The 116,873-nt window shown below is 51.6% G+C and overlaps 6 protein-coding genes across 24 annotated transcripts; all 6 read right to left on the bottom strand.

The window, feature by feature from the left end:
• Positions 1-4,735: 4,735 nt before the first annotated feature.
• Positions 4,736-15,723, bottom strand: TNNT1 (troponin T1, slow skeletal type). Of its 6 annotated transcripts, none has more exons than XM_053606865.1 (13): positions 15,677-15,723; positions 15,541-15,569; positions 15,211-15,237; positions 14,971-15,003; positions 14,137-14,158; positions 11,155-11,218; positions 10,814-10,930; positions 10,519-10,596; positions 6,801-6,914; positions 6,346-6,455; positions 5,868-5,958; positions 5,709-5,749; positions 4,736-4,875 (listed from the first exon to the last, which is right to left on the bottom strand). In XM_053606865.1, exons 1-13 carry the CDS (start codon positions 15,706-15,708, stop codon positions 4,830-4,832), a joined length of 804 nt encoding a protein of 267 aa, XP_053462840.1. In that variant the 5' UTR covers positions 15,709-15,723; the 3' UTR covers positions 4,736-4,829. The 6 variants fall into 6 exon arrangements, with proteins under 6 accessions (XP_053462840.1, XP_053462841.1, XP_053462842.1 ...); XM_053606866.1 differs by having other exon boundaries at positions 15,541-15,563; XM_053606867.1 differs by having other exon boundaries at positions 15,541-15,554.
• Positions 15,724-19,914: 4,191 nt separating this feature from the next.
• Positions 19,915-26,334, bottom strand: TNNI3 (troponin I3, cardiac type). Of its 3 annotated transcripts, XM_053607162.1 has the most exons (8): positions 26,194-26,334; positions 25,199-25,353; positions 24,636-24,734; positions 24,179-24,220; positions 23,749-23,880; positions 23,140-23,229; positions 22,356-22,532; positions 19,915-20,061 (listed from the first exon to the last, which is right to left on the bottom strand). In XM_053607162.1, the coding sequence occupies exons 2-8, from the start codon at positions 25,310-25,312 to the stop codon at positions 19,978-19,980; spliced, it is 738 nt and encodes a 245-aa protein (XP_053463137.1). In that variant the 5' UTR covers positions 25,313-25,353; positions 26,194-26,334; the 3' UTR covers positions 19,915-19,977. The 3 variants fall into 3 exon arrangements, with proteins under 3 accessions (XP_053463137.1, XP_053463139.1, XP_053463138.1); XM_053607164.1 differs by lacking the exon at positions 23,140-23,229; XM_053607163.1 differs by lacking the exon at positions 24,179-24,220.
• An 851-nt stretch (positions 26,335-27,185) lies between these two features.
• On the bottom strand, positions 27,186-35,177 carry DNAAF3 (dynein axonemal assembly factor 3). 3 transcript variants are annotated; one of them, XM_053607159.1, is made up of 12 exons: positions 34,408-35,177; positions 34,215-34,303; positions 33,755-33,897; positions 33,281-33,374; positions 30,028-30,185; positions 29,557-29,739; positions 29,314-29,439; positions 29,101-29,223; positions 28,616-28,778; positions 27,949-28,060; positions 27,661-27,735; positions 27,186-27,577 (listed from the first exon to the last, which is right to left on the bottom strand). In XM_053607159.1, the coding sequence occupies exons 2-12, from the start codon at positions 34,297-34,299 to the stop codon at positions 27,187-27,189; spliced, it is 1,653 nt and encodes a 550-aa protein (XP_053463134.1). In that variant the 5' UTR covers positions 34,300-34,303; positions 34,408-35,177; the 3' UTR covers position 27,186. The 3 variants fall into 3 exon arrangements, with proteins under 3 accessions (XP_053463134.1, XP_053463135.1, XP_053463136.1); XM_053607160.1 differs by having other exon boundaries at positions 28,646-28,778; XM_053607161.1 differs by lacking the exons at positions 33,755-33,897; positions 34,408-35,177 and having other exon boundaries at positions 34,215-34,305.
• Positions 35,178-39,927: 4,750 nt separating this feature from the next.
• On the bottom strand, positions 39,928-47,135 carry SYT5 (synaptotagmin 5). Of its 2 annotated transcripts, XM_053607723.1 has the most exons (9): positions 46,998-47,135; positions 45,899-46,034; positions 45,206-45,378; positions 43,411-43,530; positions 43,140-43,307; positions 42,519-42,686; positions 42,196-42,313; positions 41,872-42,005; positions 39,928-40,518 (listed from the first exon to the last, which is right to left on the bottom strand). In XM_053607723.1, the coding sequence occupies exons 2-9, from the start codon at positions 45,975-45,977 to the stop codon at positions 40,318-40,320; spliced, it is 1,161 nt and encodes a 386-aa protein (XP_053463698.1). In that variant the 5' UTR covers positions 45,978-46,034; positions 46,998-47,135; the 3' UTR covers positions 39,928-40,317. The 2 variants fall into 2 exon arrangements, with proteins under 2 accessions (XP_053463698.1, XP_053463697.1); XM_053607722.1 differs by lacking the exon at positions 46,998-47,135 and having other exon boundaries at positions 45,899-46,206.
• Positions 47,136-48,191: 1,056 nt separating this feature from the next.
• Positions 48,192-81,780, bottom strand: PTPRH (protein tyrosine phosphatase receptor type H). Of its 7 annotated transcripts, XM_053607716.1 has the most exons (17): positions 81,651-81,780; positions 67,432-68,155; positions 66,712-66,844; positions 66,230-66,493; positions 63,364-63,630; positions 59,187-59,486; positions 58,572-58,838; positions 55,584-55,662; positions 55,422-55,469; positions 52,419-52,509; positions 51,884-51,974; positions 51,525-51,601; positions 51,286-51,420; positions 50,889-51,011; positions 50,654-50,817; positions 48,454-48,589; positions 48,192-48,335 (listed from the first exon to the last, which is right to left on the bottom strand). In XM_053607716.1, exons 2-17 carry the CDS (start codon positions 67,480-67,482, stop codon positions 48,192-48,194), a joined length of 2,370 nt encoding a protein of 789 aa, XP_053463691.1. In that variant the 5' UTR covers positions 67,483-68,155; positions 81,651-81,780. The 7 variants fall into 7 exon arrangements, 6 of the variants coding, with proteins under 6 accessions (XP_053463691.1, XP_053463690.1, XP_053463694.1 ...); XM_053607715.1 differs by lacking the exons at positions 48,192-48,335; positions 48,454-48,589 and having other exon boundaries at positions 48,907-51,011; XM_053607719.1 differs by lacking the exons at positions 48,192-48,335; positions 48,454-48,589 and having other exon boundaries at positions 48,907-51,011; positions 66,712-66,745.
• A 1,852-nt stretch (positions 81,781-83,632) lies between these two features.
• Positions 83,633-111,911, bottom strand: PPP6R1 (protein phosphatase 6 regulatory subunit 1). 3 transcript variants are annotated; one of them, XM_053607711.1, is made up of 24 exons: positions 111,377-111,911; positions 101,477-101,709; positions 98,610-98,796; positions 98,383-98,520; positions 98,221-98,286; positions 96,124-96,236; positions 95,926-96,039; positions 95,244-95,406; positions 95,006-95,158; positions 94,792-94,926; positions 94,342-94,406; positions 94,137-94,252; positions 93,967-94,052; positions 93,711-93,800; positions 93,529-93,626; positions 90,158-90,215; positions 89,890-90,068; positions 85,804-85,934; positions 85,538-85,718; positions 85,349-85,419; positions 85,168-85,249; positions 84,569-84,670; positions 84,423-84,488; positions 83,633-84,342 (listed from the first exon to the last, which is right to left on the bottom strand). In XM_053607711.1, exons 2-24 carry the CDS (start codon positions 101,701-101,703, stop codon positions 84,339-84,341), a joined length of 2,625 nt encoding a protein of 874 aa, XP_053463686.1. In that variant the 5' UTR covers positions 101,704-101,709; positions 111,377-111,911; the 3' UTR covers positions 83,633-84,338. The 3 variants fall into 3 exon arrangements, with proteins under 3 accessions (XP_053463686.1, XP_053463684.1, XP_053463685.1); XM_053607709.1 differs by having other exon boundaries at positions 84,423-84,491; positions 111,377-111,910; XM_053607710.1 differs by lacking the exon at positions 83,633-84,342 and having other exon boundaries at positions 84,419-84,491.
• Positions 111,912-116,873: the final 4,962 nt, after the last annotated feature.

The following is a 116,873-nucleotide window of genomic DNA, read 5'->3' as shown; positions in this document are numbered from 1 at the left end:
TACACCCCTAAAAGCCCAGCTCGTCCTAGGCAGGACCCCAAGGCACCCTAAGAAGTAGAACTGAAGAGCAAGAGAACTCTCACGTTCCTAATGTTAATCCCTGGATCACACCATGCAAAGCAACCCAAGGGACAAGGCCTACAACGACAGGGCCACCAGAGCCTTCACTACCCCAGCCTTCTCTTGGGAGAAGGAGCTCCCGGGGGAAATGTAGTCCAGACGTCAGCACAGTCGCAAGGCAGGCTGGGATTTGTAGTTCAGTGCAAAGCAGTCCAGTCGTTTTGGAAAGTGAATCACCTTATAGCAGATCCAAGCAATAAGCACACCTTAAGTATTCTGCACCTAAGCTCACACTGGGAAGGTGCCCTCTTTTGGAGGAGTGAGTTCAGATCCCACTCCTGACACCAAAATAAATTAAATTAAATTAATAATGGCGGACATTCTGAAACAGGAATAGAGATTCATAAAAATCACACAGAAAGGTGCCAAAATCTAGACAGAGGCAACAGACTTTTTCCCAAGGGATATTAGGGTAGCCCGCCCCGTGAAGTCCTTGGGTTTGTGCGGAAAATGAACGCCAAATTCCATGAAGCTTATCCCTATGCAAATGGATAGTTCTGGTGGCTGTTGAAATGTGTAGTCCCTGAACTCCACACTTTCCCACACACATACACACTGGCCTCCTTTCCTCAGGAAGACAAGAAAATATCCAGGGTGTTATTGTGTGTGGTTGTGGTTATGTGTGTATTTCTTTGTCTGTTCATAACATTACATTGTGATTGTGAGTATTTTATCACGTCCATGGCTGAGTGTGTGTTGTTTATGGGTGCTTGCGTTTATGTTTGTACATGTTCATGTAAACATAACTATATATTTTCATGACTGTGATTTTTTTTTTTGTGGGAAGCACAATTTGGGGTATCTGCACAACCTACCCAATGAACTGTGGGACATGCTTTTGCCATCAGCTCTATTAGTAATCTTTACGTTGACTGCTTCCTTCAAACTTTTTCTTCTATTTTTAAAAATTTATCCCACTAGAATGGTAAAGAATTCCAGCTCTAAAGTTGACAATCCTGGATTTGAATCTAGTCTCAGCCCACTTCATAGCTCTGTGACCTGGGACTAATCTCATTGTCTCTGCCTCCTGGAATTGTTGAGATGGTGTCTAGAAGGCATCTGGTAATTCAACGAGTTGGCTGTATACATGCATAATCATCACTCTACTTGACAAAATTCTCTTTTGCCGTTTTCTTTTCCATAGCGAAGATTTTTTTTCTTTTCAGGGCTGCTGTTTTCTCTCAGTATTAACAGTGGAATTTCAGTGCTTAACCTTGGAACTGCAGGCCCTCCTCACTGCTGGTGAAAATAACCTCAGAAAGATAAGAGGAAGAAAATGTTCCCTCTTTCCCTGTAACAGCAGAAAACAGACACAATTGTGCATCATAAAGATGGTTCAGATAAGGGAATGAAGTGAAAAAATCCACAAAAGTATGAAGTTGACTCTTTGTCCCATGTGGAGATACAGGTAAGACTATTATAATCCCCTGTGCTTTCTATTATTTTAAAATTGTCTTTAGAATGGTTATTTGCATAAAAGAACCTTTGCATTTGAGAGAGAATTGTATTGTCAAAGATACTCCTTGTTTGAACCAGCCTGTGACTATGAACACATTAAAATATCCCCTGGGTCACCTAACTCACACCAACAGAAAGGAGGATTTGAAATTGCTAATCTTCCCAAGAATGGAATCCTCCCAAATGTCATCTTCAGTTATGGGTAAGAAAATAGCCTGTCTCCCAAATGCAGTCAAGGGCCACAGTGATTACAGATTGAAGGAATTTTATCCCAGCATGTGGAACCAGGTTAACATATCATCCCTGTTCAGTGAATGCCGTGGGTGTCCCTTTCTCTCCTTTTCCAATACAGCAGTAGTTTGTTGTTTTTATTATAACATTTTCCCTATTCCTTCTCCACCATTGTGGATTTGGAGAGAGAGAACTGTCTTTTTGTTTATAGGATGCCAAATCATCCAGAGATACATCCAAGCCTAATTGAGTGACCCCAAGAACCAGGGTTATTGTTCTTGGGGACTGAGTCTGTTCCCTGTACAAGATTTAGAAATTTGCATTGGAGGGCGGCGCCTGTGGCTCAGTTGGTAAGGCGCCGGCCCCATATACCGAGGGTGGCAGGTTCAAACCCGGCCCCGGCCAAAACCGCAACCAAAAAATAGCCGGGCGTTGTGGCAGGCGCCTGTAGTCCCAGCTACTCGGGAGGCTGAGGTAAGAGAATCGCTGAAGCCCAGGAGTTGGAGGTTGCTGTGAGCTGTGTGATGCCACGGCACTCTACCGAGGGCCATAAAGTGAGACCCTGTCTCTACAAAAAAAAAAAAAAAGAAAGAAAGAAATTTGCATTGGATAGCAAAAAAGGGACAGGCAATGTCAGAGAATGCTAATTATCTGCCCATCACTATTGTTTCTTTCCTCAATAATAAAACCATAATTTTTTTTTTAATTTAGAAGGAAGAGCTTTATTTCTCAGAAAGGATTGCAGCCCGCAGGGTGGCCAGTCTGATGGGCTGGAAGCAATTGCCTTGGGCAAAAGCTGAGACTTCCTGGGAGGGACAAGGGAACAGGAACATATGATAAGTAAGATGGCCAAATATACATACCTAGTTAGCAAACTATAGGAGGAATCATGAATATTGACAAAAGGTGGAACAAGCACACATCCAAATGAGCTTCATGCCCTTTCCTGGTCACATGTACAAAAAAATAGCACTGTTAGCATGATCTGACCTGAAAAGGTCAAGCAGAGGCAATAAAAGCCATCAATGTGCATCCTCCATGAACTGGCCGGAACCACTGTATGGTCAGTGGTCTCTTATCAGGAAGGAATGCTGGTTGGTTGTTAGATTGAAACTACAAAAAGGGAGGAAGGAGTGATCGTGCAACTGGTTTCTGTTTGTTAGTTATGAATGAAAGCCTGACGGCTGTTATCAAGAAAGTATAATGACATATGTTGGACCTCCCATCCTATCACGGCTGGAAACTCAGTTGTAAGGTTTTTCTGTGGGTCCCCTGGGCCAAAAGGGGGTCCAGTACCAAGATTGTATTTGGAATGGTAAAGCCACAGCGAATTAAAAAGTTGGAGACCTAGTCTTCTTGGCAATGAAATGAAGCCAATAAAATGTAACTGAACATTGCTGAGCAAGCTTCCAGAGGGCTTGATAAAAATGATTCAGCTAAGGGGTACACATTTCTGATCACTCCTTCTGCCATCATTCTTCCTAGAAAGTGGATATGATGGCTAAAGCTCCAGAAATCATATTGTGCCCATGAAGTGATCTTATAGATGAAAGCAGAAAGAAAGGCAAAAGAAGCCTCAATTCTTCTTCTTCTTTTTTTGGAAACTCACACTTGCCCCAGGCTAGGGTGCCATGGTGTCAACCTAGCTCACGACCCCAAACTCCTGGGCTCAAGAGATCCTCCTGCCTCAGTCTCCCAAGTAGCTGGGACTATAGGTGCCCACCATAACACCTGGCTAACTTTTCTAAGTAGAAACAGGGACTCACTCTTGCTCAGGCTGGTCTCAAAACTCCTGAGCTCAAGAAACTCGCCTACCTTGGCTTCCCAGAGTGCTAGAATTACAGGAGTGAGACACCATGCCCAGCCTATGCCAAGTTTCTGTGTGGACACATGTTTTTGGTTCTCCTGGACATATACGTGAAATGCCTGGGTCAGATAGTAATTCTATGTCGCTTTTTGAGGAACTGCCGGACTGTTTTCCAAAGAGGCTGCACCATTTTACATTCCCACAGCAGTGTGTGAAGGTTCAACTTGACATATCATTTTAGTGACGGTTTTTGTTTTTGCTTTGTTTGTTTTAGTGAGACAGAATCTCACTGTCCCCCAGGCTAGAGTGCCGTGGCATCAACCTAGCTCACAGCAACCTCAAACACTTGGGCTCAAGAGATCCTCCGGCCTCAGCCTCCTGAGTACCTGGGACTACAGGAGCTTCCCACAATGCCCAGCTTGTTTTTCTATTTTTTTTTGATGCAGATGGGGTCATGCTCCTGCTCAGGCTGGGCTCAAATTCTTGAGCTCAAGGGATCCCCCACCCTGGGCTTCCCAGAGTGCTGGGATTACAGGCATGAGCACTGCATCTGGCCCATTTCAGTGACTGTTGATGTAACTGTCAGTGATATATTATCACCAAGCAACAACTCCTTGGTGATAATAAGTCGATCAACTGTGAGAGGCCAGAAGCATATCAACAATAATAACATCTGGCTCGGGGTGGCACCTGTGGCTCAAAGAAATAGGGTGCTGGCCCCATATGCTGGAGGTGGCGGGTTCAAGCCCAGCCCTGGCCAAAAACTGCAACAACAACAATAAAAAAAAACAACAAAAATAAATAAATAAATAAATAACATCTGGCTTGGCACCTGTAGCTCAGTGGCTAGGATGCAACCACATACACCGGAGCTGGCGGGTTCAAACCCAGCCCAGGCCTGCCAAACAGCAATGACAACTACAACCAAAAAAAATAGCTGGGTGTTGTGTTGGGCGCTTGTAGTCACAGTTACTTGGGAGGCTGAAGCAAGAGAATCACTTAAGCCCAAGAGTTTGAGGTTGCTATGAGCTGTAATGCCACAGCACTCTACCAAGGGTGACCTAGTAAGACTCTGTCTCAAAAAAAAAAAACAATAATAACATCAAAGAACTCAGCAGATGTCTTCAGGGAGGACCATTTATTTCAAGCCTCAGATAGAACAAATAGTCCAAGGTTCCTGGGTGCCTCAAGGTGGTGCACTGCCCTGTCATGCTCACTTCCAGCGGCCTCCAACTCGGCCCTTCCCTGCCCCCTTCCGGCTGTAGGAGAAGAAAGAAATGTGCTATCAGGAAAGAGTGGCCCTACCTACCCTTGAGCTCCCAACTCAGGAAGTCCACCCCTAAAATTTTAGCCCTCCCTGCTCAAAGAAAGATTTGGGCAAAGGCATTCAACTGGCATCTCATTCAGATTTAACAATCGAGGTGGGGTGTTGGCTGGTTAAATGCCTCCTTGACATGAGGGAGTTCAGGATGCTCACGCAGGTGCTGATCAACATTTATGAGTAAAGGGCCAGGGTGGTGGGGAAGAAGAGTTGGGTGATTTGAGGGTGAGTAATGTGCAAGAGGGGCCAGGGGAGGTTGGGGTAAAAGAGAGACAATGAGAGAGAAAGAGGGCAGAGCCAGAGAGTAAGAGAGCAAGAGAGGAAAACAGAGAGAGAGACTGAGAGGAAACGGTCCCAACCTCAGCTGGATAGATATTTGGGACTAGATCATTCTTTGCTGTGTGGGGCCCTGTCCTGTGCATTGTAGGGTGTTGAGCAGCATCCCCTGCCTCTACATTTTAGATGCCTGTAGTCCCCTGTCCAGTCGTGACAACTAAGTCTCTGCAGACATTGCCCAATGTCCTCTGGGAGGACAAGACTGCCTATCCCTCACCTTCTCAAGGACCCAAGTTTAAAAAGACACGAAGAAGGGACTGAGACCTGAGACACCAAGAACAGAGAGGAGGATAGGGAAGAAAAGTGTCCCAGAGAACAAAAGACAGAGACAGGGAAAGGGGCAGATACCCAACAAGGCCCAGGGATGGGCACCCACAGAGGGAAGGAGAAAGGCCCTAAGAGGCTGCAGTGGGGGGGGAAGCAGGTCACACTCACAACTTCTGGGCGTGGCTGATGCGGTTGTACAGCACGTTGATCTGCGGAGCAGGAGAGAGATGCTGGGACAGGCAGTGGGGGGCCGCCTACCTCTGCCCTGCCCTGTCCTCCCCTACTGGCCCCACCTGGCTTGGGGCCCCCTGTAGAGGCTGATCCCACCTCATATTTCTGCTGCTTCAGCTTTGCCATCAGGTCAAACTTCTCCGACTCCAGTTGGTGGATCCAGTCTGACAGCTCCTGGGCCGTCTGCCTGGTGGGGCAGCGGGTTGTGATGGAAGAAGCCAGGCAGAGCCTCAGCCCAGCACATCTGACTTCACTGAGCTCCAGTGGTGCACCACTAAGTTAACGAACTCTCCTAAACTGGGGGGGGTGGCTTGTCTGGCTGTGTTCTCCTCCATGTCACCTGCTAGATTCTACAGGCCACACAGCCACCAGAAGTGGATTCTCTATCAGTGACATCTTTCACAGAAAGGAAGGCAGCAGGGCCCAGAGAGGGTGAGCTGTTTGCCCAAAGTCACACAGCAGCAGGGCTCAGACCCAGGTCATCTTCCCACCTAGGTTTGGGCAGTGTTCTTATCCCTCTGCCTCTGCCTCAGATCCAGACCCCTCCGGCCCTGAGCCCCCCCACAGCACCTACCGAAGCTGTTCCTCCCCCATGTAGTCGATTTCCAGAGGCTTCTTGCGCTCAGACAAGATTCGAAGTTTCATCTCCTTCCCTGTCTGCCGTTTACCACGTTTCTGTTCTGCCTGAGGGTTAGGGAGAGGGCACCTTGAGCTGAGGTTCAAATCCCCGAAGAGGTGGGTCAGATCCTCTCCTCCTTCAGACCCAGGGATCCAGCCCCAACCCCTCTTCCCTCAGACCCAGAGATCAAGCCCTTTCTCTCTCAGACCAAGGATTTTTGTCCCCAGACCCAGGGGTCCTTTCCCCAGCCCCTCCTCCCCCAGGCCCAGGGGTCCTATCCCCAGCCCTGTCCTCCCTCAGACCCTGGGGTCCCAGCCCCCAACCCGTCCTCCCTCAGACCCAGAAATTCATACTCCTGTCCTCCATCTGAAACCAGACTTAAACCTCTGGTTCCTGTATGCTGAACTCACCTTGACCAGGTAACCTCCAAAATGGGCCCCCATGTTGGACAGAACCTTCTTCTTTTTGGCATCATCCTCTGCCCGCTTCTTGGCCTCTTCTTCTTCCTTCCGCATCTTCTCCTCCTGTGGGTAGAAAGGGGTTAACCTCATAGGCTCCCCCCAGAACCCAGGGAGCAGGGATGGGAAGGACGGAGCTCACTTCTCCTCTGAGTGAAGCTGAGGCTCAAGGATCCATTACTCCTGTGCCTGAAGCACAAGGGGAATATTAGAACTGGCAGAGATGCCGGAGCCTCCCTCCTGGCCCCTCTAGGCCTGCCTGTGTGATCACCCTTGAGTCTCTTCCACTCTCCCAGCAAAAATTAAAATGAAGAGGGAGGGGGGAAATGCTTGCTTTTTCTGCATCCCCACCCCCAGCCTGACTAGCCAATGCTTGCTATGTGACTGCTGCCCAGATACTTAACCCCTCTGAGCCTTGGCCTCCCTTAATTTCGAGATGAAAATTCATTTTCAGGAGGTTAACAAATGTCACCAATAGATATCAGAGGACAGTAAAGATAACTCCTATCTGAAAGGTCACATAAATATTGAAAGCAATGTACACTAAATAGCCTCCATCTGGGCGGCACCTGTGGCTCAGTCGGTAAGGCACCCGCCCCATATACCGAGGGCGGCGGGTTCAAACCCAGCCCCGGCCAAACTGCAACCAAAAAATAGCCGGGCGTTGTGGCGGGTGCCTGTAGTCCCAGCTACTCGGGAGGCTGAGGCAAGAGAATCGCTTAAGCCCAGGAGTTGGAGGTTGCTGTGAGCTGTGCGATGCCATGGCACTCTACCGAGGGCCATAAAGTGAGACTCTGTCTCTACAAAAAATAAAATAAAATAAAATAAATAAATAGCCTCCATCTTTAAAGAAACCATAACTCTAAGAGTACTATATTAGATAAAAGTAATGCTTCTTGAGTGCTTGTGACCATGGAGCACATAGTGAATTTCAAAATGCTTTATTTAGGCTTTAGGCTAATAAACTTGATTCATAAAACTAAATGGTTTTTAATGTTTCAACATTGATGCACAATAAATGAAATATGATTCTTCCACTAATGCTAAACTTTCTTATCTTGTCCAAGATTGTAATTGACAGGTGAAAATAACATGCTATTTTGGGTGGAATAACCTCTTTAATAATCTCTTTCCTGAGGACATACATTTCCAATATTTTGGAGAATATTATTCTCCAAGTTACTATTTTGTGTAATTTTCACTTCCTTGTAACAATGAGGATGTTGTTATAATGAAGATTATGTGGGAGTATAAAAAGAAAATGTCACCGACGATTGAACTGGTAGGGAAAGTACTAAAGATGCTGATGAGCTTGAGCCTGAAGAAGGGGTTCTAGAACATTTAGGGAAGGCATTGCAATATTCCAGACAGACCAAAGTGCATACATCAGCAGGGTGGCTTATCCACACTAAGCCTCCTCTCCCCACTGAAAGGATGGTCAGGTGGGCATGGTTTCCTGCCTGTCTGAAGGCACTATCTGAATTAGTTTCCCATTGCTGCTATAATTTTCATACTTAGTAGCTTAAAACAGTGCAAGGCTATTATCTTACAATTCTGTAGGTGTGAACGAGTTTCTCTGGATTAAAATCAAAAGGTGTGTCCCAGCATCCATAGATCAGTGGTTAGGGTGCCAGCCACATACACCAAGGCAGGCGGGTTTTCACCTGGCCCTGGCCTGATAAAAAAAAAATGACAACTGCAAAAGACAAAAAAAAAAAAAAAAAAGGTCGGCGCCTGTGGCTCAGTGAGTAGGGCACCGGCCCCATATACCAAGGGTGGCGGGTACAAATTCAGCCCCAGCCAAACTGCAACAAAAAATAGCCAGGCATTGTGGCGGGCACCTGTAGTCCCAGCTACTGGGAGGCTGAGGCAAGAGAATCGCCTAAGCCCAAGAGCTGGAGGTTGCTGTGAGCTGTAACGCCACAGCACTCTACGGAGGGCAATGGAGTGAAACTCCGTCTCAAAACAAAAACAAACAAAAAAAATAGCCAGGCATCATGTCAGGTGTCTGTAGTCCCAGCTACTTGGGAGGCTGAGGCAAGAGAATCACTTGAACACAAGAGTTAGAGGTGGCTATGAGCTGTGATGCCATGGCACTCTACCGAGGGTGACATACTGAGATTCTGCCTCAAAAAATAATAATAATAAATTAAATCAAATCAAATGGTGAACAGAGCTGGTTCTCTCTGGAGGCTCCAGGGGAGAATCTGTTCCCTTCCCTTTCCCAGCTTCTAGGTGCCACCTGCAGTTCTGGGCTGTAGCCCTTTCCTCCCCTTTCAAAGGCAGCAGTGTCTCATTTGCAGATCTCTCTCGATCTGACCTTCCTTCCCTTTGTTAAAGATCCACATGATCTTTAACGTGGTGCCAAGTGGGAGGATCACTTGAGCCCAGGAGTCTGAGGTTGCTGGGAGCTAGGCTGACCATGGCACTTTAGCCTGGGTAACAGAGTGAGACTCTGTTTCAAAATAAAAAAAAAAAAAAATCCATGTGTTGGCATTATTCCCACCCTTAATAACAATCTTCCTATCTGGAGAGTCTTACTTAATCACATCTCTTAAAAACCCCTTTGCTGTTTAAGGTAATATACTCCCAGACTCCGGTGAGTAGGATGTGGATGTCTTTGGGGAGTCCTTATTCTGCCTGCCACCCTTACCCTACTTTTATTTATTTATTTATTTATTCATTCATTCATTTATTTTGGAACAGAGTCTCACTCTGTTGCCCAGGCTAGAGTGCCATGTCATCAGCCTAGCTCACAGCAACCTCAAACTCCTGGGCTCAAGAGATCCTCCTGCCTCAGCCTCCCACGTAGCTAGGAGGATAAGTGCCCATCATGACACCCAGCTAGTTTTTCTATTTTTAGTAGAGACAGCATCTTGCTGTTGCTCAAGCTGGCCTCAAACTCCTGAGCTCGAGCAATCCACCCTCCTCAGCCTCCCAGAGTGCTGGGATTACAGGCATGAGCCACCATGTCTGGCTCCTAGCCTACTTTTAGTCTTTAAAGGTGGTTGGGCTGGAGACCCATTCCTTGATGCCAAGGTAGGAGATATTTCCAAGGCCTAAACCAGTCAAAGAATTCTTTTTTTTTTTTTTTTTTTGGCCGGGGCTGGGTTTGAACCCGCCACCTCCAGCATATGGGACCGGCGCCCTACTCCTTGAGCCACAGGCGCCGCCCCAGTCAAAGAATTCTAACCACTCTCCCCTCTCCCCCAGCTCGCCACTGATCACTTTCATGGTAGACATGTGAACAGCCTAAATGCAGGAGAGAGACAAAAGAGGAGTTTAAGCTGTCCAGTAGGATGGCCAACTATTCCCGCTTGCCTGAGTCTAAGGGAAAACTGGACTTTGGGGGCTAAAACCAGGAAAGTCCCAGGCAAACCAAAAGTATTTTGTCATCCTAGTGTCAACAAAAGGGTTGGGAAGAGAATAGCTCAGCCTTTATGATATCATTTAAGTCCCTTGATCCAGCCATGCCTGAAGCAAGATAAACTCTAGTTATATGAACTAACAAAAATTCTCTTTCTGCTGAATCCAGTTTGGGTTGGGATTTCTACTCTTTCCAACAGAAAGATCCTTAAATAATACAGCCTGGGAGCTTTTTCAGAACCACAGAGGGTATCAGAAATGAAAAATGGAATGTTCAGTCTGGGAGGGAAGAGGAGGCACCCACCGCCAGCTTTGCCTGCCGCTCGCGTTCCTTCTCTGTTCGGAAGCGCTGTTGCTCAGCTCTCTCAGCCCGGCGTCGCTCCTGGACGAGGAAGAAGAATGTTGGGGGTCCAGAAATCCCCTTCCCCAGTAACCCCCTCCCCAGAGTAGGCTAAGAGTGGAGATAACACAGGGTTGAGCGTGGGTAAATTGAGTAAATTCCCATTAGCTCCCAAAACCTGGGGGACCCACACAGAGCAAGGAAAGAAGGTGTAGAGAGGGGTTACCCGGCAGCCCCCCACACACACACACCCACTCACAATACGGTCTTTCAGTGCAATCAGCTCCTCTTCCTCCTTCTTCCGCTGCTCGAAATGCACGTCGATGAGCGTCTGCAGCTCCAGCAGGTCCTTCTCCATGCGCTTCCGGTGGATGTCCTGTGGGCAAAGGCGCAGCCCCTTGAGACCTCGAGAAGCACGGGAGCCCTCCCTTCCCAGCAAGAGGCGTTCTAGGACGGTCCCAGCAGATGGCAGCCAAGCCCTGTGTTCTGACGCTGGACGATTTTCCCAAAAGCGGGAGTTAGGAGGCGCCTTTTCCCAAAGGGCAGGAAGGCGTTCTAAAGACAAGTTAGCAACGTGTCTGAAGCAGGGGAGTTACTTACATCGAAGTCCACACGCTCCCCTTCTGGGATCTTAGGGGGTATCAAAGGAGGCACCATTGGACGGCTGAATGGACAGAAGGGGATGAAGAACATGAGTAGCCTGGCCTCCCTGACCTCACCAGGGACTGCAGCTGTCCCCTGCGGCAGACACCTGTCTCCCGACTCCCTTAAATGTGGGGGGTCCGAATCGAAAAGAACCTTCATGGGACACCAATGACGTGGTGCCAACAGAAGGATGGAAATACCTAGTTAGAAATATTTTCTATTGACTGCATCTTGAAGTGGTAAAATCTCAGATATAACAGCCTTAATAGAATATGCTATGTAAATTAATTTTACCTGCTTCTTTGTACTTAAAAAATGTGCCTAGTAAAAGAATTTCAGTTAAGGTCTCTTTGGTTTCCTCCCATTGGCTCTCCCACCTCCTGGGAATTCTCCCTTTCCTCAGTTCCTGAGGCAGCACCTTTTCCCCATCTGCCATCCACCTCTCTGGCTGTCCCATGTCTCTTTGTCCCTCTTGGAAGCCTCAAGCGGTTTCCTCTGCCCTCCTCTTCACTCAGAGGCACTCTCATGATGGATGGCATTCACTCCAGTGACATCAATCATCATCCATTAGGGAGGACTCACCAACTCTGTCTCCAGCTCAGACTCTCTCCTGAGCCCCAAACTCACATTAAGAGATATCTCCTGAATATTTCCCACCTTCCCACCCACTGTTCTCCAATGAGGCTCCCCAACTTCTCCAAGAAGGAGGCTGCAGCTCCAGCATCTGTTTAGTTCCCCAGCCCAGAAGCTTCTGGGAGTTGTCCTCACCTCCTCCTCTCCTGGCCCCTGTAATTTCCAAGCCCTGCTTCCTAGCCTTTGAGTCCTTCCCAGCCCATCCTCTCCTTTCCAACCATGGTCCCTGCCCCCAGCTTAAGGCGCTTCCCCTTACACCTGCACTACACTCCAGCCTCTCCTCTGGCCTCCCTGCCTCCAGCATGTAGCTTATCCTCCTTTATGACTCCAGAGGAAACTTCCTTTTTCTTTTTTTTGAGACAGCACTTCAAGCTGTTGCCCTGGGTAGAGTGCCATGGCATCACAGCTCACAGCAACCTCCAACTATTGGGACTTAAGCAATTCTCTTGCCTCAGCCTCCCAGGTAGCTAGGACTACAGGCACCCGCCACAGCACCCGGCTATTTTTTTTTTTTTTTTTTTGGTAGTTGTCGTTGTTTGGCAGGCCCAGGCTGGATTTGAATCCGCCAGCTCTGCATGTGGCTGGCCCCTTAGCCGCTTGAGCTACAGATGCCAAGCACAGAGGGACCTTTCTAATACCCAGCGCTAATCCTGTCCCTCCCCTTGAGGCCACACTATGTTTAGCATAAAAGCAAAGCAACCAGGCTGGTGTTCAAAGCCCTTCCCCATCTGGCCCCAGCCAATTTCACCACCATCTTCTCCCCTCACTCACAGACACGCACAACATTTCCTGGTTCCCTGGCCACATCATGCATTTTTGCACCACCAGGCCTTTGGGCTGTGGTGCTGTGCCCTCTGCCTGCAATGCCCTTCCCCTGCCATACTCCACCTGGTGGCCTCTCCTGCACCAACAAGCCCTCCCTGACCCTAAAGCACACCTGTGTTCCCCAGTGCTTCTGTGCTCTCACCTAGAGCTGGGCCAGGGGCACCTCTGCTCAAAACCTTTCCATGGCTCCCAGGAGAGAAGTGAAGCCCTACCCCTTAGCTCCATGGCCCTGCCTCTTCTTGAATCCTATACTCTAGCCACAATGAAATCTACACCTCTACCCACCCAGGCCCACAAAAGTTCTGCATCTGGTATTTTCCCCTATATGGATTGCTTCTTACTTGTATCTCCAAGCCTTGGCCCCAGTATCAACCCCCCACCCAATCCCCAGACCTCCTCTCAGCACTGTGGGCCCTTGTTTGTTTTTTTTTACAGAGTTTCACTTGGTCACCCTCAGTAGAGTGCAGTGGCATCACAGATCACAACAATCTCCAGCTCTTGGGCTTAGGCGATTCTCTTGCTTCACCCTCCCAATTAACTGGGACGGACCACAGGCATGCGCCACAACGTCCAGCTATTTTTTGTTGCAGTTTGGCCAGAGCCGGGTTTGAACCGGCCACCCTGGGTATATGGGGCCAGCACCCTACTCACTGAACCACAGGTGCCACCCTGCTTTTTATTTTTGTTTTCGTTTGCAGTTTTTGGCCGAGCCTGGGTTTGAAACCGCCACCTCCAGCATATGGGGCCAGCACCCTATTCCTTTGAGCCACAGGCGCCATCCCTGTTTTTGTTTTTTAAGACAGAGTCTCAAGCTGTCATCCTGGGTAGAGTGCCATGGTGTCATAGCTCACAGCAACCTCCAACTCCTGGGCTCAAGTGATCCTCTTATCTCAGTTTTTCTTTTTCCTATTTTTAGTAGAGACAGGAGCCTCGCTTTTGCTCAGGCTGGTCTCAAACTCATGAGCTCAAGCAATCTACTCGGCCTCCCAGAGTGCTAGGATTACAGGCCTAAGCCACCATGCCAGGTCAGCACTGTGGGCTCTCAATGATCCACGTCCACATCCACATCTGTTCCCAGGACTGGTCTCTCTCCAGACACTGGATATTGCACATACCACAGCTTTCTCTGTCAGCAATGTCCCTTCTACCTCCTTCAGGTAGTGAAGACTTTGTCGCTCAGGACTCAGGCATCATCTCCCCTGGAAAGCCTTCCTGGACTGCCTCAGGCAAACATAGCTCCCCACCCCCATGTTACTCTGGTACCCTGGGCTTCCATCACTGTGTCGGTTCTGTTTCCCCAATGAGGCAGCAGACATGGCTGATCTGCCAAACATAGTGGGAAGTTCCCAGAAATATTTGCTGGAAGGAGTGGTTGACTATGGTCTCCTTGTTGTCAGTTTCCCCCCTCCATCTCTGCCTTTCCCGAGCCCTGTCTCCGGAGGTGGAGGGAATGGGACCCCCACGCCCATAGGATCTCACCTTGGCCTGGGGCGCTCCTCTTCTGTTGGTAGTGGGGAAACACAAAGACATAATTAGCAAGAGTTTTAGGTATGAGACTAGGCCTGACGCACCCTGGGAAGGGAGCCCCCCGCCCAAGCCTCGGCCCCCAGGAGCCCAGAGGAGAACTCTGGACTCCAGTTCTGGGGGAGGGGTATAGGGAGAAGAAAAGGGGGAATGGAAGACAGGGTGGCCATAAGGAGGAAGAGGGGCACACGCATCAGATATACATTCAGAACTGGTGTGACCTCCCACCCCAGCTTTCTGGGAACCCAGGAGGCCACCCCCCTCCGCCCCCCAGACCTTTTCCCGTTTATATATCCAAAGCTTCTTCCCTCCTCCACCGGAACCCAGCAGTGCGGGGGTCCAACATCTCTCTTCATTCAGTGACCCCAGAGTTCTGTCCCCAGCCCCTTTCCTCTTGGGAACACAGGACTTCCAGTTCTGCAGCCCTAAATTCCAACCCCCAAGCTTTGAATGTATATGAGGGAGAAAATAACAGACAAAGATGAGAGGGGACGGGATGATGACTCTCCGCAAACATCCAACCCTTCTATAAGTATTCCTCCATGCTGGGGAAGAAGGCTTGGGTGTCGGTCCCTTTAAGAAGGAAGGGAAAGGGTTAAAGCCACAGTCTGGCGATTTCCCTTCGCGGCCACAAGAGGGCTCCGGGCTCTCCCGGGCTTAAAGGACCGGGCCAGGGGGTGGGTTACGGGGTAGGGATGGGGGAAGATCTGGGAAGTAGAGGCCAGATGATATCGGGAGTCCCTCGGGGCCCCCGAAATCGGTCTCGGGAAGCGAAGCAGCTGCAGTTACCTCGCTCTGCCACCGGCTCCGGCTCTTCGGGAGCTGGGGGATAGGGGGTGGCGGGAGAAGCGAGGGTGTGGGGAGTGCAGGAGGTGAGCGACCGCACGCGGGCGGGAGGGGAGAGAGGAGAGACCGAGAGGTTGTTAAGGAACAGGGGCCGAGGCCCTCGGGAGCCCCCGCCTCCGCCCCGGCTCGAGCGTACCGGCCCCCACCCGGCCCCGGGGCCTCGGCGTGAAGCTCCAACCTCACCTTCCTCCTCCTCCGCAGCCTCTTCTTCTAGAAGGAGATGAGGGCAGAGAGGAGGAGGTGTTAGGACTTAAGGGGAGTTGGGGGAGGGATGGGTAGCCAGAAACCAGGGTTCGAGTCTCAGCGGGGCAGGGTGACCCCTCCGGGATTTGGCCGCACACCGACACAAGGTTTCTTTCCACCTCTGCACAGAGGCGGGACTGGGGAGCTAGACGCGGGTCCCCAAGGACTAACCCGCCCCCTTCCGCCAGGTGCCGCACCTCCTGTATCCTCCCGCAGGCTAGGATTAGAGCGGTGTCCCCACCCCCTAAGGCCAGCCCACTCCACACTCACCTTCTGGCTGCTCCCTGTGAACCCAGGGTCGGAAGGACAGAAGGGTGGAGGAGAGTTAGTCATTTTGTGGCGAGTAAGAGGGTCTCTCTACTTCTCTAAGCCACCACCACCACCCGCCCCCGTCAGCATCACTCACTCCTCATATTCCTGCTCTTCGGTGTCTGACATCCTGGTGTGACCTAAGGCCAGAGAGAAAAGGCCGAGTGGGCTGGGGTCCCGAAGGAGGCGGGGCCTGGGTGTCCGGACCCCAGGGTCTGAGGGAGGAGGGGCGGGTCATGGAATCGTAGGCCGAGCCTGGGGACAGGGTACGAGAGGTGTGGTCTGGGCGCAGACCGGGACCACACACCCCGCCCCCCACCACAGCTGTCCTTTTTGTCTTATGACAGGTCCAAGGAACCCGATCTGAGTTGGGATTAGGAAGAGATATTTGAGAAGGGACGGTGGCCTGAAGACAATAGTTGCCCCACCCCCAGGGGCTATTTTAGGGGAATGCCGCAGACGGTGAAAGAGAGGACATTTCCTAACAAGGGATTTGAGGAGAGGGGGCTTGGGGACAGTGAGTCACGCCTGTTCCCTCTCACACCCAGCTCCTCCCCTTTGGCTGGTTATCTTCCCACCTGTCACCTCTTTTCACCTTCACCCATACCCATGGAGGATATGGGTGCATTCTGCCCTGGATCTCATCCTGACCCTACATACTTGAAATCTCCCAACTTTTCAGATCCCCAGGCACTCCAAGGTGCCCAGGTTAAGAGGCCCTCCAAATTCCAATACCCACAAATTCTGAGAGCCCAGTTTATGATGCCCTAGTCTCTGACCCCAGCCATATCTCCTGTTTGAGACCCCAATTCTTATTTTATCTTTATCTTATTTGTTTTATTTTATTTTTGAGAAAGGGTCTCACTGTGTTGCCCAGGCTGTAGCACAGTGATGACATTGTAGCTCCTTATTACAGCCTCAAACTCCTGTATTCAAGTGACCCTCGGGCCTCTGCCACCTGCATAGCTGGGATTACATGTACATGCCACCATGCCCCGCTAACTTAAAAAAATTTTTTTTTTTTTTAGAGACAGGGTCTGTGTTGCCTGTGTTGCCCAGGTTGGTCTCAGACTCCTGACCTCAACCAATCCTCCCATCTTGGTCTTCCAAAGTGCTGGGATTACAGACATGAGCCACCCACCATGCCCCAGTACTTGATAATCTGGATATGGGCTTGGATAGCCTAAGACCCCCAGGTTTTAATACTTTCTAAATTCTGAAACTTCAAGATTAAAAGACCCCTAAAATTGGGCGGTGCCTGTGGCTCAGTGAGTAGGGCGCCAGCCCCATATGCCGAGGGTGGCGGGTTCAAACCCAGCCCCGGCCAAACTGCAACAACAACAAAAAATAGCTGGGCGTTGTGGCGGGCGCCTGTAGTTCCAGCTGCTCGGGAGGCTGAGGCAAGAGAATCGCGTAAGCCCAGGAGTTAGAGGTTGCTGTGAGCTGTGTGAGGCCACGGCACTCTACCCGAGGGCGGTACAGTGAGACTCTGTCTCTACAAAAAAAAAAAGACCCCTAAAACCTTGATACCCAAACTCAGAGGCCAAATTCATGATATCCCAAACTGTGACACTTCAAATGTTGGTACTTTCCATTTTAAAACCTCAGAATCTGAGGCCTCCGTTCCCCAAATCCCCAATTCTAATACCCCTGGCCCAGTCCTCGTGATATCCTCAGAGTCTGAGACCTGAAATCCTAATGTTCAGACTGCTTGACCTTCAAGCTCAGATATCTCTGATTTTTTTTGTTGTTTTTTGTTTGTTTCTTTTTTGAGACAGAGCCTCAAGCTGTTGCCCTGGGTAGAGTGCTGGGGCATCATAGCTCACAGCAACCTCCAGTTCCTGGGCTTCAGTGATTCTCTTGCCTCAGCCTCCCAAGTAGCTGGGACTATAGGCGCCTGCCTCAACACCTGGCTATTTTTTTATTGTAATTGTCATTGTTGTTTGGCAGGCCCGGGCCAGATTCAAACCCACCAGCTCTGGTGTATGTGGCTGGCGCCTTAGCCCATTGAGCTACAGGCACGGAGCCATATATCTCTGAATTTTGAGATTTTCCTAGACTCTGAGACCTCTGAGATCCTAAGGAAGTTATATTCCTGACCATCCAAATCCTGATACCCCCAGATTCTGTAACCCACAAATCCTAATACTTTCCCATCCATCCCGAGTTCTCCTAAAATCAAGCCTCTCAAATTCCCAGACCTTCATTTTTATGCCCCCTCTACCTCCACACCTCTTCTCAGCACCCCTCAGCTTTCCCACCTCTCTCCTGCCCACCCTCAAGGACACTGTGGAGACACAGAGCCCTGTAGGGCCCCTTACCTAAGGCTGGGTCTGCAGATGCTGGAAATGTGGAGCTGAGCCTTTCTGAGCCGCTGAGACAACCCAGGGATTTATAGAGGGACACTCAGCCCCGCCCTGGGGGGCAGGGAGAGAGACAGAATTCTTTTGCTCAAACACGGGTCTAAAGGCTTAGAGACCGTCCTGCCACCTCTGGCTCCACACAGAGCTGGAGTGCCTCCTGACAGCTGCAGAGCCCCTCCCCCACCCCATCATCCTGCCCAGCACAGCAGCCCCCACCTCCGGCTCCCCATGGAGTTTTACAATATCTCCCAGCTTAGAGCAAAAGGCATCCTGTGTGTTGACATCCTAGGCCCAGCACACAGTAGGCCTTTGGACAATGCTTAATGAAAAAGTGTACAAGGGCTACTTCCTGTTTCTATCTCTCTGTTCCCTCATTCTGTGTCCATCTGGGCCTCCATCTCTGTAATCCTGCTTCTGTTGTCGCTGTCTCTTTCTTGTCTCTGTGGCTCTCCATCTGTGTATCTCTGTATGTCTCTGTCTACCTCTCAGTCTCCCCCTCCCCACCCCCACTCTTTTGTCTGCCACCAGAATTCCACCCTAGTGACAACAGGCACTAAAGCTGGGAAGCAGGTGTGGAGGGGGAGGGGAAGAGGATGGGGTGTCAATTAGGCTGGCAAGACCTACCCTCCCAACTCCCCACCTCCATCTGACACTGATCTTTTTTGGTATCCCTCAACCCCTTTCCATGACCTTGAACTCTAGGTTCAAGCCAGCCCTGGACAGCAGGCTTCTTCATACCTCTGTGGGTCTTGGTATCTCCGTCTCTCCTGGTCTGTCTTTGTATTTCTGTATCTGTGCATTTCTCAGGGTTCCCTTTGGATCTTTGTCTTAGGCTCTCTCTGCATCGCTCTGTCACTTTCCAGATTCTCAGGATGTTTTCCTCTGTGTTTCTCCATGTGTTTGTGTCTCTGCATTTCTGTGGGTATCTCTGTATACCTGCCTCTCAGTGTGTGTGGTTTGCTGGAGCTCTGTGAATTTCTTTCCGCTGATGGCCGCATTTCTGTCTCTCTTTGGCTCTGGAATCATGTCCCCATATTCTAGCTCTTTCTCAATGTCTCTTTGAGTCCACAGTTCTCCCCCTTTGCCTCTCAATTTATGTCTGTTTTGTTTTTTGGGGTTTTTTTGTAGAGACAGTCTCACTGTACCGCCCTCGGGTAGAGTGCCGTGGCATCACACGGCTCACAGCAACCTCCAACACCTGGGCTTACATGATTCTCTTGCCTCAGCCTCCCAAGCAGGTGGGACTACAGGCGCCCGCCACAACGCCCGGCTATTTTTCTGTTGCAGTTTGGCCGGGGCTGGGTTTGAACCTGCCACCCTCGGCATATGGGGCCGGTGCCCTACTCACTGAGCCACAGGCACCACCCCATCTGTTTTGTTTTTTGAGACAGTCTTTCACCATCATCCCAGGTAGAGTGCCTTGGTGTCATCACAGCTGACATCAATTCAAACTCCTAGGCTCAGCCTTCTATATAGTTGGGACTACAGGCACCTACCACCACACCCAGATAATTTTTCTATTTTTTATGGAGATTTAGTATTGCTCTTGCTCAGGCTGGTCTTGAACTCCTGGCCTCAAGCAATTCTCCCACCTCAGCCTCCTGAAGTGCCACCACACCCAGCCTAATTTTGCCTCTTATAGGGTCTTCATTGTCTCCATGACTCACCATGAGTATAATTGTGTCTTTTTATCCCCCCCTTGCTTTGCACTTCCTTCTGTTTCCATGTTTGCACTCTCTCTCTTTGGGTCTCCACCTGGTTCTCTCTGTTGCTAGTATGTCCCTCTGTCTCTATATGTCTCTCTCTTTGTATGTTCATCTTGACATTTCTGTGTACCTCACATGGCGCAGAGGAGCCCCATATTGAAGAGTCATCTTATTCCTGACCTGCAGCATGGCTAGGGGGAGCCTGGCCCTCAGTTTTCTTATCTCTCCTGCCTAAGCCCCAGAGTAACAGACATGCAGCCACCTCTAGCTCAGAGAGACACTTTATTCCTCAGGGCCATACACGGGGCCATGGTAGCAGACAGGCAGGCTCAGCCTTCAAACTTTTTCTTGCGGCCCTCCATTCCGCTCAGTGCATCAATGTTCTTGCGCCAGTCTCCCACTTCTCGGTTCTCCTGCGGGCACAGGAGAGGTTAGGGTCCCACAGGCATCTTCCACCTTCCCTCTAGCCTGCTGGGCAATTCTCCTCTGGGTGCCTGTCCAACTTTCAGTGCACTCCTTGTCCCCTTAGACCAGTGGTTCATAACCTTCCTAATGCCTCCTAATGCCATGACCCTTTAATACAGTTCCTCATGTTGTGGTGACCCCCAACCATAAAATTATTTTCGTTGCTACTTCATAACTGTAATTTTGCTACTGTTATGAATCGTAATGTAACTATCTGATGTAACATACATAACATACATAACAATGTATTTTCATTGTTACAAATGGGTCACCCACAGGTTGAGAACCACTCCCTTAGACAATCCCTGCCAATTTTCCCACGCACTTCCTGTCTCCCTCACACACTTACTGCCTCCTTCACACACTTACTGCCTCCTTCACACACTTACTGCCTCCTTCACACACTTGCTGCCTCTTTCAAACACGTCCTGTCTTCCCCATTCTACTTGCAGCCTCTTTCATCAACTTCTTTCTCATTTCCTTCCTTCTTTTCCTATTATAGTAGCCCCCCCAAAGCCCCAGTTATATACAGTTTCCCTATCTGCAGTTTCAATTCTGTGAGATCAACCATGGTTCAAAAATATTAAATGCTCAGGCGGCGCTTGTGGCTCAGTGGGTAGGGCGCCAGCCCCATATACCAAGGGTGGCAGGTTCGAACCCAGCCCAGACAAACTGCAACAAAATAATAGTCAGGCATCTGGCAGGTTCCTGTAGTCCCAGCTACTCGGGAGGCTGAGGCAAGAGAATCGCTTAAGCCCAGGAGTTGGAGGTTGCTGTGAGCTGTGTGAGGCCACGGCACTCTACCGAGGGCCATAAAAGTGAGACTCTGTCGCTACAAAAAAAAATTAAATTCAAAATTCCAGAAATAAATAATTTAAAAGTTGGACATGTCATCAAAAATCCAATAAATAACCTGATGCTACATCATGATACCTATGTTATTCACTTCACTTCATCTCATCACGTAGGCATCGTCCGTCATCACAAGGAAAAGAAGGATGAGTACAGTACAACAGGATTTTTTTTTTTTTTTTTTTGAGACAGAATTTTACTAGGTAGCCCTCGGCAGAGTGCCATGGCATCACGGCTCACAGCAACCTCAAACTCTTGGGCCTAAGTGATTCTCTTGCCTCAGCTTCCCAAGTAGCTGGGACTAACGGTGCCCTCACAGCACCCGGCTATTTTTTGTTTGCAGTTTGGCCAGGGCCAGGTTCGAACCTGCCACCCTTGGTATATGGGGCCAGCACCCTACTCATTGAGCCACAGGCACTGCCCAACAACTCCTGACTATTTTTTTGTTGCAGTTGTCATTGTTGTTTATCTGGCTTGGGCTGGGTTTGAACCCCCCAGCCTCGGTGCATGTGGCCGGCACCATAACTACTGTGCTATGGGCGCTGAGTCCAGGATTTATTTTATTTATTTATTTATTTATTTTTGAGGCAGAATTTCTGTTTGTCACCCTTGGTAAGGCACTGTGGTATCACAGCTCACAACCTTAAACTCTTGGGCTAAAAAAAAAAAAAAAAATCTTGGGCTCAAGGGATTCTCTTGCCTCAGCGTCCAGAGTAGCTGAAACTACAGGTGCCAGCCACAATGCCTGGCTATATTTACAGACGCAATCTCACTCTGGCTCAGGCTGGTCTTGAACTCATGAGCTCAGGCAATCCACCTGCCTTAGCCTCCCAGAGTGCTAGGATTACAGGAATGAGCCACCACACCTAGCCTCAATAGGGTATTTTTGAAACAAAGAGAAACCACATTCACAGGTTCATTACAGAATATTGTTATAATTGTTTTATTTGTTATTATTGCTCATCTCTTACTGTGCCTAACTTATAAATTGAACTTTCCACCAGGTGTGTGTGTATAGGAAACAACTTATCGTACATAGGGGTTGATACAACTCATGACTTCTGGTATCTGCTGAAGGTCTTGGAACATGTTCCCCATGGATAAGGGGGGACAGCTGTATCTGCCTGTCTTCCCCGTCTTGCCTCCTTCAGACAAGACACTTCCTTACTCCTTGCTACTTCCTCTCTCCCCATGCACTTCCTCTCCTCTCCTCTTCCTTCCTGTCTTCCTTTTGCATGTCCATCTCCTTCCTATAATTTCCAAAAAAAGACCCCTTGCTAGCTGCCTCTCCTCCCAACTCTAAGAATCATCTGTGCTCAGGCCCCAGGATTATTGCCACCCACAGGCCATCCCCTAAGCACTCCCCCTCCTGGCTCTAACCCACACTCACCTTCTCAGTGTCCTCCTTCTTCACCTGTTTGAGGTGGGCCCGCAGATCTAAGGACTCCTTAGCCCGGGCCCCCAGTAGTGCCTGCATCATGGCATCTGCAGAGATTCGCACCCTCCGCAAGGTGGGCCGCTTGAACTTGCCCCGAAGATCAAAGATCTTCTGAGTCAGATCTGCAATCTGAGGGTGGCCATATGGGAGAGGGCGACTCCCCTCCTCTGTTCCACCCTGCACTCCCATCCATCCTATCCCTTGCCTGCCTTCCAGCACCTAAGTGTCATCTAGTCTCTTCCAAGCTCAGGATCCCAGTCCAAGCCTCTAATCCTAGAACTCACAGTCCTCCCTGAAGTGCCCTAGCCTCACATTTATTTTAAAACCATTGACACCTCCCTATCCAGCTATGTGCAAATCACAATTTCGCGACACAGGTCTGGGCTCATTTACCAAGGCTCAGGGCTTATTTACCAACACTCGCCAACCCTCATGCACAGGGCCAGTGGTCTAACCATGGAGCTACAGGCACCTAGCCACCAGTGCTTGACAACCCAAACATTTCCACAAACACATTTTCTGTTTTCCCACTTCTGATTTGCATGTGCTGTTCTCCCTGCCTGGACTAGCCTCTGACCATACTGTACTCATCCTTCTGCCCCAACCTCACCAGGATCACAGTCGTCCTGGGTCTCCTGAGATCTGTAACCAAAAGCTGCAAGGTGTCAGGCTAAGCCCAGAGTCCCAGGCATCTCACCCTACCCCAAAGGTACCCAGACTTCCCAGTGCTTCCCACCTCTGTGATATTCTTGGTAACCTTTGCCTCTATGTCATATCTCTCTTCATCCACCTTGTCCACACGGGCGTGGAGCTGTCGGCACAAGTCCTAGTGGGGGAACATAGTGTGTGTGGTGGGAGGAAAGCTGGAGACCTGGACTCTTCTGTCTGAGGTAGAGGGGGACACAGAAGCCTGAACCCCTAGGTGTGGGGTAGGAGGGGCTGGGGCCTGGGCTTCTGGGTCTGAGGGAGGAGGAGGCTGAAGAACTAAACTTCTAGATATCCTGAGGGAGAAATCGCTGGGGGCCTGAGAATATAATCCTGAATGAGAGTAAATTGGGGGAGTTAGGACTCCAGGGAAACACATACAAAAGGGTGCTTAGGGGCCAGGAGTCCCAAGAGCTTGACAAAGTTGGGGCTAGAGAGACTGACCTCTGGATTTGGGGATGGCTGCAGGCAGAATATCTCAATTTCTGAGGGTAAAGATTGTGATAGTGGACCCCAGGGAGAAGAATGGGGGTGGAGGGGAGGTAGTGACTGTACTTCTGAATTTCAAGGAATGAGAGACGGGAGACTAGAAACCTAGGATCCCAGGCTGGGCAAGAGTCCCTGCCTGGGGGGCCAGTACCTGCAGCTCTGCGAAGCCCAGTCCAGCCAGCTCCAGCGGCTGGCAGCGAGTGCTCAGGGCCCGCCCCTTCTCTCCACGTCGCTCCTCCGCCTCTCGCTCCAGCTCCTGCTTTGCAATCTGCAGCATCAGGGTCTGCGGAGGAGTGTGAGGAGACCTCAGCCCACTGGGGCAACAGGATAAAACCCACGCCTGGCGAAGCCGCCTCTGCCCGGCGTGGTGGTCTAACCATAGGTCTCCATCCCTGTCTTTTAGAGACCCTCAAGGTACAATTTGGTCCACAGGTTCCAAAGCCCGCCCCTCCCTCTGCGGTCTCTGCATGAAAAGCCCCGCCCGTAACAGTAAGCCCCCCCCCCCACCTTGCATCTACCGGAAGCCCCACCCAACTTTCAAGCCCCGCCCCCCCGAGCATCCTCTCCTCCTTCCTCCTCACCTTCAGCTGCAGTTTCCTGGAGGCAGAGATCTTAGACTTTTTCTGCCGGAGTGAGATGGAGCAAGGAAGTATCAAAGAGGGAGCCCGAAGGTAGAGGTGGGAAGGGCTTCAGGGCCTCCCCTCGTGGCAATGGACCCGCCTCCAATTTAAGCCCTGAGTTTCCAGGTAGCCACGCCCCTCAGTGCCATCCACCAATCTGGGGCTCTGACTTTTGCTAGGCACCGCCCATTTATCTCTAAGCAAACCCTTGGGCAATGAGGGTCCTCCACCAGGCAGCTTTCACCAATCCAAGCCCGACTCTCTGAAACTCCGCCCCTGAATTCTAGTCTCTGCGTTGGCTTCTCCCTTGACCAAAGTCCCGCCCCTACCTGAGGCCCTTGCTCCGCCCCTTCCCTCCTAGAGTTGTGTCACCACATAAATCTGAGCCTCAGCCAGTCCCCGAGGGCCCCTGTCCCACCTTGGCATGTGGCTCTGTGGCGTAGGCTCGGTAATTGGCTGAGGAACGGCGTCTGACCGGCGCGGGTGCAGGTGCAGGCGCCTGGTGCAGCTCGCCCCCCTGGTTGGAGGAGCAGGGCTGCGTCACCGCCGACCCCCCACCTTACCCTTCCCAGTCCCGCGCCTTTGGCCGCAGCCGTAGCCCCAGGCCTCTCCCTGTAGCTCCCCACCCTAGCCGTGGGTGCCCCTGCCCAGCCTTAGCCCGCTGCTCTCACCGCGTTGCCGTTCCTGGAAGGAGAGAAACCGGGGAGAAGAGATTAAGGGAGGGCTGAGGCCTGCCCCCGTCCCCTAAGGCACCCCGGAGGTCCCTCTGATCAAGAGGTCGGGGCTGTAGTCAGCTTCCAGCTCCTCGGGTCCCAGAAGGCTGACTCCAGGGCCTCACCTCATCTGCATACCCAGCAATCCTACCCTCACCTCCCTTCTCAGGCCCGGTATCCATCTCGCAACTCTTCTCCCCCTCAGGAGCACGGGAGATCGCCCCAGCGCCCACTGCCTTGAGCCTCAGGGGTGCTAAGCTTCACTCACTCGTCCGCCATCCTGGGACTTAGACCAGGGATCGCCAGAGGCAGAGAAGTGGACAGGAGCTTTTGGAGGGTCGGCGAGGGGGCGTCCGAAGTGACCTTGAAGGTCTCGGGGCATTCAGCCTCTTCCCAGCTGCTCAAACCTCACCTCCGAGGACTCTGAGATAAAGGGCAAGGACAGAGACTAAATATACCGCTGCCCCCTCCTTCCTGGCCCAGGATGCAAGATAAAGGGGCGCGTGACGGGTGGAGCCAGCCTGCTCCAGCTGGATCACCCCACCACTTTGGTGGCCTGGGATTCCAGACCCCTCTTCCCTCAGGCCCAGAAAATGTCTGGGCCCAGCCCCAGGAGTCCAGACCTCTAGTTCTAGTGGCAATTTGGCCACTAGAGCTGGAACTTTGTCCATCTTTCTCATTATCTTAGGGTTAGTTTCAGTGTCCTGAACCTGTTAGTCACTCCGCAAATTTTGTTAATTTCAGAATCCACGTGGGTGGAGAAGGGGGCAGGTGCTGAGCAGGTCCACGAAGTTCCAAAGCGCCGCCCCTCCCTCTGCGGTCTCTGGGAAGGGATGGGAAGGGCTTCAGGGCCTCCCCTCCTGGCAAGTCCAGATTTGGACCCGCCTCCAATTTGGACCCTTTCTCAATCCAAGCACTGAGAAATTCATCCTTAATCCACTTGGAAATCCAAGAATCTGTTTCCAGCCTCCTCTTTTATGTATTTATTTATTTAGTTAGTTATTCATTTTTAGTCTCTCTTGTTGCCCTCTGTAGAGTGCTATGGCATCACAGCTAACAGCAACCTCAAACTCTTGGGCTTAAGCGATTCTCTTGCCTCAGCCGCCCAAGCATCTGGAACTACAGGCACCCATCACAATGCCTGGCTATTTTTAGAGGCAAGGTCTCGCTCTGGCTCAGGCTGATCTTGAACTTGATGAGCTCAGGCAATCCACCCACCTCAGCCTCCCAGAGTGCTAAGATTACAGGTGTGAACCAACTCACCCTGTCTTCCAGTCTCCTTTTTTGAACATTCCTGGGCCTCCACTCTCCTAGCCGTGGAGGCAGACTTTGTTGTAATTATTTGCCACCAAGAAAGACTCGGACCCCACTTCAGGGATAAATCAGATGGTGATTTATTACACCTGCACAGGTGGGCTGCCGCCCCAAAGGGCAAACGGCCCTGAAGAGAAAAGCAGGTTGTCTTTTTGAGCTACGTGGCAAGCCAAGCCAAAACAGAAGCAGAATGTGACAGTTAGTTAGCCCAGGGGTGGGGTTACAGAATTGGCTCAGGGGGCTACAGCATGGCAACCGTGTGGTGTATTGCGTGGTGGTTGGCATGGAGAGTTTGCATTGGGGCAACTAGGGGGGTGCAGTACCTTGGGAACATTGCGTAGGTCACTATTGTTTAGCCATTGCTAGGGGATTGGGGGAACTGGGAGAACTTCCCTGTTCTATGGGGGTAAGTTTTTCCCATTGTTTTATCTGTTGCTAGGAGTTCTTGGGAACTCAGGGAACTTCCTTGTTCTATTCTGAAACTTGCCTTTTGAAATTAACTGGGGAGAACATGTGGGGGACCAAGGCTGAAACAGGCTAAGACAAACCTGGGTCTTTTAGGGGGCTGCTCTTTATTACAACTTTGGATAGGAAGGACACTTGGACACAGAAAACAAGACCCCACTTTCTTTACTTGAACCACTTGAAGCTGATCAGGCTGACCAGGACCCTCCTATCCCCCAGTTAGCAATGGGGTCCCTAGAGACAGAGGCAAATCTCTACAAGGGGTTCAGAGTCTCATGAGTGCAATTTGGGATTTCTGAGAAAGCAATCTAGAATTCCAGGAATAGAACTTAGAATCCCTAAAATGGAATATGAAATTCTAACCACACCTCTGTGGCTGAGTGAGGGTGTTGAAAATAAAATGGAGAATTCTAGCAGTAGATTCCAAATTGCATGAGTGGATTCTAATTTTTCACTTTGGAATTAGACATGAAGGATTTACTCTCTGGGGGTCACTTCAGACTCCCAGGTTTTGGAGTCTGACTCACTGTTGGGTGTGACCAAAACTTCCGGGGGTGGAGCCAGAACCTCCCTGAGTGAACCCTGAGATTCTGAGGGCTGGGGGGGCACAGAGGATGGGGCCCAGCCTTCTAGAGGTGGGGTCAGGTCCCCGAGGGACGGGCTCATAGCTTCCAAAGGTGGGGCCAGGACTTCAGGGAGTGGAGTTTTGGATTCTAAGGCTTGGCTAACGCTGCCAGACTTGCAGAAGCGAGCGAAGGTCTCAGAAGGTTTGGCTCCTGTCTGAGGGGCAAATCCAGCTGTCTGAGCTAGCTCCTCAACACGAGTGGAGAACTGCTGCAGCTGGTCCTGACGCAGGTCCACCAGGTACCTGAACACAGCAGGCAACATGTTAGAGACCCAGATTTTAGCCCCTAGCTAGGACATACCCTGCCCTGTAGCCTGATGACTTACCGAGCTAATTCCACAGTCAGGTTTCCCCCAGGGGCCACACAGGCCCCAAGCTCAGGGCTGAGAAGATGGACCATCCTGCACAGAGGAAATGAGAGCCTGAGATCCAGGCTCCCAGGTCCTCAGGGAGGATGTGCGCTGGGGATCCAGACGCTGAGTGAGGAGTAGGCTGCTGCGAAACTGGACCTCACGGTCCTGGGGAAGGGCAGGAGGTCTGGACTCCTGGGTGGGAGGGAGGAAGGGCTGGAGCCGGTCCTGGGTCTTTGTGCACACAGCTGTGTCTCCTCTTACCCACAGGCCACATAGAGAAGCTGGAACCGGCCCTTGTAGCAGTTCCTGTGATGCAGGGTCTGGGCAGAATCAAGGGGCAGGAAGTGGAGCGTGAAGGATTCCCAGCCAAGTGCTGCAGGGGAAGGGCAGAGAGGGGGCAGGTGGAGCCACATGGCACAGAAACCCAGAGGGATACACACTAGGACACACAGAGCTGGGCAGACAGGCAAAGCTTGGACAGAACACTCCTTGTCCTCACAAAGCCCTTTTTCATCTTTTCTCTGAGGTGGATTCCTGGAAAATTCTGAGACCATCAGCCCAGCAGGCAGAGAAACGTTTTACAGACCAGACAACTGAGTGTCTGGAGAGGGAAGGAAAATGGGTGGCCCAGGCCCAGGGCCACTGAGGACATCCCCTGTTGGAGAGACACCCAGGGAGGGCCAGGTTGGAGGACGATGAGGAGGCACAGCTAGAATCTATGGTGGGGGAGGGTGTCCAGAGGAGAGCTGGGACCCAGCAGCCCCTCAAATATTTTTAGAATCCACGACTGTAATACAGAACCCTAAGAATGGTGCCAGGATTTCGGAAAAGGAGAGAAACAAAGAGGAGAAAAAGAGATGGGATATCAAGGAGGGGTCACTTGCCCATGCATCCCACACTACATCGGTCCATGCTCCTGTGTGGATACCTGGAGCCCGAAGTTGCAGGCTTGCTTTACCTGAGGTCTCCTGCTCCGGGCTTACAGACTGCTGCTTTTGCTCTGGGTCCCCCTGGGTGGCTCTCGGGTGCCATCGGGCGGCTAACTCCCGGAACAGTTCTGTCACATTGTACTGTGTGATCTCGCCCGCGGTCTGCCGGGCAGGGAAGGGGCGTGGCCAACATTGGCGCTAAGACTGCAGGGGCGGGGCTCGGGTGACGAGGCGGGGCTGAGAGCAGACAGGTGAGAGCTGGCAGCTGGGACTAGAACCCCCGGAGCTCTAGGATTCTTAGGGGCTGAGGTTAGGCTGTCTACAGAGGAGGCGGGACCTAGCCTACGGGATTTAGTGCCCCGGACTTCGTGGGCAGGATCGACTGGTTGGAGGTACCCAAGGTGAGGGGCAGGGCCTGCTGGTGCGACTGGGGCTGAGGGCATGTGCGCAAGGCCCTGCCCTCCGCCTCCTAGTCCTACCACACCTTGACCGGTTGTCCGTTGCTGGTCCGCAGGAGGCTTTTGTCGCGCGTTTTGATGCCGAAGGCCACGAAGGGCCCAGTGGCGATGTCCCCCCAGTACCCTCGCGCTGCCACACGCTCGCCCCGCTGGGAAAACAGGCAGAGAGGAAGCAGGTGATGTTGATGTTGAGGTCCCGTAGGAGACGGAAGGGACCAGGGCAGGGAGTGGACACGCACGTGACTAAGGAGGCGACCGGATGCCAGGGTCCGGTTGGGCACGTGGTAGGCGCTGGAATCTCTGAGTTCAAAGGCGACACCTGTGTCCCGCCAGCGTCGAAATTCATGGATGTGAATGACCTGGGCCTGGAGTGTGGGGAAGGAAGAAAGGAGGCCTCAAGGAACCTGACATGTGGGCCTCCAGCCCCTCCTCCCTCACATCCAGAACTCGGGGTCCCCAGCCGCTCCCCCGGGGCCCCTCACCCCGCGGTCGTGCAGCTTCATGCGCAGGTCCCAGTCGCTGACACCGCGCCGGGCGTCGTAGCGGGAACCCAAGTAGTGGCGAAGACGCGAGTCCCAGAGGCGGCTCATAGGGAAGGCCTCGCGTCCCCTCTCCTCTCCAGCCCAGAAACGGAACACCGCCTCCAGGGCGTCTCGCTCTCGGAACTGCGCCAGGTGAGAGAGACGATTCAGGGAGAGCTGCGTTTCCTGCTTTCACCCTCCCTTCCATCCCAGGAGGCGGAAACGGAGTCTCCCGTTTCTCAGATGAAGAAACTGAAGCTCAGAGAACGGAAGCCACCCCTACCCTTAAGCCAAATGCCACAATGGGAGTCAGGGAGCTGGGATTCCAACGTCCAGCCCCTAGCCCGCTTCATCAACGCAAATGCTTTGGATTGCCCACTTCCATTCTTCCCGGATCCCAGGCGGTGAGGGACAGAAGCCAGGTGGCAGCACCTTGAGGGCGCTAAGGCTGAGCCAAGGCAGCTGCCGCGCCATGAGGTCGGGCTCGGGGACCAGGTGTGCCAGGAGGTCAGCCTGGGCGCGCACAAAGGCGGCCATGGTGGGGCGCAGTAGCGCGTTCCCCCATACTTCCAAGAAGGTCTCGGTCTTCTCTAGGGGCGAGAGGGGAGATGTGAAAGGAGTGAGCCTAGACATAGGACCCTTAAAATTTTATTTTTATTTCATAGTCACACACTGAAAACAATGAGCCCTACCAAACTGCCCTTCCATCCCCAAAACCGAGGTTAGGTGAATAATTCACACCTAGGCCTCCTCCCCTATTCTTCTGTGCCTGCCCAGGTAACCCCAATCCTGAATTTAATGTTTAAATTTGGGCCGGGCACGGTGGCTCACGCCTGTAATCCTAGCACTCTGGGAGGCTGAGTGGGGGTGGATCGCCTGAGCTTAGACGTCTGAGACCAGCCTGAGTAAGAGAAAGACCCATCTCTACTAAAAACAGAAAAATTAGCCAGGCATTGTGGCAGGGGCCTGTAGTCCCACCTATTCCGGAGGCTGAGGCAAGAAAGTGAGACTCTTTCTCAAAAATAAATAAATAAATTTCTCTTGCCTTTAAAAAAAGAAAAAGTTGATATATAAATGAAATGGAAATGAGATATATTTGTGTTAAATGTTATAACGCTAAATTGTCTTCCATTTTATTTAAGATTTTTTTTTTTGCAGTTTTACCTGGGGCCGGGCTTGAACGCACCACCTCCACTATATGGGGCCAGCGCCCTACTCCTTGAGCCACAGACACCACCCAATTTTATTTAAGAATCTTACACAAAGGAATTACAGATGCAGCTTCTGCACCTACCACAGATATTCAGGTGGAAAAAGAAAACAATAAAAATAATACAAATAAAAACAAACAGTATAACTGTTTATATAAGACTTACATTATGTTGGGAATCACAAGTAATCTAGAGATGATGTAAATAAAGTACACACAAGGATGTGTGTAGGTTATATACAAATACTACACCATTTTATAAGAAACCTGAGCATCCATGGATTTTGGTGCCTAAAAGGGTCCTGGAACCAACCCCCCAGTAGTTATAGAGGGATATCTGTATATATCTTTAGTTGTATATGATACATACATGTATTTATTGAGACTTCTATGTATATAGCTATGTATAACTTGTTTCTTTCTTTTTTTTTTGAGACAGAGTCTCACTATGTCACCCTCACTAGAGTGCTATGGCATCAAAGCTCACAGCAACCTCAAACTCCGGGGCTTAAGCTATTCTCTTGCCTCAGCCGCCCAAGCAGCTGGGACCACAGATGCATGCCACAACGCCCGGCTATTTTTTGTTGCAGTTGTCATTGTTGGTTAGCTGGCCCTGGCCAGGTTCAAACCCGCCAACTTTAGTGTATGGCTGGTGCTGTAACCACTGTGCTATAGGCGCCGAGCCAACTTGTTTGATTTTAGTTGTTTAAAAACCTTACAGAAGAAAACTATGTGGCTTTAGTTAGATTACTTGAGTTCTAGTTTGACAAGATATATTATGCAATGTACTCCGAATGCCCTATAAATGACAATGGCCATCTATAATCTTTTTTTTTTTTTTTGAGACAGAGTCTCACTTTGTTGGGCTCTCCCTCTCCCCATCCCCCAGACTGCCATGGCGTCTTAGCTTACAGCAGGCGTCCTCAAACTGCGGCCCACCAGCCACATGAAGCGGTGTGAATTGTATTTGTTCCTGGTTTTTTTGTTTTTTTTTTGTAGAGACAGAGTCTCACTTTATGGCCCTCAGTAGAGTGCCATGGCCTCACACAGCTCACAGCAACCTCCAACTCCTGGGCCCAAGCGATTCTCCTGCCTCAGCCTCCCGAGTAGCTGGGACTACAGGCACCCACCACAACGCCCGGCTATTTTTTGGTTGCAGTTCAGCCGGGGCCGGGTTTGAACCCGCCACCCTCGGTATATGGGGCCGGCGCCCTACTGACTGAGCCACAGGCTCCGCCCTCCCGTTTTGTTTTTTACTTCAAAATAAGATATGTGCAGTGTGCGTAGGAATTTCTTCATAGTTTTTATTTTTTAAACTATAGTCCAGCCCTCCAACAGTCTGAGGGACAGTGAATTGGCCCCCTATTTAAAAGGACGCCTGGCTTACAGAAACCTCAAACTCTTGGGCTCAAGCTATTCTCTTGCCTCAGCCTCCCAAGTAGCTGGGACTACAGACGCCTGTCACAATGTTCGGCTATTTTTAGATAGGAGGTCTCACTCTGGCTCAGACTGGTCTCAAACCTGTGAGCTCAGGCAATCCACCCGCCTAGACCTCCCAAGTGCTAGGATTACAGGTGTGAGCCACCGTGCTCAGCCCAGCCATCTATAATAATGGTAAAAATAATAATCATTCTGGGCAGCACCTGTGGCTCAGTGAGTAGGGCTCCAGCCCCATATACGGAGGGTGGCAGGCCCGGCCGAACTGCAACAAAAAAAAAATAGCCGGATATTGTGGTGGGTGCCTGTAGTCCCAGCTACTTGGGAGGCTGAGGCAAGAGAGCCCAAGAGCTTGAAGTTGCTGTGAGCTGTGATGCCATGGAACTCTATCGAGGGCAATAAAGTGAGACTCTGTCTCTACAAAATAATAACAATAATAATGACACTCAAATGTACTGGGCCTATACCATAAGCCAAGTGTGATGCACTTTTCATTGAATACTCAAAAGTATTAATAGAGGAACTAATCCCTATTTTATTAATATAAATGTGAAATGAGGCCCAGAAAGGTATAGATTCAGGCCCAAGGCCAAACAGTGAGCAGAGCCAGAATATGAAGACAACCTGTCTGAGTCCAGAGACTTTTGCTGAGTCCACAGGCACTAAGCTGAAGTAGCTACTACTGGGAAGTAATCCTCTTCTGCCTTCCCAGATCTGGGAGGACTTGTTGCTCCTCAGGAAGTCTCCTGATCTGTTTTGGCCTTGGTAGAACATTTTGAAGGCTTATACTGTGTCCTGGCCTGTTCTGGGAATTTCATGTGGATTTTCTCCTAGAATTCTCTAAGTGGCTCTAGGAGGTATAATATGTTACCCCCATTTTACAGGTGAGAAAAGGTGAGGCGCTAAGGTTGCAAACAATGTAATGGGGACAATGATAAAAAAAAAATGTTTTTTAATTGTGCCGTTGAAAATGCCAGAATCCCTGTAAGGAACCGGAGGGGACTTGGGGGTCAGAATGCCTAGGTCCTAGAAACTGACCTTGCAGCCCCATCTTCTCAGGCTCTTCCAGGGCTAAGCTGAAGATCAGCATGTGTCTGGCCACAGCTTCCAGATTATTCTCCAGCACATAAAACTAAAAGGATGGACAGAGCAAAGTGACTCTGGGACCTGCTTCCTGGCCCCTTGGAGACCCAAGAGAATGGGCCCTCAGCCCCCTACTTCCACTAACCCAGAAGTTCTGTACGTTAGCCCCCTCCTTCAAACACAGGAGCCTAGGTCCCCGGAACCCTCCTTCCCATCATTTCTCAGAAGACCTGATCCTGGGCTCTTCCTCCCTCTGAAACCCAAGACTCAAAGCTCCAGTTTCCCAGCATCCACCTCCCTCAGACCCAGCATTCTCCAGTCCCTTCTTTCCTGGACCCAGGATTTTAGAATTCCAGTCTCCTCCTCCTTCAAGAACTCGGGAGTGTGGGTCTTTCATCTTCCTTCCACGACCCCAGTGTCTTAGCTCACATTGAACCTCCTGCGAGGCCAGAGCGCTGCCCCAGCCAGAGTTTGCAACAGGTGCCGCCCGTCCACGGAGCCCAGCAGCAGGACATCTAGCTCGGGGATCCTGTGCTCTGTATCTGCCTTTGAGTTCGGGTCCACAGGAGGACCTGGCAAGACCAGAACCGTCAGGGGCTGGTGACCGTCCCAGCATACCCAGAAGCCCCTCCTAAAACGGGGGACTACAAATCTAAGCAGGCCTCGCACTCCTGGCTGGAGTTCTAAAGGGAACTGTGCCTCTAAGCATTCTGGGATTCGTAGTCCGTGGCTAGGACCCCGGGGCTGCACACGGGAGAGCGCGCTCCGCCGTTGAGGCATGGAGAACGTTAGCCTCCTGCCATGGACGCCGGGACTACAAGCCCTAAAAGGCCATCTAGACAGGCTGTGAAAGCAGCCGATGCTGCAGATCGCGCAGGCTGGAACTCACTTTCAGCCTGCAGGTCCAGGGCTGGGGACAGTCCCCACCAGGACACCGAGCCGAAGCCTGTGCCAGAGCCTGCCGGTGTGGTCATCTCTCTGGAAGAAAGACATGCCACAAATCCTCACACGTTGTTCACGCCAGTTCCCTCTCACTGCTCCTCACTCCTCGCCCCTTTCCCTTCACATGAAGCCTCCCTCACCTTTATCCTACGAAATATCCCGGGATGCTCCTCTCCTTGCTCTGCGCCGCGCTTCTGTCCGGAGCCCCTGAGCAACTGCTGCTCAGAGCGACAGTCCGGTGTCCCATCATTCGGCCAATGGGAGCATCCGGACTTGCCACTCCGGCATCAACTGACCAATGAGAGTGATCAGAAACCGCCCACCACAAACTTTTGACCAATGGAAGCGCGAGACCCGGCTCCTCAACCCGCCCCAAAGATGCTTGGACGCGGTTGTCATGACGACGGCTCTGGAGGCGAAAGGGCGAAGGTGCAAGAGACTCGGGCGGAGTTTGTGTGTGGGATGCGGGCGTCCTGAGCTGATTTAAATTTAGAGAGAAAGAAACGCAATCTGAGCTAGGTGTTGTGGCCGGCGCCCCAGCTACTCGGGAGGCTGAGGCAAGAGAATCGCTTGAGCCCAAGAGTTCGAGGTTGCTGCGAGCTATGACGACACAGCACTCTACCGAGGGCGACAAACTGAGACTCTGTGTCAAAAAAAAAAAGAAAAAAAAAATGGGGCGGCACCTGTGGCTCAGTCGGTAAGGCGCCGGCCCCATATACCGAGGGTGGCGGGTTCAAACCCGGCCCCGGCCAAACTGCAACAAAAAAATAGCCGGGTGTTGTGGCGGGCGCCTGCAGTCCCAGTTACTCGGGAGGCTGAAGCAGGAGAATCGCTTAAGCCCAGGAGTTGGAGGTTGCTGTGATTTGTGTGATGCCATGGCACTCTACGTAGGGCCATAAAGTGAAACTCTGTCTCTACAAAAAAAAAAAGAAAAAAGAAAAGAAAAGAAAGAAAAAAGAAAAAGAAAGAAATGAAATCTTGATAAATCTAAATTAAAGTGAGGTGGCCTAGACTTTTCCTGCCTCACACCTTGCGCTCTACCAGCAGATCTCACCAGGTGGGAAACAAAGTACTATGCTGTGGCCAGCTAGTACAGGCACCTGGTCACTAAATTTTTAGAGATTTTTGAGCTTGTTATTGAGCACAGCCATTATTAGAAATTGAATTCTGGGCTCGGCGCCTGTGGCTCAAGCGGCTAAGGCGCCAGCCACATACACCTGAGCTTGCAGATTCGAATCCAGTGTGGACCCACCAAACAACAATGACGACTGCAACCAAAAAATAGCTGGGCGTTGTGGTGGGCAGCTGTAGTCCCAGCTACTTGGGAGGCAGAGGTAAGAGAATTGCTTGATAGCCGGGCGTTGTGGCGGGCGCCTGTAGTCCCAGCTACTCGGGAGGCTGAGGCAAGAGAATTGCTTAAGCCCAGGAGTTGGAGGTTGCTGTGAGCTGTGTGAGGCCACGGCACTCTACCGAGGGCCATAAAGTGAGACTCTGTCTCTACAAAAAAAAAAATTTAAAAAAAAAAAAAGAGAATTGCTTGTGCCCAGGAGTTGGAGGTTGCTGTGAGCTGTGATGCCATGGAGTCTGAGGTTGCTGTGACTCCACGGCACTCAACCCAGGGCGACAGCTTGAGGCTCTGTCTCAAAAAAAAAAAAAAAAAAATTGAATTCTGTAATCTTCCAATTAAATATATTAGATTAAAATAAGGGTAAAGCAAACTCATCACTTCCTACTTTTACTATATATTTTATTATCTATGCTCTCAAGTCATTTAAATCTTATCTGTATGGAGGAAATACTATTTTACTGCAATGTTTTTTAAAAATCAAAAAGGCAGGGCGGCGCCTATGGCTCAGTTGGTAAGGCACTGGCCCCATATACCGAGGGTGGCGGGTTCAAACCCGGCCCCGGCCAACAACCAAAAAATAGCCGGGCGTTGTGGCAGGCGCCTGTAGTCCCAGCTACTCGGGAGGCTGAGGCAAGAGAATCGCTTAAGCCCAGGAGTTGGAGGTTGCTGTGAGTTGTGCCACGGCACTCTACCGAGGGCCATAAAGTGAGACTCTGTCTCTACCAAAAAAAAAAAAAAATCAAAAAGGCAAATTACAGCTGCTGGTTTGTGTAAACAAAGTTTTATTAGAGCCAAGGCCAGGACATGGTTAGGTAGAGTCATGAACGTGCAGGATAGGATCCTGTTTAAAATGTATTGGGTTTTTCTTTTCTTTTCTTTTCTTTTTTTTTGAGACAGTGTCTCAAGCTGTCATTCTGGGTTGAGTGCCGTGGAGTCACAGCAACCTCAGACTCCTGGGCCCAAGCAATTTTCGTGCCTCAGCCTCCCAAGTAGCTGGGACTACAGGGGCCCACCACAATGCCTGGCTATATATATATATTTTATTTATTTATTTATTTATTTATTTATTTATTTTTGCTGCAGTTGTCATTGTTGTTTTAGCAGGCCAGAGACGGGTTCAAACCTGCCAGCCTTGGTGTATGTGGCCCACACCCTACCCACTGAGCTATTGGTGCTGCCCAAATTTCTTGGTTTTTCTAATTTTTATTTATTTATTTTGGAGACAGAGTCTCACTCTGTTGCTCCAGGCTAGAGTGCTGTTAAGTCTCCTAGCTCACAGCAACCTCAAACTGTTTTTTTTTTTTTGTTTTTTTTTTTTTGAGACAGTCTCAAGCTGTCACCCTTGGTAGAATGCCGTGGCGTCACAGCTCACAGCAACCTCAAACTCTTGGGCTTAAGCGATTCTCTTGCCTCAGCCTCCCAAGTAGCTCGGACTATAAGTGTCTGCCATAATGCCTGGCTATTTTTTTGTTGTTGTAGTTGTCATCCTTGTTTTAGCTGGCCCAGCCGGGTTCAACCCACCAGCCTTGGTGTATGTGGCTGGCGCCCTACCCACTGAGCTACGGGAACTGCCCAACCTCAAACACTTGAGTTCAAGCCCTCCTCCTGCCTCAGCCTCCCCAGTAGTCAGGATTACAGGCACCTGCCATGACACTCAGTTAATTTTTTTCTATTTTTAGTAAAGACAGGGTCTCACTCTTGCTCAGGCTTATCTGAAAATCCGAGCTCAAGGGATCCTCCTACTTTGGCCTCCAAGAGTGCTAGGTTCACAGGTGTAAGCCACTGCACCTGGCTTGTGTTTAATTAAAACTTTTGTGTCTGGCTTCATTCATTTGGATTAATATTTTCAAGATTCATACACGTACATGTTGAATCATGAATCAGTGGTTCCTTTTGTTTTTACACCTAAATAATATTCCAATGTATTTCTCCATTACCTCTGCAAGCTTCATTTCTTCTTGTCATTCAAATCATAGCCCAAACCTCACCTCCTTAAGATGGCTGTCCCTGACTTCTCTTTCTAAATTATCTCAGCCCTTCCTGATTTTCTTCCAAGAATGGATTGCCATTTGTAATGCTTTAAGAATTATTAAGAATAAGAAGAATTTGCTTTGCTTTCTTGTTGAGACAGGGAACCAGGGACCCCAATGTTATCATCTAAGTGAGAACAGGTTCAATCCTAGGATTTAGAGACAGACTTCCTGACTGCATGATTCTGAGCAAATCAGATTAATTCTATAAAGCATAGTTTCTTCATTTGTTAACTGGGAATAGTGACCATGTGTATTTCATAAGGTTGCTGTGAGGATTATTATTGGCAGTAGTAACAATAATAGTATTACTATAACACATAGTCTGTCTTCAAAAGATACCACACACACATATATACATACATGAGAAATTGCTGTATTCATTTGCAGAAAATTTTAAAATCTCCTGGACATCCTAACCTGTGCAACTGATCTGATTTCCCTTTTCCCATTGCCTACTAGGAAGTTCACAGGCAAGTTTGTTCTGACTTTTGCTCCTTTTTGTAGCACATAGGGTAACTTTTCCTCATTCTCCACTTAATCTGATGCTCAGAGAGCTACTTTGCCAAATTTTACAAACCTTTGACTACCACCCAAAATCCTGTCTGGGACAAGATAAGGGAGAAACCAATGGAACAATTATCTTTGCTAGAAACAGACTAGGAGGCAGGACTCATTGAAAGAATGAGGTAAAGTTGGAAGCTTTGGCTTTCCCTGCTTAACTCTGCCCTTTCTTCCCAGCTCTGGATATCTACTTTCTCCACCCCCTTTTTTTTTAAAGACAGAATCTCACTGTGACCTCCGGCTCAAGCAATCCTCTTCCCTCAGTTTTTCTATGTTTAGTGTGTGTGTGGGGGGGGGGGGGCGGGCTCATTGCTCAGGCTTGTCTTGAACTCCTGAGCTCAAGCAATCCACCGGCCTCAGCCTTCCAGAGTGCTACAATTACAGGTGTGAGCTACTACCCGGCTCTACTTTGTTTCCTTGATGATAGTAAGTCACTTGGAGTTAAGGTTTGTGTTTGCATCTACACTATGTCCCCAGCCATCCAACAGAAGATCTTAGGAAACATGGAAAAGGCAGATGATAGGAGAAGGAAAGGGAGGGGTGGAAGAAAAGAGGAAAGAAAGTGCGGAGAGCAGGCTGTGAGACTGGCAGGGCCCTCACAGCCTGGGGAACATTCACAGAATGAACCCCCAACAGCTTCTCCTCCCTTCCCAAAACAGCTGTATACCTTTCTTCAGGCTCCCTCTGCCTGAAGTCACATAGCACTTTCTTTGTCAGTTAACTATGCAGAGATCCTTGAGATCTCTCCCTTCTTTCTCCTTGTCATATGCTAACAAAGTTAAGTCACTAAGTCACATACATAGTTCTTCCTTTGTTTTGTTAACTATGCTGAGGTCATCCTGATTTTTCCTTTCTTGCTTCTTGTCGTATGTTAACGAAGTTGAGTAGAAACCATTAACAAGATGATTTGTCTTTGTTAAAGTTATTTACATTTTCCCATTGTACTGTAAGACCAAAACTATGTCTTTCGTTTATGCTATTTCCCCATATTGTCTATGGTACCTCCCCCTGGACAACCCTGTACAGATACTATAAAATAAAGCTGATTTTGGGTGGCGCCTGTGGCTCAAGGAGTAGGGCACTGGTCTCATATGCCGGAGGTGGCGGGTTCAAACCCAGCCCTGGCCAAAAACCACAAAAAAATAAATAAATAATAAATAAAATAAAGCTGATTTTGTGCTTTAGTGCTGGCTGCAGCCATCAGCTCAGTCAGTCCTCCCGATCCCATCCTTTGTTTCCATCTCTTCTCTTATGCTGTATTTTTCTCAGTCCCCACCAATTCCACTCTGGTTCACTCTCCTTCCCCTGTGATGGTTCACAACAAGAAGGGAGTGATAAAGCAAGGGAGGGATGCAAATACCGGCATGAAATTCTTTTTGAGTCACAGGTGAGGGAGTAGATGAATTCATGAATAAGGGAATTCTCATGGCTTCCCTCAGCAAACATGCCACAGATATTATTATTATTATCACAATGTTTTCAGGTGAGGAAAACAAGGCTCAGAGAGGTGAGTGAATGAGTAAAAATGTAAATAAATGAGTATGTAAATAAGTGACAGCATGAGAAGGTAGGCGGTCAGTATGTGGGATTCCCCTAGTGGGTTTCCAAGGTGAAAGGCACTCACACTGCCCCCTGTGCTCTCATTTCTGGAGATATGGTTCCCTTTGGGGTATCCAGGCCCTCCACACACCCACCAAGGAGCATGGGGTCCAGGCCACCAGAGTTGATGAATATTTATTTGGCCCCAGAAGCAGGGCAAGGATCAGGCTGGGTGGGAAAAGCAGATTGGGGGAAAGGGGGATAGTAAACAGGAGCATTAATTGTCAGAGGGCAGGAGTCGGGCTGGGAACCAGACTGCTGCCCCTCCTCCTGCCAGGGGTCCCTGGGGCTTCCGGGTGCGAGTGGGCGGTGGTGATAGCAGGCTGTCATGATTGGTATAATAGGGGGTGAGAAAGCAGGAGTGGATCAGATGATGGGGGCGGGGAAGTTGGGGGACCCAGTGGTCAGAAAAGGCTTCAAAAGGTAGCACTGGGCTTGGCTTTGGCCAGTCTCAGGAGTCTGGGATCAGCAGCCAGACTCCAGGCTTGGCCAGGAGCTTGGGGTGAGGATCAGGGTACAGGCAGCAGCCTCACTCGGTCAGGGGGCCACAGTGAGTGCCACTGGGCAATAGGCCGTCGCGGGTTGGCCAGCATGTCTGCCCAGTGCCGCAGGCCAGCCCCACCTGCTGCCGCCCCTACAGCCACCCTTCCGATGGCCTCATTCTTGCCCAGCTTGTCATAGTCCAGCACGGTCAGCTCCACCTGGACCTTCTAGGGTGGGTAAGGAAGGTAGAGAGGAGACAAGACAGTGAGAAAATGAGGCTCTGAGAGGGGGTCCAGTGTCAACTCTCACTGCTAAGGACATCTCTGCAGACTGTGTGTTAAGGGCCTTGCTAGAGGAGCTGGGTACAGGGCAGTGGGTGGGAGATAGAAGGCACAGGCCTGTGGTGAGAAGTGTGCTCTGGAGCCTTCCTTCCCTGGCAAGCAGGTTTCTATGGAAATGAACCTTCAGGACCCCATTGCTCAGGGGTTAGGAGCCTCCTTAGGGAACAGGCTCTGATGAGGGGCAAAGCTTCAGAACTTTGACATGGGGCAGAAAGCCTTAGGCCTGGCTAGGCTCTGTCTCTAAAGGGGCTTGGGAAGTTTCTTCTTAGTTTCTGAGGGCAAGTTCTGCTTAGATGGAGGGCCAGCTGGCAGAATGCTGGCAGAATGCTCATGCCCAGTTTTAAGGAGACCCTTTCTTTTTTTTTTAGAGATAGTCTCACTTTATCACCCTCTGTAGAGTGCCGTAGTATCACAGCTCACAGCAACCTCCAACTCCTGGGCTTAGGTGATTCTCTTGTCTCAGCCTCTGAGTAGCTGGGACTACAGACACCTGCCACAACACCTGGCTATTTTTTGTTGCAGTTTGGCCAGGGCTAGGTTCAAACATGCCACCCTCAGTATATGGGGCTGGCGCCCTACCCACTGAGCCAAAGGCACCGCCCAAGACTCTTTCTTTCTTTCTTTTCTTTCTTTCTCTCTTTTTTTGAGACAGAATTTCACTATGTCGCCCTCGGTAGAGTGGCGTGGCGTCACAGCTCACAGCAACGTCAAACTCCTGGGCTAAAGCGATTCTCTTGCCTCAGCCTCCCAAGTAGCTGGGACTACAGGTGCCCACCACATTTTTATTTATTTATTTTTTTTGAGACAGGGTCTCACCTTGTCACCCTCAGTAGAGTGCTGTAGCGTCATAACTCACAGCAACCTCAATCTCTTGAGCTCAAGTGATTCTCTTGTCTCAGCCGCCCAAGTAGCTGAGAGTACAGGTGCCCACCACAATACCCAGCTATTTTTTTTGTTTGTTTGTTTAGCAGGCCTGAGCTGGTTGGAACTACCAGCACCAGAGCATGTGGCCAACGCCTTAACCACTGAGCTACTGGTGTCCTGCTAAGACCTCTTCTTTCAATGGGTGGGACAATCTGGTAGGAAATTTAAACTGATAACATAATCTCCCCCATCCCCCCTTCCTGATTTCTAGGGGGATGTTAAAGTCTCCCCTCATCTAGAAATAGGGTTTCTCAAGTGTCTGGGCTCTGGGGGAATAGTTGTCCTGGTAGAGGCCACAGGCAGCCCTGAACTCACCTGGACTTGGTCACAGGGTACCTCAAAACTGAAAGCCTCGTTGTAATAGGGGTTCAGAGTGTTCTTCTTGATGGTAGTTTTCTTCTTCCGCACCTTTTTGCCGCCCTGCAGCAGGTGGACCTTGACATACGGATCTGGGGAGAAGGAGGAGTCTTAGAGCCGCCCACTGCTGAGCTCTCAGACCAATGTAGAGACCACCCACCCACTCCTTAGGTCTGTTCTCTGGGCCAGAATCTGCCTCCATGGTAGCCTGGGTCTCCCTCTCACTCAAGAGACCCTTGGGGTCTACAAACTGTCAGAACCAGAGAACCCACCCCCACACACCTGACAGTCCTCCTACGTCCATCTTCTTTAGGTTTTTGGCCTCGAGGACGATGACAGTGAGCTTCCCGGCAGTAGGGACATAGCGGAGGGAGAAGCAGATGTCTCCTAGTTTCTCTTGCTGAAAGAAGGGGAGGGCCCCATCACCAGAGCCCTGGCCCCACATCCATCCCGCTCTTTCTTCCCTCCCCCACACCTTTTAAGGGAGTGGCCACCAGTGGTACAGTTCAAGGGGATGCATGGACTCATCTCTCTGGAACAGGTGACACAGGCCCCGAGGGAGGTGGTGGGCGGTGCCTACCCTGGGGGCGTGGCCGAGTGCTCACCTCCTCCCGCGGAGCCGCCTGCAGCTCTCGCCAGGCCTGCACTGGCCGCCCTAGGTCCACGGAGCTCATGGGGACCCGCACCTCCCCGATGGCATCGTTGCGGGAGAAGCGGTCGAAGTCGTACACTGACATGACCAGCACCCTGCCCCCCAGCTCCACGTAGGGGACCTGCGTGTGGTGGGTGGGGAGGGACACCGAGAGATCATCAGCAGGACAGGGTGCCGGTGAAAGAGGAAGGAGAGGAAGTGGGGTACAGCACATCCAGGTGGTAGCCGCTGAGTGGGGCAGCGAGGGTCTAAGCAGTGGTTTTCAACCTTCTTAATGTCGCGGCCCTTTAATACAGTTCCTCTGTGTCTCCACCCACAGGCTGAGAGCTCAAGGGAACAGTTGCAGGAGGGTGTCTACGGAACCCAAAAGGGATGGCCCAAGGACCAAGGCAACAGCCCAGGGGTCAGTAGTAGCCCCAGGGAACTATTTTGGGTCCAGTGGGATAGCCCCCAGAGCTGGTAGCTGCCACTTGAGTTGTGGCTGATCCCAGAAAAAGCCAAATGTGTCAATCCCCAAGATTCCAGGGAGTAGGGACAGGCTGTGGAGCATGGGGCACTGAAGGCAGGAGCTTACCTTGAAAGCAAACGTCTCCCCAAAGTGTGGGTTCAGCGTCTGCCGATGCACTTTGGTTTCATGCCGCCTCCTCTTGTCTGGCAGCAGGTAGACCCTCACGTAGGGGTCTGAGGAGCCACCCAGGTCCAAGGCTGCTAATCCCTCAGCTTGTAGGATGCCCACCAGCAGCTGTAGATGCCCAGGCATGGAGGGTGGGGAGAGGAAGCCTGGTCTTAGCCTTCCTTCCAGGGTCTTCTTTTGGAAGGGGCTGGAACCCTTCTTCCACACCCACCTGGCCACTCTGGAAGTCGTAATCCAGTGAGTACTGCAGTCGGCCTAACTCATGCTTCTCTGCCACCTGCTGCCCCAGCCCGGATGGTGCTGGTTCTAGCTCCTCTACTTCTGGCTGCACCTTAGGGAGCCAGGGGTAAGGGCAGGTGAAGTCTTCCCCTGACAGCAGTATCCTTCAGGCTCAGAAGCCTAGGGAGGCTCACAGATCCCTTAGGCTATACCTGAGCCCTGTCAGACCAAGTAGAATCAGTGTTGATTAGTGATGTCTGCTATGGATGTAGAATAGGTATATACAGTATGCCTAGACTGAGACAACAAGTGCTGATACAGAAATGATGCAGATTTTATTTCACATGCTAATGGATGTATTGGGGTGGTAGCTCAAATTGCTGTATTGATTGGTAATCTTGCTACACCCAAGCAGGTAGAAGAAATGGACTATTTACTGTATACTTAGTAATTCTAAAGTAGAACAACAAAAGCAGGTGTCTCCTTAACCTAGGCCAGCAATTCTCAAAATTCAGCATGTTAAGAATTCTCCTGAGTGCCTGGGAAAGTGCCTGGAGTCACCTCTTCAGGGATTCTGATACTGTGGGTCAGGCTAGATCCAGGGTTTGCATTTTGAGAACCCGAAGTGATTCTGATGCAGATGGTCTTTGAACCATCTTAACCAGTGGCTTAAGGGATACAGGTGAGGGCTGAATACCAGGACCCTAAACGACATCCCTAATGGATAATAATTATAACAACCATTTATTGAAAGGGAAGGAGGGAAAATACTAAGTTAGTGACCAAGAACTTAAGGCTCAGAGAAGAACAGTGAATTTCCCAAGGCTACACAGCTAGGAAATGGTCCTCTGGGTTGGAAATGTAAGGCTGTCTGGCTCCCAGGGGAGCATTCCACTCTGCACTTAGTGGTTTAATGTTCAGATCCTGTGGTGTCCTTTTGTTTTCCACTCCAAGGGCCTCTTCCAAAGCATATCTTTCATTCTCCCAGGACTGCTGCACCTGCCCCCACCCTGGTCTCCTCACCCCAAATCCGTCCCCCATAAAGATTCCAGGAATTTATCATAGAGCCCATCTGACCCTGTCCCTCTCCTACTCAGAAAATTTCTATAGCCCTCAAATGCCCTCCTTATGAGGATGCTTTGCTCCAGAGCACAGTATATCTGCACTCCATGCCCCAGCTGTTGTGAAAAATGACTCTTGGTTCTTCAAATGTGCCTTAGAACCCAAATATCCGGCCTCAGCACACACTCCTCCTTTGACTAAATTATCCTTCTCTCTGCTCTCCATTAACTCTGTCCCTTGGGTTTCAACAAAGTCAGCTACTAGGAAGCTTCTGTCTGACCGTCTGGGCTGTTGGCGCTTTCTTCTCTGCACTCCCATACAACCCTCATCTGCCTCAAATATGGCACACATCAGCCTATATTGTGAATGCCTGTGTCACCCTCACCAGACTGGGAAGTTCTTGTGAACAGTGACTAGTTGTGACCCAGATACAGGTCCCCCAAAGTCCTATTGAGGGCTAGACAGACATCTTATTAGAAGATGAGCCAATAAGGTGGGTTTAGGAGAAAAGGCAGCAGGGACAGGCTGGCCCAGCCCTGCCAGGGTATAAGAAGGGGCAGGATTGGGCGGCGCCTGTGGCTCAAGGAGTAGGGCGCCAGTCCCATATACCAGAGGTGGTGGGTTCAAACCCAGCCCTGGCCAAAAGTCACAAAAAAAAAAAAAAGTTGAGACTACTCAACTTAGTGAAAGAAGGGGCAGGATTGAGGGGCTGGGCCAGGCCACACCTTGTCTATGTAACTCTGGCCCAACTCCTTCACTTCCTGAAAGTGGAGCTGGGCTTGGGCCTGGCTCTTCTTGCCCATCCGCCTCCGACAGCGCTTCCGGTAGACACAGAAACAGCAGCTGCAGACGAGGAGGACTGAGACCAACACAATGGTGGCCAGGGCCCAGGGGGGCACTGCAAGAGGGTGGAGACAACACACATTGAGGCTGTGGGAAGCAGGCTGGCTGACTCAGTATCCACTACACGTGGAAGCCAAAATCCCAGCCTCATTTTCCCTCCCGCCATTTCCATTGCATTTTTCCCCATGTTTTCCTTCCAACTGATCAGGCTGACGCCATCAAGATTTGCTTATTAGTTCCACCTTCCTTTCCACTCCTACTCTAATTCCTGCTCACCCTCTGATGCTTTTAGGAGAAGCCCAGCTCCTCCCCAGGCGTCAGTTATCTGTGAAAGAAGGGCGAGGTAGACCTTCCAATTCTGAGATCCCTTCCACGCCATGCCCCTTGATCGTTCTGGTTTTTCTTGCAAACCTGTTAGCTCCTTTCCCCAATTTCCTTCACATTCCAACTCAGGATGCCGCCCAAGAATGCGAGCCAGATTTTCCAGCTCGCTAGCCCAAGTACACCCGTCTGGTTCCCGCCTCTGAAAATCCTGGCCCGGCTTTCCCTCCGCTCTGTGCCCGGGTCCCGCTCACCGGAGCTGTGGCTGATACGGCTGGAGTCCGGCGGCGTGTCGGACGCTGGAGGCCCTGGGGTTGGAGGCTCCGGGAACATGGCAGCGAGGTCCAACAGTCCTTTCTGTGGAGGCACTCAAACGCCCCAGTCTCCCAACTCCCCCAAGGACATCCATTGACTCCTCAGCCCAGCTGAGACTTCAACTCCCATCGTTCCCCGCGCGGCCGCCATGCGCCGACCCAGCTGGCACAGTGAAACTTGCTGGGAGCCGTAACTTCAGCCTCCCCACCATTGGAGCAGTCATTTTTTCCCTGGTTCGATCCCAAAGGGACGCCCCCCCCCTCAAAGCCCCGGGCACCCCGCTGACTTCTGCCCTATCCTGGCCGGGAAGTGGGAACCAGCGAACCGCGTTGCCCAGAGCAACTGCCGGGCTGTACTTGGGCTAGTTGCCTAGGAAACGGCCTGTTGCCATAACAACGGGCGGGGCTGACGCACAGGCGTGGAGTCCCGGCGGGGGCAGGCTCTCTCCCCGCGCTGTTGGTGCCTGGGACCTCCTGGCCCGGATCCCGGGGTCCCGCGAGGGTGGGGAGGGGGCAGCCTGCGGTCCGTGCGGCCACAGCCGTCTTCTCCCTCCGCATCCAAGCCCTGGAGCTGAGGCGCAGTTTCCCTCTTCCCTTTCCCCATCATTGCTGTGGGGTGGGTGGGGGCGACTCTGCCAGGCCCCCCATGTCCTCCTGGGCCTGTTGATCTCTGCCACGCATCCCGCGCTCTGTCTTCACACATATTCCCTTGGTCTGCCTCTGTCTCTCGACACCAAATAGGTGTCTTCCCTAGCTCTGTCTCCCCAGGGAGACAGTGTCGGTGCCTATCTTGCCTGTCGCCTGGCCTCTGTCTCCCAGGGCCTCTCCCTCTCCTCCTCCCCCTCCGCCCGCTCCCCACCCCTCGGCTCTTTGTTTTCCCCACATCGACATCGTGTCTCTCCCAATCTCCCGGTTTCAGGCTCCAACCCTTACAGTGTTTCCTCTAGTCCCTCCCAGCGTCACCCCCACAGCCACCCTCTGTCCTTCTACAGATGGACATGAGGATGTGGCTTAGGGAGGGGATCCCAGCAGCTCCTACCTGCACCGCAGCGGATCAGGACCTCCCGGAGTCAGCTAAGCGCCGGCCCCGCCCGTACGTGGGAGGTGGCGCTGTCCCGGGTACTGATCGTGGAGCTCCGCCGGGCGGGAGCGCGGCTGAGCGGAGCCAGGTCCGAGGGTGTTGGGTGAGTGTGTGTGTATGTCTGTGTTCGGTCCGGGGGTAGACGGAATGCCCCGCCCTACTCATCGGCCTGCCCCCACCCGAGAACCCCGGTGACGCCCACTAATGTTTATCCTGATGCCTCAGAATTTTCTACCTCCTAGTCCAGCCATCAGCCATCCACACCGCTCCCTTTGCCTCAAAACACACACACACACACACACACATACAGTATAGCCCAAAGAACTGGGTGGCAAGATACCTAGCCCTAGGACCCAAGCGACCCATCTGGAGATCTGAGTGTTCAGATACCCATTATAACAGCCCCCAGACATCATCCTCCAAACCCCCCTAACACCAAGGCCCCATGAAATGCACTCCTGGCTGTCCAGACCTGGATACAGACATCTGGAGCCAGCCTGCCTCTGGGAGACGTAACCATCCAAATCTACATTTTTTCAGGTGCACACTGGTGGATTCCTCTAATTCCTGCCCTGAGATGTTTGCCTCTGTACCTAGATATCAGAAACTCATCCCCGCCCCAATATCATTTCTAGACCCATCAACCCACTGGAGCAACCATCTCTGGGGAGAACAGTAATTTAATAAATTATGTGATGGAAGGGAAAATACATACAGATGTGAGGTTCAGGGAGACTTCAGGCAGGGGAGCTCCCTCCAACCTCAGGTCTTAGAAGACTGATCTATTTTCTGATGTGAAAGTGGGGCAGGATCCTGCCTGCTCTTGCTCCTTGGGTAGCCAAAATTCCAGACCCTAACTCCTTCCTTCCTTGGAATCCAGGTTCCAGCCTCATTCCTCCTGTACTCCTCTCTCCCCCTCCCCAACTTCCTTCTCCCTCAAAGAACTAGGAAATCTAAGCTACCACCCTTCTGCTTCTATAAGAAGTCAGAAATCTGGGTCCTCACTCCCCTGGAGTTTAGATTCCCAGTCCCTCTTCCCACAGGGGCCAGGAGTCTGGGCCCCTAACCCTCTTCTCCTTCAGTAATCTGGGCTCAAGTGCGAATCCAGAGCCTGAGTGTAGCCAGGCTGCCCGCTCAGCGCCGTCTGATAGCTCAGGCCTCCATCTCCTGGGCCTGGATGGCAGCCACATTCTCGTAGATGAGATCTGCCACACTGTCATACTCAGCCTCTCTCTCAGCCAGGGCTGACTGCTGGAGAGCCCGCAGGATGCAATGGTGCAAGAATACATACTGGGCCTGGGGAGGAGGTGCAGGGAGTAAGGAGTGCCCTCCTCCTGCCTGGACTGCTTTGAGTCCCAGGGTCCCATGTCCTTTTCCCCCACCTCTACCCTGGGTCCCTCTGGGGTTCCATCACCTCTGTCTGCACCATCAGTGGTCGGCTTTTTCTCATCTTCCTCACAAAGCTGAAGGGCCCCACGAGGCCCTCACACTCCAGCTGCCGCAGCAGGACATCCAGGGCAATGAGGGTGCCAGTGCGGCCCACGCCAGCACTGGCAGGACAAGGAAAAGGATCAGACCATGGGGGTAGGGAGAGTCTGGAGCCTTGGCTGACTGGAGGGGCATCCTTTGGAGTAAGGACCATAACTATGCCTTGAGCTCTTACAGTCCACCAGATGTTGTTCTAAGTGAAAATGATGTGCCTTTTTCACTCCTCCCAAGACTAAGAAGTAGGCTCTATTAGCATGCCCATTTTACAGATGGGGAAATGGAGGGAAGTGAATCTCACATCCCAGGTCACTCAGTTGATAAGTGACAGAGTCACAGTTAAAACATAGAAGATGAACTCCTGAGGTAATCATTTTTAAAATTCTTTTTTTTTGTAGACACAGAGTCTCACTGTACTGCCCTCGGGTAGAGTGCCGTGGCGTCACATGGCTCACAGCAACCTCTAACTCTTGGGCTTACGCGATTCTCTTGCCTCAGCCTCCCGAGCAGCTGGGACTACAGGCGCCTGCCACAATGCCCAGCTATTTTTTTGTTGCAGTTTGGCCGGGGCTGGGTTTGAACCCGCCACCCTCGGCATACGGGGCCAGCGCCCTACTCACTGAGCCACAGGCGCCGCCCCATTTTTAACATTCTTTAAACATAAAACTAACCATTTTATTTATTTTTTAGAGACAGGGTCTCACTATGTCACCCAGGCTGGAGTACAGTGGTGTAGTCATAGCTCACAGCAACCTAAGACTCCTGGGCTCAGGAGATCCTCCTGCTTCAGCCTCCCAAGTAGCTGGGACTATAGGCGCCTGCCACAACACCCAGCTAGTTTTTCTATTTTTATTAGAGACAGGGGTGTCACTCTTACTAAGCTTGGTCTCCAACTCCTAAGCTCAAGCAATCCTCCTGCCTTGGCCTCCCAGAGTGCTGAGATCACAGACATGACCTACTACACCTGGTGGTTAAAATTAAAATTAACCATTTTAATGCAAATAGTCCAGTGGCATTTAGAATACTCACAACATTGTGCAACCACTGCCTCTATCTAATTGTAAAACACTTTCATCACCTCAGAAGGAGACCCCATACCCACTAAGTGGACACTCCCCATTCCCATTACCACCCATCAGTCCCTGGAAAGCACTAATCTGTTTCTAGCTCTTGTTGATTGACCTAGTCTGGATAATTCACATAATTGAATCATATAATTCAGCACTGAAATGGGAAGGGTGAAGTGGATCCCGCCTATAATCCTAGCACTTTGAGAGGCCAAAGCAGGGGGATCACTTGAAGCCAATAGTCTGAGACCAGTCTGAACAACATGGTGCTGCCCTGTCTCTACAAAAAAATAAATGAATAAGTAAAATAGGGAAGAAACTCTTTTGTCGTGCAGCTGTGCTGAGGATGAGCAAGACTGTGGCTAAATGATGCATCATGTCAACTGTTCTTGAAACCAGAGTCCCAATTTCAGAGGCAGTCACCCCATACAGAGCAAGCTCCCCTTCTCATCCCCCTAATGTTTACATTTGGGTGAAAACTGACCTGTAGGACTGCAGCCTAAGTAAGTATCAGGAGAGCCATTAATGGGAGCTTGAGCACAAGGGCAGGTTTCAAATATTTCTCTAACTCTCCAGCTGCTTCCTACACCCTGTCCTTGTAACTTCTCTCCTTTCCCCTTTCCTTTTCTTTTCTTTTCTTTCTTTCTTTCTTTCTTTTTTTTTTTTTTTGAGATAGAGTCTCACTATGTTGCCCTGGGTAGAGTGCCATGGTGGCACAGCTCACAGCAACCTCAAACTCTTGGGCTTAAGTGATTCTCTTGCCTCAGCCTCCCAAGTAGCTGGGACTACAGGTGCCCACCACAATGCCTGGCTAATTTTTGTTGCAGTTGTCATTGTTGGTTAGCTGAGCCGGACCAGGTTCAAACCCACCAACTTCAGTGTATGTGGCTGGCACTGTAACCACTGTGCTACAGGTGCTGAGCCCCCTTCCCCTTTTCATCTTTCCTTCCCATATTTTCATCCTTGTCTTCCTTCCACACCTTCTATGAGCTCCCCAGGGACCATCTAACAACAGTATTGTCTGACCAAACGTTCTCCCCCAGGGAGGGGTCTGGCCCTCACCTGCAATGCACAATGGGTGGGCCCCCCTGCATGGCCTCCTGGTCCAGCCACTGCCGGAGCATCTTCTGGAAGGCCAGCAAGGGGTCTGGGGAGTGAGGGACACCATGATCTGGCCAGGCCAGGTAGTGGAATTGACGCACAGATAACATCTTTTGCTCCTCCACCTGGAAAGGAGAGGGAGAGCACTAGGGGAGGACTGTGGGGATGGCCATGGAGGGAAGAGGGAGGGACTTACCTGGAAGACCTGCAGATCCCGCACTGCCCACATCTCTGTCACCTGCTCACCCACCAGGGTCACTCTCAGGTGTCCGTGGGTGCAGGATTGAGCATCCAGGGGCCAATAATGCTCACACTTCACCTGGAGAAGGATGAGGACTCATCTGTTCAAATCCCCCCTGCCCAGGCAAGACCCCTGGGCCACCAGGCATAGATCCAGCCAGGAGGACCCTCCACCCCAAGGTCAGTGGGATCCAGCAGGTGGCCTTGGGGTGGGAGGGGTCCACATTGAAGATGTTTGGGGTCATACGGGAGTGACCAGTGAGGTCTGCATAGGGATCTACATTGGACTAGTGTCTGCCACAAGGTCACAGGCTGGAGCTCAGAGTTTAGCACCCCCAGGACTCACTTCTCACCTGGCCCGACTCCATGCAATTAGTCAGCATAACCAGGGTATGGCTCTGCTGTTCCCATACCAAGCGCCAGAAGTCACCCACGGTGTGTGGCAGGGGGCCCTGGGTTGCAATGAACTCCTGGGGGCTCCAGAGACCCTAATTGAGGAAAGCAGGCATGACAAGGGGGCCTTAGGCAGCTTGCCTTGACCCTTAGATTTTCAGGTTCGCTGGGCCCCCTCCAGCCCCAACCACCACCTTACAGGCATGAAGCTGGCGTTGATGTAGTCAGAGCCTGGCTCCCCATGGAGGGGCTTCAGAGGCACTCGGGACCAGTCATCTGGGAAAGGCCAGCATTAGTGATGCTGAGAAGCCAGTGAGAGACAGAGAGGCAGAGACAAGTTGGAGACCCAGGGACAGAGGTCATGCCCAGATGCAGAGAGACACTGGGAGCCATGCAAGGATGGAGAGGGGTGGAGGGACCTTGTCTGGGGGGAGTCAGGATGCCTCTCAAGGGACTAACAGAGGCAGAGTCTCTCACATGAGGTCAGGGAAGAGGACTGGGTTGAGGTGTGTCCTAGGGTGGGGCTGAGGATGAGGGCAGAGGGAGCCTGAGACTCACAGGGCATAACGTTTCTGTAGCGGTTCTTGGCGCTGTTCTCTGGAGCTGAGGCCACCATCTGAGACTGGCCGTGGCCCTCTAGGGCCAATTGCTGGGGGCAGAGGCAGAGAGGGATGCCTGGTGCTGAATTTTCTCTACCTCCCCTGGAGGAGACCCCTGAATACCCCTTGCCTTCTCCAGCATCATCCCTTGTTTGTCCTTTGCACCCTGGGGTTCTGTACCATCCACAAACAACACAGCTGTGCCACCCACCCTGTGGGTTATCTGAAAGGGTTTAGGGAACCATGGGGTGTTCTTCAGGCAGATGAGAGAGCAGCATCAGGGAAAACAGATGTTCACAGGGGTTGAGGGAGGTTATTTTAGCACTGACACATCGTTATTTGAAGATTTCAAGGATTTTAAAGATAACCATGCCTGACAGTTTTGCTTGACTGAATGATGTATGTGTTGCTGCTTTTGCTTAAACCCAAAGGGTGTAGGAAGGTCTAGGGTGTGGTCATACTCAGCTAAGCTCAGCCCCTCTGTCCTCGCCCACCTGGTACTCTTCTGCAAAGCCATAATTGCTGTCCTTCTCATTCCTCTTGACGTGGTCAGCGAAGTCTTTGGCCAGGATGTCCCCTAGGGAGCTGTGGATTGGGGAGGGGAGAAAAGATTCCAACCTTGAATCCTGTGCTCTTGGGATAAAATAAAAACTGTTTTTGATGCAACACAGATGAACCTTGAGGATGTTATGCTAAGTGGGATAAGCTGGTCACAAAAAGATGAATAATGCATGATACTACTCATGGGGGTACCTAGAGTTGTCAGATTCAGAAAGACAGAGAATAGAATGGTGGGTGCCAAGAGCTGGGGGAGCAGAAATGGGGGGGTGTTGTTTAATGAACACAGAGCTGCAGTTCTTCAAGATGAAAAGAGTTCTGGGAATGGATGGTGGTGACAGCAGTGAGACTGTACTCAGTGCCACAGAACTGTACACTTAAAAATGGCTAATGTGGCCAGGTGTGGTGGCTCATGCCTATAATCCTAGCACTGTGGGAGGCTGAGGTAGGAAGATCTCTTGACCTCAGGAGTTGGAGACCAGCCTGAGCAAAGTGAGACCCCATCTCTACTAAAAACAGAAAACTCAGCTGGGCATTGTGGCAACAAGCACCTATAGTCCCAGCTAATGAAGAGGCTGAGGTAGGAGAAGCACTTGAGCCTAGGAGTTTGAGGTTGCCATGAGCTATGACACCACACTACTCTACCCATGGTGATAGAGTGAGACTCCATCAAAAAAAACAAAAACAAAATCAATGCAGTAACAGGTTGGAAATGCTACCTAAGGTATATGTTGGGGTTGGGGGATCAGCTTTACTTGGATAATTAGGATAGATTCTATGACAAAAAATAAGCTGGACACCACCTCCCCCACGTCTCCCACATTTATTCTGCCCCATGTACCTGCATTGGATGACCAGGATGGCCACTGTCTCCATCTACACATCTGTAGTTTGCACCATTCTTTTTTTTTTTTTTTTTTTAGACAGGGTCTCACTTTGTCACCTGGGGTAGAGTGCCTGGAGTCATCCCATCCTTTTGTGCCATGCCCAGGCCATCACACTGGCTCCCAACTTCCCTTCTCCCCCTGCCCCCCACACCTCTCCTCCATATCAAACCCTGGGCATCCTTCCAACACAGATCAGTGGTCCAACCTAAGGAAAAGTCAAAAGGATGGAGACATTTATGCAGTTTCTCCTGAACTCTTGAACTATGTATCCACTTGCCCATTCAATATCTCCACCTGGAGGTCTGAGAAGCCCCTCAAACTTCATGTCTCCACAACTCAGCTCCTGATTCTTTCTCCCAAACCAACAGTTACTCCAAATGAAGTAATGGCAACTCTAATCTCCCCGGTACTCAGGGTAAAGTCCTTGGAGCCCCCTTTTCTCCATCTCATTCTACACATCCATTCTTTGACTGGATTTGTTGCTTAAATTCTCAAAATAGGACCCAATACTTTGGGAGATCTGAGGCAGGAGGATTTCTTGAGGTCAGGAGTTCAAGATCAACCTGGGAAACACAGAAAGACCTCATCTCTAAAAAAATTTTAGAGATGAAAATTTTTTCTTCCTTTTTTGAGTCAAAGTCTCACTCTGTTGCCCAGGCTGGAGTACCGTGGCATCAGCCTAGTTTACAGCCAACTCAAATTCCTGGGTTCAAGGGATCCTCCTGCCTCAGCCTCCCGAGTACCTAGGACAAGAGGCCCCAACACACACCCAGCTAGTTTTTCTATTTTTAGTAGCGATAGGGTCTTGCTCTTGCTCAGGCTGGTCTCCAACTCCTAAGCTTAAGTGATCTGCCTGCCTCTGCCTCCCAGAGGGCAGGGATTATAGACATGCACCACTGCACCTGGCCAAATTTTTCTTTAATTAACCAGGTGTGGTAGTATGTGCCTGTAGTCCCAGTGACTTGGAAGGCTGGGACAGTAGGATTTCTTGAGCCCAGAAGTTCAAGGCTGCAATCAGCTATGATAACACCACTGCACTCCAGCCTGGGTGACAGAGTGAGACCCTGTCTCTAAATAAAATAAAATAAAATAAATTCTCAAACTACATCTAAATTCTGACCATGTGTTACCATATTCTGATCTAAGACGTTATCACCTCTTGTCTGGATTATTACAAATCTCTTCCTGGTCCCCTCACTTCTGCCTTTGATTCTTAAAAATGTTAGATAGTGTCTATCCAAAACTTTCCCAAAACTCCCATCACAAAACCAAAGTCTTTACCTTCACCTTCAAAGTTCTACCTGATCTCGCCCTACCTGCTACCGCTCTGACCTCATTTCTGACCACTGTCCCCTGCATTTGCTCTGCTCAACCTCAGACTTGTGAAATGCCTTCTAACCCCCAGAAATACTGCTGACTCAGGACCTTTGAACTTTGCTGGCCCCCCTTCCTGGAATTCCTTTCCCCAGGCATGGGCATGGCTCTTTCTCCCACTTTCTTTAGGTCTGTACTCATATGACCTTCCTCTTAGTCATCTCATGGAGGCTTTCCCTGAACACCCTATCAAAAAATCTCTCCTGATTTTAACACCCAATCTAAAATATTCCTCTCCTTTTCCTATCACCTCCTCTTCCTTGATCTCTAAGTGTCTGTCATGTTCTTAATTTTCTTGTTTATTAATGTCTTCTTATGCTAGAATATAAGCACCATCAGGGCAAGAATCTCGATTTAATTGACTGTTTTTTGGTATCTCTTAGAGTAGTGCCCAATTATACATTAGGTGCTCAGTTAATATTTATTGAATGAATGAGTGAATGAATGAATGTCCTGGAGTTGAGGCTAGAACTCAATTCGAAGTCCCTGGCCCTGGCTGCACAGGGAGCAAGTTGCAGTGAAAGGTGAGTGGTTCCTGTTGCTGAGGACATCAGTCCCCTGGAGACTTGTGTGGGTGGATTCACTGATCCTGCCTTCTGACCTCTCCTATGACCAGTAAACATCCTGACTTGACCAGATGGCAATTCTTCCAGGTGCTTCCACAACCCTTCTGCTCACCTGAAGATCAGATCCTGGGAGGCTGCTTTCTCTTGGCTCCTCCTATTCCTGGGGAAAGGACACAGGGATGAAAGGCTCAGGGAGTAAAGCTGGAACCAGGGACCCTTCTGGTTCTGCCCTGGCCCCCACCCTCCAGGAAGTCAGTCCTGTGTTGAGTCTCACCTTCTCCTTAGGTAGAAAACCAGCAGACCCACAAGGATGAGCAGCAGGAGGACACCCACAATGGCTCCAGCAATGACCCCTGCAGCGAGGAAGCATTGAGAGCCTTAGCCCAGGTCCTTTTTTTTTTTTTTTTTTTTCAGACAGAGCCTCAACCTATCACCCTGGGTAGAGTGCTGTGACGTCACAGCTCACAGCAACCTCAAACTCCTGGACTGAAGTGATTCTCTTGCCTCAACCTCCCGAATAGCTGGGACTACAGACGCCCACCACAACGCCTGGCTATTTCCAAGCCGGATTCGAACCCGCCAGCTCTGGTGTATGTGGCTGGCCCTTAGCCGCTTGAGCTACAGGCTCTGAGCTGCAGCCCAGGTCTTATCTACCAGTCTTCCATCTCCATCCCCACCCAGCACTGTGATCAGAGCCTGCAGGGCAGATGCTGCGGCTGGGAGGGAAAAGACAAACCCTCTGGATAAAACATCATCTTCCACTCAGTCTTTCCCCTTCCTCTCTCATTTCCCCAGGAGCCTGGTCCAAATACACTTGACCCCTGAACAACACAGGGTTGAATGGCACAGGTCCACTTATACATGGATTTTCTTCCTCTGCCACATGGAGATAGCAAGACCAATCCTTCATCTTCTTCCTCCTCCTCCTCAGCCTACTCAACACGAAGATGTGGATGAAAGCCTTTATGGTAATCCACTTCCCCTTAATGAATGGTAAATATACTTTCACTTCTTTACGATTTTTTCTTTTGAGACAGAGTTTCACTTTGTCACCCTCGGTAGAGTGATGTGGCATCATAGCTCACAACGACCTCCAACTCTTGGGCTCAAGCGATTCTTTCGCCTCAGCCTCCAATTAGCTGGGACTATAGTTGCCCACCACAATGCCCAGCTATTTTTAGGGACAGTGTCTCGCTCTTGCTCAGGCTGGTCTCAAATATGTGAGCTCAGGGCAATCCACCCACCTTAGCCTCCCAGAGTGCTAGGATTAAAGGTGTGAGCCACTACGCCTGACCCCTTATGATTTTCTGAATAACATTTTCTTTTCTCTAACTTAAGTTATTATAAGAATACATAATAGTATACATATAAAATATGTATTATTTGACTATTTAAGTTTTGGGTAAAGCTTCTAGTCAACAGTAGGCTACTAACAGTTACATTTTGGGGGAGTCAAAACTGATACGCAGATATTTGACTGTGTAGGGGAACTGCTGTTCAAAGGTCAACTGTAATCATTTTCTTTCTTTCTTTTTTTTTTTTTTTTGAGACAGAGCCTCAAGCTGTCACCCTGGGTAGAGTGCTATGGCATCACAGCTCACAGCAACCTCCAACTCCTGGGCTCAAGTGATTCTTTTGCCTCTGTCTCCCAAGTAGTTGGGACTACAGGCACCCACCACAACACCCAGCTATTTTTTGGTTGCAGCTATCATTGTTATTTGGCAGGCTCAGGCTGGATTCAAACCCACCAGCTGAGGTGTATGTGGCTGGCGCCTTAGCCACTTGAGCCACGGCGCCAGCCACATATACCTATACATCATTTTCACACGTGAACTATGTGTTAAAAGATGACTCTCCCCTTCCTTGGTCTAAACCAGTGGTTCTCAACAAGGATTATTTTGCCCTCAGGGACACTGGACAATGTCTGAAGACATTTTTAGTTACCACAACTTTGGGTGGGGAGCTACTGGCATCTACCAGGTGGAGGGTGATACTCGATACCCTACAGGGTACAGGACAGCCTCTCATGACAAAGGGGGATATAACCCCAAATGTCTATAGTGCCAAGATTGAGGTAGCACTTTTCTTCTTGTGAAACCACTCCCTGGCATTGACAGCTTCTTTTCTCTCCAGAATTGAGGCTTTATCTTCTATAGGTCCTGTCTGCTGAGGGAAGGATTCCCCAGCAGTAGGGCCTACTGAGGTCTAGGGTACCTGAGGTCTTGGCTGGTCCCTGGCTGTAATGGGCACAATTCTCTCAGCATCAGTCCTGGGTAGATGCAGCTTTGGGTCCGCAAGCTGCCACTCCTCAACAGTTCTGGTTACTAGGAAAGCCTGCTTGTCAACTGGCTCCAGTAGAATGTCACAGCCTATAGGAGCGACTCTATTCCCTTGTGGACTTGGCCCCACAGAATTGGACTAGAGTATCTGTCTTCCCAGGGACACTTGTTGCTGAGGGAAATACACTCTCAGGCAATGGGATCAAGTGAAGCATCCATTTATCACTGGACCAACCTCCCATTTCTCTCCAGGTTAGAAACCCAGTCTTATAGGAGGCCTTATCCCAGGGACGGGGCAAACTGAGGTTTATAGCCATGGCCTTGATACATGGTAGGAACTTTCCAAAATCTATGCTTCAAACTTTTTCAAGTACCCCATAGATAATTGTAAAATGATGTAGGCACATTGGAAAAAAAAAACTTGACAGTTGAGCATAGAGTTTACCATATGACCCATTAATCCTAAAAGAAATAAAAACATATGTCCACACAACACTTATACTCAAATGTTCATGGTAATATTACTCATAACAGGCAAAATGCTGGAAGCAACCCAACTGATCAATTGACTGATGAATGAATAAATAAAATGGGGTAGCTCCATACACAGGATATTATCACACAATAAAAAGGAACGAAGTACTGATTCATGCTAATACTTGGATGAACCTTAGAAACATGTTCACAGAAAATGGCCAGTTACAGAGGACTACATGATGTGTGATTACACGTTTATGAAATACTCAGAGTAGGCAAATCTTTAGAAATGGAATGTAGACTAGAGATAGGGAGTTCAGAGGGTGCTGGCAAAGGTGAACGAATTTTCCTTTTGGAGTATTGATTTTCCACTGTGAATATACTGAAAGTCACAGAGTTGCACCTTTAGGTGCATGGATTGTATGTTATGAGAACTGTATCTCAATAAAGCTATTTTAGAGAAAACAAGAAACAAAAGAATCTCACTGATTCCCCCTCATGTTCACCTGTGCTTTCTGTGTGACAGGTCAGCAGGGCAGACGGGGCCCTCATTCCATCCCACACGGTGGTGACGGTGGCTGGGTAGGACCGAGCTGGCCCAAGGCCCGACACAGGCACATCCCTTCCACATGAAGAGCTGTCCCAGGAGTCTCGCTGCCTTCCCACTTCCAATTCAAAGGCCTCATAGCCTCCCGATGGGCAGGACCAAGTCAGGATGACCCCATATCCCCCTGAGGTGCTGGTGCAAGAGGTAATGAGGACCGGATTTGGAGCTGGGTGAAGGGAACAAGAACCGTCAGTAGGAGCCATCCAAGGGGGCTTCTCACCACCCTCCACCCACCACCAGGACTGGGCACACCAATCCTCTGGGACTAGCCAGGCCTCCCTACCTCAAACCAAAACACTTTACCTTCCCCCATTTTCTGTTCTCCCCAAATGAACACAACTAGATCCCTGAAAACTATAATTCCCACGAGCCCTTGGGAGCTCCACAGTACTGTAGTTTATAAGGTCCTGACCCCATGGCTTGATGGATTTTGGCATCCATTCCTCTCCCATGCCTTCCAGAGATGACCCACTCCCACCCAGATCACCAGGTAAAGGGAGGGTAGAGCATCTACCTGTGGATGCCTGGAGACTCTGTGTGGAACTGGCCGCACCCTTTCTCTCTGCCCACACACTTAAGTTGTACAGAGTCCCTGGCTGGAGGGCCTCCACCTTGTACCAGGTCTCATTGGTCTTGCCAGTCTGATTGGCCCAATCTCCTTGGCAATCTTGCTGTCTTTGGGGATGTCCCCCGCAGGCCCACTGCACCCAGTATACATATTGCTGAGCGTGGGGGCCTGCAGGGACCTTCCACCACAGGGTGATGGAGTTGTTGGTCTGAGTTTTGTTCTGCAGGTCCATGACCTCATTGAGAGCTGAGAAGTGAGGGGAGAAGTTTGAGAGGGGGAGGATATGTCCTAAAGACCCTCCTACCTGAGCCTGTTCACCTGCCCCTCACATCACAGCTGAGGTGCCCATTACCCATGGCTCTGGTGAACCATCTAGGAGAGTGAACCACAAAAAAGAGCCTAGAAACCCAAGGACTATGGGGACCAGAATCTCTTGGACTTACACTGTCATCTGGTTATAGCCCCGCGTCCTGCCCTCTCACCTTTTGGTTCTCCCCAGTGGATGTAAGTCCCCAGAAACTATAACTCCTATGAGCTTTTGGACTGTTGGGTCAAGGCAGCTTATGAAGTCAAGGCCCCATGCCTGATGGGATTTGTAGTCCATTACCTCAGACCCCTAAAGGTCTGACCTCTGTATTATCCCACTAACAGCCCCATCAGAGTTCTTTGTCACTCTAGATACATCATGTTTCTAGAGGGAGCTGCCTGTTTAGTTATTTTTATCCCAAATGACCAAGGGTTAAGTAGTTCCAGCTTCCACGATCTGCACAACCCTAGTTTCCAGAGTAGTTTTGATTCTTCTCACACTTGGGACCCACTGTGTGCAGGCAAGAGGCAGGACCCTTCTGGATCATCCAGTTCACCAGGATCAGATGTCAACTATTATTCAGTTGGTGACTTTTTTTTTTGTTTTTTTTGAGACAGTCTCACTTTATCGCCCTGGGTAGAGTGCTGTGGCGTCACAACTCACGGCAACCTCCATCTCTTGGGCTTAGGTGATACTCTTGCCTCAGCCTCCCGAGTAGCTGGGACTACAGGTGCCCGCCAGAATGCCCAGCTATTTTTTTTTTTTTTTGTAGAGACAGAGTCTCACTGTACTGCCCTCGGGTAGAGTGCCGTGGCATCACACGGCTCACAGCAACCTCCAACTCTTGGGCTTCCGCGATTCTCCTGCCTCAGCCTCCCAAGCAGCTGGGACCACAGGCGCCCGCCACAACGCCCGGCTATTTTTTTTGTTGCAGTTTGGCCAGGGCCGGGTTTGAACCCGCCACCCTCGGCATATGGGGCAGGCGCCCTACTCACTGAGCCACAGGCGCCGCCCGCCCAGCTATTTTTTTGTTACAGTTTGGCCAGGGATGGGTTCAAACACGCCACCCTCAGTATATGGGGCTGGCGCCCTACTCACCGAACCACATGCGCCGCCTCCAGTTGGTGACTTTTTCAGCCCCTGGATACTCAGGGGCTCTCCCTGACCGCAAAGAGCCCACTTCTCAAAGGCAGAAAAGACAGACTCCAGAGTTTGGAAAGACCCATTGCTGAGGGATGATGCCCCCCCCACTCCCAAGTTCAAGCGCCAGTGAGGCGCCCACCACAACGTCGGCTATTTTTTTGTTGCAGTTTGGCCAGGCTGGGCTCCACCTGCCACCTTCGGTATATGAGGCCGGCGCCCTACTCACTGACCCACAGGCACCACCCAGCCCAGCTAGTTAAAAAACACTTCCCAGGCCAACACGGTGGCTCATGCCTGTAATCCTAGCACTCTGGGAGGCCGAAGAGAATGGATTGCCTGAGCTCACAGGATTGAGACCAGCCTGAGCAAGAGCGAGACCCCATCTCTAAAAAGATAGCCAAGTGTTATGGTGGGTACCTGTAGTCCCAGCTACTGCGGAAGCTGAGGCAAAAGAATCACTTAAGCCCAAGAATTTGAGGTTGCTGTGAGCAGTGATACCATGGCACTCTACCCAGGGCAACAAAGTGAGACTCTGTCTCAAAAAAATAATAATAATAATAAAGCAACGCTTCCCATAGTGGGACTTAAAATGGCCTGTGCTTCTTCAGCTCCATACCCAGTGGCAGGAGACATCTGAACAGTCCCAGGTATGGTGACATCTGTTCTGTGGACTCAGGTGGGGCGGGTGTCCTCGCTCAACAAGGCTGGGGAGACTGGATTAAAGTGTCAAAGCCCACAGCCTAGAGGACATACCATCTTTGCCAATTCTTGACTTGTCACCAAAACATAGGGTGTCATTGCAATTCTGGGATTCTGCCTGGAGCCAAGCCCTGCATTCTTTTCTGCCCGCACAGAGAATTCATACAAGGTTCCTGGTTCAAGTCCTTCAGCTGTGACATCAGTGTCTGCTGTGCTTCAGGTCTCAGTTATGCCACCATCTCCAATGCACTGGACCCAGTAGGTGTAGTTCTGTGGGTCTGGGCCCCCGGGCACCTCCCAGTGTACAGTGACAGAGCTATTGGTCTGATCCTCCACACTGGGTTGGGGGCTGAGAAATTAGGAAGAAGATCCAAATCGGACAGGGGTATGGAACAAAGCGAGGGCAGGCAGTAGGCATCTTTGGTCATCAAAGTTCCTAGTTTTCCCTCAAGTGGTGGTCCCAGTGGGGGTAGGCAGTGTGGTCTAGACCTGTGCTTCTCAAACTTGAACGTACACGCCTGTCACTAGTGATTTTGTGAAAATGCAGGTTCTGAGTCGGTAGGTCCAGGATGTGACTGAGATTCTCCTCCTCTAATCACCCTGGGGTCAGCTGGTGCTGCCCACTCATGGACTATACTTTGAGTAGTGTTCTAGTCTGAATATTTGTGTCTCTCTAAAATTCTTATGTTGAATCCTAATCCCCAATGCAATATTATTGAGATATGGGGTCCTTGGGAGACAATTAGGTCATGGTTGGTTCTGCCATTGTAAATGGGGCTAGAGCCCTCATAAAAGGGAGCTTTCTAGGCGGCGCCTGTGGTTCAGCAGGTAGGTCGCTGGCCCCATATACTGAGGGTGGCAGGTACAAACCAGCCCCAGCCAAACTGCAACGACAACAACAAAATAGCCGGGCATTGTGGTGGGCGCCTGTAGTCCCAGATACTCGGGAGGCTGAGGCAAGAGAATCGCCTAAGGCCAGGAGTTGGGAGGTTGCTGTGAGCTGTGTGATGCCAGGGCACTCTACTGAGGCTGATAAAGTGAGACTCTGTCTCTACAAAAAAAAAAGGGTGAGGAGCTTTCTACAGTGATGGAAATGCCTTCCCATGGTCCAATATAGTAGGCATTGGCCCGGTAGAGGATGAAGGTGAGACCAGGAAACCTTCAGTGGGCTTGTGAGCCATGAAATGTGAAACTGGATTTGAAATGTTATGCAACTTCAGTGAGCTTAAATTTAAATAGGCACATGTAGCTAGCTACCATATTGGACAATGGAGACCTGGAGAGGGAGTTGTCCACATCAGGGTGAGGGAGCTGATGATCTAATCTTTTATCTTCAAAATGTGATACAAGTAGGGACGGCGCCTGTGGCTCAGTCAGTAAGGCACCGGCCCCATATACCGAGGGGGGCGGGTTCAAGCCCGGCCCTGGCCAAACTGCAACCAAAAAATAGCCGGGTGTTGTGGCGGGCGCCTGTAGTCCCAGCTACTCGGGAGGCTGAGGCAAGAGAATTGCCTAAGCCCTGGGAGTTGGAGGTTGCTGTGAGCTGTGTGAGGCCACGGCACTCTACTGAGGGCCATAAAGTGAGACTCTGACTCTACAAAAAAAAAAAAAATGTGATACAGTCGGAACTGGATGAAGAGTCGGTGGGTCAGAGGTGTCCCCATGTACAGTATCTGATTCCTGGAGAGCTAAGGTAACATCCCATTTATGCAGGAAGACGTTACCTGGTGTTACAGTCTGCAATTCTCTGGCATCCTACACACCAACTGAATCCAACTCAGAAGCTGGAGGTACCCTTGATGTTTTTCCTTTATCTCCTAAGCCAAAACTGCTCCAGGATGTGGACATGAGTATCTGGCTAAATGCAGCCCAAAGAGACTATGGGCTGGATAGTCTGCACTGTCCTCATGTCTGGCCTCAATCACCACCTACCACCTCCCATAAAAAAAGAAGAAAAGAAAGTCTGCCTCTCACCTGTGGTGGCATTTTGGGTCTCCTTGGAGCTGTTGACTTCATTCTTCTGTGCCCACACCCAAAATTCATACCAGGATCCAGGTTCAAGTGCATTCACCGTGTCCCTTGTGTCTGCTGTGCTTCGGATCCCAGTTGTGCCACCATCTCCAATGCACTGGACCCAGTAGGTGTAGTTCTGTGGGTCTGGGCCCTCGGGTACCTCCCAGTGTAGAGTGACAGAGCTATTGGTCTGAGCCTCCACACACAGGTTTCTCACTGGGTTGGGGGCTGAGAAATTAGGAAGAAGATCCAAATCGGACAGGGGTATGGAACAGAGGCAGGCAGTAGGCATCTTTGGTCATCAAAGTTCCCAGTTTTCCCTCAAGTGATGGTCCCAGTGGGAGTAGGCAGAGCTTCTCAAACTCGAATGTGCACGCCTGTCACTAGAGACTTTGTGAAAATGCAGGTACCGAGTTAGTAGGTCTAAGATGAGGTTGAGAGTCTGCTCTTCTAATCACTCTGGGGACAGCTGGTGCTGCCCACTCATGGACTGTGCTCTGAGTAGTGAAAATCTAGGCCACCATTTTCCACCTGAATTTCTGCCATGATGGAAATGCTCTCCCACCTTCCAGTATTCCAATGAAGGATGCAAGAGGCATTGGGAGCCCCTCCTCATTAAGGTACATGAAATATGCAATAGAATTTGCAATGTTATGCAATTTGGATAAACTTAAATTTAAGTAGCCACATGTGGTTAGTGGCTGCCATATTGGACAAGAAAGATCCAGAGCAGGAGAGCTACCTGTCAGGGTAGGGAGCTGATGGTCTGAGCTTCTATTCTGAAGATGATGATTACATAGATTAGAACTAGAGGGAAAGGCCGTGCGTGTAATCCTAGCCCTTTGGGAGGCAGAGGCTGGTGGACTGCCTGAGCTCACAGGTTCAAGACCAGCCTGAGCCAAAGTGAGACCTCATCTCTAAAATTAGCTGGGTGTTGTGGTGGGCATCTCTAGTCCCAGTTACTTTGGAGGCTGAGGCGAAAGAATTGCTTGAGCCCAAGAGTTTGAGGTTGCTGTGAGCTATGACACCATGGCACTCTACCGAGGGCAACAAAATGACACTCTGTTTCCAAAAAAATAAATAAAAATAATTAGGGAGGGTGGTGCCTGTGGCTCAGTGAGTAGGGTGCTTGTCCCACATACTGAGGGTGGTGAGTTCAAACCCAACCCCAGGCAAACTGCAACAATAAAAAAAAATTTTTAGGGCGGCGCCTGTGGCTCAGCCGGTAAGGCGTTGGCCCCATATACCGAGGGTGGTGGGTTCAAACCCGGCCCCGGCTGAACTGCAACCAAAAAATAGCCGGGCGTTGTGGCGGGCGCCTGTAGTCCCAGCTACTCTGTAGGCTGAGGCAAGAGAATCGCTTAAGCCCAGGAGTTGGAGGTTGCTGTGAGCAGTATGATGCCATGGCACTCTACCAAGAGCCATAAAGTAAGACTCTGTCTCTACAAAAAAAAAAAAAAAAAATTTTTTTTTTAAATTAGGGAAAGAAACAGAGAATCACAATGTCCACATACCATAGTACAGAATTCCCCAGAACTCAGGTGCATGCCTTGGTCCCTACACAGCCCTGGTCACTAAGAAAGACACACACTAATATTATGGCTTAGAAAGCACCCCTTCCAGAGCCTAACTAAGAAGCAAGAGGGCCTGTGGAGACTGTTTTCTTTTCTTTTCTTTTTTGTTTTGTTTTGTTTTGTTGTTTTGGGGGGTTATTTTTGAGACAGAGTCTCAGTTTGTTTGCTTGTCTTTTTTTTTTTTTTTTTTTGTAGAGACAGAGTCTCACATTATGGCCCTCAGTAGAGTGCCGTGGCCTCACACAGCTCACAGCAACCTCCAACTCCTGGGCTTAGGCGATTCTCTTGCCTCAGCTTCCCGAGTAGCTGGGACTTCAGGCACCTGCCACAATGACCGGCTATCTTTTTGTGCAGTTTGGCCAGGGTCGGGCTCGAACTTGCCACCCTCGGTATATGGCACCAGCGCCTCACCCACTGAGCCACAGGCACTGCCTGACAGAGTCTCACTTTGTCACCCTTGGTAGAGTGCCCTGGCATCCTCAAACTCTTGGGCTCAAGCGATCCTCTTGCCTCAATTTTTCATTTTGGTAGAGATACCTTTGCTCAGGCTGGTCTTGAACTTGTGAGTTCAAGGGATCCACATGCCTTGGCCTCCCATAGTGACACTGTTTCCTTGTCTCCTGGACAAAGATATACCTGGGATATGGCCAATCTTTCTTATAGACCACCCCAGGCTGGCTCAGTGTGAGTCCTTATGCCCATTTTGGCTCCTACTGTGCCTAGAGTGAAAGACAGAGCAAATGACACCTTCTCTGATGGGTTCTCAGGTGTGTCCTATGTGAAGAACAAAAAGGGGCTGGGTGTGGTGGCTCAAGCCTGTAATTCTAGCACTATGGGAGGCTGAGGCAGGAGGATCACCTGAGCTCAGGAGTTCAAGACCAGCCTGAGCAAGAGCAAGACCTGATCTCTACTAAAAATAGAAAAATTAGTTGGGCATCATGGTGGGTGCCATAGACCCAGCTACTCAGGAGGCTGAAGCAAGGGGATCACTTGAACCCAGGAGTTTGAGACCAGCCTGAGCAAGAGCAAGACCTTATTTCTTCCAAAAATAGAAAAACTAGCCAGGTGTTGTGGTGGGCACCTGTAGTCCCAGCTACTTGGGAGGCAGAGGCGAAAGGATTGCTTGAGCCCAAGAGTGTGAGGTTGCTGTGAGCTATGATGACACCACAGCACTCTACCCAGGGTGACAGTAACACTCTGTCTAAAAAAAAAAAAAGGGAACAAAGTAAGGAGTGGATGTGGGGGCTTCTCACCTGTGGCAGCCGTGAGATTCAGCTTGGGGCCATGTTCCCCGTCCTTCTCTGCCCACACAGAAAGTTCATACCTCGATGCTGCTTGAAGCCCACCCACTGTGCAATTGGTATCTGTGATGCTTTGGGTTTCATTTTTGTGGTCTCCAATGCACTGGATCCCGTAAGTGTAGTTCTGCCGGTCCAGGTCCTCAGGGGCTGCCCAGCTCAGGGTGACAGAGCTGTTGGTCCAAGCCTCCACGCTCAGGTTCCTGACTGGGTTGAGGCCTGAGAATTGGGAAGGAGGGTCCAGCATGAATAAGGGAGCAGGTCATACCTGTCCCTCCCACTGCCCTGAGCTTTTGACCCAAATCCAGAAAAACTAGCTCTCATAGGCCCTGCTGTGGACCACCAGGCCTCAGGGGGATCCCTCACCACAGAGGCTTATGAGACATTGCGGTCACACTTCTCTGAGTGGGCAGTGAATTGGGGCAGTTGTCACTCACCGGCTTCCCTGGCCCCTGTCCAGCTGCACAGGCCCTGGAGAGAGCCAAAGGGGAAGGAATCAGCCTCTGAGCCCCACTCCCTTGACCACAGTGAGACTGGGGCCAGCAGGGCAGTCACTTTCACAGTCCCGCCCTGCAGGAGGAGGGAAGGACGACAGCAGCACTGGGCTGTAACAAAGGTCACCCCAGTGTCCCTGGTTCCTGAGGGGAGCACAGGGAGAGGGCAGGGCAAAGCACCAGCAGTTGGGTTGGCTCTTCCTGATAAGGCCTAGAGATAAATTGCATGGTTTCATTTTAAAAAAAACACTACCTTGAAAACCCAGGGGTTGGGTATGGAGGCTGGTAGAGACTGGGGAGAAAGAAAAAGACTGAGCTGGGGCCAGAGCCTGCACCCCTGAGGAAATTCTTGAGTTTAAACTCACGGGAAGAGGGGCTGGAGGGACCCCTGGGTCTGAGGAGGAGGGGCTACGGAGAGTCCTGGGTCTGAGGCTGGGGACATGAGCCTGTCTTTTCTGAATTCAGCATCTACTCTTACCAGATACGGCATTTTCTGAGAACCCAGATGTAATACTGCTCCCTAATCTCCACCAAACTGAAAGCCTCCTCCTTCTCTGGGAAATCACCAGCCCTAAGTCCTCAAGACCTGAGTATGGGGACCCCAGCTTCACCCTTCCTAAGACCAAGGCATCCTGTTCCAAGCCCTGGGAAAGGACCACTTACCAACAGCACCAGGCTCCCCCAGGCCCTGAGGCCGCTGCCAGCTGCCGCCATGTCTCCCCACACTGCAAAGGGACCCAAGAGTCCCAGGCCTGGTCATTCCACCTGCTGGACTTTAAACTCAAGAATTTCCCCTTTCCCAGCCCATTGGTGAGGCCAGAGGCCAGGGCGGGGAGGGGAGGAGAAGGAAGTAGAGGCTTCAAGTGTGTGAACCGAGCTCCCAGCCCTGCCCCCAGGGCTTTGCTTCCTCGCTCAGACATTGGAGACTCCTCTGAGCTTTTTCTAGCCCTGCTTGAATCCTCAGCCCCCAGCCCAGCCAGTCTGTCCCACAGAGATCCCTCTGTTTCACCCTGTAGGTCCCCACCTCCCAACATTTGAGGATGCCATCTCTCACCAGGCGCACCTGCTGGCCTGTTCCCAGAGCCTCCTGCCTCCTCCTCCTCTGGGGTTCAGTTCAGACACCTCCCCACTGCCCAGAGGCCTTCTTAGCCCCACCAGAAGGTGTTGTGTGCTGTATCTGAGTCTGTGGCACACACAAGGCTGTATTTGCATATCCACCTTGTCACATTCTACCTGTGACCTTGAGCAAGTGAGTTAAACTCACAGTGACGCAGATTCCTCCTCTGTAAAGAATGGGCAGAGAGTGGGTGGCACCTGTGGCTCAAGGAGTAGGGCGCCAACCCCATATACCAGAGGTGGTGGGTTCAAATCCAGCCCCGGCCAAAAACTGCAAAAAAAAAACAAAGAATGGGCAGAGAGGCTGGACACCTGTAGGTCAGTGGTTAGGGAGCCAGCCACATGCACCTGGGCTGGTCGGTTCGCACCCAGTCCAGGCCTGCTAAACAAAAACCTAAAATAGCTAGGCGATGTGGTGTGTACCTATAGTCCCAGCTACTTGGGAGGCTAAGGCAAGAGAATCACTTGAGCCCAAGAGTTTAAGGTTGCTGTGAACTATGATGCTACAGCACTCAACAGAGGGCAATGAAGTGAGACTCTGTCTCAATTAAAAAAAAAAATGGGCAGAGACCCTCATAAATATGCTGTGAGGAGTAAGTGAGTTGGTACCTAAAAGTCATAAACAACGCCTGGCCTGTTTTAAACACTCCGTAAATCTTAGTCGTATTTATTTTTGGTTCATCCCTAGACTCCAGAAGGGGCCTGGCACGGGGACTTTCCTGAGTGTTTTTTTCTCCTGAGACAGAGTCTTACTATGTTGCCCTCGGTAGAGTGCTGTGGCATCACAGCTCACAGCAACCTCAAACTCTCGGGCTGAGGCGATTCTCTTGCCTCAGCCTCCCAAGTAGCTGGGACCATAGGTGCCCACCACAATGCCTGGCTATTTTTTTGTTGCAGTTGTTACTGTTGTTTGGCAGGCCCAGGTTGGGTTCAAACCCGCCAGCCCCAGTATATATGGCCGACGCTATAACCACTGAGCCACCGGCACCGAATCCTTTTCTGAGTGTTTTTGTTGACTTACTGATTACACGTGCACCCAGGCTGCCTTGATTTCACAGATACTGTGGAATTGAGGAACAAAGATCATGCCTGTAATCCCAGACTCTAGGAAACTGAGGTGCAAGGATCTCCCTTCAGCTGGGAAGTTTGAGAGCAGCCTGAGCAAGAGCAAGACCCCATCTCTACTAAAAATAGAAAAATTGGCTGTGCAAGGTGGCTGACACCTATAATCCTAGCACTCTGGGAGGCCAAGATGGGTGGATTGTCTGAGCTCAGGAGTTTAAGACCAGCCTGAAAAAGGGCAAGACCCCAGTCTCTAAAAATAGCCAGTTATTGTAGTGGGCACCTGTAGTCCCAGCTGCTTGGGAGGCTGAGGCAAGAGGATCACTTGAGCCCAAGAGTTTTAGGTTGGTGTGAACTATGAGGCCACAGCACTCTACAAAAGGCAACGAAGTGAGACTCAGTCTCAAAATAAAAATAAAAATAGAAAAATTATCTGGGTGTTGTGGAGGGGTGCCTATAGTTCCAGCTACTTGAGGAAGGTGAGGCAGGATCACTTGAGCCCAGAAGTTTGAGGTTGCTGTGAGTTGTGATGATGCCAGGTACTCTACCCAGGGTGATGGAGTGAGACTCTGTCTCAAAAAAGTAAAGTAAAAAGAAAGACGTTGAGGCCTCTCTGGGGTTAATTGTTGCTATATATCAAAGGGGTTGGAGAATGTTGATTGACTTGGGAATCATTTTCCTGGCTTATGAAAAAAATAGCTCAGTTATGCTCACCTACTGCTGATAGAAGGCTCTGTGGTGAATTATTCAGTGTGTAGTGTATTGTGCATTTGTGCTTTTTTTTTTTTTTTTTTTTTTTTGCAGTTTTTGGCTGGGGCTGGGTTTGAACCCACCACCTCCGGCATATGGGGCTGGCGCCCTACTCCTTTGAGCCACAGACACTGCCTGCATTTGTGCTTATTAAAAAAAGAAAAATAGGCCAGGCACAGTGGCTCAGACCTATAATCTCAGTTCTGTAAGAGGTTGAGGAGGGAGGATCCTTTCAGTTCAGGAGTCTGAGACCAGCCTGAGCTACTTGAGAGGGTGAGGCAGTCCAAGCTACACTCAGGAAAGTCCCGCTGCCAGGCCCCTTCTGGAGGCATAGAAAAACTAGCTGGGCATTGTGGTGGGTGCCTATAGTCCCAGCTACTCAGGAAGCTGAGGCAAGAGGATTGCATGAGCCCGGGAGTTAGAGGTTGCTGTGAGCTAAGCTGATACCACTGCCCTCTAGCCTGGGTGACAGAGAGAGACTCTGTTTCAAAATCACACACACAAAAAAAAAGAAAGAAAGAAAGAGAGATGTTGCTTCATTTGAAGCTGAACTGGCAGTGGAGTGTCCAGATCCATGATGGTTCACTTGCATGGCTGTTCGCATGGGGCCTCAGTTCCTCCCACTTGGACCTTACCATGGTGTGTCTTGAGTATCCTTGAAACATGGCTACCAGCTTCTCCCAGAGGTGACAACCCAAGAGAGATAGTAGGACAGAATGTCTTTTGTAGCCACAGAAGGCACATAACATCATTTCTGATGTATCCTGTTTGTTACACTGGTCACTCCATTCAGTGTGGGAGGGAACAACACAAAAGTGTAAAAGCCAGGACGTGAGGACCACTTGGGCCATCACAGGTGGAGTTAGCTACCCAGGCATATTCACAAATAGTAGTCATTCAATAAAGATTTCCCATGTTTGCCGTTTTTTGCCACTATCAATCCTCATTTGTCAAGTGCAGTTTACTAAGGGGAAGGAAGGAGAAGGAAGCATCACTTATTGCACTGCTCTGGGGCGACCTCACTTCCCAGTGCAGATGAGGAGGCTGAGGCCCAGAGAGGACAAGACCAGGGAGTTCGACTTTCGCCTCCATGGCTGGACTTTGCTTCCTCCATACTTGTTCCTCTTGCACATCCTCTGAGGTGTGTGGATTTGTTCATCTGCAGAAACATTACCTCCGGGCTTTCCCGAATACCCTGCAGTTGGAATTGTAGGGATTTGTATTTTTTCCTTACGTTTCTATCTGATTTCATTTTTTTTTTTTTTTGAGACAGAGTCTCACTTTGTCACCCTCTATAGAGGGCCATGTCATCATAGCTCACAGCAACCTCAAATACTTGGGCTCAAGTGATTCTCTTGCCTCAGGTTATTAGCTGAGGACTACAGGCACCCGCCACAATGCCCAGCTATCGTTAGAAATGGGATGGGGTCTTGCTCTCTTGCTCAGGCTGTTCTCAAACCTGTGAGCTCAGGCAATCTACCCACCTCGGCCTCCCAGAGTGCTAGGATTATAGGCATGAGCCACTGTGCCTGGCCCTGATTTAAAAATTTCATTAGATAAGCATATTTTGCCAAGTATGGTGGCTCATACCTATAATCCCAGCATTTTGGGAGGCTGAGGTGGGAGGATCACTTGAGCCCAGGAGTTTGAGACCAGCCTAGGCAACATAGTGAAACCCTGCCTCTACAAAAAATTGAAAAATTAACCAGATGTGGTGGCAGGTGCCTGGAATTCCCAGCTACTTGGGAGGCTGATGTAGGAGGATCCCTTGAGCCCAGGAGTTTGACGCTGCAGGGAGCTATGATGACACCACTGCATTCTAGCCCAGATAACAAAGTAAAAGCCTATGTCAAGCAAACAAATCCAACAAAATGATCAAAATGAAAAAATAAAGTTCTTTCTGGACTTGCTCCCTGCACATATCACCAGCCTCCTCTCCACCTATTCAGAAGTTCTTGTCGCTTTTTCCAAGACTCTGCAGGCTGATTTAAACCCCAGGGCTATTGCGCATGCTATTCCCTCTGCCTGGCATGAGGCAGCCAATGCCTCCTTCTCTTTCTCCTTCTGGGTGACCCTAGATACAGCTGGATGCTCCCTTCTATGCTTGGAGCTTAACTTTTTTTTTTTTGAGACAGAGTCTCACTTTTTTGCCCTCAGTAGAGCACCATAGTGTCATAGCTCACAGCAACCTTAAACTGTTGGGCTCAAGCAATCTTCTTGCCTCAGCTTCCTGAGTAGGTGGGACTACAAGCACCTGCCACAATATCCAGCTATTTTTTTTTTTTTTTTTTTTTTTGTAGAGACAGAGTCTCACTTTATGGCCCTTGGTAGAGTGCCGTGGCCTCACACAGCTCACAGCAACCTCCAACTCCCGGGCTTAAGCGATTCTCTTGCCTCAGCCTCCCGAGTGGCTGGGAGCTATTTTTTTTTTTTATTCTTAAAAAAGGGGGATTTAGGGGTTCAGATGAGCATATACACACAGTTGCCTTGTTTTGTTTTGTTTTTGTCTTGACAGAGTTCTACTCTATGCCCTGAGCAGAGTGCAATGGTGTCGTAGCTCACTGCAACGTCAGACTCAGGCCGTGGGCATCCTGCTGCCTGAGCCTCTGAAGCCACTGGGATTCAGGCACTTGCCACGGCACCTGACTGGGTTTTTCCATTTTTTATTTACGAGTCAGGGTCTCACTCTCGCTCAGACAAGCCTTGAACTCCTGAGCTCATGCAATCCTCCTGCCTCAGCCTCCCACAGTGCAGGGATTATAGGCATGAGCCACCACGCTCGACAACCCAGCTATTTTTTTTTTTGTTGTTTGTAGAGACAGAGTCTCACTTTATGGCCCTTGGTAGAGTGCCGTGGCCTCACACAGCTCACAGCAACCTCCAACTCCTGGGCTTAAGTGATTCTCTTGCCTCAGCCTCCCAAGCAGCTGGGACTACAGGCGCCCGCCACAACGCCCAGCTATTTTTTGGTTGCAGTTTGGCCGGGGCCGGGTTCAAACCCGCCACCCTCGGCATATGGGGCCGGCGCCTTACTGACTGAGCCACAGGCGCCGCCCTATTTTTTTTTTTTTTTAATAAGATTTGCCAGTATTTGAGACTGGCAAATCTTTTTTTTTTTTTTTGTAGAGACAGAGTCTCACTGTACCGCCCTCGGTAGAGTGCCATGACGTCACACGGCTCACAGCAACCTCTAACTCTTGGGCTTACGCGATTCTCTTGCCTCAGCCTCCCAAGCAGCAGGGACTACAGGCCCCCGCCACAACACCTGGCTATTTTTTGGTTGCAGTTTGGCCGAGGCTGGGTTTGAACCTGCTGCCCTTGGCATATGGGGCCGGCGCCCTACTCACTGAGCCACAGGCGCCACCCAACCCAGCTATTTTTTTAGAAACAGAGGGCTCACTCTTGCTCAGGCTAGTCTTGACTCCTGAGCTCAAGGGATCCACCTGCCTCGACCTCTCAGAGTGCTAGGATTACAGGCATGAGCCACCATGCCTGACCACTTGGAGCTTAACTAAACAACTTTCCTTTTTTTGAGACAGAGCTTCAAACTGTAGCCCTGGGTAGAGTGTCGTGGCATCACAGCTCACAGCAACCTCCAGCTCCTGGGCTCAAGCGATTCTCCTGCCTCTGCCTCCCAAGTTCCTGGAACTACAGGTGCCCGCCACAATGCCCAGCTATTTTTTGGCTGCAAACATCATTGTTGTTTGGCAGGCCCAGGCTGGATTCAAACCTGCCAGCTCAGGTATATGTGGCTGGCGACTTAGCCGCTTGAGCCACAGGTGCAGAGCCTAAACAACTCTCTTAATATCACACTTCTAACATGTTTGTAGCTTTGCCTATCTTTCCTTTCTTTCATCAGAGTGGGGAAATCTTAGTTTTTTTTCTCACTCTGTACCCTGGGTAGAGTGCTATGGCATTATCATAGCTCACAGCAACCTCAAACTCTTGGGTTCAAGCACATCTTGCTTCAGCCTCCTGAGTAGCTGGGACTACAGATGCCCACCACAACGCCAGGCTAGTTTTTCTATTTTTGGTAGAAATGAGGTCTCACTTTTACTCAGGCTGGTCTCAAACTCCTGAGCTCAAAGGACACTCCCTCCTTGACACCCCAGAGTGCTGGCATTGTAGGCGTGAGCCACCACACAAAGTGGGAGGACTTCTTGATGGTAGAGACAAGCCTGTTCCTCTCTGTGGATACAGGGTCAACCCCCACCCAGGCACTTACGTAAATTCAGGAAATATTTAATCTGATTATGTCCCTCAGGTCAGGCAAGTCCAAACTTGGGGATCCAGGTCTGCTTTTTCTTTTTTTTTTTTTTTTTTTTTTTTTATTTGGCCGGGGCTGGGTTTGAACCCGCCACCTCCGGCATATGGGACCGGCGCCCTACCCACTGAGCCACAGGCGCCGCCCTGCTTTTTCTTTTTTCTTTTTGAGACAGAGCCTCAAGCTGTCGCCCTGGGTAGAGTGTTGTGAAATCACAGCTCATAGCAACTTCCAACTCCTTGGCTCAAGCGATTCACTTGCCTCCGCCTCCCAAGTAGCTGTGACTACAGGTGCCCGCCACAACGCCCGGCAATTTTTTGTTGTTGTTGTTGTTGTTGCAGCCAACATTGTTGTTTGGCAGGCCCAGGCTGGATTCAAACCCGCCAGCTCAGGTGTATGTGGCTGGCACCTTAGCCGCTTGAGCCACAGGTGCGGAACCCCAGGTCTGCTTTTTCATGCCCGCTTATTCCACTCCCACTTTCCCTGGGCTGGAATCTGAGATTAGATCTCTTGAGTTCATGCTAGTGAGCCAGTCTGGACTTCCACCCTGGTTTTCTAACCTGCCCACTCAGCCTGCCCCACTGCTCATTCCTGCTGGGAATCCAGCCCCTGCTTTCCTTCTTCCAGGCCACATTGGCTGGGGTTGGGGTGGGAGGATGGAGAGATCCGGGAAGTAGCTGGAGCCTGACTCATCAGATGGCAAAGAACCCAGGTTCTTCCTGCTCTCTCTCTCACAGGCTGAAGCAGGAATCAAGGTACAAGGTAGAGCTCCCGGGAGCTTCCCACAGGCTGGCCAACACAAGGCACGCTTGGAGAGGTGACTGTCATGTGCATTGTGGCACATGGATACACATGAATAGAAGAGCCCAGACTTTGTGTGTGCCCTAAGAGCCTGAGCTGGAGATGCTGCGGTGAGCCACAAGCTACTGCACTCTGAGTTCCTGTCTTGACAGGTTCCTGCAGTAACACCACTCATCACCCACTCTCCACCACTTTCAGACCCTCCTGTAGCACGTAGTGGCTCACTGATTGCTATTTGGGGGTTTAATGGCTAAGATCACAGAGGAGAACAGGGACATGGCAGCCCCAGGCCACGAGCACAGAGACTGTCCCATCTCTTTCCTTTTTTTTTTGAGACAGAGTCTCACTTTGTCACCCTCATTGAGTGGCATCACAGCTGCTCACAGTGACCTCAAACTCTTGGGCTTAAGCCATTCTCTTGCCTCAGCCTCCCTAGTAGCCGGGACTACAGGCGCCTACCCACAATGCCCGGTGATTTTTTTGTTGTAGTTGTCATTGCTGTTTAGCAGGCCCAGGCCGGGTTCAAACCCACCAGTCCCGGTGTATGCGGCTGGCACTGTAACCACTGACCTACAAGCGCCGAGCCTCTCTTTCCCTTCTTGCTGTAGCTGAGATGGGATCCTGGCTGGCAGCCAAGAGGCTCCCTGGCGCTGTCCGTGGTTCTGACCTGGTTCTGAAAGTGGGTCAGCGATGGCTAGTGTTATTTACTCCCAATGGGAAAAGCCCAGCAAAATCCACAAAGTTTAGACTTAGGGGAGAGCACAACACAAGTCCTTAGCGAGTACGGTCAGCCCAGGGCCAAAGAACCCTGCAATGAGAGAGGCACTCACAGTGAGCATACAGGATGACGCAGAGAATTAGAGGACAAGGGCAGGTGTGAGCTTTGGGGGGCTTCCAGCTCCCCGTTAGTGGTTGCCTTGCTGTTCTCCTGGATACATGTTTGGGCCCACTGCACAAAGTAGTTCTGGGCCTGAGGGTTCAGCCTCCGGAGGATTGTCCACTTCAGGCTGACAGAACAGACAGTACAAGTGACTGTCTCCAAATTAAAGCCTAAGAATCAGAAGGGCAGGTGACATCCATTTCAGGTTTTCTAAATAATATCTGAACCTCTGGAGCACTGCTGAGAGTTGTTGATAGGGAGAGATGCCCATCGTGACTAGGTGGGGCTAGAGACATTTCAAGCCTATTTAAGCTTAAGAGCACAGGTCAGGCCACCTGAGGAAGAGTCAGGCCTAGGCAGGGCACATGGCCAGGCTGGATGGGAACCGCTGTCTTACCTCTCTACATCTACAAAGGATCTGGCTGTCACTTCACACTCTGTTCCTTTCAGCCCACACAGTGAAAGTGTATGAGGTCTCAGATTCCAGGGCCCCCTTTTACCCCCATCTCTGCCACACACGTCTGGTACTGCTAGGGACACCTGTCCCTGTTGGCCTGGGGTTCTGGGCCCTTGAGGCACATCTCACCTCAACGTGACAGTGCTGGTGGGCTGAGCCTGAATCCTCAGACCCATGACCTGGCCAGGTACCGGGTAGGAGGGAAGCGGGGCCAAGTTCCTGCAGGACAGTCCTCTGGGCTCTGTCCAGTTCCCCCACAGGACAGAATATCTGTGCTTCACTGCTGCAGCCATGCACTTCATGTGGCCCCTCCCAAGTACAGAGCCCAGCTGTCTAGAGTCCTGCATCTGCAGGTGCAGGAGGGACACAGGCAGCTGAGTACATCTTCTCCCCTCCCCAGTAGCCCTCCTGAGCCTTAGGGGACACACTCACAGTGACCCCGAAGCTTCTGCTGTCTGTTGCTGCCCAACACTTCCTGTAACTTGCGTGTGTGTCCTGTCTCACCAGACCCAGGCAAGCTAACAACCTGTGTGCATTGACCCCGATTCACAGACCCATGCTCCATGGCTGCTGGGCCTCCAGAGCAAAGAGAAGCAGCCACTTACCCCCGCATGTTTCCACCACATCTGAGGCACACCCACTCCTCACTTGCAGCCTCCATGGGGGTTTTCCTGGAGCTGCTGACCCCACGCCCCTGGGCCCAGACGTCAAAGATGCACCGGGTTGCCACTGCCAGGACCCCCACCGTCACATTGGGGGGGCGGTGTCTGAGGAGTCCCAGGTGCCCTTGAGAACACCCACCTTGGCCCAGTGGAGTCAACAGAGGGAGGTCTTGGAATCTGGACCTACAGGGACTGTCCACCCAGGATAAGGGAGTTGGTGGTCTAAGCCTCTGTGACCAGGTTTCTGACCCGGTTGGGGGTTGAACATCAAAGGGCATCAGCAGGCCATGTACGCTCAGGGTCACGCCATGCCTAAGGCACTGAGGGCCCCCTGGGCTGTCCCAGGCTTCGTGGAACTAGGTGAGGGGAGGCATGGCACAGGAAGGTGACATAGGAAGCAGAGACTGGAGCAAAACCAGGTGGTAAGCACTATGCCTCGCCTGGGGCACACCTGCTCTCACTGCCAACCCCCAACTCTGGCCCACTCAGCGAAGGGGCACAGGCTCTGTGGGACCCATTGACACAACCCCCAACTCTGCCTCATTTCTGATCCCACTGGAGACACCAGTCCCTGTTCAATGGACCAGATGGGTTAGGTCTAGGGGTCTAGGTCCATGGGGGACATCTACTTCACCATGAAGGAGCTGGCAGTCTGAGCCTTGGCATTCAGTTTCCACCTGGGTTGACGGGGTGAGAAATGAGGACAAGGATCTGGGGAGGGAACGCCAGGTGTGGCTCAGACATACAGAATGGAGGTGGCTGAGGGGTCCAGAGGGCCCGGAGAGGGGGACAGATAGGGAACCAGCTCAGTGTCGGTCTGGACTGCCACCCTGGCCTGAGAGAGTAGAGAAACGTGGAGTTCAGCCCCTTCTGCCCATCCCCTACCCTCAGTCTAAGGCCAGACAGAGATGGAAGGAGGTTATACACCCAGGGAATCCTGCTTTTAGGAAACATCAATCACAAATTATGAGAAATCAGACTTTTTAGAAATCAGACAAGAGGCCTTGGGGAAGCCAGACTCGGGGAGGAGAGAGGATGCTGACAGGGGACAATGTAGTCCCTATGCCCAGCAGCAGCCCTGCAGACCCAGGCCTGGGGACCTAAAGACCAGTGCAGTCCCCCAAAAGGACTAAGGGTTACGGGCCCAGCCCCTCCTCCCTCTGGCCTGTGGGTCTGAGTTACTAAGCTCCCTTCTCCCAAACTCATGATTTTCAGGCTACAGATCCCCCACTCCCACCCCAGGCTGGCCTTGGGTCCTCAGGAAAAGCACGCCAGGCCCTGCCAGAGCGCCCCAGAAATCTGAACTTCCAGACCTACATCCTTCCTGCTGCACTTGACATACTGAGGTCTGAATGTGGGGAGGAAAGGAGACTAGAAGTGGAAGTTTCCAGAGAGTTAAGCCCTTCAATCATCCTCACCTCCCACCTCCTCCTCCTGTAGGCTCCCATCCTCACCTTCATTCTTGGTCCCCTCACCCAGACTCCCCTGGTCTCCCCTCCTACCTCTGTCCTCTCATACACCTGCAGGAACTCTTTAATCTCATCTTTGGTGTATTTAAATCCACATCCTAACTGTGTAAGTGTCGTCTCCGCTATAAGAGTCCCTAAAGGCTGCTCATGGGTACCAAAGTCAAGCAGTCTTAAGAGAGTAGCTTGGACCAGTCATGTCCTCAGATGCAGAACTTGAGGGCCAGAAAGTAGCAGCAGCTTGCCAAAGCCACACAGCCAGGGAAACACAGGTGGGTTTGTTCCTCCTTACTACTCAGTGCCCACTCCCCTCCCCCATTATCTATCCCCTTGTTCAAGGCCCTTTCACCTTCCTGCCCCCACCTCCTAATACCATGTGACTATGGTAGTGGTTGAGCTGTGTCTACTAAACAGATGTGTCCAAGTCCTAACCCGTGGCACCTGTAAGTGTGATGCTATGTAGAAATAGGGTCTCTGCAGACATAACTAAGGATCTTGAGAGGGAACCATCCTGACTTAAGAGAGGGTCCCAAATCCCACGACTAATGCCCTTTGAGGAGCAGAAGACAGAGTCACATGGAGAGAGAAGGGCGGTGCAGACAGAGAGGAAGATGAGTGATCCCCTACCAGCCAAGGAGCACCATGGGCTGCTCTGGGAGGGAAGGGTTCTCCCCAGAGCCTTTGGGGGAACATGGCCCTAAAGCCACCTTGATCTTGGACTTCGAGCTGCCAGAACTGTAAGATAATTATCTTTTATTTATTTATTTTTTTTTGTAGAGACAGAGTCTCACTTTATGGCCCTTGGTAGAGTGCCGTGGCATCACACAGCTCACAGCAACCTCCAGCTCCTGGGCTTAAGCGATTCTCTTGCCTCAGCCTCCCAAGTAGCTGGGACTACAAGTGCCCGCCACAGCACCCGGCTATTTTTTTTGTTGCAGTTTGGCCGGGGCTGGGTTTGAACCCGCCACCCTCGGCATATGGGGCCGGCGCCCTACTCACTGAGCCACAGGCGCCACCCTATTTTTTTTATTTTTGAGATACAGTCTCTCATTGCTTTGGCTAGAGTGCCCTGGCATCAGCCTAACTCACAGCAACCTCAAACTCCTGGGCTCAAGTGATCCTCCTGCCTCAGCCTGAGTAGCTGGGATTACAGGCGTCGGCCACTACCCCGTTAGTTTTTCTATCTTTAGTAGACAGGATCTCGCTCTTGTTCAGGCTGGTCTGGAACTCCTGACCTGAAGACATCCTCCAGCCTTGGCCTCCCAGAGTGCTGGGGTTAAAGGTGTGAGCCACCTCACCAGGCCAGTTAAGTTTATCTCAAGGCACCCAGTTTGTAACTTGTCAGTGGCCCTGGGAACCACTGCAGGGGCCAGTATTGTCTTGGCCCCAGGTCTGTACAATCCTTAATTGAAACAAGGGCCCTGCCAAGGACTCCATCCCACACAGGCCCAATTCACAGGGTAAGAAACGTTGCTGTTAGTAACTTCAACCTAGATCCTACCACAACTCCTCTCCCAAAATAATGGCAGCACACACATGTCCACACCCACTTTACTTAGGCAACAAAAAAATAGATCCTCAGGAGTGAGGATGGGGCTGGGAGACCTTGGGGGACAGAGAACAGGGAATCGGGCAAGGGGTGGGGGTCTGCTGGGGAGCCTGGAATCTAGAATCAGAACCAAGGGAGGGCAACTGGAACCCTGTGCTGAATGTAGAACTTCACAAATTTCCCCAAATGTCCGGAGCCGGCCAGCTGCAGACAAGTCAGGAAGCTTTGCCGCCAAGGTATCTCTTAGGCAGAGGCAGTGTGGGAGGCCATGGACACCAGCCCACCTGGCTCCTGACTCAGTCCATCTTGGGCCCTGGGATCCTGACAGCTGACAGTGCAATGAGGAGCTGTGCTGTGTAGTAGGTGCTCATGGTCAGGTATATTCCTAGGTATTTCATTTTCTTTGAGACTATGGTGAAGGGAGTTGTGTCCTTAATTAGCTTCTCATCTTGACTGTTATTGGTGCACACAAAGGCTACTGACTCCTGGACATTGATTTTATATCCTGAAACATTACTGTATTTTTTGATGACTTCTAGGAGTCTTGTGGTTGAGTCTTTGGGGTTCTCTAAGTATAAGATCATGTCGTCAGCAAAGAGGGAGAGTTTGACCTCCTCTGCTCCCATTTGGATTCCCTTTATTTCCTTGTCTTGCCTAATTGTATTGGCTAAAACTTCCAGCACTACGTTGAATAGTAAAGGGGCCTGGGGTAGGGGCTGGGCGAAAGTATCCCAGGCCAGCACGCTGTCGGAGAAAGTAAAAAGCAGGGCACCCCAACCAGCACTGCCACCATAGGCCAGGCCACGCCACAGCATGACAGTCAGGACCAGTACGTAGGCCACTAAGGGCAGAACCATGTCAGGCTGGAGGTGCGGCAGCAACAGGCTCTGGTATAGGACAGAGGCCAGAACGAGGAGCAGCAGCAGGCCTGGCCGCAGTGGGCAGAAGCCAAAGGCCCAGGAGTAGAGAATGTGGGCCACAGCGAAGGCAGCCATGCCTGGTAGGAGATATGTGGTGAGAAGTGGAGAGGGAGAGAGGGGAGTGTTGGCCCTCCTTTTGCCTGGGCAACACTCAGGGCTCCAGGGGAGGACTATCCGCAAGCCCCAGCCTGAGCATTAGCCTAAGCCTCCTCAGGGGCCTCCCAACTTCTCCCTGCCCTCAACCTGGAGCAGGGGGTGTGGACCTCACATGCTGCCCATCCTTGCTCTGCTTGGGATACCCATACCCAGGCCTTACTCAATCTCCACGGCCCCATGTCTGGACTTTGCTCCAGCCACCCTGGCCTACAGGACACGCAGCCTCCTGTAGGCCTTCCACATTTGCCCTCCCACCACGGACACAGGCACCTCCTTCAAGACTACCCAGACTTCACCTCCTCATGAGGGCCTTTTTTTTTTTTGAGACAGAGTCTCACTTTATTGCCCTTAGTAGAGTGCCGTGGCATCACAGCTCACAGCAACCTCCAACTCCCGGGCTTAGGCTATTCTCTTGGCTCAGCCTCCTGAGTAGCTGGGACTACAGGCACCCGCCAGACACCCAGCTATTTTTTTTTGTTGTTGTTGTTGCAGTTTGGCCGGGGCCGGGTTCAAACCCACCACCCTCAGTATATGGGGCCACTGCCCTACCCACTGAGCCATAGGCACTACCCAGGAAGGCCTTTCTTGACTGCCCTACTCAACTGGACCACCTTGCCTTCACTGTCCTCCTTGCCACCTCCACCTTCTAACTTGTTGCCATCTGATCCCACTCCCTCACTACACTGCAAGCTGTCTCGGTTTCTCCTGCGTCTCCAGCCATGAGCACCAGCAGAAGCCTCCCTGCACCCCAGGCTCCTCTGTGTGGCCAGCTGGAATGTGTAAGAGGGTCCCTGCTCACCATGGAAGAAGGCCTCAGGCCAGATTAGGCAGGCGTCCCCCACGGCTGAGAACACGAGGGCTCCCTGGAGGAGCTGGGCATAGCCCCCACTCAAGGGCAAGGCCCACAGGAACACAGCCAAGCAGAGCACAGGCAAGCACTTGATCAGGGCGTTGACCCAGGACGGCTGGTCCTCAGGAATCCAGAGGAGGAAGTAGATGGAGCAGGTGAGGACAAAGGGGCTCAGCCACCTGCAGAGTTCTGGGGACTTTTGGGGGAGGAGTGGGTGCTGCTGAGCCACTGAGCTCAGCACCCAGTTCTTGAAGGTCAGGCCCTGCCAGGCTAGAACTCCAATCTCCCAGCTCCTGCCCACCCCCACCCAGCACCCAAGCTGGCCAGGTGTGGCCTATTCAGGAAGGACCTTCAACCTCCTCTGTGACCTAGACACTCAGGCCTCTGACCCACAAGAGTCAGCACCTCAGGACCCTGGAGCAGCTTCTTGGGGGCCCCAACCACCTCTCCAAGGACTGAGGCCCCCAGGCCTCCATACCCACAGTGGCTCTCACTTGGACTAGGAAGCCGGTCTTGGGAGGCAGCCCCTCTTTGGCAGCGTCCATGTTGGCCTGTGACACCCCAGAGTAGCCTATCTTGGAGTTGGTGGCTTCAGGGTGTGGAGGGGAGGGCTCATGGTTACACATTAACCTGAGAGGAGCGTCCTATGAACTCTGCACCTGATAACAGGGAGATGCTGCTCCCACCCCAGGGATGACATTGCCTGGCACCCACTGATAAGGCACCCATCAGGACCCAGGGGTCCGTCTTCCCCAACACAGGAATATGGGTGAGGCCCACAAATGTCCTTCCTTTGTCCTGTGACCAATCAGAAGGAACAGGGTACAGAATTCCAATGGCTGCCCCTCCCTGCTGGCCGGGAGGACCACAGTGGAGGAATAGGGAGGGGTCCCTCTCAGAAGCGCCATGGGCCATGAGTGACCACCACAAATGCTGACAAGGACAGACATGTGAGTGCTGAGAACAGGCTACAGCCACTCCTGCTGCGTCCCAGCAACCTGCCATGGCTCCCAAACCAACAGTTACCCACAGTGGCAACTGTCATCCTGATCCAGCCCATACTCCATGCAGGGATGACCAAGACAAAGGTTTCCCAGATGGCTTACCTGCAGCATTCAGCTGTATTGCACACTGGCAGTGTTTCACCTTCCTGTTGGATACTCAGACCTACTGGATGCTGAGTGCCTGACCTTGCCATCAGGCATGGGGCTGTTGGACGCCCACACCTATTCACGAGGCAGCTCCATGCTTCCCATCAGGGGAGAGGCGCAGAAAGCTACAAAGCAGCGGGAACAGGGACCCCGACCTCCCCCGATGGTCCTATCCTACCAGCAGCGGAGGGTGGGGGTGGGGGGGACTCTGTTGCCACAAGGCACCCTCACTCAGCCACCTCCTGCCAGTCCTCAGCCTGCAGAGGGCAGAGTGGCTGGGATGACCCCTCCTGCCCACACATGTGGCACAAGCACACATGGTATGAGCAGGGACCAGGGGGCCTGGAGCAACAGCCCACTTGACCAGCTCCCTTTCTCCCAGGAAGCAGTTACTTGGTCTGAGCAGAAGTCACTCTCCTCACCCCCACCCAGGCCCAGGCCTGGGCTAGCCATCAGGATTTAAGAGGAGACCCACCTAATGAGCACCATGTACGAGTACGTGGCACACTTCCCGGGTACAGGATGAGATGCACCTACAACAGGGACTTTACCTAACAAATGTAAACATTGTAACATAATTGTTTGTCCCATCATATTAATGTGAAATTAAAAAAAAAGATCTGAGAACATAGTCTTACAGGCTAATGAAGATCACACCCACAGAGGAAAAGCTGCTCCCACGGGTGACCTGTGGCACACGTGGGAGGCCCTGGTACAGGGGTTCAGGGACTGCACAGGCTCACCCCAACTTACCCCAGAACTCAATGTCTGACCAACAAGCATCATAAACTGTCTTCCTTTATTTATATTTGCAATATGAAATAGAAGCTCGGCACGAACGCACACACACTCACGCCAACCTGGGAGGAGGGAGCTGGGACAAGGCCACTTGGCAATGGGGCTGGGACCCCAGGCCCTTGGGATGCAGGGAAACCCAGCCAAACCCTGATTCAGGGCCCCGGGGATGTTCTCGTGAGGCCCTGCTCCCCAGAGCTGGCTGGCCTGGGTGCAGTGCAGGGTCTGGGCAAAGGCACAGCCCCAACTCAAACTCCTCTGATGCCCCTACTTCCCTGGGCCTTTCCCCAAGGTGGACCTGAGCTGAAGGGCCAATGTGGGCATCTGTACCACAGCATAGGGTGCAATGCCAATACCAGCCCCCGCTGGGACAGGACAGGAAGGGGGTGCTCTGGAGCAGGGCCCAGTATACACCCTGGTTCCTTTGCCTCCTCCCTCTCTGCATAATATATAATATACGCTTCTCTCTCTGCTCTATTTGACTCTATATCTTTATTTTAGGAGGCAATGCTCCCAAACTTCTCTTCTCAGTGCAAATGGGGGGCCTCCCTGGCACCAGCCTTCTGGGAGTCCAGAGGAGAGAACGTGGGGTTGGGGTGATGAGGGCAATGGGGGCCAGGGGAGACCCGCCCTGCCCCCACCCAGGAGGTCCATGAGGAGGATGGAGGATCCAGCCACCATGGGCAGGCAGCTACCTGAGAACAGAGGGAGATGTCAAGTGAGGGTCCAGCAGACCTGGCCCCCCCACCTAGTTCCCAGCCATGTCCATACTCACTGGGAGCCCAGAGATGCAGGCCCTCTTGGGGTGGAGCCATTGGGCATTGAAGGAGACTGCAGGGCACTGCTAAGGAGAGAGGAGACACCCCAGGATCATTCCCTGCCCTGTCAGTCCCACCATCTTCCCCTGTTCCCCCTACTTACCTCTGGCTTTGGGGAGGCCCCATGGGCTCTGGGCTCTTCTCCCCCTCTCTGGTCTGGGGGGCCCCAGGGTCTGGGACAGAGGTAGAGGGGACTCTGGTTGCACTGTGGGGAAGAGGGGTTTGGCTGTCAGTCCTACCTGTTCCTTGGTTGATGCCTCATACTCTGTACCACCCAGGTAGTCTTGCTTGGGATGTGCACCTGCCACCTGCCCCACAGGAAGGGTCCTCCCGTGGTGGACCCACTGAGAATATGCTCAGTGACCACACAAGTGGCCATGAGAATGCAGATCAAGTGGCAAGGCACAGGGGAATAAGCAACACCTGCATGATGACTCACACCCAGCTGCCCCCGGGAGCTGGTCCCCATAGGAGTGTTTTGCATACCCCTGACTCTCCCAAGAGTCTTTCTAGGACCCCAGGACTCAAGAACTTGGGGCTCCTGAAAGAAGAGACGGGGCAACTTAAAGCTGAGCCTGGAGGCCTGCAAAGGTGACTTGGAGCAGCTCAGGTTCAAGATGAACCCAGAGCCCACCTAAACCAGGAAGAAAAGGCTTCCCCTGGCACTTGCTTTCCCTTCAGCAGCTCCCCAACCCTTGTCACCTGTCCGAGGAGCTGGGGGTGGAGCAAATCCTGTTGAGGGTGGCCTGGATGTCCCCAATGCTGACCAAGGCCTGGCAGGGGGCTGCTGTGAAGGAAGGAGAGGCCAGGACTCAGCCTTGTCGCAAGCAGGCTCCCAGCTGGCCAGGCCAATCTCAAGCAACAGATATCAGGGAAGGCTCACCCGAGGGCTCCGCTACTTTGCTGCCATCTGTGGCTTCCTGAGGTGCTGAGGGGAGCAGGGGCTCCTGAGACCTGTAAGCAACAGGGATGTCCAAGGGGGCAGTTGCAGTCAGCACCGGAACCCGAAAAGAAGACTGGGACCTGGCAATAGCCTGCTGGCCTCAGCTACCCCAGCAAGTTCTGTGCTTACCTGAGCTGCAGGGCATCATGGGCTGGAGGGCAGGCCAGGCTCTGGGCAGGGAGGCCTTGGGACACATTGGGGGGCTCCTGTGGGGCTGGGGGCCCAGAACACAGCTCCTCTTCTCTGGAGATACAGAGGCCAGCTGGGGCATCTGTAGGCACTGGGTCAAAGGTGGCTGTCCAGCTGGGGCCTAGGACAGAGGGGGGCAGGACAGAGGATGAGCTTGATGTCAGGCAGGCAACCTTGAGCCTGGCCACAGGCACCTCCTTACTCACCTGAGGGCTGAGGGATAGGGCTGGGACAAGAAGGGTGGGTAGGCTTTCCATGGGCTGCCCGGCTGTCACCTTCCTCGTCCTCCTCATCCTCTTCTTCTTCCTCATCTTCACTGTCTGTGCTGCCTCCACTCCTGCCCAGAAATCATCTGGTCAGTGGCTGTATGACACAGGCCAGCTGATACCTGCCCTCTACTTCCTGCAGCCCAGCGGCAGCCCCAGGAGACATCTGCTGAAGGCCACGGCAGGGCAAGGAAGCCAAGGAACCTGGGGGTGTGAGGATGCAGGGAGGAGAGGATAGAAGTAGGTTGCTGGACCACACCTGAGAACGTATGTGGGCAGTCACAGGACAGTCGTCCCACTCTTGCATGTGTGGGATAAACCCCTGGAAATGCACTGAGACTTGGCCGCAGTGGCCAGGACAGCAGCTCACCAACTCCTGAGTCACCGCCAGCCATCATCAGAGCCAAGTCCCTCACAGGACAGGACAGCAGCTCACCAGCTCTGAGTCACCCCCGGCCATCAGCAGAGCCATCTCCCTCACAGGCCTCCCAGACTCACACCTTCTCTGAACTGAAGGGCTTACTTCACCTTCCTCCAGCTGGAAAGCCCAGGAAGGCAGAGACACTGGCTTTTGCCAATGCTGCATCCTCAACCCTGAAAATGTCTGGCACCCATAGGTGCTCCAAAAATACTCGCCCAACGTTGACTAATACACAGCTGGGGCCTGTGAAGAAAACCTGAAAGAACCTATGTCTTCATCAACTGGGAGAGGGTTAAACAAACTACAGGCACGTGTCACTTAACAATGATGACATGTTCTGAGAGATGATTCACCACAGTATGGACATCAGTCACCCCCACACAAACCTAGGGGTGGGGCAGCACACCCACAGGGCTGCACACACGGCCTGCTGCGCGTCACCGCACTGCAAGCTGCAGGCGCAGCTATAATGTGACAGGAAGCACCCATGTCTCTAAACATATCTAAATACAGAGCGCTCACGGTGAGACCTACTGTTATGATCTTACGGAACCCCTGTTGTATACGCAGTCCGTCACTGACCTAGACGTCACTCTTCCTCAAGTGCTACAAACATGTTCTCTTAACAGTGTTACTGACCACTTTAACTAGAAAATAATATATCTATATACAGCTAACGAAACACTTAATAGTCAAGGAATATAAGGGAACTCTCTTACCCTGTAAAAGGCATCTATGAAAACCTATAACCCACAGCTCACTTAAATGGCAGAAGCCTGGACACTTCCTGAGAGATAAGGAACAAAACAAAGTGCATGTTCTCTCCACTTCTGTCTGCACTGTGCTCAGTATTAGCCAGGACCAACAGGTGAGATAAGGACATAAAAGGCATCTGGATTAGAAAGGAAGAAGGAAAACTATTCACAGTTGATGTGATTTTGTATGTAGAAAATCCCAAGGAATCTACTTAAACCATTAAAACTTATAAATGACTTCAGCAAGGTCATGGGATCTAAGATTAGCACACAAAAACCTATTGTACTTTCACACACTTGCAACAAAGAGTATCAAAATGATTTCAAGAAAATTGTATTTACAATGATATCAAAAAGAATACTGAGGAATAAACAAAAGAAGTGTAAGTCTTAAATTCTAAAAACTACAGAACATCACTGAAAAGTATAAAAAGACCTTAATAAGTAGACATCTCACATTCATGGACAGGAAGACATGCCACTGTTAAAATGGTTAAGGGTCCCCAAAGTGACCTACGAATGCAACGTAATCCTTATCAGTACCCCAGCTGGCTCTGCTGACATTGACAAGCTGGCCCTAATATTCATGTGCAATCTCAAGGGATGAGATTGTTCTAGAGAACAATCTAGAAGAAACTAAGGTTGAAAGACACACTTCCTATTTGGAAAAATTATTACACAGCAACAGCAGTCAAGATGGTGTGGTACTAGCATAAAGACAGACACAAATCAAAAGAATGGAACAGCAAGGCCAGAAATAAATACCCACACATACTGTCAAACGATTTTATACAAGGTTGTCAAGACCATACATACAGGGTGGCGCCTGTGGCTCAAGGAGTAGGGCGCCGGTCCCATATGCCAGAGGTGGTGGGTTCAAACCCAGCCCCAGCCAAAAAACAAAAAAGAAACAAAAAAAAAAAGACCATACATACAGTGGAGAAAAGACAGTCTCTTCAACAACTGGTTCTAGGAAAACTGGTTATCTCCATGCTAAAGGATGAAGTTTAGACTCCTACCTTACCCCATATACAAAAATTGGCTCACAATGGCACAAAAATAATAAAATTAGCGCCATAAAACTCTTTTTTTTTGTAAAGACGGAGTCTCACTGTACCGCCCTCGGGTAGAGTGCCATGAGGTCACACGGCTCACAGCAACCTCTAACTCTTGGACTTACGCGATTCTCTTGTCTCAGTCTCCCAAGCAGCTGGGACTACAGGCGCCTGCCACAACACCCAGCTATTTTTTGTTGCAGTTTGGCCGGGGCTGGGTTTGAACCCTACTCACTGAGCCACAGGCGCCGCCCAGCACCATAAAACTCTTAGGAGAAAAGCAAGCAGTTAAGTTATAATGCTGTTTGTTTTTTATTTTGAGACAGTTTCACTTTGTTACCCTTGGCAGAGTGCTGTGGTGTCATAGTTCACAGCAACCTCAAACTCTTGGGCTCAAGTGATTCTCTTGCTTCAGCCTCCCAAGTAGCTGGGACTATAGGTGCCCACCACAATGTGGCTATTTTTAGAGATGGGGTCTTCTCTTTCTCAGGCTGGTCTTGAACTCCTGAGCTCAGGCAATCCACCCAACTTGGTCTCCTAGAGTACTAGTGATGACATACACTTGTGCACCAGTGACACATGCGAAAGTATTGGCAGCAGCCCTGCATTAAAAGTGAACAAGTACTACGGTGGGTTTGCTCCTGACCTGGGGCTGACAAAGGAGTGTCTCCTAGGCCATATACTTAGGATCTACACTTGTCTGTAAGCACATTACATCAATAAAAAGTAAAAACAAAACACTCTAATTTCCTTGGCTTGGTGGCCGTAGCCCAGTGGTTAAGGTGCCGGCCACATACACCCAAGGCAGGTGGGTTTAAAACCTGGTCCCGGCCTGCTAAACAACAATGACACCTGCAATAAAAAAAAACTAGCCAGGTCTTGTGGCAGACGTCTGTAGTCCCAGCTACTTGGGAGGCTGAGGCAAGAGAATTGCTTAAGCCTAAGAGTTAGAGGATGCTGTGACACCATGGCCCTCTACTGAGGGTGACATAGTAAGACTGTCTCACACACAAAAAATAAAACACTCAAATTTCCAAACCAAAAGTTAAAAGCTTAGAGCTGCAGACTGCGTGGTGTCCATGCCATGGTAGTCCATGCTATGTCTACACAGCATAGAGCCACAACAGCACAGTGACTCTAGTAACCACCAGTGTTAGGAAAAAACATTGTCACATCTGTGCAAAAAACTGATCACTGCCTAACTGGAGAGAGACATAATCACTGCTCGTTTTATGGGAATCAGGGGAAAAACTGCTTGGGACTGTTCTACCCATTTGTGGAAATGTACATTAAGTGTTGACACATGGAATGGAGGGGAGGAAAGGGGAGAGAAGGAGACAAGGAATATTCTAGATCAGTGGTTCTCAAGCTTCCTAACGCTGCGACCCTTTAATACAGTTCCTCATGTTGTGGTGACCCCAAACCATAAAATTATTTTCGTTGCTACTTCATAACTGTAATGTTGCTACTGTTATGAATCATAATGTAAATAGCTGATATGCAGGATGTATTTAGGCGACTCCTGTGAAAGGGTCGTGACCCACAAGTTGAAAACCGCTGTTCTAGATGAATCTACACCCAGCATCATCCGAACACCTGCCTATTTTTCCAGCCACAGACAGAGCTTGTCCTTTCCTTTCTGTGGCTTAGTGCATTTGAGTGAGATTTCTATCGCTAGAAATTGAAAGCCCCCCAACTAAGACACATGCCAACACATCTGGCTTTTCCCTTCACTTCAGCCTAAGTCGGCCCTGTTGTATAGTGGATGCTTGAAAGAAGAGCCTGCGGGACTCACCGGACACCATGGGGCTGGCCCAGGCGGGCCCCCCTTGCCAGCTGGCTGCTCTGCCAGGCACTGTCCTCTCCATCAGACTCCCCTGAGCCCGGGCCCTCCCCCTCGTCCTCCTCTTCTTCGTCATCGTCAAACTGCTGGATGCGGTCCTTGTAGCATATCTCCAGCAGGTTGGCGTTGGGCTGCAGGGAGCGGAGGTGGGAGGGTGGGCTGCACTGCCTGCAGCCCCCAGGCCTCCGGCCACATAACCACAGGAAGGGGCAGCACTCACGTTCTCATCGTCCGCATTGAGGGAGAAGGTGATATTGGCTGTCTTGTCAAAGGGTGCGCTAGCAAAGAAGGCAGAGGGACAGTGAGGGGGGCATTCTTCTGTTCCTTGCCCACTTGACACTCAGCTGCCTTTTACAACTCACAGATTCTATGTCTGAGAACTAACCTACTCCCTAAAATACCTCTGTCACCCAGAGTCAATACTTGTAGCACCTAGGGTCACCTGTGGATATCTGTAGAGCTGCCACAGAAGCCATACTTTGCCCTACCATCTCAGCCTCCTAAAGAACCCACAGGGTGGCCTGCACTCCACTCTGGCTCCCATGCTGCAGTGGCCTCAGTAGATTCACTTGGCATTTCCAAGCCTCCTTTCTACAGTTGTAAAGCCAAGGAAACAGCCTACCTCAACAAGGGCTTTGAAGGACTTGACATGATCATCTATTTGAGATGTTCACATATGCGTTTGACCTCATCTATGTGAGGCATTCACATAGGCACCTGGTGTGGTCATCTGAGATGTTTACATACGTGCTTACCTAACGTGAAGTGTTTACACAAGTGCTTATCTATGTGAAGTGTTTGCATATGTGCCTGACATATCATCTATGTGAGGTGTTTACATATGTGTCTGACATGGTCATCTATGTGAGGGTTATTGATTTATTTATTTTGAGACAGAGTCTCACTATGTTGCCCTGGGTAGAGTGCTATGGAGCCACAGCTCACAGCAACCTCAAACTCTTGGGCTTTAAGCGATTCTCTTGCCTCAGCCTCCCAAGTAGCTGGGACTACTGGCGCCCACCACAATGCCCAACTATTTTTTTGTTGCAGTTGTCGTTGTTTAGCAGGCCCAGGCCGGGCTCAAACCTGTCACCCTTGGTGTATGTGGCTGGTGTCCTACTCCCTGAGCTATGGGCGCTGCCCCATGTGAGGTTTAGATACCTGCCTGACGTGGTCATCAATGTGAGGTGTTTAGATACCCACCCAATGTAGTCATCTATGTGAGGTATTTACATATGCACCTGACGTAGTCATCTATGTGAAGTGTTTACATATATACCTGATGTGACTGTCTACGGGAGATGTTTACATATCATGTACACTCTGTCTTAGGAGCAGGGATTCAGGCTATGCCACTCCAGTGCTCATGGCCACGTCATACAACTTCACACGACACAGGCCACTGCAAAAATAACTCCACCCAACACTAATCAGCACCTATTCTGCCCCATGCTGTGCCAGGCCGCCAACTGTACCAGAAGCCATGTGCAACTCAAGTAGGAATCAAAGAAAAATGCAGGTGACTCCTTTGCACTTGCCTAAGCCAGGCAGTGCTGGTGTGTGGCTGTTGTCCTCTCATTTCCAATGAGAGTGAGCAGCACTGGTGACAGTGCGGTGGGTTGGCTGGGCACCCTGGAATGCAGCTGACAGATGGCTTGCTGGGTCAACGAAAACTCATCAGGAGCTGAGCTGGCCAGCACCAAGGCGTGGGGCTGCAGCACAACTAAAAGCCTTCCCTAACCTCAAGGCACTTACAGGCTGTGGCTGAAATACTATATTATGGGCAAAAGAATCATTTTTAGAACTTAAACAAAATCCTCCTGCCAGGGTACCACCCCTGACACAGGGCAGAGCCCACACGAGGTGCTCAACACCAAGCTCACACAGCTTGTCCCCAGAGCACTGCACCATGTACAGACAGAGGACACCAAGTCTCCCTTCCAACTTCCCCATCACCACCACAGTGCCCTGGGCAACCATGACCACGCACCTTGGCTCAATTCTCTTTCAAACAGCCAAAGAGAAATGTAATTCCTGGAGTAAGAAATTAAAACCACACATTTTAACTATCCACACACTTAGCCAAAACCAAACCTTGTCAGTTCCTACTCCCACCATCTCTTTCTTGTTTTCCTCTCAGCCTCTGCTCACTTGTTCTACCGAAGTGCTGGTCTCTCTCCAGTTAAGTGGTAAGGCACATTATGCCTACACAGGGAACCACACTGTCTCACGTGTTAAGGGATCATAGCCTCACATTTGGGAGACATTCTGCCAGAAAGATCAACATAAAATGGATGGCTCAGTTTCTGACTGCTGACTCCAAGCATGTGACAGGCAAGCCCCACAAGGCAGTGTCTGCAGCCCTGAATGACCCATGCTGCCCAAGCCCCCTGTGCTGGGTGCAAAAGCAGCCAATGTGGGTCTCACATTTACACCTACAGAGACCACAGCCCCTCAGCTATAAATGGGATCAGGACCCCTGCAGCCACAGCTGGTCTTGGGCACACTGTGGGCTGGTACCCAAGAGGCATCCAGAGCAGACACGGCCAGGGACCCCATGCTCCCTGCCTCTGACCTGTCTCCACCTGGCCACCTATGCTAGCACCCCTCCAGGGTCCCAATATGGGCAGCCTCTGTGGTGGTACCCTGGCAGGAGGATCTTGTTTAAATTCCGAAAATGATTCTTTTGCCCATAATTCTGTGCTCCAGTCTCCAGTGGCAGTATTCTTTCACTCTTCTCAGAGATACTGTGGACTTACTCTTCAACAGTACAGCAGTTCCTGCACTGCTCACCCAGCAGCTGCCTCAAAGTCTCAGGGCAGGGCCAGTCTCACAGTGTTATGCTCCAGAACCCTACCTTGGGACTGACAGAGACCACACACACCACCTGCCCTGCTCAGGGGTAGCTGGAAGCAGAGGTTGAAGAGCTGTGTCCACTTGGAACTAGCCCTAATGAGCCCTGCCACAGCCCCACTGGCTGCTCCACTGCCCTCCGCTGTCACCCAGACCCCAGTCTGCCTTTCCTTTGCCACCAGCCTGCTCATGCAATTAATTTACAAAATGCTGGTAAATTTTAAGTTTTTCTCTAATTGTAAAAGCAATAGACGCTTACAGCAAGAAACTCGGAAAACCAAACTTCACCATCATAGCTCCCAGATGGGACTGACGGTAAAATGTTGTTTGTCCAACAAATAAAAATAGAATTAGTGAATGAAAAAAATCTCAACAAATAAAAACAAATAGAATTAGTGGATGAAAAAAATCTCATTTCCCAAAGGCCTCCAGTGGAGAGAAGAGGTAGAAACTTGTGCTCAGCAGACCTGCCCACACAGGGGCACACACAGTGGCCAGCTCTGTGCCAGGTCCTGCAGGGCGCCCCCACTCCATCACGCACTCCTGCCCAGGACTGAGTAGCTGCTCTGCCTCTTGAGCCCTGGAGACATCTGTGTCTTCATTGCAGGGGACCCAGTACACCCAGGCTCCAGATCAGGCTGCAGCCTGGATACATCCAGTAGGGGAATGACTGTGCTTGGTACATGGGCACACTGGCCAACATAGGCAGGACACAACCCTAGCCTTAGAGACACTCACTTCACACTCTCCTCCTGCTCCCCAAACTCCTCATCATTGAAGCCAAAGTGGTCGATAAAGGCTGAGGTCATGCGCTGCATCTGGAAGTCCATGAAGGCCTGTGGGACAGAGGTCAGGGTTGGTGGGAGCTGGGCAGACTACCTCACCTCTGGTCCCCGCCCGCAGCACTGCCCCAGGCTTACCTGCTGCAGCACAGCCTCCTCGGGGAAGTTGAACTCCTTGAGTCTGTCATCCTCATCGTCACTTGAGGAATGTAGGTGGTGGGTGTTCACCTGGAGGTTGGGGGTGTTAGGGTCTGCCAGAGTCCCCAATAAGGACATTCCAGATGAGGGTGGGGTAGGCAGATCTGAGGGGAAGGTGGCTGAGACTAGGATGGGAGGTGGGAGGGGAAGGTGAGGGGGAGAGAGGCAAGAGAGAGCAGGAGAGACTGGGCCTCACCAGGTCCACCATGTTCTTCTTGTTGGTCTCTGCCAGGGGTCCTGCCACAAATGCCTCCCACTGCTCCTGCTGCTTGCTGGGCAGCTCTGCTCGGATAGGGAGGGGTGAGGATGAGGTGCCCCCAGCCTCCAGCCCTACTCCCAGTTTCCCCAGGCTAGCCCTGCCCTCACCCTTCAGCAGCTGCCCCAGCTGCTCCGCGTTGGGCCCCTTCTCTGCACTCTGCACCAAGGTGTTGGCCACTCTTGTCAAGTGGCCCATGTAGCCCTTCCGAGGGCCCCCCCCAGACCTGTGTGAGAGTGAAGGCCACAGCTGGGCACCAGACTGGGCACCAGGGCCACCCCACCCACCCTTGGCACAAAGGCAGCAGGTACTCACTGCACACGGTCGTTCTCCTCCCAGGATGTCAGGATCCGCTCCACCAGGCGACACCGCTGTAGCAGCTGAGGGGACAGGACGGAGCAGCCTTGGGAGGCTGTACACGGGGAGCTCAACCTGCATCACGATCCCCTTCCAGCAGGTGCCTACCAGGCCCATCTGCACACTAGGAGGGGGCAGAAAGGCTGGGCCCCCACCTCCAAAGCCTGCCCAACTAAAATTCTGGTATCTCTGCAAGGAGCACACAGTACGCACACAAGCACATACATGGACACACACAAACACATGTGGACACCTGGTCTCATAGCCTCTCAGCTGCTCACAGGCCCATCCTGCTTCACCCCTCCAGCCCAGCACACACACACTGAGGAAGGGGTGAGGGAAGGCCTCTGGGGAGGGCAGCCCCCAGAGATGAGACCCAGCAGGAGGGGTCAGGGAGTCCCAGCTCACGTGTTTTACGACAGGGTTCTCCATGGTCATCTCAGGGCTACTGTCAGGAGGGGGCCCTGAGCTCAGCATGGCGCTCACACAACCCTCCACTTGGGCGTGTAGGAAGTTGTTGAAGACATAGTGGAAGAAGAGGTCCTGGAGGGGACACAGACTGGCACCAAAGAGGCCCCCCACCCAGCGCCCGCCCCGTCTAGTCTCCCCACCCGCCCCATACCAGCATGGTGTTGGGCACATCCAGTGCCAGGAGCTCCTGTGTCAGGGCGGCGTCATTGGCACTCAGGGCACTGGCTAGGAGCTTGACCACATGCAGCCGCGTGTTGCCCAGTGGTGGGTCCAGGCTGCCCCATGTCATCCGCAGCGGTTCCAGCTGCAGGTGCAGGGAAGTTTGGTTCCCAGGGCCCCCCTTCCTGCCACACACACCTCCCCCAGGACCATGAACCCCTGGCCCCAACCTTGGGTGGCTCAAGTAAGAGCTGGTGGAAGCAGCTGAGCCGTGGACGCAGAGCATGCAGGGCACCCACACTGGATATAGCACAGTCCAGGGCCCCCTGGGCCAGGAGCTCCAGCTGCCCATCCACACTGCTGAAGAAGTTGCTCATGGTCATGGACTCAGACCTGCAGCAGGGTAGGGTTGAGGATAGAGTAAGCCCAGGTGGCCTGTGGCCTGCATGGGAGGAAAAGGAGCATGGCTGGAGGAATGAAGGCATGACCCTGGCACCACTCTGGTCTAGGGCCCTCTGGACAGGCCAGGCCAGTGGGCAGTAAAGAGCAAGTCTGGCTGGGGGAGGCAGGGAGCTGGCCTGGCAGCAGCATTTGCAATCTCTTACAGGGGTCCTGGCTGTGGCTTGTGGGACTGAGTGTCTTGCACAGTGAAGCCGGTTCAGTTGCCTCTGAGTGTACACTTAGGGTCCCAGCCCCATCCCAGCTGTGGCCTCCGCGTGACCACTTGTCTACATGACAGAATAGGTTCTTGGCTGCTGTGTGTCCTCACCCTGTGCTGACTGCTATGTAAGGGAACACACCGGCCACCAGGTGGTGAGGTAGCTGGGCACTTTGCATGGTGGACACGATGACCTGCCCTGCCTGAGGCTTTGAAGGTCGCAGAGTCTCACCTGACCCCTGTCAACCTCTCACCTGGACCTCCTGGGCTCCAGAAGGGTCAGCAGCACCTGGATCCCACTGACGAGGACAGAGGGGCTCTGCTCCCCCTCGAACATGTTGCTCAGGAGCTGCTCAACTGTCTCCTGCCTGGGGGATGGGGGCAGGATGAGGGCCTAGACAGGGAGCCCCAGGCACACCCCCTTCTCGGCCCTACCTGCCCCGAACACGTACTTCTCCAAGGTGGCCAGTAGCTGGTCGGGCTCCGGGCTATCCTGAACCTGGACCATCTGCTCGCGGCTCAAGCGGATGATGTCGCACAGGGACTGGGATGCGTTGGAATGTTGCTGGGGAGGAAGAAGTAAGGTCCCTGCTAGGGCCACTTGGGTCCTCCACAGCCGAACACTGGACCCCACACACTGACCCTCCTTCCCCAGCCCCTTAAGACACCAGAGGGGACAGCTGGTGGAGAGAACAGGGAAGAACTCCCAGAAGGGAGACATGCACATGGGATGTGCACACCCAGGTATGCAGCAGGCTATACAAGCAGGACAACATCTCCTGACTGCTGAGTGGACAAACAATGGGATATACTCAGACACAAGAAGCAGCAAAGCGCTGACACACACAAGCACATGAGTTTGTGCCTCAAACACAGCATGGTGAGGGAAAGGGCTGGACGAGGAAGACCCTGTAGTGTAGTCCCACTGAGGTGGACTTCCAGAACCGGCAGACATGGGGACAGAGTCATCTGGGGGTTCCCAGGGTCTCGCTGTGTTGCCCAGACTGGAGGGCAATGGTGTCATTATAGCTTGCAGCAACCTCAAACTCCTGGTCTCAGGTGATCCTCCTGCCTCAGCTTCCGGAGTAGCTGGAACTACAGGTGCCCACCACAACGCCTGGCTACTTTCTTTATTTTTTATAAAGAGGGGGTCTTGCTATTGCCAGGCTGGTCTGGAGCTCCTGGGTTCAAGAAAACCTTCTGTCTCAGCCTCTCAGAGTGCTAAGATTACAGGCATGAACCATGGCGTCAGGCCACAGGGCTTGTTTTTTTGGAGTGATGAAAAATATTCTAAATTGGGCAGTATCTGTGGCTCAGTGAGTAGGGCGCCAGCCTTATATACCGAGGGTGGTGGGTTCAAACCCAGCCCTGGCCAAACTGCAACAAAAAACAGCCAGGCGTTATGGTGGGCGCCTGTAGTCCCAGCTATTAGAAGGCTGAGGCAAGAGAATCACCTAAGCCCAAGAGCCGGAAGTTGCCGTGAGCTGTGATGCCACAGCACTCTACCGAGGGCAACAAAGTAAAACTCTGTCTCTAAAAGAAAAATATTCTAAATTCAAAATGATGATAATTATATAATGCTGTGAATGCACTAAAAGGCACTGAATTATAAACTTAGGTGGGTGTTGTGTGCTATGTAATTTCCCTCTCAGTAAAGTTAACACAAAAGGACAGAAGAAAAATGCAAGAAGAGCAGAGTCCACCCTGACAGGCAGCTGCCAGGCCATGGCCATGTGGTCCCCAGACCTGAGGAGGCCTGGTAGACGCCCCCTCTCTGCTGTGACCTGAACAGACATCACCTCCCAGGGATGGTGAGCCCTGTCTCCGCTCTGCAAGCCCGTGAACCTCCTGGACTAGGACACACTGCTCCTGTGGCCCTAGGGCCTGAGGAGAGTAGTGACCAGGGGAACACATGGACTCAGAGCCCTCAAGCTACTTGGGGCTCTCAAGAGCAGGGCTTCTGGGTTAGCAGACAAGCAGTGGGTTGTGGGAGATGGGGAAAGAGCTATCAAGCCCAGCAGCCAGCACAGGCCCAGGTAGGCAGGGTAAGTAAGGCTCAGGGCCATTGACAGTGATGAGGAGACCCCTCCCCTCAAATGATCACTGATCATTGATCAAAGGATCAATGCCAAGTTCCTTTTCTTTTTTTTTTTTTGTAGAGACAGAGTCTCACTGTACCGCCCTCGGGTAGAGTGCCGTGGCGTCACACGGCTCACAGCAACCTCTAACTCTTGGGCTTACGCGATTCTCTTGCCTCAGCCTCCCGAGTAGCTGGGACTACAGGCACCCGCCACAATGCCCGGCTATTTTTTCTTTTTGTCGCAGTTTGGCCGGGGCCGGGTTTGAACCCACCACCCTCGGCATATGGGGCCGGCGCCCTACTCACTGAGCCACAGGCACCGCCCGCCAAGTTCCTTTTCTTAAGACGGTGTAGACACACCTGGTTCTCAAAACTCCCTTTTCTCACCAATTTCTCTTAAAAGGGGAAAGGGTGGGCATGGGGAACAGACTTGCAGAGGAGAGCCTGCAAAGACAACAATGACACTCACATTGTCATCCTTCGAAGGATGGATCTGCTCAATCAGCCGCTGGACAATCTTCTCCTCATTCAGCCACTGAGGGCAAGAAGGTGGGACACTGTCACTACCCCCTGCCTTACAGGACTCTGTCACCACCCTATCCCACACCCTCATCCAGGAAGTGCCACTCACATTGACGACATCCTGCCGCAGCTGGGGCCGCTCCACGCAGGTGAGCAGGCGCAGCAGGAGGTCCATGATGGCTGAGGTGCCAATGTGCTGCAGCAGCAGGTCCACAAAGTCGTCCTTCTTCCGCAGGAAGGACACAAGCTGGGGGCACACAGACCGCAGACCATGTCACGCACAGATGCCCAGCCCACACCCCCCACCATAGGCACAGGCCAGGAGGGCCAGGGCACCTGGTCTGTCTTGCGGTTGATGAGGATGCCCATGACCTTGCTGAAGAAGCTGGCAAGCAGTGGGTTGAGGCTGCCACTGCTCTGCAGGAAGCCGTAGAGCCGGTTCAGGAGCGACTCGTCAGCACCCAGAGCATCATTGATCTGCGGCACATCGGAGGTCAGGATCTCACAGGCCACGCTGGGGTATCTGGGGAAAATCAGGGGGTGTCCAGAAAGGGGATGAAGCACAGTAAGGGCAGAGGATGGGGCCAGAGAAATGAGGGCCCTGAGCAGGTCCCCACATCCCTCCACACCCAGCCCGCCCTTCCCTGGGCTTCCCACCACACCAAGAACTAACCCTGGGCCTGAAGCTCCAGTGTTTTCTGATCCCTCCACTAACAATGCACATCCCCTCTGCCTCCCTGACAACTTCCAGGGAAGCCCAACTTCCAGGGCAGCTCCCCTGGGCCACCTGAGCTTCCCAGTCCCACCCCTGGTGACTTTTCTCAACTTCAAACCTCATCTCCCTAAACACCCACATGCTGCTCAATGGCCTCCAAGACAAGAGTCACCCTGACCAGCATGCCACCAAAGGCCCTGTGGGATCACAACCTGCTCCAGTCTGACTGTAGGGAACCCACACAGTTGCCCCCTCTCATGGAAAGTGGACTCCCTGGGGAAGGGCACAGTCCCCAGCAGGTGTGAAGGCACAAATGTCCCAATGGAGGCTCCCTGAGTGTCCTCCTGCTATGCTGTGCACGAGAGCCCAGTCGATGGCCCACTGGATGGCCCAATGTGTTAAGCAAAGGCACACCAACAGGACAGAGGCTCTGGCAGAGATCAGAACAGAGGAGAAAGAGAAGGGTTGGGTGCCATGTGATAGCAAAGGCAGGGAGCCAGAAGAAACACTGCTGACCCTGCCACAGGTGTTTTCAGTTGCAGCAGGGGACCTGCTAGGCCCTATGCTCCACCTGGAGGCCACCCCCTGGAGATCATATTTTACAAGGGGTAAGGTGAGGAGCAGCCCTGGCCCTGCCTGCCAGGCTCAAGGCCTCCACAAGAGCAGCAACAGGGACACGCTGCAGGACAAAAGCCCAGCATCAGCAAAGCAGGAGGCCAACAGGAGTTTCTTACAAAGGTCCAGGAAGTGACAGAGAGACCAGGAGAGATAAGCCCTGAATCACTGACAGAGCCCTGCCCTCTATGAGGCCAGAACCTGGAGCATACTTCCCTCACCATGCAGGGAGCAGGAGGCAGCAAGGGGTGGCTTGTGCACAGAGCTATCCCAGGGCAGGGGCTGGCCAGGCACCCCGGGGAGCACAGGTGAGCAGATGTGAGAGACAGAGAACCACAAGTGAAGACCACGCTACCTGGAGTAAGAGATCAACTTTAACCCTAGCCAGGAGCCCTACAGGCCATCCCACAGCACCAGGGTGAGTGCTCAGGGCTGGGGACACAGGCAAGCGGAGGCTGGTCTTGGTGGCACCTAGCTACATCTCAATGAAAGAAAAAAAACAATGACTAAGCTTATGCAAAAGCTTAGATCAATCTCCAGAAAATCATGCTGAGGAAAAAAACAATCCCAAAAGGTTACCCTTAACTTGATTCATTTTATAGCATCTCCAAGTAACAAAACTGTATAAATGGAGAACAGATTAGTGGCTGCCACGGGTCAGGGCTGGTGTGGAAGGGAGGCACATGTGGGTCCCTGTGTGAGGGAAGTGCTCAGGCTGGCACTGGTGTTGCCCATATGCAAACCTGTGAAGGCAGTAACTCAGCGTTTACAGGCATGCACAGAGAGTGCAAACCAGGAAACCTTTCAGCGGGCGGATGGTAGTGACATCAACACCCTGGCTGCGATGCCCTGGTAGTTTTACAAAATGTCACCACCAGGAGAACACTAGACAAAGTATACTTATGATCTCTGTTACTTCTCACAGCCACCTGCAATTCCACAGTCATCCCAATCAAGATTACAACTGAAATTAAAAATCATCAGGGAAAAAATGTGGGGCCCATTAGATGAACCAAGATAAGCAAAACACTGCTGGTTGTTAAGGGTCATGGAATTCACTCTAATCCTTCAGTTAGTACTTCAGGAAATTTCTTTTTTTTTTTTTTTTGTAGAGACAGAGTCTCACTATATGGCCCTCGGTAGAGTGCCATGGCATCACACAGCTCACGGCAACTTGCAACTCCTGGGCTTAAGGGATTCTCTTGCCTCAGCCTCCCGAGTAGCTGGGACTACAGGCGCCCGCCATAACGCCCAGCTATTTTTTGGTTTGCAGTTCAGCCAGGGCCGGGTTTGAACTCGCCACCCTCGGTATATGGGGCCGGCGCCTTGCCGACTGAGCCACAGGCGCCGCCCTTCAGGAAATTTCTTAACAAAAAGCTTTTCAAAGATGGCAGCCTAGGCTGGGCACAGCAGCTCACGCCTGTAATACCAGCACTCTGGGAGGCCAAGGTGGGTGGATTGCTTGAGCTCAGGAATTCAAGACCAGCCTGAGCAAGAGTGAGACCCCGTCTTTACTAAAAATAGAAAAACTAGCTAGACGTTGTAGTGGGTGCCTGTAGTCCCAGCTACTTGGGAGGCTGAGATAAGAGGATCACTTGGGTCCAAGAGTTGGAGGTTGCTGTGAGCTATGATGCCACAGCACTCTACCCTAGATGACAGAGTGAAAGTCTGTCTTTAAAAAAAAAAAAATTATATATATATATATAAATAAAAAACATCCTGAAGGAGTGAGTCCAGGCCTGGTCTGCCTCCAGGTGTGCACCCCCAATGTGGAGCTCTGATGCCAGGTGCCTCCGTAAGGCATTCCTCGTGACCTAGTTAAAGTGCATGAGACACCCAGAAGCCAGGGAACAGGGGCGGGGCAGGGACTCACTTGTAGCGCAGCCGCTCCTCACCACTGGCAGGTGGCTCCTGGGTGACCCAGGCCACCATGGCCTGCAGGTGGGGCGGCTGCAGCAGGAAGTCCAGCAGCTTGCGGTTGACCACCTTGCACTCTTGCAGAACGTCCTCCTCATCCAGCAGCTCGGGCAAGCTAAGGTCCTCCCGCTCCAGCAGTGTGTCCAGGTGCGAGCTTGTGTGCAGGTCAAACTTCCAAAACATGGCGCCCTGCGGGCCCAGGGCACAAGCAGTGCCGTGTCAGACATGTCCAGAAAGGTCCTGCTGGGCGAGGCACCAGCCACCTGGCTCAGGAGCAGCCTCTCCCTGAGACCTGGCCCTATGCCCAGGCTCAGCACCTCCATCATGTACACTCAAGGCACCCGCCCACCCCAGGTCCCCTAGCACCCCCATCTCCAGCCTCCATGCTGCCTACCCTGTGGCCCAGGGGATCACCTCACTCCCAAGGTCAACTGTCCTGTCCACCCCTCAGTCTCAGGCCTGGTAAAGTCCCCTGGTGTGGACTGCATAGGGCCTGTAAGAAGAGACTGGACACTATGCACAGAGTGGCCTCGGGCCTGTCCCCACATCTGGGCAAGGACGTTCCTGAACCTCTGGCTTCAGATTCACTTCACTTGATACTTGCTGAACAAACTCAGATCCCCCATGACATCCAGTACACGGTGGCTGCCCAGCCTTGCAAGTCACCCAAGGCTGCGTGGGCGGCTGGGGTGGAGGGTGGGGGAAGAGAGGAAGTCTGTTCTGTCTCCAGGCTGTGGCTGTTGCTTGGACACTATTTACACACAAACACACCCCAATCACCCTCTCACCACCCAGCACCAGGGCCTGGGACAAGGAAGAGGAAAAGTTGCCGGAGGTGCTCCCAGAATAGCCACTGATCAGGGCCCGAAAGAACCCTGGGATAAGCCATCTCTACCAGGGAAGAACAAAGTGGGCTGCCGACACCAGGCTCTGACTCTGGCCCCTACTACACACGTTAAGTGGCGGGCAGTCAAAGCAGCACACAGAGTGCTGACTGCGTGGGCAGCGCCACGCTGTACCCAGACTGTGCTGCCAGGCTCCAGTGCTCCTGGCTTTGCACGTGTGCTGTGCACGTGATGTCCAAAAGCACAAGCACTCAAGAAAGCCACCATCACCTTACTATACAGCATGAGGGGGACCAAAGCCCAGGCAAGTCAGGTGGTTCTGGGGTGCTTCACGTCGTCTAGTCCCCAAAGATGGTACTCATGGTACTCTCACACCAGCAAGGGGCTGACTGGAGCTATGCTCATCACCTGTCACCTGGCAAATGCATGACCGCCTGAGTAGAGGCTCTAACATTCCCAAGTCACCGCTTGAGGATACAGAATGGTGCAGGGCATGAGAGGTTGGGTGCCTCTTCCACAGTCCTCACCACCACTTTCCAGGCACACAGATGCTAGTCCCTCTCCTATAACATCTTTCTTCTACACCTTCTCTGCCCGGCCCTCTTCTCCAGGGTCCAGCTATCCCCTTCACCATCTGAGTCCCTGACCTGCCACCTTAGCATCGACTAGCCACCCCAGGACCCAGACCCCCTCCACAGATGGAGCGCCAGGCCAGAAGAGATGCCAAAGCCCAGGAAAGCAACCAGGGCTGATACAGTGCCTAAGCACTGTTAAGATGCTAGGGTGATAAGAAGCCTCCCTCACCTTGATCAGCCTCCTCTGCTTGCCAAAGTGACCACCCCAAGGCTCAGCTCAGGTCCACATGGCCAAGACCACACTCCCAGGATGCCCACCTGCCTCAGTGACTACATTGACAAGCCTGGTGGGAGACACTGTTGGGTCTCTAAACCTGGCCGAAGACAACTGAAGATGGAGTGGAGGAAGTTAGGTCTGAGACCAGCAATAGCCATGAGGGCAAGGAGGATAGGAGACAGTGGTAAACAGATTTCAGGCCTGAGACCAGGGGCTGGAGGGACCTCTGGGGCCTCTGGGCTCCTAGTCCACAGCAAGCAGTAACTCACCTGGTGCCCTCACCCACCTGCTATTCCCAATAACTCTCCCTCGTGCACAAACCCAAGCACCTAGTGTTCATTCTACACAAGAACCCTGCAATGGCTCCCCTGGCCCTCACATTCAGGGTCCCAAGGCCCAGCCCCTGCCCATACTCAGCCTCCCCGCTGAGACTACATCCCAGCTTTTGTGACCACCCCCATCCTTTCAGCTCAATCACTGACCTCTACACCAGCTGATCCCTACCCAGGGAGGCCAGGCCCAGTGCCACCTTCCGAAAGTGCCCTCCAGTTTCCCTATGCTTCTGGGGCTGCCCAAGGCACAGGGCTGGGTAGATGGGGCATTCCCTGGACCCATCAGACAATGCTACCATCAGCTGCCCCAGCAACCCCTCTGTGCTGACCACTCTTGTAAGGACCTCACAGTCATTACTTCCACTGCATCTCCTAACAACCCCACACAAAGGAACTGCTGGTTCCATGTTACTGAGAGGAAACTGAGGCCACCTGAGGTAAGCTGCCCAGGCTAGATCTGGGGCAGGTGAGCACCCAAGCTGGCCTTCAGCCCCTGGAAGGTGAACTCTGGAAGCAAGGAGCCCTTGTCTCCAGCTCAGGCCAGTGTGGAAGGTAACCTCGGATGCCTACAAGATGAGTATGCTTGAGCTCCACTGCCCCAGTAAGTACTCTGCCTATGGGAGCAGACCTGGAAGGAGCTTTTCCCTTCCTGATCTTCAAAGTCCTTGGCTGGACGCTAAACTGGACCTTGTTCCTGACACCTAGAGCTTCCTCAACAGACCCCTGTGGATGGAGGTAGAAGGCTGCAGTCCTTAGGCCCCTTGACACCCAGCTGTGACAGCACAGCCCACCCCCGTCACTGTGGGGCCTGAGCTCTCCGGCAACCCAGCACCACCACAAATCTGGGGGCTTCCTTAGGGCACTGCAGACTCCCGCAAACCTACCCAGGTCCCACCCCCTCCACCTGCATGATTGGCACACAGACACCCCCCCTGACCCTTGGTCAGTGTCCAGGGTCTCCCTGCCTCCTATTCTCTTCAACACTGGAAAGCCTGGCCATGCATGGGCCTTCTGTTTCCAGAACACACAGAACTCGGGCCCACCTCAGCGACACTATCCTAACAACTGGTTTCTTTGCATCCTCTGGGGTTTCACCCAGTCACATGCTGCACTCCAACCCGCACAGCACTCACTGTTGTCTGGAGGCATCTCTAGGACACAGCAGCGATGTGCCATACACATGTACTAAATGAACAGCTCCAGACAGCTCTACAGCGCTCCTCTAAAACAGTGGTTCTCAACTTAACTAATTATGCGACCCTTTAATACAGTTCCTCATGTTGTGGTAACCCCCAACCATAAAATTATTTTCCTTGCTACTTCATAACTATAATTTCGCTACTGTTATGAATTGTAATGTGAATATCTGATATGATCGCCTAAACTCAAGAGTTGGAGGTTGCTGTGAGCTGTGATGCCACAGCACTCTACCGAAGGTGACAAAGTGAGACTCTGTCTCTACAAAAAAAAAAAAAATATATATATATATATATATATATCTGATATGCAGGATGTATTTTCATTGTTACAAAGGGGTGGCAACCCACAGGTTGAGAACCCCTGCTCTAAAATCTTCCTCACTAGGTTGACTGGAGCACCTGGAGCCATCCACAAATTCCAGCCAAAAAACAGCCATGTTTGCACCAGGCCTCTGCCCAGGCAAGAGGCTGACATCCTGGTTAGTGAAACTGTTCCCACCTGGGCTGCCTGAATCACAGGTACAGAAAGGTACACGATCACTGGGGCAGGCACTGTGGGCAGGACAAGGAGCCACTGTTTCACCAGGATTCACAGTCATGTCCCCTCCTCACTCTGCAGCCTCCTCAAGCACACAGTAACTCCTCCCTTTTGCCCAAATGTTAGATCTCCTCCAAGGACCCTTTCCAAAGTCATATCTCATAGAGGAATGTGATAGGCTGACCAAGTGCCTGTGCCCACAAAAGTGACTCATCACGCACCATCGGTGGGAAGCCAGAGGCATGCAGGAATTTCCAGATACAGGTGTACCTGGGACCTGAGTCACGTCAAGGGGCAATGACTGAATCAATGCTGATTCTGCCAACCTCTGGCCTACAGCTGTGCCAAATGACCGATTGGGATAGCAAGGGTACATGGCCTCTCTCTGCATGGGAAACTGCCACCAGGCATGAGGGGCCACACACTGCATGTGTCTACTTCTGTGACACTCCCATAACAGGCAAATCCACAGGGACAAAAAGATTAAAGGCTTTTAGGAGCTTAGGGATTACGAGCAGTTTCCCAAAAGGAAACAGTTTCCTTTTGGGGTGTTAAGAGAAAGTTCAAAAATCAGCTGTCATGATAGTTCCACAACATCTGAATATACTAAGACCCACTGAGTTGTATGCCTTTTTTTTTTTTTTGCCACAGGTTCTCACTCTGTCACCCAGCCTGGAGGTACAGTGGTTATGACCACAACTCGCTGTAGCCTAAAACTTCTGGGCTCAAGTCATCCTTCTCATCTCCAATCCCCAAAGTGCTGGGACTACAGAGAGCCACCACACTTGTTCAAATTGTACACTTTAAATGAATTATATCTCAGTAAGAACTGTTGCCAAAAAAACAAAAGCTGGCCAGGCCATCAGGGTAGAGCCAGGCTTGGGCCTTGCATTATGTCCCAGCTACCCTGGGCCTGAGGAGATACCAGCTAGCATGACAGAGTGGGGCCACTGAAGCTCCTCTCTCTCAGAGAGCCTGCCCAGGGGACCCTCCCCACCACTCCTTACTACCAACACCCCAAGCTAAGTAAGCCCCTCCGCAGTGGGGGCAAGGAAGGGGCAGGGCCAAGTCAGCACCTACAGGGAAGCCTTGCACCTGTACCTTCAGGCACTCTGTCTCCACCTCAGGATGACATAGTAAGAATTCTTACTATTCTCACTTGATAACAGGGTCCCATCTGCAGAAGGGGCCCAGGGGGACCAGACAGCTAAGAGGGAACATCCTGGTTTCTGACAGGAGACACAAGTTCTTGCCACTAAGGCTGCCCAATCACTGCTAAGACATCAGTTAAAGGGCACAGACCACAGTCCCCACCCCTCAACCCCTACCCCTGCTATGTAGCACAGGCTACAGCCCCCACCCCTAAACCTCACCACCTGTTTCAGAGAACAGGTCAGGCTTCCTTCCTACCACTGCTTCCCCAAGAACCAGGGCAGGGGTTGCCGGATCAAGAAAGATGCCAGGTGGTATGCAGTGTCCCAGGGCCTCCATCTGAACCCTGGCCGCAAGAACCCAAGTGGCCGCTTGAACTCTCAACCTCAAGCAGCTCCTCTGAAAATCAGAGTAAGCTGCAAGGATCAATATAACTGAGTGTGGAGTTCAACACCCTGTAAGCATCAGTTCTCAGGGTATAAAAAGAATTAAGACCCAAGTACAGAAGAAAAGAAAAAAAAGGGGGGGGAAACATTTTTCCCCACCACAAGCTCTCAATCCACTCCAGCCTCCATTCCTGAATCTCAGCAGCTACCTTCCAACTTGATAGATCTTGCTGGAAACCCTGGGAATCAGGAGAGGTGGCTTTTGTTCTCTAACTGGGCAAACCTGGACAGGGCGCTTCACTTCTCTGAGCTTTATTTCCATATCTGTGAAATGGGGACACAGCCCACGGGGGGCAGGTTGCTGTGAGAATGAGCAAAGTTAAAGCAAGCAGTCCTGACATAGCTGGCTCTGGGCAAGAATGAGCTCCTTCCAGTCTAAAGGTAAGACCACAAGCCCATTCGAGTAGAATGAGCAAAAAACAGTCACTATCCCGAGGATGATGGCACTAAAAACAGGAAAACAGGAGCGAGACCTACTTGCTCATCTATGTGACTTAAGCACTTTTCCTCAGATCACTCAAACACTTTGGCAAGTACCACACACCCGCCACCCCTATTCTTTGCAACTTTCAGCAACTTCAAGAAAGCGGAAGTGACTACTACTGGTTTTTAGCGACCGTTTGAAAACTATGACTCTGGCTGCAAACGGAAGAAGGGGAAATTGTAAATGAGAAAGGAAGCCATTAAAAAAGAAAACTACCTCTGCAGCTCTCCCTCTGCTAGCTCTGCACCATAACCATCACCCCTGGCTTCTTGTTTTGCTTTTTTTTTAAGAGACAGAGTCTCACTTTATTGCCCTCGGTAGTGCTGTGGTGTCACAACTCACAGCAACCTCCAACTCCTGGGCCTCAGCCTCCTGAGTAGCTGGGACTAAAGGCGCCTGCCACAACGCCCAGCTATTTTTTTGTTGCAGTTTGGCTAGGGCTGGGTTCGAACCTGCCACCCTTGGTATATGGGGCCAGTGCCCTACCCACTGAGCCAGAGGCGCCGCCCCTGGCTTCTTGTTTTGCTGTCTTGTTCCAAGGCCTTGAACACCAGCCACCCCCCAGGAGTCCCCCAGCCCCTTCCCCAGCACAGAGCTGTCCCCACTGTTACTGCTGCCTCTGTCTATCCAGACGCAGCTCTGGCTGCCAGGGAACCTGTGGACCAATCCTGTATCTGCCACCCCTGCCTAATCGGCCCTGCCTCCCAAGCACCCGGAAATGGAGATCAAGAGCACCAGGGGTGGGGGTGGCACACCCTCCACAGCACCTGAGCTGTCCAAAGGTGCAGCAGAGGCTCCAGTGCCAGGAGGCCTGCAAGCCAGCTGACCACCCTAGGAAGGAAACACAGCCTGCCAACAGCTCCTTAGAGGGCCTGAGATTCAGAAGATGGCAAGATCACCTCCAACTACCCCAGAGTCAGTTCTCAGACACTTCTGAAAGGAAGCTGGGAACACTCGATTTCAAGGATGGATGATGGTGATGGCAACCCCACTGTCTCGAGCAGGATTCATGGTGTATGCCAACTACAGAATCCACCACCACCCAGAGAGATAGGCATTGGAGATACCCACTTAGGAGAAGGGGCCACTGAGGCCAAAGGGACCTAGCCAAGACCAAATAACTTTGTTCCCATTCTCATGAGCTGGGACTTTCCTGGGGCGTGGGAAGGCCTGGGGGGAGGGTCCCCAGTTAGAGGACACCTAGAACCACATGCTCCCAGGGAAGATGGCAGCTCTGGTCCAACCCTAGAGAACAGAGTAATTAGGAAATAAAAGAATCTAAGGACACTTAGCCAAGGACTGGGGAGGGGGATTAAGCACTCAAATTCAGAGGCTTCTGAATTAGTCACAGCTTTAAAAGAAAAAAGGAAAAAACTAATGAACAAATTTTGTAGCCCTTGGAATAGACAGAGGAAAGAATGAGTGTTACAAAGTGATCCAAAGTCAGAATGACCCGGGTCCTAACCCCACTGCATCTCAGTTCCCCCACCTGGGAAATACCTCACAGATGTAGCACAAAGCAGCACTTCCTGGAGAAAGATCCCTAAAACCTGTGTACCAAGGGATCTCTCGCTACAACCCTCGTGGGTGCCACACCTGACTGCTCTCGGCCAGCAGAAAGGCTGCTCGGTCGCCTTCCCTGACTCTTCAAGCCTGACAAGCCCCTCCTAGGTCCTTTCAGGCCTCCACACAGACAGCACTTCCTCCAGGAAGCCTCCCAGCCAGTGTGAGGGCATGGCGCGAGGGCCTGCTCGCTAGGCCTCCACACCATCCCAGCCTCGGCTGGGACAGGTCTTGCCATCCAGGCATCTGCCCCCCCGAAGATGCCTATCCCCCAAGATGGGGCCAAGCTCACCCTAAAGATACTTGTTGAATTAATGAAACTGAAGCCAGAAGAGGAAGGTGATCTGCTAAAGTCACTTGGCACAGACCCTGAAAGCAAGCTGGGGGAGGGGAGGGTCTGAGAGCAGATTCTCCTCTAATGGGAAGGAACAGATGGCCCAACAAGCTCCCACCAAAAGCCAGTGCATCCCAACACACAACCCACACAGCACACAACTCACATGTGCCACAGAGCAGGCAAGCCAAAACCGCCTGCGACGCCCACGCCTTAGAGTAGGGTCGTCGCCCTGCACTGACATTTGGGCTGGACAGTTCCCTGTGGTGTGTGTTGGGACTTTCCTGTGCCTGGCAGAATGCTGAGCAGCAAGCACCTCTGGCCTCCACCTCCACATTCAAGACACTGGCAGCATCCCCCCAGTTGTGACAAAGAAAAACATCTCCAGAGGTTGTCAAATGTCCCCAGGAGGAACACAAATGCCCCCAGACGAGAAACAGTACAATTCATAATTTCAAACCAAGCAATAATCCTAAAAGCTACTGATCCTGGAGCACTCACTGCATCCTGCAATCTGCTACAGGTTCCTACAGATGAGGCACTTAAGCCCTAGAAACACCCTAGGTGGAAGCTCTCCTGTTATTCCCCCATACACTGGGGAAGAGGAAGCAGAGCACACTTGGATAACTTGGCCAAAGGCCTCACCACTTGGAGAGGCAGAGCTAGGACTTGATCTTGGCTTTGTGTGAGGAAAGGCCTAGCTCTAAACAAACAGCCTGCACTGCCTCCTCCTAATCCCAAGCCCAGAACTACAGTCACATGGTCTCAATTAATTTAAGCAAAATAATATACATGATAGGCAAAAGTTTGTTTTAAGAAAACAGAGCACAACATATTAAACAGCAAAGCAACCTCCACGCCACCACCAGTAAGTGCAGGTGGCAGGCATGGTGGGCATTTCCATGTGTCTTCCGCAGGTCACTGCACAGGCCCTGCACACAGCAACTCATGACATGCTATAGAACCATCTCCAGGCCTTGCTACATCTGCCATGGGCACTGACAGCTGGAACCTTCCTTCAGGTTGGACACAAGGGAAACCCTACCGTAGTTTCCTTATGCCTATGAACCAGTTACCACACCTGACATACAGCACAGCTTCCTTTCCAGAAACATATTGCCTTTCAGGCAGGTGTTAATGATTACACCTGTGTATAAGAAAGTGCGCAAGCAAGACCCTAACGCAAAGTCCTGGGCAGGGCCCCGGACAAGTACCCAGCCAGGCTACTTTGCCCCCAAACCATCTACACTCACGGCCTGCCAAATCTCCCACCTTGACATATTTGCACGTGCTGTTCCTCCCCACAGGAAGGCCCTTCTTCCCACTCTCCATCTGTCAACTCCTACTCATCCTTCCTAGACAGAAAAAGCCACTCATCCAGCCAGTCTCACTAGTCCCTCTTTTCTGTGGCCTCCTGCAGTGCCCTGAGTTACCTCTATGGCCACACACAGTAATTGTGACTGGACAGCTCTGCCTTTGTCTCCCCAGGGCTCAGCACCTCCTCCTGCTATGCCACCCAGCCCCGAGTCCCTGCCCTGTCCTCAGCAGGCCTCGTCTCACACAAACAGGACCAAGCGCCGGCTGCCCCGGAGAAGGCTGGCGCCGCAGCCAGACAACTGGGAGAGCCACAGACAAGATGAAGGGAAAGCCCCCTATCCAGTCAGCCTGGGCCCGAGGGTGAGGCCATGGAGCCTAAGAAGGCTGGCAAGAGCCAAGGGTATGGAAGGAAAAGCGGCCGGTATCCGAGGTGAAGGAACCTGTTGGAGGGACGGGGACAGCTGGTCATAGGATAAGAGGGAGGAGTGAGCCTGAGGGTGTAGGGAGGAGAGCCGCGATAGAAGAGGTTGAAGAAAGGAGGTAGAGAAGAGACGGAGAGGGACAGACGAAAGAGGCTCATGGGGAGTGAAGGGAAGAGGACAAGAAACAGGGGGAAGAAAGGAGGCAGGATGGAAAGAGGGAAAGCCCAAGGTGGTAGAGAAAGGATCCGAAAAAGAAGAGGCGGGGGTGGGGGAGCCCAGGACAGGAAAGACCGAGGAAACAGGGGGCGCAGAGGGGAGGCAGGATAAGGGCCCCGGGCTGGGAGGCCCAGTCTCGCGACGCGGGCAGCTCACCTGCGAGGGGGGGCGGCGGCTCCTCGCACTCAGGGCTCATCGGGGCAGCCCCCCCGCCCCGCCGCAGCGGCTCTGGCCCCTGCTCCGGGGCCCGGTATGTGGGGGCGGGGGGCAGGGGCGGGGGCTCGCGCACGCGCCCAGGGACCGGAACGGCCTCGCGCGCCCAGTCGCAGAGCTGACTGCGGGTAAGGCGGGGGCGAGAGGGTCACGAGACCTGCACAAGGGCCTCCCGGGTCGGCGCGGGAAACTGGAGCGCGTCCGCACGGAGGCAGGTGGGGGGTGAGATGAAGTGCGAGGCCCGCACAGGCAGCTCTACGGAGAAGGACGAGGGAAGTTGCCCCAGTTCCCCAGTTCAGCTCGACGCCCCGAGGGAAGGGAAAACGTCCTCCTCCGCAGTCCTAGCAGGCCGCAGAGCTGAGCGGCGACAGACAGAAGCCAAGGCCTCCTGTCTTAACCGCCCTCTCCTGCAAACCGGGTAGGTCTCCGGACTCCGCAGTCCGCTTCAGGGACTCCGACGCCCGGCTCTCTCCGCCACTATCCCACAATTCCCTTAGCGCTGGATACAGAAGGCCCCGCCCTCCCGCGGCCGTCTCCCTGCGCAGACGCGAGAGGGACTGTGCGACTGGGCCCTGCTGTGCGCACGCGCACGCGCACAGGGCCTGGGGACGTCCCACTTTGGAACACCTCCGACTCAGAAGCGCTTGCGCGCGTTTGTGCCAACGGTGTCGCCCGGAATAAACCCAGACAACTAACGGCGCAGGCGTCGCCGCACACTCTTTTGCCAGTTTCTCTACCACTCTGTTTTGAAGGCCAGTGAACATCCTGCTCCAGAATTTCCATTTCCCACTAGGTCCATTTGGAAATCCTTTCGCTATTCTGCTCCTTCAGCCATATTCTTGTCTCGGCGGGTCGAGCTCCTGTGGAATCCATCCTCGGTTTTCCCTCCCGCCCGGTCCTCTTGGGACGCCTCTGAGGCTCAGGGGGACCTCAGTCCCTCCTCTAGGCCTCTGACCTGGCCGTGTCGCTATTGTTGCCAGTTCTTCACAGCCTCCACTTACAGCATCAACTGGAAGATCACATTTAAGGTCCTATCTGGCGCAGAGCCTCAGTTCCCCCAGTTTTCATAGCTCTCCTCCCTGCCCATGTTGAGAGGCCTGCTGTACAGATCAGATGAGTAAGTGCCTGTAAGGACTTTTTTTTTTACCTGCAGATTGACCTTCATCCAGGGACATTTTCTTGAATTATAGATTTGAGACCATTTTTCTGTTCGAATATTTGTTCTTTGAAGGATCCTGATCATGCATTTGTTCTTCACATTTGTTAGCTGCTCTCTCATTGTCTTAATCTCTCATTTCCATCTGCATTCGCTTGTCAGTGATTGGACTTTTCTGCCATGTTTCTGTGGTCCCCACTATTTCTGGTGCATTTGTTGCACATGGTGTTGTTTAGTTGTATCTGTTAGCTAATTGCTGCATGACAGACAACCTCTGTGGCATGTATCATGTTCACACCTTGGAGTGGCAGGTGTGAGAGTTGGTTAAGACTGGTTCTGCTCCCCGTCTCTCTCAAGCACGAATGGGCTACCCAAGGCACCATCTCACAAAGAAACGCAAGCACACCAGCCCAACTGTGTTAGCACATTTCAAGCTTCTAGTCTCTTCCTATCTTCCACTCACCGTCCATTGGTCAAAGAAAGTCACATGGTCAAGCCTGAAGTCAAGGGGCAGGTGCATAGGCTCCACCCACCATGGCATGAGAAAGTACATTTGTCTCATGGAAGTGGAATGGGAAGGGAGTATTTGTTGCACAGTCTAGTTTACCAAAACCTTCGATCTGTTTCCTTAGGCTTACTAACCTTTTTTTTTTTTAATCTTTGAGATCTAAAATGGGCCTATTGGGTGGCGCCTGTGGGTCAGTGAGTAGGGCGCCGGCCCCATATACCGAGGGTGGTGGGTTCAAACCCAGCCCCAGCCAAACTGCAACCAAAAAATAGCTGGGCGTTGTGGCGGGCGCCTGTAGTCCCAGCTGCTCAGGAGGCTGAGGTAAGAGAATCGCGTAAGCCCAAGAGCTAGAGGTTGCTGTGAGTCCTGTGACATCATGGCATTCTACCGAGGGGGGTAAAGTGAGACTCTGTCTCTACAAAAAAAAAAAAATAATAATAATAATAAAATAAAATGGGCCTATTGTTATGTAGCTTGAAGCAACTGTGAATGTATTATTAGTCACGTTTCTGCAGAGAAATAAAATCAACAGAATGGCTGGGTGTGGTGGCTCACACTTGTAATCCTACCACTCTGGAAGGCTGAGGCGGGTGAATTGCTTGAGCTCAGGAGTTCAAGACCAGCGTAAGCAAGAGTGAGACCCCCCATCTCTAAAAATAGCCAGGTACGGTGGTGGTCATCTGTAGTCCCAGCTGCTTGGTAGGCGAGGCAAGAGGATCACTTGAGCCCAAGAGTTTGAAATTGCTGTAAGCTATGACACCACAGCACTCTACCGAGGGTAAGAGTAATAAATAAATAAATAAATAAAAATAAAATCAACAGGATATATGTAGGTATATAAAAAGAGACTTGGGGAAGGGGAGAGAAAAACTCATTTTGAGGGATTAGCTCTCCCGCTTATGTAGGCTGAGAGTCCTATGAGCTGCTGAAAGCTGGTGGTATAGGTTCAAGCCCAAACACCTAAGAACTAAGGGAGCCAATGGTGTAAGTCCTGGTCTGAATCTGAAGGAAGGGCTAAGAATCAGGAGCTCTGTCTGATGTTTGAGGACAGGAGAAAATGGATGTCCCAGCTCAAGAAGAGAAAGCAAATTCACCCTTCTCTCCCTTTGTGTCCTATTCAGGCCCTGAAAGGACCGGATGATGCGCCCTCACACTGGTGAGGGAAGATCTTCTGTATCCAGTCCACCGATATTAGCTTTCAAATACCCTTACAGACACAAGTAACATTTTATCAGCCACCTGGCCCAGTCAAGTTGACAACCAAAATGAACCATCACAGTGAGGCATTTCCTTGATTTTCTTTTTCTTTCTTTTTTTTTTTGGAGACAGAGTCTCACTTTGTGGCCCTTGTTAGAGTGCCATGGCATCATAGCTCACAGCAACCTCAAACTCTTGGCCTCAAGTGATTGTCTTGACTCAGCTTCCTGAGTAGCTGGGACTACAGGCGCATACCCCAATATCCAGCTATTTTTAGAGACAAGATCTGGCTCTGGCTCAGGCTGGTCTCAAACCTGTGAGCTCAGGCAATTCACCGCCTTGGCTTCCCAGAGTGCTAGGATTATAGGTGTAAGCCACTGTGTCCGGCCCTACAGTAAGGCATTTCCTCTTCCTTTTCTTCCATAGGGATCTTTTGTTCTTTTACCAAGTATTTGGCTTCCTGGTTTTTTCCCCACAGTACAATGGGATAGTTGCCACCCTGTTTTAACACATGGGCTCAGGAGCTGTGGGGGCTTTAAAGATTGAAGTCTGGATGTACACCCTGTCAAAACTCACAGATGTTGCTGTTGTTTATTAGACCTGAAACTTCTTTTTTTTTTTTTTTTTTTTTGTAGAGACTGAGTCTCACGGTACCGCCCTTGGGTAGAGTGCCATGCGTGGCGTCACACGGCTCACAGCAACCTCTAACTCCTGGGCTTAAGCGATTCTCTTGTCTCAGCCTCCCGAGCAGCTGGGACTACAGGCGCCCGCCACAACACCCGGCTATTTTTTTGTTGCAGTTTGGCCGGGGCTGGGTTTGAACCCGCCACCCTTGGCATATGGGGCTGGCGCCCTACTCACTGAGCCACAGGCGCCGCCCAGACCTGAAACTTCTTAAAACTGTATGATGGGGGGACACTCGTAGCTCAGAGGTTAGGGCACCGGCCACGTGCACTGGGACTGGTGGGTTCGAACCCAGGCCTGCTAAACAAAAAAGAAAAAAAAAGATAGCCAGACGTTGTGGCGGGTACCTGTAGTCCCAGCTACATGGGAGACTGAGGCAAGAGAATCACTTGAGCCCAAGAGTTTGGGGTTGCAGTGAGCTGTGACACCACAGCACTCTACTGAGGGCAACATAGTAAGACTCTTGTCTCAAAAAAAAAAAAAAGAAAAACTGTATGGTTGGAACATTCATTTCCCCATTGTTCATATATTTTTTTTTTGGGCCGGGGCTGAGTTTGAATCCGCCACCTCTGGCATATGGGGCCGGCGCCCTACCCCTTTGAGCCACAGGTGCCGCCCCCCATTGTTCATATTTTGATACGAAGGAACTTCTAGTTAGTGTATCTTTACTGGCCTCCTTTCCAGATGAGGAATGAATGTGACTGGATGGGCATTGTAGCTCAGTCCTCCAGCTGTTCTTCCACTTGGAGGCAACTTGCCCACAGCATGCCTGTGCACTGGCCTGTTCCCCTGCCACCCAGGGGAAGACCTGTGCTTGCCCAGCTATTTGTGACCAGGAAGTGTCTAATGCTGAGGTGAAGAAGCAGCAAGACCAAAACTACTTTGTGTGACAGTGCTAACATGATAAAGGTGACTTTTTTTTTTTTTTTTGAGATAGTCTCGCTATGTGGCCCTCAGTAGAGTGCTATGGCATCACAGCTCACAGCAACCTCAAACTCTTGGGCTTAATTAAGCGATTCTCTTGCCTCAGCCTCCCAAGTAGTTGGGACCACAGGTGCCTGCCACAATGCCCAGCTATTTTTTGTCGCAGTTGTCATTGTTGCTTAGCTGGCCCTGGCCGGGTTCGAACCCACCACCCTCAGTGTATGTGGCTGGCTCCGAACCGATAAAGGTGACTTCTGATCTCTAGTTCTGAGATCCAGCAGCTACCTCTTCAGTTTATCCTGTATTTTGGAAGGGGGGTGAAAAAAGTCAACCCAAATCCCTAATCAACTCAAAAGTTCTAGATGTGCACATATAATCCACAGGAGGAACGAGCGTGGGTGGCATGGAATGGCGCTAGGAAACCAGAACACAGGAAGAGAAGAACGTTTTGGAATTAGCCCAGGGTTGAATCCTGGCTGTGAGAACTTAGCCAGGGATTAACCAACCTGGTTACAGCTCCCTCTCTCGAAAAACAGCATCAGGACTCTTGGCTGTAAATGATAAAACTTCCTTTAGTTAAACAGAAAAGGAATGTATTCCTGGAGATAAGGCACTCTCCCCCAAATCTTTGAAAAGGCTGTAAAGTCAGGTTGGTACTCTGCAGTCACGAATGAAATCCACACCCAAGGCCTGCTTCAGGACACTAACACCAGGTTCAAACACTATGGCCAGAGTCTCTGCCTACGCCCTCCAAAAGCCACGTGCATTTGCTCCCGCCCTACCCAGCCAGACACCGGGTCTCTTTTGCAGCTCTGGTATTCAGACAACTACCAGCTTCTGATTGATAGAGGACCTGTCCCCCACAGAAGCCTTTGATTGGTGGAACTGAAGTCACATGACTATTCTGCGAGGGATGCTGGGAAAGAAAATGACTTCTACCTTAGAGAGTCTTGGGTGTCTGATGTGGGGAA

The sequence above is a fragment of the Nycticebus coucang genome, chromosome 10 (assembly GCF_027406575.1).
Source record: "Nycticebus coucang isolate mNycCou1 chromosome 10, mNycCou1.pri, whole genome shotgun sequence".
NCBI lineage: Eukaryota > Metazoa > Chordata > Mammalia > Primates > Lorisidae > Nycticebus > Nycticebus coucang.
The sequence above is the reverse complement of the archived record's forward strand: the minus strand, read 5'-3'. Positions and strand labels throughout refer to the sequence as shown.

Coding starts and splice junctions, on each gene's coding strand:
- PTPRH (XM_053607715.1), bottom strand. CDS start 67,482: ATGGCGGCAGCTGGCAGCGGCCTCAGGGCCTGGGGGAGCCTGGTGCTG. Junction 59,487..63,363: donor GACCCAAAATGCCACCACAG/GTGAGAGGCAGA, acceptor CTCACTTCTCAG/CTCTCAATGAGGTCATGGAC. Junction 55,663..58,571: donor CTGTCACACAGAAAGCACAG/GTGAACATGAGG, acceptor TCCTCGCTGCAG/GGGTCATTGCTGGAGCCATT.
- TNNT1 (XM_053606865.1), bottom strand. CDS start 15,708: ATGTCAGACACCGAAGAGCAGGAATATGAGGA. Junction 14,159..14,970: donor GGAGCCGGTGGCAGAGCGAG/GTAACTGCAGCT, acceptor CACTACCAACAG/AAGAGGAGCGCCCCAGGCCA. Junction 6,456..6,800: donor TTGGAGGTTACCTGGTCAAG/GTGAGTTCAGCA, acceptor CCTAACCCTCAG/GCAGAACAGAAACGTGGTAA.
- PPP6R1 (XM_053607710.1), bottom strand. CDS start 101,703: ATGTTTTGGAAGTTTGACCTGCACACAAGCTCGCACCTGGACACACTG. Junction 94,053..94,136: donor GCTGGGGCAGCTGCTGAAGG/GTGAGGGCAGGG, acceptor CTATCCGAGCAG/AGCTGCCCAGCAAGCAGCAG. Junction 85,719..85,803: donor CCCTATCCCTCAGCCCTCAG/GTGAGTAAGGAG, acceptor CCTCTGTCCTAG/GCCCCAGCTGGACAGCCACC.
- TNNI3 (XM_053607162.1), bottom strand. CDS start 25,312: ATGCCCCGAGACCTTCAAGGTCACTTCGGACGCCCCCTCGCCGACCCT. Junction 24,221..24,635: donor CCACAGAGCCACATGCCAAG/GTGGGACAGGGG, acceptor TCACTCCGGCAG/AAAAAGTCTAAGATCTCTGC. Junction 23,881..24,178: donor CCAGGAAACTGCAGCTGAAG/GTGAGGAGGAAG, acceptor ACTCCTCCGCAG/ACCCTGATGCTGCAGATTGC.
- SYT5 (XM_053607723.1), bottom strand. CDS start 45,977: ATGTTCCCGGAGCCTCCAACCCCAGGGCCTCCAGCGTCCGACACGCCG. Junction 42,687..43,139: donor GGGAGACGTTTGCTTTCAAG/GTAAGCTCCTGC, acceptor CACCACACGCAG/GTCCCCTACGTGGAGCTGGG. Junction 42,314..42,518: donor AGGCGGCTCCGCGGGAGGAG/GTGAGCACTCGG, acceptor CCCTTCTTTCAG/CAAGAGAAACTAGGAGACAT.
- DNAAF3 (XM_053607159.1), bottom strand. CDS start 34,299: ATGACCACACCGGCAGGCTCTGGCACAGGCTTCGGCTCGGTGTCCTGG. Junction 29,740..30,027: donor TCAGCCTTAGCGCCCTCAAG/GTGCTGCCACCT, acceptor CACCTGGCGCAG/TTCCGAGAGCGAGACGCCCT. Junction 28,061..28,615: donor CCTGCAACTTCGGGCTCCAG/GTATCCACACAG, acceptor CTTCCCCTGCAG/CACTTGGCTGGGAATCCTTC.